Source organism: Martes martes (assembly GCF_963455335.1).
Source record: "Martes martes genome assembly, chromosome: 16".
Lineage (NCBI taxonomy): Eukaryota > Metazoa > Chordata > Mammalia > Carnivora > Mustelidae > Martes > Martes martes.
This window is the reverse complement of record NC_137904.1, coordinates 54,888,707-55,032,885: the sequence shown is the minus strand read 5'-3', so window position 1 is coordinate 55,032,885 and position 144,179 is coordinate 54,888,707.

The following is a 144,179-nucleotide window of genomic DNA, read 5'->3' as shown; positions in this document are numbered from 1 at the left end:
CATTCCTTCCATTGCATATCATATCCAGCTCTAGGGAGAAAGCCCAAACTATAAGACAAGATTTCTCTGAGATCGAGGATGGAAGACAAGAATGTAAAGAGTACTTGAAACTACTTGTTGCTTCCAATCCATTACAACTACACAAATAGGACTAATTTTTTTTTTTTAAGAGACAGGTGTTAAGAATGCTGAGTTTGGCCCATGAGTGGGGGGTTAAGAAAAAGTGGAAGAAATCATTTCCTTACCTACTTATTTCTGTAGTGAACTTAAACTCCACTTGAAACAACAAGTTGGAGGTTACCATGTGATTGCATACCTTTCTGGACATAATTAAGAGTCACAAAATTTAAGTAGTTAAAGTACTTCTTGTCTTTCCAGTAAGAGTATAGTATCTTATAGTGGTATAGTAAGAAGAATACAGGGTTAGACTAGAGAGACCTGCATTCCTGTCCTTGCTCTGCCCCCATACTGGCCAGGTGTGTTGGGACCCTCTTCTCTTCTCTTTACATTAGTGTCTACATTTATAAAATGAAGTGTTTATTTTTCTCCAAACGACTCCTAAAGCTCTGTTTTCCTTTGTTTTACTTATTGAAGTCATCAAAGATTCTTCCTATATGTTTATTTTTATTGGCATACTGCCACCAGACTCCGACCCCCTTGAAGTCAGAAATTATGCCTATTTTCTTCCTCCCAGATATCCAGGACTCTTGCCAAGTATGCAAGAGGTACTCAGATTTTGTTAAGTAAATGAATGGATTAAAGAATGAAAAAAAATATATATTTTAACTAGAAATCCCAGAGATGTGTTATCTTTAAAAGATACTTATTTGATCATTTTCTCTTATTTGGGTTCTTCCAGAAGCTGACTCCGAGACATGGGTTAGACTTCAAGTCATTTATTTGGAATGTGATCCCAGGAATACAGAAAGTACCAAAGTGAGAAGGAAAGGGGAACTAATAGAGTGTTACCAAGACAGTTATTACTTGGCCTATGGAGCTCGATCCAACTGGGAAAGTATAGAAAACAGTAGGAAGCATGCACCTAGAGTTAGCCATCTGAGGAGCTAGGGACCTGGAATATGTGTATACTAATGCCTACCAGGCATAGGTCAAGGGATGAATAGCCTGAGAGACCAAAAGAAAGCCCCCTTAGCTAAAGAGACCAAGGTTCTGGCAGGTAGAAGACAGACCAGCATACACTGATACAGTAAAGGCCCAGTGGTTTATATCAACAGGGTCTCTACCATAGTCTCAAAACATTATCTCTCTTCCATGTAGTTATTTCCCCATAATACAATGTCCATTTACTTATCTTTGTCCTTCACTGGCTCATCATCTTCTTTAAGGGAAAGAACCCAGCTCCTTTAAAACTGTCTGCTCAATACCTAGCATAGCATATAGCTCAACTCTATTTGGAGAACGAATAATGAATCTATACTAAGGGCATAATACCACCAACTGTATAAGGTTGTCCCAGAGACAACTTAGATAATGTAGATGGAAGTGTAGTGAGAAGCATAAGGTGTTATGCATGTCTGATAAGATAGGAGTTATATGGAGAACACCAAATACCATCCCCAAGCTAACCACGCAAGATAAGAGGCTTTCATCTTTCTACACCGACACAAAGTCTTTATCTGGCAGTAAGCCAACATGTCACCAAGACCTCAGCATGCTGGAGAAACATGGAGCACGGCCGTGAAGAATCAAGGGAGAGCTTCTTCCTGGTGGGGTCTTCCTGGTGGAGGAACCCACGAAAAACCTGGGACCTGTGCAACTATTTCTCCTGGAGGGCACGAGAGGGTGGACGGGGCCAGAGGGGAACTGGGAGTATCCAGCTATCCTTCTCCTAAACACCTACTCCTTCCATCTTAAAATGGTGAGAATAAATTAAGGTAAAACATGATGCCAAGGGAATAGAGGCTCTGAGGCTGTCTGGATCCTTAACAAGCCTGTTCATGAAACCAAAGGCCAAAGAACCAGGCCAGTGTTTTTCTCAATGATACAAAGAGTCATGCCCCAGTTTTTGGTGTTTTTCCTTCTTTCCTCCCCCCCCTTTTTTTTGACCACCAAGAATTGAATTCTTTCCATTTCCCACACCAGAATTGAGAAACCCCTCAATTTCTCAGCCCACTCCAAACAAGCTAGAAGCTGCCTGCAAATGATCGGGAGCTGAGAACACTCTGGAAGACAGTTAGATGTATCAGTAATAGTCTGCTTTACAAAGAGGGAATGGGTTTTAGGAAATTCGAAATGGAATTTTACATAGTTTGTGGAGAATCCATGATGACTGGTGCTTAGACCATGAACCGGGAACACTGGAGAAATATTCAGTCATGGACACCCCTTCTCTTGAAAATGCCGTGACATTCAGTGGCACAGAGCCAGAGTCACTTCACCCTTCCTTGACCTGAAGCACTAATCAAGGCCATCCATCTTGGTCCAATCAGCTCGTTTCACTATTTGGGAATCTCAGAGAGGAACTAAATCTTCAGTCCTTCCTTTTGTTACCAGGATACCTCTATGTTTTTCTCACACAAATTTTCCACATAGCCCTACCCAACCCACAGGATTTCATGACACCTGTGGTTAGGAAAAGGTCATGTCCCCAGACAGCTCACATCTCTGTTTCATCAAAATCCAATGGTTTCTCCTCATAAGAACCATAGATTGATACCCGTATGAGTCTTGGGCAGCTTTCTAGGGAATCTCTCAGATCAACAGGTATCATCCCTAAAGGCAGAAACCTGGATAGATTCCACACATGATGGTTACTTGAGATCAAAGTTCCAATCTTCACCATCATGCATCACCATACGTGCTATCTTTTTTTAATCTTCACAAAAATGTAGGAATTATTGCCGACTTCAGCTAATGAGGAATTCTGGGATGACTGTATTGGGGGCAGATATTTTAGCTTTAAAAAGTCATATAATTGTCCCAGGTTATACAGCTTATAAGTGGAGAAATTAGAATTAAAAATAGGTAAGGTCACAGTCTCTCTCCTAAAACATAGCACTCAATGTTTTTTCTTCCATAGAATCTTTAATATAAAGGTTTTAATCTCTTTTTTAACCAGGGGGATGGATCCAAGAACCCTTAACCATTCTCTTCCTACCATGATTTTACCACTCAGTTGGGTGAGCAGTAATCTGCTGATTAAAAAATAGGAAATTCTATAACCTTATCTTCTGGGTGTCTGCATGCAAGTCCTGTGATCTCATTTACAAATGTACAGGTTTTAGCAGTATTTGCAATTATTTACCTCAGGAAAATGGCACATAATGAAGTCCTGACTTGATAAAGGAGAATCCACAGAAAGTAAGAACCATTTAAAGCGATGCGACATTAATAGAATTATAAACAGAGCTATTGTTATAAAAACTTGCCTTAAAGAATCACAGGATATAAATGATGAAAACTCTATTTTTGTATCAATGGTGGTACACAGTGTGAGAATAATTCTCATTCTGTTTCCAATCACGTGTGTCTGTCTTGCAAAAGGAGAGGGTTTTTGGTTTAACTTGGTTGAGTTTTAGAATTTGTGAAGTTTTTGTTTTTGTTTTTCAAGATGAGGAACTATATCCCTATTTCTCCTTCCTGTGCGATTTTTCTTGTTTTCTCTAGTTCCAGGAAGACAATGCATACATTATAAAAAAGACGACTGAAACCAACAACACGCCCAAGGTAAATAATGATCTCTCCTCTAGATCAGGGCAACTGCACAAGACTAAACATGGGAATTAGCTAGCACATTAGGCAAAACCAACCCCAAATTCATGTTTATCTTATTCCACAACCCTTTAAAAAAAAAAGATTTTGTTTATTTATTTGAGAGAGAGAGAGACATAGATAGCAAGAGAGAATGAGCAAGGAGGAGAGGGAGGAGGAGACTTCCACTGGGCAGGGAGCCCGATGCGGGACTCAACCCCAGGACCCTGGGATCATGACCTGAGCGGAAGGCAGAGGCTTCACCGACTGAGCCACCCAGGGGCCCCTTATTCCACAAGTCTTATTTGAGGTTCATTTTTGTAGTGGGTAGAAATAAAAAAACTGGCTATGTTGAACACATAGCTTCTCCCTGACAGATTTCTTATCTCAGCAGGTAAAGATATCATGAGAGAGAAGTTACATGGTGAGAAACCACCATGACTGTTCATCGAGGCTTAGCAGCCTAGGAAAAATCAAGAGACTTAGCTCTGAAAACAAAGTGGTCTGCACTATACTGAGACTTGCTAGCCCTTCTCCATCACACAAGGAATGCGACAGGGCACAGGAGGCCTGGGCTGCTGCACCAGATAGATGAGCCGCTGTGTAATTCCAACTCCTTTGTAATTCTATGCATAACATTTGGGCATCCCTCAACCCCTTCCCCCAATCTTCTAAGATTTTAGACTTGGAGCTTCATTGTGAAATCAGATTTGCTGTAGTGCAGGGTATACCCTCTTGGGGTATGGCTAAAGTGGTAGATAACGCAGAAGACCCCCAGTTTTAAATTACTATCTTTTAAAAAAATATTTTATTTTTATTTATTCTAGAGAGAGAGAGCAAGAGAGTGTGAGCAGGGGTGGGGAGGGGCCGAGGGAGAGGAAGAAGCAGACTCCCCACTGAGCATGGAGCCCCAACTGGGTTCCATCCTAGGACCCTGAGATCATGACCATGACCACGATGGGCAGCTCAACCCACGGAGTCACCCAGGCACCCCTAAATTGCTATGTTATGTGACATCTCAAGGTTTCTTTATAAATGTATAAGCTGTACTTTACGAGATGTAAAGTTAAAAACAAGAGATTTTTCCCTCACATAATAGAATCTCATTCTAACAAGAAAGAGTGCCTCGAACATTTTCTGTAGCTATATGCCTATCTGCTTACAAACTGAAAATATGATTGAAAGACCCCACACTAAGAAAGGGCGTGTTGAGGGCTAAGGATTGGCTCAAGGCAATGAAATGGCAGACAAAGCTGGAGATCCCTGAGTGCTTTTAAATGTGTTCAATTTGGGGTCAAGTGGATGCTGAGGACCTGGCTTTCAGAGAAGTGGTTATTTCTGCCAAGAATTCCATTTCTTGTCTGGCTTGCTACTATCTTTCTCAGGAACATTTATGGCAGACTGATTATATTCTGATTCCAAAGTGTTTAGGTTTTTAAGTGCAGCTTGGACAGTTCTGCTACTCTCAGGTGAGGAAAGCATGACGCCATTTCTATTGGGTAAATTCACCACCCTGGTGATCATACCTTTTATATAGTATGACCCCAAAGAGATATGCCAAAGGCTTGTCCTTCAAAATCAGGATTAAAAAAAAGGAGGAAACTTGAAAATGACCCATAATGATCTATTGTTTCAAGACATGATCCAACTTGGACCTTAATAAAATGGATGGATCCAGATTGCTCCCTGAACCTTTCTACTAAACAAGCTTAAAAAGCCAGCCAGTCCTAGTTCTTTATTCTATCCATGAGGAAATCAGTACCAGGTAGGTAAACCTCCTTGCTCAAGGTCAAAGAGGAAACCTAAACTACGGACTAATCTACCTTTTATTACACAGTTCCCATCCAGAGTCAAACATGACAGGAGATAAGACTCAACGGGAAGAATGAACACTCATGCATTCCTATGGCTCAGGCATACAATTTTTGCTCCCTTTGGCCAGTTGGTAGAATTTGTCAACATAAAATCAGCTCTTGTTAGTTTCCTCCACATCCCTCACTTCCCTAATTCAGAGGGAGGAAATGGATTGATGGTTTCTCAACTCTAAATTGGAAGTAGACATCCAGTAAATAAAAACATACTTTGCAAAACAGAATCAAGATTATCTCGAGCCCTCTAGCATGAATACTTTTAGGTAACTTCCTAAACTCCTTTTGAAGAATCCTAGAGTGGAATTTGAGATTAGAGAAAAGTGTTTGATGAGAAAACATTATTATAGAAGGTGTTATTAAGAAGACAAATCATGGGGCACCTGGGTGGCTCAGTGGGTTAAAGCCTCTGTCTTTGGCTCAGGTCATGATCTCAGGGTCCTGAGATTGAGCCCAGCATTGGGCTCTCTGCTCAGCAGGGAGCCTGCTTCCCTTCCTCTCTCTGCCTGCCTCTCTGCCTACTTGTGATCTCTGTCTGTCCAATAAATAAATAAAATCTTAAAAAAAAAAAAAAAGACAAATCAGAAAGCTGTGCCAGAAAGAATCAGATGGAAGAAATGGCGGGTCACAGACATTTGCAGAAAAAGGGTATTTGTTATCTACAATAACCACGGGATCAGCATGCAGTGATTTCAAACCAGCCCGTGGCTAATTTTTCTAGGCCAATCATCATTAAACTGTAAACCACTTAATAATAAAACTTGATGGACAAAACTGATGTGAGGAAATTAATCCAAAGCTTTATGAAAGTCAAAATAGATCACATTTATCTCACATCCTTCGGCAACTGGGTCTGTCAGTCAGTCACAGAAGATTAGCATCATGCAGTTCCCGAAATTTAGAACTGGCAGAAACTCAGAGATTAGCCTGGATGCTTTGAACTTAACGCGGTGCAAAGAGACAAGGAAAATGCCGTATCTGTCAATGGAGCTGCTGTTGAGCAGGACTTGGGGATGACTGCAACTAAGTTAGGGAACAAGGCAACTTTATAAAAGAGAATTAATTATGCCGTGATTCATAGTCACTGGCTGTGCTATAAATACTTTTATGGAAGTGTTTTTCTTTTCCTTTTTCCTTCCCCTTTTTCCAAAAAGCCTGCGTGGATGAGCATGGCTTCCAGGACTCACATAATTGCACCTAAGAATCATAGAATGTTACAGCTGGAGGAATCGTTAGAATTTGCTGAAGCTCCTTCAGGAGCATTTTACAGGTGAGGCAACGAGTCCCAGAGAGATGAAGACACTTTCTGGAGGTCACAGGGCTAATGCCTGGCTGGCTCGGCACTGGACTCCTGGTCTCTGGACCCCGATGATCCTAGAACATTCCACCACACCTTGTCATTTTCCAGTGTGGGCAAGGGAAGCGCCCTGGACAGGGCACTGCTTCCTACAGTTAGACCTCCGCCCCAGGCTGTATATAGCCAGCAGACCTGAAGAATTTCTCTTCCCAGAGCTCACTGGTATTTCTGATCATTACTTTAATGAGAAGGTATTTTTAGCTCTTATCCTCCCAGGAGCATTCTTCCAGCTCATTTTCAGAGCTGTTGGGATCAAGCTTAGAGGCCAGAATAACTTACGTTATTTTTTTTAATTAAAAAAAATTCAATTCAATAATCCTTTAGCAAATGCCTTTAATGCATAAGGCATTGAACTAAGTGCTTTGTGGATAGAGATATGAATAAAACGGATCTCTATTTCAAAGTAACTGACAAGCTATGGTGGAATGGAGAGCCATGGGCTTCATCAAGGAACGTGATGTTAGGGACATGCTAGAAACAAGAAGAGGGGTGCCCAGGCAGTCTCCATTGGTTAAGCATCCAACTCTTGGTTTTGGCTCAGGCCGTGATCTCAGGGTTATGAGATCAAGCTGGGCTCAGCGCTCAACATGGAGTTTGTTTGTCCCTCTCCCTCTTCTCTTCCTCCTCTCTCTCTCTTTCATAAATGAATAAAATCTTTAAAAAAAAAAAAGAAAGAAAGAAAGAAAAGAAAAGAAACAATGAGAAGAAAAAGGCACTAGCATCAGACCTCATAAGAGACTTGATAGGTTCCAGATATGTTTACTAGTAAGTCCCACTTGCTAGTTATGGGACAATGAAAAAGTTACTTAAATGCATTGTGTCTCAATGTTTCCTTCTGTAAAATGGAGTAACCAGTCCCTACTCTCCAGGGTTGTCATGAAGATTAAGTGAGATAATGCATGGAAAGCACTTGCCCAGGATACATGATAACATGAAACAATTAGTTATTTTACATTATTGGCATACAATGAGAATGAAAAGTTTCTCATCCATAGTCACCTTGATGCCCTGCCCTGAAGGTCTACCCAGTGCTTGTGGATTTAGGAGCCCAGGATGAGAAAAAATGCTCTCAACTGTCCCCATCAAGAGTTGCCAAGGAGACTGATAAATGTGGTGTCCCAATGAGATCCTGGCACAGAAAAAGGACATTAGGAGAAAGTAAAGACATCTGAATAAAGTATAGACTTTAGTTAATAAAAAAGGATCAGTATTGTTTCATTAATTGTGACAGATATACCATGTTAATAGAAGATGTTAATGATAGGAGTGACTGGGTATGTGGTACAGAGGAACCATGTGTACTATATTCATAATTTTCCTGTAGATCTAAAATTATTCTAAAATTAGAAGTTTATTTAAAAAAAAAGATGTAACATTTGAAAGAAAAAAAAAAAGTTCCTGGACAGACTTACATTATCTTCATTAATTTGCTGGTCTGGTATACGCTTACCAAAGGAAACACTCCAGAGTACTGTTTAACCATTTTTTTTTTTTTTTTAATGAGGAGCATTTTAACATGAAGAAAAACACATAAAAAATATTATGAAACATACCTCATTGTAGCAAACTATCTGAGTACTCCCTTTATCCTTTTTTCAGAAGATTCTTTTATTTAACTGTTCTTAATTACATCCAGTTGTGTTGGCCCTATCAAGTTGCTTTTAATAGCACTTCTAGTAAACAGAGCTGCGGAGAAAAATCTTGTTGGTACAGGTCTCTAGGATAGGGAGGGTGTTGGTCACAGGTATGGGCTGCCTGTGGCATGGGACGTAGACACTCATGGGGTCAGTGATGGGGGGACATGGGGGTAAAAGGGGAGCGAGAAAGACATCACAACTCTATTAGATCAGAGGTTTTCAGTGGGGGGCTTGGAGGGGTGGGCAACGGCCTATCCCCTGGAGATATCTGGTAACATCTGAAGACATTTTCTGTTGTCACAACTTGGGGAGGAGAGAGGTGATGGTGGTTGGGGGAGGGCTACTGGAATCTGGTGGATAGAGGCTAGGGATATTCCCTTCGTGCACAGAGCAGCCCCTCTTCCAACAAAGAGTTCCTATCTCGCCCCAAATGGAAATAGTGCCAAGCTTTTAAGAGTCCACATGAGAGAGAAGAGGGAGAACAAGACATTTCCCTCCATTCCCTATCCCCCAAGAAAACAAACCATTATTTGAATTTGTAACCACTTTTACATTGTTTTGAGTTCTACTAAGGGCTAGCTATGAACCCGCTGCTGTTACTGACCCACGGTTAGGGAACAAGCTTGAAGATTCCCCTTGGCCTGGAACTCAGATTCTCTTGGCCCATCTACCGCTGGGACTCTGCTTCAGCAACCAGCTGCTATCTGCCAGCAGTGTAGCCCCCAGAGCCTCCGGCTTCAGCTGCAATGAGTATCTCTCACTGTGTGCCCTGGGGCCTCTCCGACACCCACGCAGCGGAGTGATTACAAGAACCTTCCGGACACGCGGACATGTGCATCCCGGGAGCTCCAAGGCATGACTGTCCCATGGATCAACACTTGAACCTCAGAGGAGGGAAGCTAGTAAACAAAAGTGCTCTTCTTCCTCCTTTCAGATGGGTCATTCAAAAACACCGTTCTTCAGAGGAACCCCATGGGGACAGGCAACCAGGCTCCCAGCTCAGGGGAGAGCAGCTTGACAGCTCCTGCTACCTGGCTTTCCCGTCATCCTTATTGTACTCTCTCCAGTCCTCCAACCCTCCTGTTTGAGAGTTCTTCCCCCAAATAATCCACCAGCACACAGCCCTGGCCTCAGGCTTTTCTTTCTGGGGAAACTACATGAACAACTAGCACTTTAAAATTTTTGTCATATTTTCCTCTTGAGTAGATGTGAATTATTCTGGGTTCCCCAGAGTCCCTCAGCTCTAATTTCAAGTAGTTATTATAATAATAAATATTAACAATTACAAAAGTAACGGTCAATGGTAGTCTTCTTATGGCAAAGAGATTGAACCTTGTAGAAATACCTTCTAGGAAGCCAGGATTTGATCCCAGTCTGCCTGAGCTCCAAGTTCCCACCACACACAAGGGCCAGAACTTTTCTTAGAAGTGGTACAGGGTCTAGGTACAATGTTTGAGAATGAAATATTTTATTCAGCAAACCCACCTGATCATGATTTCCTAACCCACGGAACTTGCTATGGACGGAATATGTTTAATAGAGCAAGCGATTTAAGATCCTGTTGAAACTGTAGGTCTGACTCACTCCCGTATCATTAACTACTGATTCTGAGTAGATTGTCTACACCCGCTGGAGGGCCCCGAAGTAGATCCAAGCAAGAAAAGGACAACATGGGGAAAACTATGTGTGCATGTCTAATGTGTGTGTGTGTCTCTCTATAAGAGAGGGAGAGAGAAAAGAAGGAATGAGAAAGGGAGAGAGAGACAGAGACGGATTTTGAACCTCTGACCCTAAAGCCAAAAGTCAAATGACACTTGGGTTTTGTAGCTCATTGTTTTATATTTTCAAAGCTGCCACACTCCCTTTGTGTGGACACTGCAGAGCCCCTTCCAGCTGCTGACTCCAGGCCAGCTCCCCAGTGAGTGTGACTGTACCGGAAAGGAAATAGCTTTGCCTTTACAAAATTATGAGATGTCAGTGCCCTCACTTTACCTCCTTTCATATTCTGATGGTGGATGTTGGTGGTTGTCTGCAAATAATGCTGCTGCTGGAGATTTGTTTGCCTTTTTTTTTTTTTCCCCCTGAAAGGACCATAGTTTAAGGCTACCAGGGCACTCATCTTTGAATCAGGTAGGCTAACGTAATAGTCATGGTGGACATAGTTGTCATTGTTGTGGTGATAGTCGCCATTGTTGTGGTGATAGTCGCCATTGTTGTGGTGATAGTCACGGCAGTGCTAATTACCACAAACGATTATGGATTATGGACCATATATTCTGTGTTAGGCATCCTGTGAAAAGCATTCAATGTTACATGTCACCTCACTGAAATTTCTTCAATAACATTATGTGGTAAATAGTATTTTTATCACTATTTATAAGAGGATTTGTCAGATGAAATCAAGGGTAGAGCTGTTAACTCATCCAAAGTCTCACAGCCAATGGGTGGGAGATGCAAGACCCCCAATCAATCTCCATGTTCCCAACCATTTCTTACTCGCTGCCCTACAGAAAAGGGAGCTCCAGTTTTCTTGTTCATGAAATGGAGCTACTTTTACTTTCTCCATCTAGGGGTGGTTTGGTAGGAGTATTTGTGGTGTTCGTTTATTTGTTTTTATGGAGAGGAGGGAGGGGAAGAATAATAGGGGACATTGGACTGGAAACTGTTCCTTGAAATCCACAAACTAGGGGCACCTGGATGGCTCAGTGGGTTAAAGCCTCTACCTTCAGCTCAGGTCATGATCTCAGGGTCCTGGGATCGAGCCCCGCATCAGGCTCTCTGCTCAGCGAGGAGCCTGCTCCCCACTTTCTCTCTGCCTGCCTCTCTGCCTACTTGTGATCTCTCTCTGTCAAATAAATAAATAAAATCTTAAAAAAAAAAAATCCACAAACTAGTCAGGGATTTTGGAACATTTTCTGTAACAGGTTAAAAATGCCAGTGTAAGATATATGTGAAGCGTCGTAAATGATGCTCAAATTAATGACTTTCCATTACCTCGGAGAAAAATTAACTACCCGGCTCGGCCGAAAGTCCCCGTGCGTTCTGGCTCCCGTGTTCCCATCTCATCTACCATGACGGTCCTTCTCGTTTATTACTCTGTTCTAGGCTTACTGGCCTTTTCGATTTTAGTGAAATATCCCAATCTCAGTCACAGCTTGGGATCTTCACATTCAGAATCGTTGGGCTCTTTCCCAGGAAAAGGACTGGGAGACTTTTCGTAAAGTCAGACTGGTTGAATATCTTCAGGGGCGCTGTCTAGAGAGCCTAAGAGAGTGCCAAAGTGGACTGGGGGACCCATATGTAAGCAGGGGGGAGGCTCTTCCCATCATGGGAGGCAGCCAGGGGTGTGAAGAGAAGGGGACACGGGCCCATGGATGGGGTTGCCAGGGAAGAACGCCAAAGGGTCTGAGAATTCTAAACTCAAAGCAGGGCCCCTTGAGGTGGTTAGGAAGGATTATTTGTCAAGGTGGGAGGATAGAACATATTACAGGAACTATTATATGAACAGTTTTCTAGCTCAGTCTATCATCATTAAGTAGTTCCATAAGGGGCGCATGGCCTGCCATTGGTACTACTGTCCCAGAACACAGAACGTGACAGCGGAGAGCCCTGTCCTATTTACTTGTTCTTAATGCCTCTTCTGAACCTTCACAAAGGCAGGTTCCTTTTTAGTCTTCAGATATCTGATCACTGTTGTATTTGGAAAGGCCATCTCTGACTCCCTTGCCCTAAACAGTTCTTCCAGTACAAGCCAGCCACTCCGGGTTTCTCCCCTCTCTCTTAGCCAGAGCGCTCACATGATGAGCTTTCTGCTCTACCGTGCCTCCCTGCCAGAGGTATGCTCCTTGAAGCAAAGGTTCTGCTTTCCCTTCTCCACTGTCGCATTCTCAGTGCCTGGGAGCACAAAATAAATATCCCCTAAAAACCTGTTTGATGAGAGAATAACAGAACACCTACTGTGATGGATAAACTGACAAATGAAACATATTGATTTCTATGCACGTCTATTTAATTAATGAATTAATTTTAGAGAGCGAGTAAGAGAGCAAGTGAGTGTGAGTGGGGGTAGAGGAGGGGCAGAGGGAGAGAGAGAATCTCAAGCAGACTCTGCGTTAAGGGCAATATCCCACGCACGGGGCTCGAACTCACGACCCTGAGATCATGACCTCAGCCAAAACCGAAAGTCCGACATTTAACTGACTGAGCCACCCAGGCTTGGGATGCACTTTTATCTTACATAGGAATACTAAACAGCTGTGTTGTGTCTGGGCTTTTCCAATGTCAGTGCACGATGCTCTCCCATTTCCTTCAGAGCCAGCTAATGATAAAGCTGACACGACTACACACTTACTGGAACAGGAGGGAGAGGCAGCAGATCCAGGAATAATTAGTTTGCTGTACGTTAAACAAAACTGTTGTCCTAACTGTCTTACCCACCCCTCTTTTAGCCCCTTCTGAATCTAAGGCAAAGAAACTGTGGCCAAGAAGTCAAACTTGATTTCGTCTTGGCCCCACTAGAAGGTGTGATGGTTAAGGGACCGAGTTTCCTACATTAATAATCTAAAGTTCATTTCTGAGAAAATATTGTTGAAGGTCTTAAAATAGTTTGGGTATTGTGAGGACTCCATAATTATTGAATGTCAAGTTTAAATGCCTAAAACGATACTTGTAATACTTAGTATCAATAGTCCCATGAATTATATTTAAGTAGATAAATGTATTTTGACGGGAGAGGGATTTGGGATTTGGGATATGTTTGATGATCCGTTTTTGTCTTCATTTATATAAAAATCTTCCATTTCAAAAAAAAAAAATCTTCCATTTCAAATCTCTGTAAAAGGGCACACATGGAGCAAATGACCTATTAATTTCTTCTTTAGTCAACATTTAAAGAGTATGTAATTGTCAAAGCTTCAATTCTTATAAAACAGAGCTCTGAATATATACTAATTGTCATCTGTGGAAAGGAAATTCACTGAGATTCAGTAAAGACTGCTTCGTGTTCAGTAAGTTCCATGTATTATCTTAAATACACCCGCTTACACATGCTCCCTCCTTCCCCGCTACCTACTCCACTCCACTCCCCTTTCTTCTCCCTTTGAACTGTTGACCTGAGTTAGTAGCCAAACATAATAATACAGTGTTTGATCCTCTGTAAACCCATAAAATTATAAACCGGCAACCACCAGGATGTTGGCAGAATTTCTGTGGACAGCAACCAGCATGGTACTTTTTTTTTCTTTTTGAAATGAAGCAGTACATTGTGCTTGTTGATCCATTAGTGAGGAAGGTAATGCCTTCCATCATCTCTTGGCCCCTGACTGACTCCTCTAACCCACTTGAGATGGGGAGAGAGAATTCATCTATTTACAATATTAAAGTCTTCTCCCTTTCAACTTTTATTATTTAAAGTCACTTCCTTTCATTCATTTTTAAATTCATTCTATTTGTATTAAGCACAAATGGATTTTTATAGCACTGTGCTAAGTCCTACAAAGGATAAACACATAAATCAAACACACCCTCTCAATGCCTTCAAGAATAAAAAAATAATAAAAGCCAATGGGAACTTAAATTATAATGTGGATTAGGAACTCTCTTCTCACTACAATAGAAATATTTAATTCATCGTATAGGTGATCCCCAAGGAAAGAAAGGAAACCCCCCACCCCCAAGTTCCAGAAGTAAAGAGATGACTCAAGCTGGAGGCATAAGCTGATACATGGATGACCTGGGAACCTCAGGAAACACACCAGAATGGACTACGGACTGATATTCTCATTCATACACAGGAATAGGAGAGGCTGCATTGGACTTGAGTCAGAGTGAGATTTAGAACTGAGAGCCTTACATCAGGTGGGGACTGGTCTAGCTTTGACCCTGCTATAAAGGTGGGCTACGTAAGTCCATACCCTGGCCAGGGTGTATGGCAATAAGCTTGTACATCTCTACCTCTGTTCCTCTTAATGGTAGGAGACAATAAAGTCTTCTGCTGGAAATCAAGTAACTCAGACTAACACCACACATTGTCATGGAGCAAAATGTAGGTTACCTACGTGGTGCTTCTATGCCCGAGATGATAAATCAGTGTAAAAACAGGTCACCAGTGTAAAAACCTTGAAAACCTGAAAACAAATGGCAGAGCAAACTAAAAGCACATAATTTCACTGAGGAAAAAAAAAAATCAACTTTGTTGAAGATGCTCTTACAATCACAAATGGTATACTGCACAGATAACTCATCAGGCACGGCCAACAGACAGGAGGATTACCGAAGACCTGAAATGACAGAATAACATGAAAAACCAATAACACACTGATGTGTCCAATAATCAAGGATATAAAATGAAGAATGGAAATATGAGAAAAAAAATAGGTAGATTTAGTGAGGGAAGGGAAAGACCATAATTAAAATATATAATCCAAGAAAGAGAAAATATCACTGGACAAAATTAAACTGTTGTTGAAAGGAGAATTAGCAATCTGGAGGGTAGACAAAGAAATTATCCTGATTGCAGCACAAAGAGAAAGGGAAATCAGAATGTAAGACAGGAGAGAAAATAGAGATAGAATAAAAAAGTTTATGCTAGGAATTACAAAAGGAGAAAATAGGATAGAAAATAAAAGATATATTTAAAAGGAGTAGCTTGAAAAAATTTCCAGAATTGTTCAGAGAGAGAGATTGAATCCTTTCATTTTTAAAAGCATAGTCTGACATGTGGTTCTCAAAAGAGATTCAGGGAGTCCTGAGCCCAGAAATGGAATGGACTATTTTTGCAGATGACAATTACAAATCGAGCAAAATATAAAAGCAGTTTGAAGACACCACAGAGTAACAGGAAAGAGCAGAAACTCGGAGGCACTGGATCTTTGAAAGAAGGACTTTACATGGGGTGAGACCCCCATGGACAGAACACCTTTCCCCAAGAAAACTAGGATTCATCACATTATATACAAGAATTCATGGGGCGCCTGGGTGGTTCAGTGGGTTAAAGCCTCTGCCTTCGGCTCAGGTCATGATCCCAGGGTCCTGGGATCGAGCCCCGCATCGGGTTCTCTGCTCAGCGGGGAGCCTGCTTCCTCCTCTCTCTCTGCCTGCCTCTCTGCCTACTTGTGATCTACCTGTCAAATAAATAAATAAAATCTTAAAAAAAAAAAGAATTAATTCAAGGTAAAATAGAGACACGAATATAAAAACTAAATCCAAAACACCTCTAGAGGAAGGCATAGGAGATCATCTTCTCCACCTTAGAGTGGAGAAAAAATAAAAAGAAAAATAAAAGAAAATAAAAGAAATAAAAATAATTGAAAAATTGGACTTAAGCAGAAGTAGAAATGTTCTCTTCAGACAACATGAGGAAAAAAATGAAAAGGAAAGCCACGATTTAGGGGAAAACATGTATAATTCATTTATCTGAAAGAAAGCACTGTGTAAATGCAGACTATATAAAGAACTACATCCATACAGATTTTTTCCTATTCTGTCTTATCTTGGTGTTGGTGGTCTGCACCTTTCAAGGAATTTATCCAATTCACCTAAGTTGTCGAATTTTATTGGCATCAAGCTGTTCATGATATTCCATGATCATCCCTTATGATTTCCCCTTGCACCTGACAACTGCACAATATTTCCAAGTAACCATGAACTATATTTAGCAGATAAACTATATACTGGACCCACATGAGCCAAATATTACATACATGGTCATAAAATTAGTTTTAATAACTTCCAAAGGTTTGAAATCATACATTGCATGTTCCTGACCACAATTAAACCAAATTGAAAGCAATAACAATAAAATATGTAGAGATCTAGAGAAATCAAAATATTTATAATTAATCAACAGTCTTTTAAGTAGCCCACGGATCCAATAAAAAAATATAAGAAGGAAAACTAGAAAATATCTTGAACAGATCATAAAGAAAACATATAATCAAAATATGTTACTATATCATCAAATATGATAATATATCAAAAATCAACAGATGCAGCTGAAGAAGTTCTTAGAGAGTCATGCATACCTTTAAATGCTTAAAATCGAGGTTTAAGCACTTAATACTTAAAACCAATGTGTAAGCATTGAAACATTTAAAATCAGTCATCTAGCTTCCAGGTTAAGAATCTAGAAAAACAAGAGCAACTATAAGACAAGATCAGTAGAAAAAGGAAATAATATAAGGATAAAGATCAATGAAATAGGAAAAAAGAAAGAAAATAGACATATACCAAAGTTGGTTCTTTGAAAAATGTAATAAAATTAATAAACCTCTACTAACCATGTATCTATTAAAAATTGAATTCCTAACCAAAAATATTCCCATAAAGAAATCTCTAGCCCCAAGTCATTTATCAATTGTGAATAGAGAATTATTCTATTTTCATGAAAATATTCTATTTTCATTTAAGATTGTAAAAATGTCAATTTTCTACTCAGTTGATTCATAGATTCTAATGCTATCTCAATATAAACACCAATAGCTTTTTCTGAGAAATTGAAAAACTGATTCTAAAATTTATACAGGCATGAAAAGAACCTAGAATAATAAGCAAAAAAAAAAAGTGGGGGGGGAAAAAGAAAGTAAGTTCAAATATTTAAATTACCAGATATTATGTCTCACTATAAAGCTACAATAATTTAGATAATGTGTTATTGCCATAAAGACAAAGAGAGTAACAGAACAGAGTGTCCAGAAATAGATCCAGTTGATTGATTTTTCTGCAAATAAACCCAGGTAATTCACCGGAGGAAAAAAATGCTCTTTCTCATGAATTATGCTGGAACAAGCAGTTATCTATATAAAAACAGAGAGGAAGAGCGAAAGAGAGAGAGAAGCCCAAGCCTTCCTCCACATCAGATGCAAAAATAACTCAAGATACATCACATACAGTTATATCTTCCACTATCTTTTTATTTTTTTAATATTTTATTTATTTATTTGAGAGAGAACATGAGCGAGGAAAAGGTCAGAGGGAGAAGCAGACTCCCCATGGAGCTGGGAGCCCCATGCGGGGCTCAATCCTGGGACTCCAGAATCATGACCTGAGCTAAAGGCAGTCGCTTAACCAACTGAGCTACCCAGGTACTCCTATCCTCCACTATCTTTTGTCACATTCTGATGCTAACCTGCTATTCAGCTCTATCTCGTGACACCTAGTGCCTTGTAAAACTATTCCATTCCCCACTAAATACACTATGCACTTCTTGTCCTGACATGCTGCTCTCTATTGAAAAACTTGTCCTTTCCTTCACAATCTTCCAACCTCCTTAGACAGATCAAGTGACTCTCTCTATTCACACATTTGTGTGAATATTTCAAACGGTAGGACTCATCACACTATATCTTAATCACTGCTTCTCTGCCTCTTTTCTGATAGAATCTGAGCTCACCATAGACAACATCTAAATCGCACTTAACATTGATTGACAATCCTGAGCACAGTGCAGGGGCATAATCAATACTCAAGGCATGCTGCATAAATTAATTACGAAAGAATGATTCGGGCAACAAATCCTTTTATTACCTTTCTAGAGGAATCTCATCTTCAGAGTCAAAAATGTTTTTCCTGCCACTACCTTTGAAGATCAAACCCACTGAGATGTGCTTTCATGGATGAAGGGCTTTAGAAGTTTCATTGTCATGGAAAAGAGAAGGTAATTAACATTTATTTTACCTTCTGTGGACAAGCCATTGTCCTAGATGATTGTCATACCTTAACTTCATGGGTCCCACAGCCACCGGTTCAGATTATCAGTATTTTCAAAATAGTTCCTGAATTAGATTAAATTTGGCCTTGAGGTTCAGAAGATGAAACAGTGGCTTGGTTCATCATCACCTCAAGATCTTTCAGTCTTGCTACACCACCCATTTTCGATACCTTCCTTGGTCCAAGATGTTGTTCCAGCTCCAGGAGGAGGGAAATGAGAAGAGAGAAAGAATAGGGCCCGTCCTTCTAGTGGCCACCTGAAATGTGTCCATTGGGACACATGAACTACAGGGAAATCTTGGAAAGGGAGCGTTTTTCTAGATGTATATGAGCCTGGAAAAAACAACTGGCATATGTACAGAGGTTTTATTTCTATAGAATTAGGGGAAAAAAACATATTTTTTGGTGGTTAAATTATAGCATCTGCCCTGGTAAAGCCAACATTCAGACACATATCTGTCAGAGTTTGGAATCCATGCTTCAAAGTTGGGGGTCCATGGTGATCTTCACTTTCCTCATCAATGCCTAGACATCCCATTTTGCCAAGCCTTTTCTTTTTTTGTTGAATAGTGGATATTTACTTTAATCTGTATGTTTCAGATCCACGTACACTTAGCACATGAGAATATTTATGAGGTCAGGGATACGGAAAGCCCAAAAACCTTGAGTTAATTTTATAAACATTTTTCATCTTTAACGCATGAGATCTCTCTTTGCTAATTTTTTTTTAAGTCACAAAATTAAAGAATCCGACAGTTTAAAGGTCCTCAAGTGTCTCCCTTAGGATGAGAGAAACTGGCAGTTGGCTAGGAAGTCCACATGAAACCTACGTAATTGGGATTTCACTGTGAAGCTTTCATCTTTTTGTGGATTCTTTACAGAAAAGTAAAATAGCAAGATACTTCACGGTTCTCATCTGTGTTGTTCCAAATCACTACTTAGAAAAATTAAGATCAAAAAAAGCAAAATCTGGTCAAAATACCCCCAAACCAGGGAATCCATTCATGGGTGAAACACATGCAGCCTGCAAAGTCTAGGTTTTCTCCTAGACTTAGAGGGCCTTGAAATTCTTGCAGGAAAGGTGTTAGATCAGTGTATCAGTGTTGACACAAAGAAATAGTGGTTCCATATGTGAACAGACCCATTGACATGGCTTAGATTGAGAACAGAATGGAGTTTGTGGCCAACCATCTTGTTTTGGTGGTGACGTTACTTAGGATGAGCTGCCTGGGAAGGATGAGACTAGATAACCAGCTTTAGGCTGTCTGTATCCCTCTGTCTGATGGCTTGTTTACTTCTTTGTAGGGTGACCTACGTGGGAGGTATCTTATGATGTCTTGTATAAGTGCGCCTGGGTGGCTCAGCTGTTTAAGTGACTACCTCCCATTCAGGTCCTGATCCCGGAGTCCTGAGATTGAGTCCCATGTCGGGCTCCCTGCTCAACAGGGAGCCTGCTTCTCCCTCTAACCCTCCCCCTTCTCGTGGTCTCCCTCTCCCTCTCTCTCTCTCTCTCAAATAAATAAATAAAAATCTTTTTAAAAAATAGATATCTTGTACAGTATAAAATAATGGGTACTCATGAAGTCAGTCAACATGCAGACACTATTTTTAACTTTATTTGTATGGTTAGAATTAGGATTTTGACCAATTCTACAGGTTATCACAGGGTGTGGCCATTTTTAGGAGTGGCCATTTTTATTTATTTATTTTTTAAAGATTTTGTTTATTTATTTGAGAGAGAGGGGGACAGGGAGAGAGAGAGCACGCACACAAGCCAGGGTGGGGGTGGGGGGGAGAGGCAGAGAGAGAGAGGGCGAAGCAGACTCCCTGCTGAGCAGGAAGCCCAATGTTGGGCTCCATCACAGGACCTGAGATCACAACCTGAACTGAAGGTAGATGCTTAACCAACTGAGCTACCCAGGTGGCCTGGGGAGTGATAACCTTTGCCTCTATTGTCATTAGAATAAATGTCTTCCAACATGGCTATGTCCTAATCCCCAGAATTGGTAAGTATGTGACATTCATGGCAAAGAAAAATTAAGAGAACAAAGGAATTAAGGTTGTTCATCAGTTCATTATCCCAGAGCATCCAGGTGTGCTTACGATCATCAGAATGTCCTTAAAATACGGAAGAGAAAGGCAGAAGAGTCAGCATCAGAGCAATATGATGCGAAAAGGACTTGATCTGCCATTGTTGGCTTTGGAAATAGGGGGCCCCAAGCCTAGGAATGCAGGTGGCCTCTGGAAATTAAAAAGGCAAGAAGACATGATCCCCTACAGCCTCCAGAGAAGAATGCAGCCCTACAAACAACTTGATTTTAGCCCAGAGGACTCCATTGCAGACTTCTGATCTCCCAAATTGTAAGATAATAGATCTATGTTGTTTTAAGCCACTGGGTGTGTAGTAATTTGTTACAGAAATGAATAAATCCTGTTGGTGTTTTATCAATCCCTGGACACACTCTCATCTAGGATGGAAAGATTCCTTCCTGTACATCCTTTCTCAATGTTCTAGAAAACTCCTAATTCTAGTACACTCTCTATCTGTCACATATTTATGGTCTATTCTGAAAAGATAGAATGTTCTTCCCTAGTGTCCTTAGATGACACATCTCACTCCTCCGAGTTATTTTCAAATGAACAAATTATTGTTTATCACCTAAAATTCACTTTTACTAAGTGAAAATACCAATTAGTTTCCAGAATCTCAATGTGTAGAGGACACAATCAGCTCTTTCAAATTATGAGTGAGAACAATACTGGAAATGACTGAGACCACTGAATTGATACTGTTTTCATACTGTTTTTTGATGCTTTCAACATTGACTTTAATTCCTAGTTGAAATTCAGCTGAATTTGGAAGTTTGCAGTAACTGGTAAGTAAACAAGTTGAAGACAAATATTTTTGACTGTACTGATAAGAAATCAAAATTGCTGAGTGGAGGATAAATTCTACACATTTAAGCTAATGAGTCCCCAGGGCCTCCAAGAATGTTAGGGACATGGTAGACACTGAAAAAGTATTTGCTGAATTAAGTAAGGGAAGTATGAGCCTTTGTCTCTGGAGACCTGGGGATTTATTGATCATCACCAAGTTGAAGAAATAAAACAATCAGAGGTACATAAGGCAGGAGCTACAGAAAATAGGCATAAGAAATAGAGTCCAATATAAGCACACAGAAAAATCTCCCCAAATGGGCACTTTGGCTCAGAATGATACATTGAATGAAGAAGCAAGCCCAGTGTTCTTCTGCAGTTCCTAGTATTAACATCTCTTTGGGGAACATGTTAGCAGACCCTATGTGACTAGATTTCTATTCCAGTTTGGAAAAGAGATACTGTGGAATTAGCCTATAATGGAATTATTTATATATAATTTTTTAAAAATTTATTTAAGAGAGAGAGAGAGCAAGCATGAACAGGCAGGGGCAGGAGGGGCAGAGAGAGAGGGAGATGCAGACTCCCCACTGGGCGGGGAGCCCAATGCGGGGCTCGATCCCAGGACTCTGAAATCAAACCCGAGCTGAAGGTAGTAGACGCTTAACAGACCGAGTCATCCAGGTGCCCCTATATAATATTATTTTTAAGTTTACACAAGCTCTTTGTAAATTCACTCTCTATGGCACAGTTCTATGGGATTTGATGCAGAGTGGTTTCAGCCCTCCCCCAAATTCCCTCACCCTGTCCCTTTGCAGTCACTTCCTCTCCACTCACAACCCCAGGCTACCACCAATCTGTTCTTCTTATAATTTCACCTTTTCCAAAATGGCTTATCCACCCAATGACATGGTATGTATGTAGCCTTCTGGGTCTCGTTTCCTTCACTTGGGAAACTGGATTTGGGGTTCACCGCTGTTGTTGAGTAAATTGACTCCATTGCCTGAGTGTACCACAGTCTGTTTATCCCATCACTAAATGAGAAGCCTCTAGGTTCCATCCAGGTTTTGGCAATTATGAATCCCTATTCATGTATATCCCCATTCATGTATAGGTTTTTGTGGAAACCTAAGTTTTCATTCTTCTTTGGTTAATAAGGAGCAAAACGGCTGGGTCATACAGTAAGTGTGTGTTTAACTACCAGAAACTGCCAAACTATTTCCCAAAGTGACTATCGTTTTGCATTCCCACTGGCAATGCAGTACGTTTCTACCGTCCCACAGACTTACCATGCCTCCATAGTACCAGTTTTTGTTTGTGTGTTTTGTTATGTGGGCTGTTCTAATAATCAGAGTGGTGAGGGTTTTTTTTTTTTTTTTCCAGATAATTCCAAATAAAAATAAGTTAGCTGATTCTCAGATGCCTTGCAAGATCATCCAGGCTTGGATTTGGAGAGAAATCATAACTCAAAGACATGTCTCAAATGACTAGATCTAACTCCCTAATTATGGCTACAGTTTTACCCTGAACTATACTCCAGTCAGGACACAGGCCTTTAGAAATACTTCCTGATTTTAGTAACAAGTCCAAATTGCGCTTGACTAGTGATCAAAATCAAGGATTTGGTTCTTGGATGGTCAAGTCCCATCTCTTTGTCCTTTGGCATAGCCCTGAACCTAGTCTCCTACTTGCAAATACATCCTTTTGTTATCAGGGACATTAGGAAGGTCCTTCGATCGTTCTTGGGAAAACCCATCCATTATTTGAGAAAAATAAGCTCAAAGTCACCTTCCTATTCATTGTGGTATTCTCTTAATGTACGAAGAACAGCAACACTGAAAACGAGAATGGTCGAAGGTTTTAAGAAAATGGAACATTTTTAAGTGCCAAGCATGATCACAAGGCATTTAGGACATTTAAATTTCCATCCAACACAATTCACTTAATACTACATAGTCGATCCCACATGAATTACCCTTCAGTTCTTTCTCTTGTAAGGCCTATCTCAATTAGGTCGTTTTCCCCTACTTTGAACTTTTAAGGCAAAAGAGAAAGATAAAATCTGTGGGTTACTTTTGTAACAAGTTATGTTCTTTCTCAATGAATTTTCCATGACATCTGTTTAGGAAAATCTCTGAATATACCAAAATGAGATAATGATGGGGTTTTATATTTATCAAAGGCTGCCTTACCCCCACGCACAAATAAGCTAACTCCCCATTGCACGGAAGGACACTTTTGCCTGCCCAGAGGCACAGTCAGTGAAAGGGGGAAACTAAGAAAGGGAAGCTGGTTCTGGTGAAAAAGATCTCTCCGTATCCTCCCCCAAGCTGGATCCATCTGAACTTGGCATTTCTGACATTGTCATCAATGTCAAAAGCCGCTGCTCTTCTCTGGATAGACAAGCTCCCGTTTGCCCTTGACACTTACTTGCTTTTCTTGTTCTAGTTCCAGGCTGGGCTTGAAAATAAATTTTAGATAGTTCTTGAAGAGGAGGTATTTTCAGAGGACGTCTCATGATTAGAATGGTGAGACTTTTCTTTGGACTCTTTCATGGTTGGTTCCGAGTAGGAGCTGATTCAGGTAGAGCTCATCTCCATCAGGGAGAAAGTGCTGAGGACCTTTTACGTCAAGAGTGTCTGCTGGGGGAAAAAGTAGTCATGATCGGATGTGTGCTTTGCTCTCTAGATGTTTTCAAATATTACTGGATTTATTATTGTGATAATTAAGAGGAAGAAACTCCATTTCCACGTTTATCATCACCATAGCAAGAAATTACTTGATCTTAAATTTAACTGTAAGTGCTCTGGAAAAGAGGGGTTATAGTTGTGGCCATTGGTCATATTTTGAGATATTTATGTGTGTCTTTCTCTCACCTCTTCTTTTTTTTTTTTTTTTTTTTTTTTTTTTTAAAGATTTTATTTATTTGTTTGACAGACAGAGATCACAAGTAGGCAGAGAGACAGGCAGAGAGAGAGGAGAAAGCAGGCTCTCCATGGAGAAGAGAGCCCGATGTGGGGCTTGATCCCAGACTCCGGGATCATGACTTGAGCTGAAGGCAGAGGCCCCAACCCACTGAGCCACCCAGGCGCCCCTCTCTCACCTCTTCTTAAGAAGACATTATATCTAGGATGAACTTGAGGCTATCCAATGCTTCTTGAGAATAGAGCGCATCTTTTTTCCCTCCAACCTCTTCTCCACAGTATTAGTGAAGCTATTCCTTGGTGCTGTCCTATGTTTATTTCTGTAATTCTCCAAATGTTCTCATTTACACCCTCACCATTAATGTTCTCCTTCTGGTAATGCCCAACACTTACCTAAACCTATGCCTCCACTCTGTCATTTTACTTTTAATTCCATCCTGAATTTCTATTTATCTTGAATATCTACTGACCCTAAAGATGTTTGTCTTGCTGGCACGACAGACACGTGTAAACCCAGACTCGCCACCATCCGCCATTAAACCACTGCTTCCTTCTGATTCACTTCTTCTTGTATGGGATGTTACATCAATTTCAGCCGCTTAGAGAGCCCAACTTCTGTCCTTTGAACCTCTCTCGACATCTAGCCCAGGAAATGTCTTTATGCTACATGGCTTTGCCCCACTCTCACCCCAACACACACACAATGTATTTTACTTTACTCCTTTCCTTTCTGAGCGCCCAGTATCACTGAGTGGTATTTTACATGGCTGGGCTACAAGAGCCTCCCTTAAGTAAGCTCTTCTCCATCTATCCACATCCCAGCCATCCAAATGGCTACCAGACTAACTTGCATAAAATTCTACTTTAACAGGCTATTTTCCTATCCAAAACAAACAAACAAACAAACGAACAGGTCCGTGGAAATGTCCCGTAAATTCCAGTGTCCTAAGACCTTTTCTCAAGGCTCAATGCAGGTGAGCCTATACTTTTTTTTAATTGAAGTATAGTTGAAACACAATATTATATTTGTTTCAAGTGTACAACATAGTTATTCAGCAACTCTATACCTTATGCTGCCTTCACCATAAGCACGGCTACCATCTGTGACTATACAATGCTATTAGACTACCATTGGGTATATTCCCTAAACTGTACCTTTTATCCCTGACCTGTATTTTATCAAGACCTGAGTTTGTACCTTGCCATTTCCCTATATACACCCTACACGCCTACTAGATATTTTCTTTCAAACCCCCAGAATGGCTTATCTTTGGATACCACGCCTTTGTCCATATTCCCTCCATCTTGAATTCTTGTTCAACATATTTACCTATTGTAATCTAACCGTTCTTTTTTGAATTTGTTCTCAACTTTAGTGAACATCAGGAAAAACTAAAATGATGAATTTAAAAAATTGTAGTTCCTTGTCCAATCTCAGAATTTTGATTGAATAGATCCATGACTGAACTCAGGAATCTGTATTTTAACAAGTTCTCATGGGAAAAAACAGAATACATAAAGACTTCTGTGATGGCACTTGTTGAAAATACTTTACTTTCCTGGAATCCGTTAAGCATCTTGATTCTGTCTGTAGAGGAGTGGGTCTTCCGTCACACAGCAGCCTGTATTAGCATCCTGATTCCATCACTATCTAGTTATGCAGCCTGGGGCAGATCACTCAATGTCTCACATACCTCTTTCTAATATGCAAATGAATCAAATAATAGCATCTACTTAATAACATTGCTTTGACTTATGAGAAGCAGTGTTTCCAGGTTCTGGCACAGAGTAAATAATTACATATTAGCTAGTATTGTATTTCTTACATGGTTTCTAGATCACAATGACTTTATATGGCTTTGGACTCTGGTCCCCACCTCCTTTTTCACCTACTGTTAAACATCAAGTGTTTTGTGAATTTGGCCTCTCTCTTTAATAGATTATAAGTCCCTTAAAAAAAAAAAAGCTCAATAACTATGTTACTTTATTCTGTTTATACTACACACTTAACTCTCTGCATAGAGCAAATGTTCAATAAATATTCTGGATGGAATGGGTTAATTCAGAAGTGTTGTGAAATTGCGCTAGTAGAGCTATTTTGAGCAATTTAAAATGCAAGTACACATTAGAAACTCTGAAAACTGTGGAGCTACTATGATGATGACACAGTTTTCCACTGTCAGTTGGTGGCAGAGCTGGGACTGAAAGCAAGTCTCCAGACCCTGGTCCTAGTACCTCAGTCCCAAGTGCCAGCAGCTCTTTCCAACCATGAGTTCGAAAGTCAGATTGAAACATTTGTAAAAGTCCTCTGAAGATGTTCATACACAGAATAGGATGTGCACATTTACTCTCCTGGGTAACTCACTGAGTGCCAGTAGAAGAAAGAAGACGCAGAGGTTCCCTATAAACTTCATGAGAAGGTACATAAAATCAAATATACAGAGCACAGCTTAGAACAAAGGATGCCTATGAAGAGCACCCGAGCCAGGATCCTTCCTCCTTTAAAACTCAGAATTGCTTTGTCAATAGAGTAGCAGATTTTTAGACTTGACATGCTGTGCCCTACTTTCCTTGTAGCACAGGAAGTAGACTAAGAAACTCTATGGGGCCCATGGGCTGGCAAACAAACAAACAACATGACTCTATGTCTAGAAATGGGTTTCAAACTCTAAAGTCCTTGGTCCATCCAGGATATCTTGTGTCTGTAATGTCAAAACTAATATGAGAAAAGAATGTAGACAAAGCCCAGAAGTCTGGCAACTGCTCATTTCCTATTTGAAGCTATGATAATTCCTATCTGCATGATTAAAACAAATGTTTGAGAGCTCGCAGTGATATCTCATTGATCAGACACCACTAAGCAAATATTGACACCAGAAATGATGAAATAGTCCCATGATCTAGCCATAACAAGCCTTCAGAATTATTGACTCAATCCCACAGCATTTTCATCCACAAGGCACTATTGGATATCCAGCCAAAGTTCCTTTTAATTATCTCTAAAAATCAAACACTTCATACTTCCTTGAGTGTTTATTCCACAATCTCACATACTTGCCCTTAGATTTCCTTGTAGAGAGCCTGCTCTTTAAAAATGTTAGCTTTATCCGATATTCATACTTATTTTGCTTTCTTCTACCATGCTATAACATTCTCATTTAATATTACAACCTTTGCTGCTACATTGTTGCTTTTTCCACCAAAAACAGATGTGGATTATGACATCATGAAACACAGCCATCAGCCCTGAGATTTTGTTACAAAGATACATGGCTTGCATTTTCTCAACTATATATACCTGTCTTCTTGAAAACAGTAAGAGAGAAAGCAGGGAGTCAACGCCCTAGCTCTTCTGCAACAGCCAATATTTGTCATGTCAGGACTCTGGGAAGATTTTTTCAGCAAATATGGATCATCATCTTGACTCTTCTTACTGGGGGAACTCTAGAAAGCAGAAGACGACCCTCAGGAAACACTGAATTATCAAATGGGAGAACTGCTGCATTCACTGGCAAAGAGTCTTTTTTTTCCTCGTTCTTTCCACAATAATTTTTTTGGTTACCCCTTATGCGCAAACCCCTGTATCCATAAAACTTAAATTCTTTGGGTGATATATCTGCCAGAGTCCCAGTGAGAAAAAAATGTCACAGTCACTTTACAGTAATTCGAGAAGGACTTATTAGCAAAGTTGTAGAGAAGGTTCAGAGAAAACACACAGACACACACACACACAAGCAGGATAGTGCCTCAGGGCTAGTAACATCCAAATTGTTATTATCTATGCCTAAATGGATAAGGGATGAGAAAAGTTACTGAATACTGGTAGAAGCTCCATGTAGATAGAGGGACTGCCAGCAGAAGAGGATGATGTTGGGGGGTGGAGGGAGGGAGGGACACAGGCAGCCTAGACCAATCCCATAGAGAGGTCACTCAGGGATAGATGAAGTGAGCACACTCTGCTCTCTTCACTCTTGCTGTGGCCTCCCACTGGCTGAACACAACTGGAGTTCGGAAGGCTTGATAGAACTGATACAGGCCAGCTTCCCAGGGCACAGGGCAACACGGATCATGATTGAAGAAGGGGTGCACAAGATAACTGGGCTGAGTGGCAACACTCATGGTGTCTACTCACTGTCACTCCTTGTTTGAAGGAGAATAGTAAGGTCAAACACCCAGTTTGGGCTTATGACGAGAATATTCTGCATATTTGGTACTTTTCTGGGATGTGACATATTCTATTTTTGTATTATGTGCCAGTTTCTAAGGTAGGAACTGCTAGACAAAGGGGGAGGGGAGGACAATGGCTAAAGTATGTATCCCATGAACTGAAGAAATGCTCAGACCTGTATATTTAATCTTTAGAGACCTAAAAATGAAGAGCTCGGTGGACATGGTCTACCCTTGCTTTTAGGTATGAAATCTCCTTCCCTTGGGTAAGGGCAAGATCTGTGACTTGGTTCTAACCACAGAAAATGCAGAAAATGGCTGTCATTTTTATGTCAATTATGACGAAGGCGATGAGGTTACTGCCATGATTACACGATATAAAACTGCCCCCAGGGCAGACTCTTGCTAAAGACCTTCTCACTTGCTGGTTTGGGAGGAGGAGTTCTGTCAAAAAGCCACATGGCAAGAACTGTGGCCATCTCTTGGAGCTAAGAGCAGTCTCTGGCAAATGGCCAGTGAGCCCCAAAGGACCTTGGTCCTCCAAGCATGAAGAGATGAATTTTGCCAACAACCTGAGTGGGTTTGATAGCAAACCCATCCCTAATCAAGCCCCCAGATGAGAACTCAGCTCTGGCTGACACCTTGATTTTAGCATTCCAGAGAACCCAGCTAAGTACGCCATGCCTAGACTTCTGAAACAGAACCTGTGAGATAAAAAATGTGTAAGAATTGTGACCATTTGTTATGCAGTGATAGAAAACTAACATAAATAGGTATTTCATTTTTCTGTATCGTATTATTTATTAACTCCTTATAATACTCTCCCAAATTTCCTACAACTTGGGTCTTGTGGCTCAGTCATTATTTTAATCAACATCAATGTAGGCTTTACCATTTGTAAGATTTATAAGCTATTCCTATAAGTATCAAATCAACTGTTCACTGAGATAAGCCAATGTTATTGGTCTCAGATAAGAGACAAGGAAACAGTCTGTGAGGTATGGCTGACTTACCCAAGGTTAACCAACTACTAAATGGCAAATTTTGGTTTAGGTCCCAGGACCTTGGCTATAAATCCCAGATTATCCAACTCTACCACTTCCCCTTCCTTACTTCAGGCTTAGATAATTAAAGTAGAATGCAAATAAGCCATCCTTAATATTTTAACAAGGGCCAGTTATATTAATTCTGTTCCCCATGATGGCAAAATGCCTTCCCTTTACCTCAAAAATGCATGTGTTCGTGGCCCAAGAGTAAAAATGTATGCCAACAGGAATAAGCCCATGGAAAATTCAAAGGCCTCCTTCTGCTAATCATGGCTCAGTAGCAGCATCCTTATCTAAAATCAGGTTTTAAATTGCAGATAGGAGTGTTATTATCATCAGTAGCAAAGGCATAAGGCCAACATTTGAAAACACATTCTACAATGTCTACCCAGGCTTAACTTTTTTTTTTTTTTTAATACCTGAAAATAAAAGGGTTTTGGCAAAACACATTATGATAAGGCTTAAACTCTAAACCTTAGTAGTAACCAAAGCAGATGGCAATATTAACAAATACATTAAAAAAAAAAAAAACTGTTTTCTGTTGAGAGAAATATTTGGAAGGGAGGCAAAGGACTTAAAATTTACCTCTTTATGAATGGCCAATGGTGGAATTCTATCTGTGAGGTCTGTTGCCCGTTTGATCCAAAGGCCAACAAATGGGGCATAAGGTAATCTCTTTTGAAATGGAGCAGAGCATTTTCTACAGTGGAGATCAAAGGCAGGAGTACAAGTCATCAACGTGGGCACCTGTAATAATATAAATGAGTGATTAAAGTGGTCCCACCCTTGTGTTTCACATTAGTCCGTTTGAATAGTGGTCATTAACATTTTCCCCCACATTTGTCTCTTTACTTAAACCTATTAGTATCACTGAAGCTGTGGGAGCTTAAGAATAATTTTATAACAAATAAAGGATCGTTTAATGTTTGCCAAACATTTAATAAGCTTCTAGAAAATATCCTGTGTTAGTTCAGCTCAGAATTTGGCCCAAGATGAGAGGGTTTTTGTATGATTGTTGGTTGCTTATTTTTCCGAACCTACATTTTAAATGACAGCAGGTTTGGAAATAAATGTGATTCAACCTTGGAATGTTCTTGCTATGTGTCTGCGTGTCTTTTATCAGGCTCTTGATTAGAAGGAGAAGAGAAAGGAGTCTTTTTTGTTCCATTTCTCCCTGTTATTATATTCATTATGAATCTTTCCCTTTCTTTCCGCCAATTAGGACCCGTCCCAATATGGCGGGACCTCCAGAGTACTAGTGCTGCTTCACATGCATGACTCTTTCCAGAAATCACTTGGCTTGAAATTCAATCCCCCCCCCCACACTTTTTTTTTTTTTTTTTTTTTTAAAATAAGGAAACGCAGTTCCACTGAATTCCAAAGCATTTATATTTGGAGATTGTATGACTTAAGGATTTAGTACCAGGAGAAAATGAAAAAGGTCCCATTTTCACCCTTCGTTAAACAAACAGCCTCCCTGGCTGCCAAAATACTTGAAATAATTAGCCCTTGGTTATTGTCCAACAGAGACACTTCTTTCAACAGCCTCGGTTCAGGAGGATAAAGCAGACGGTATGGACTTGGATTCTAATCCTGACTCCACCGGCAACTGGCTCTGTGGGTTTTGATATATCAAATAACCTCTTCAAGTCTATTTCCTAATCTGTAATAGAGACATGCTAATCATGGCTTCTTGAGGTCAATGAAAAGGTTGGAAGAATAGTATCCAAGGCTTTATCTACACCACCCCCTCCCAATCAGGAACATGGGGGAGTTATTTAAAAGTGCTATTATTTCAGGACTGAAAACTGCATGCTTTCCTCTGATTTCCTTTTCCAATGGTTCCATCAACTCTCTTTGGCTTGCTCTTATTGTTGTTTGATCGGCTCCATGCTAAATGTATGGGGGAGAGGGTTCTGTCTACATAGCATCAGAGGAGATGTAAAGAGCTGAAGAGGGACCAGCTTATTCTGGTCCTCTATTTGCTTTGAAACATAGGGGTATCTTTATTGGTCTTCCCGCATTTACCTTCCAAATAATATTGAGGTTTGCTGTCAGAGCAGAGGGCAAGTTGGTAAACAACTTTGTGCATTCTCTTATTTTTTTAAAGATTTAAAAAAAAAATTTTAAGTAATCTCTACACCCAATTTGGGGCTCATACGCATGACCATGAGATCAAAAGTCACACACTCTTCTGACTGAGTCCGCCAAATGCCCCTAACTTTGTTCATTCTTGAAGAGCGTTTCTACAAAGCATTTGGTACGTAAAGCATTTGGTGCGTTTTTGTTCATGAAATGAATAAGAAACTGAAATGGTGACATTTTATTAATAATTATGATGACTGGTACCTTAAATCATTACATCTTTTATTTATAATATTTTACAATTAATCATGCCCATTTAAATTAAACGTCCTAGCTTTATTATTCAAAGGTCAGCAAGTTGGCAATCTGAGGACATTTCTGCTGTTGCCGTTGCAACTTAGGAGGAAGTGACATCGCTATAATATAGTTTCTTCTAATGAATGAAACTGTTACACTTTTCCATTCATTTAGATCTTCTTTATTATCTCTCAATGAAATTTTAAATTTTGCTCTTAGACATTATTTTGTTTATTCTTGAGAACTTTATACTTTTTTTTTTTTTTTTCAATCATAAGATAATCTTTGTTAAATAGACTTTTGATTTTGGAATACTTTCAGATTTCCAGAAAAGTTGCAAAGATAGTACAGAGAGTTCTCATAAACCTCACAGTTTCAGTGCCCATAAAGCTATCATCTTACATTACTTGGGTATATTTTGTCAAAATGAAGAAATCAACATTGGAACATTACTATTAACTAAACTCCAGACTGTATTCAGGTTTCAGCAGCTGTTTGTTTTTTCTATTAATGTCCTTGTTCTGTTCTGGGATCTCATCCAGGATAACACATTGTATTTAGTTGTCATATCCCCTTACTCTCCTCTGGTCTATGACAGTTTCTCAGCTTTTCTTCATTTTTTATGACCTTGACAGTTTTGAGGAGTATTGGTCAAGTACTTTGTAGAATGTTCTAGAGTTTAGCTTTACCCAATGTTTCTTATCGTAACTGGACTTGGGCTATGAGGTTTAGAACGAATACCACAGAGATTTAAAAAAAAAAAAAAAGTACCCTTATCATCAAGTAATATTATTGGGTCCTTGAATTCCACATGACATCACCATCATGTTAACCTTGATCATCTGGCCAAGGAAGTGTAAAGTTAACATTTTTCCCCTCTCATACTCTATTCTTTAGAAATCAGTCTGTAAGATTTATCTCCTGGAGGGGAGAGTATCTACATGTGATATTTGGAATTATTTTATAAGGAAAATTTTGTCTTTTCTCCATTTATTATTTTTTTATATCTTTGATTTATAGCAGTATGGATTCATGTACATTTATTTTATACTCTGGGCTATAATTCAACACTATGTTACATATTTTGTGGCTCAACTCATTCCAGCTTTGGCCTCTAACCATATAATCATTAGCTTTTTTTAAAGTTGTTTTAACAGGTGTGTAGTCATATCTCATTGAGATTTAATGTGCACTTTTCTAATAGCAATGATGACAAATATCCCTTCATGTGTTTATTTACTAGCTATATTTCCTTTTTGATAAAATTTCTCTTCGTTGCATTTGCGTATCTTCTAAGTGAATTTTTTTCAAATGATGGGGTTTGAGAGTTTTTTTTTAAAATATATCTAAATACAAGATCTATGTTGGATATTGGTTTCTCCCTTAATTAATTTTTTTTTTTATTATTTTAGAGAGAGAGACAGAGAGAGAGAGGGAGAGAGCACAGGGAAGGGGCAGAGGGAGAAGGAGAGAGGGAATCCCAAGTGGGCTCCACTCTCAGTGGTACAGAGCCAGACACCGGGCTCAATCTCACCACCCTGAGATCATGACCTGAGCTAAACCGAAGTCAGATGCTTCACTGACTAAGCCACCCAGGCACCCCCCATATTGGATATTGCTACTTGAGAATATTTGCTCATAGTCTTTAGATTAAATGTTCATCCTCTTCACATGCTCTTTCACAGAGCAAAAAATTTTAATTTTGATGAAATCCAATATAATTATTTTCTTTTATGGATCATGCTTTTGGTGTCGTATCTCAGAACTCTTCATTTAGCCCTAGTTCTAAAATTTTTAATCTATGACCTTTGAATTAATTTTTCTATAAAGCATTAGGTTGAGATTAACATTCATTTACTTGCCTTTTGATGTTTGTTTTAGCACCACCTGTTGAAAAGACTGACCTTTGATTGAACTGCTTTTGGAACTTTTTAAAAAATCAGTTGACATATTTGTTGAGTTCTGTGTTCTCTCTTCTGTTGCACTGATCCCTCAATACCACAGTCCCTTATTGTTGTAAACATACAGTAAATCTTAACTTTGGGCAGAATGGTCCCCCCCCAGTTTATTCTTTTTCAAAATTATTTTTAGCTGTTCTTGGGCCTGTCCTTTGCCATATAAATTTTAGAATGAGCTTTTCCATATCTGCAGAAAATATTATTAGAGTTTTGATATGAATTACATTAACCCTATAAGTCAGATTTAGGAGAAGTAGCATTTTTACTATGTTGAGTCCTTTCCTTCATATGATTGTCTCACCATATATTTCAATGATCTTTGATTTTTATCAGTGTTTTATTATTTTTAGCATGCATTTAACATTTTCAGTGATTTACAGTTTTCAGGTCCAGTACATATATTGCTAGATTTTTCAAAATTCTTTTCTTTCTTTTTTTTTTTTTGAGTAGTTGTAAACAGCCTTGTATTTTAATTTTGGTTTTCATATATTCTTTGCAAATATATAGGAATACAGTTGCTTTTTGTGTGATTTTGTATCCTGTGATCTTGCTAAACTCATTATTAGTTTGAGGGTTGTTATTTGTTTGTTTGTTTTACAGGTCCTTTGGCATTTTCTATGTATACAGTATCAAAATTTGAAAATAGGAACAGTTTTTTTTTTTTTAATTTTTTAAAGATTTTATTTATTTATTTGACAGAGAGAGATCATAACTAGGCAGAGAGGCAGGCTCACTGCAGAGCAGAGAGCCCGATGCAGGGCTCAATCTCGGGACCCCGAGATCATGACCCGAGCCGAAGGCAGAGTTTTAACCCACTGAGCCACCCAGTCGCCCCAGTAACAGTTTAAATATTTCCTCTCCAGTCTAGAATGTGTGTCTCTCTCTCTCCTTTTTCCTTGACTTATTGTGGATAAAACTTCCAGCATCCTGTTGAATAAGAATGGTTGGAGCAAACATTCTTGCCTTGTTCCTGATCTTAGGAAAACTCATTCCACTTTTCACCATTAAGTATGACGCTAGCTCTTTGATTTTTATACATGCTCTGTGGGAAATTGAGGTTATTCCCCCTCTATCTCTTATTTATGGAGAATATATGTATATTCTCTTATAACCTACCAATTGCTATGGTCATGTAATTTTTCATTTTAGTTTATTGATAGAGATCAAATATATGACAAAATTTAAGACTCATTTATTATGTACTTATATTATATGTAAAAAAAGAATATATATACTCTCCCAAAAGAAGAAATAGAGGGGAACATCCTCATAAAAGAAGTTACTATGTATAAATCTAAATCTAAATCTATCTATCTATTTATATATATATATACACATATATAGGCCCTATGATTTAAAAACTACTGAAAATGTTAAATGTATGCTAAAAATTATAAAATATTTGTAAAAGCAAAGGACATCTAAATAAATGGAGAGAAAACTACATCAACAGGAAGATTTAACATAGTAAAAAGCCAGTTCTTTGAAATTTGATCTATAGAATTAACGTACTGATTTTTAAAATATTTAACTAGCACAGTATAAGTGGAATAAACCCCACTTGGCTATGGTATATAATTCTTTTTATATATTGCTGGATTCAAGTTGCAAACTTTTTTTTTCTCTCGGAATTTTAGGTCTAAGTTCACATGAGATACTGTCTATAGGTTTGGTTTTGTTTTTGCTTGTACTGTCTAGCTGTGATATCAAGGTAATTTTGGCCTCATTAAATGAGTCAGAAAGTCCTTCTCCATCTTATGTTTTCTGGACAAGATTTTGAAGAATCACCTTAATTCTTAATTGTTTGAGAGAACCCTAAATATTTGAGGGACCTATACCTCAGTCGTAAAACTTTGATTCATAAAAACAGGGGATCAGCAACACTGAGGAAAAGTACAGTGACTTTATTCGATGGTTATTTTCAGGTTATCAAACCCTTCAATCATGTAGTCTAAAAGGAATTTCAATATGTGGAGATTTCACTAAAAAGATAAAATTCAGGGACAACTGCTTCAGCAAGTAAATTCTCCTGAATTCAGAAAACCCAAATAATTAATCTGTGGGCCAAATTCCATGTTCACATATTTTTCTCTTTCAAATGTAGGTTAAATATAACACTTGTGAGATGACGAAGAAGGGAACTTGGCCCAGAGAAAGCCGCTGCATTAAGTCAACATTCCTTCTTAGATTGAAACTTGGTTTGCATTCTGACTAACGCACCCAGGACAACACAGGTCATTGGGAAATTTCCTAAAATCAGATCTTTCACATGATACATTCCCCCAGAGTGAATAATGGTTGGCCTCCAGAGCCAGATTTTTCCAGGATGACTTTTTCTAACACATCATAAAAATGCAACCCCATCTTCTTACTTACCTTGAATACCTTCCTTGCCATATACATAGCTTTGTTTCCAATATATCGCTTTCTTGACTATTCTCTGAGTGAACTTTCTCATCAAGATCAATATGCCTGTAGAATGAGAGGGAGAAAAAAAAGTGTTGGGAGAAGATGACAGGAAACCTGTCCCAGTGAGGTACTTGTTGTCTGGCTCTTGGAAACAGCTATATGTAAGGCTGAACTATGAGCAACTATATTGAAAAGTGGTGACAGGAGCATACACAAAGTTAGCCCAGCAACATACTGTTCCCCAGCTGAGATATGAGATCCCCTGCATGATGTGGAGAAGGCAAAAACAATTTCAATCAACCATGACCAGGCAGCCCATACATTAAAATCAATTTCCAAAATAGATGCATCTCTTGCCTATTGCAAGAATTATAAGACAGGAAGAAAAGTAATTTTAAGCTAATCCTCAGTTTCTTTGAGGAGACCAAAGAGCTTAGAGAATTGTATATGAAAGACACAATATATATTCATCTATACTAAATATGTAGATATAAGACTGAAATAATACAGTCTCTAATATAGTCGATAGATAGATAGATAGATAGATAGATAGATAGAATATCCTAGGTAATATCTTAAGCCTTGGAATTATTAATGTCTTTATGTTTGGTTTGGTTTTAATTTTTGTTTTTGTTTTTGTTTTTTTTCCAAAGACTTACAGCAATTCTTCTCAACCAAGGGCAATTTGTCCCCAGGGACCCCTTGGCAATGTCTAGAAACATTTGTTGTTATATTAGTGGGGGAGGGAGCTCCTGGCATCTACAAGGTAAAAGCCAAGGATGCTATTGAACATATTACCATACACAGGACACCTGTCCCTTCAGTAAAGTATTATCAACCCAAAATGTCAACAGAGCCAAGGTTGAGAAAACTTGATTTAGAATAAATCAGCATACTGATGAACATTTAACAAGTCTTAGGTCTATAACTGAGTATATCTGGGAGCACATATCAGACACTGGCAGCCCCCTCATGTCTTTAACACCTCAGTCAGTACATTCCAGTGTCACCATTGCTACCTCATAAGAGAAATGCTTGTTTATTCCCTTTCTGGATGAGTGAGAATGAGAAAATTGCAAGCCGTTCCAGTAATTTCCAGAGGATCCCAGGAACCAGGACATTATACCCCAAGTCTGAGAAAAATCCGCAAACATTTCAGGAAAGTTCCCTTCTTTGGCAAAACTGAAAGGCTACAAACAAACTCACTTTCAAGTTGATATTTAAGGGCATGTTATGAATCTCTTAGATGTCTCTCCAAGCCTTGCTGTAGTTACTATGATGAAAAGTTGTAGACTTAGTTGCAATAAAATAGACATTATTTTTAATTGCTTCCTCTCAGGCATTGTCACATATATGGAGAAGGGGGGGAAAGCCTGCGAGGAAAATCAGTATTTACAGTTCCAAACAGGTTTCACACTGTCATCAGTCTATATCCTAAGGTGTTTCTGCACTGAAAGGAAATATATTAGCAGAGAAATATGAGGGAAGAAAAACTAAAAAGTACCAGATGGTCTTCAGATGTTAGAACAGATCATTTATATCCTTTGTAACTTCATTGCTTCCAGGTATTATCATTATTATCCATGTGTAAGATCAGACAAGAAGAGCTCGTCTCCAACTATGAAGGTCACTGTCAACCTTACCACATCCAGGATATCTGAACATTGAGGCTCCACCAAGAATAGTTCCAGGAACTCATCCAATTTGATTTGCCTTTCCAAAATTAAAATTTGGATAATAATTAAAAAAAAAAAACAACAGAACATGCCAATCTCTATAAATCAGCATGAAAAAGTTGAGAATGGGCTATTTGACACTAAGTATGTGGGGATGCTGAGCATACCCAACATGGGCCAAATCTCCCTGTGTACGATACTTTGTAAATAGTCCTCTGGCTGGACTGCTTCTTTTTAACAATTAGTTCTCTGGACTCTACCTAGACTTTTGGTACTCCAAACCTATATGTCACATTTGAATTTACTTAATCAGAATGAGGACATTGCACTTTATCTGATTGACTCTATACTAATAGAAATTGTATGAAGTCTCCATTATCAACTACTACAGTCACAATAGCAGTACTCGAGTATGAATTCAATTGTAAAGACAAGGGGTGCCTGGGTGGTTCAGTTGGCTAAGTGTCTGCCTTTGGCTCAGGTCATGATCCTGGGGTCCTGGGATCGAGTCCTATGTCAGGCTCCCTGCTTAGTGGGAAGCCTGTTTCTCCCTCTCCCTCTGCCTGCTGCTCCCTCTGCTTGTGCTCCCTGTCAAATAAATAAATAAAATATTTTTTAAAAATTTTAACTGTAAAGACAAGTTAAGAAATTTTACTGCTCTAAAGGATTGGAAATGGGAGCAATTCAGGGTTCCAAAGCTATGAGACCTGCTATCATGTCTCCTCTGCTTTCATCTAAAAAACAAACAAACAAACAAAAAAACTGCTAGAAGAAAATGACATAACCAAATAAAGTAGACAAATAATTGCCTATTTTCTGGCATTGTCATTTATTTTTTTAATCTGTGTGTTACTGTTAAAAATGATACTCTGAGCCAGGTGACGGGTATTAAGGAGGGCACATGTTGGGATGAACACTGGGTGTTATATACAAATAATAAATCATTGAACCCTATATCAAAAACCAGTGATGTACTATATGGTGGCTAAGTGAACATAATTTTTAAAAAATGAGACTCTGTTCCTTGTCTTCTAAGTGAAGTACAGATAATACCACATCTTAAAATATGTGAAAAGCATTTTACAATGATTATGTCCTTTTCATTCAGGTTTCAAAACAGAGCACCAAACCAGATCCTTCCAAGGTTGGGACAAAATCAGGTTTATCATTAAGGGATAATAATAAAAAAAAAATTCATGACTGAAACATGATGGAATATGAAAGTGAATCTTTGTGTTGGAATTTTTCAAAAGAGAAAGATCCTATTCACAGTTATTATTATTAATTATTTCTATGGGTCCTTCCCTGTATAATTTGCATACTGCTTACCAATTTTAAGCCAACTGAAAAGTAACTGGAATGAATTTTTCAAGACCCGTTCATATCAGAGGCAAAAAATCTAGTAATTCCTTTTTAGCACGACCTCCATTCAAAAACATGTTGACTTGACCCTTACCCCACATGTGACCTGTAACATCTCCCTCAAAAATGTGTCTTTGGCCTCAAGGTACAGCCACAAGGAGCATCAGGTTGAGTATATATGAATCCTTCACCCAAGACACGTTTGACTCCTGGAAAAATGATCAAAATCACACATCACAGGACGTGCCATCATCTCTATGTAAGGACAATAGCACGTCAATCTGATATTGAAACAGGTGACACTAGCGAATCCCTTTCCTGCAGGTGCATGCTAACTAGAGGAGAACAGGTCAGACTTGCACTTAGCAACCTAAAAAGAAAAAAATAAAACATCTTGGGACACATGTGATTGTATCAAAGACATTGGACAGAATTCATCCCCTTTTAGAGCTGTAATGAGCTAATCAGTAAATATGCTTGTACCAAGCTGTATTGTGAAAACAAACAATTAATGCAAGGCCAATATATACTATCCTAGGAAAAGCAAAAACAGGGAATTCATATCATCAAGGAAAAAGAATGTAGGCACACCAAAGGGCTCAGGTGTCTTTGCTCTGCTAAAAAATATGTCAGGAGGACAGGTGTCCTTCCTTCTCATTCAATAATAATTGATTTTTATTGTATTTTCCATAATGGACTTTAAGGCAGCATCTACTATGTTCGAGGCACTTGTGAATAGTTTATCTCACTAAATTGTCAGACCCTCCCTGCCAGGTAGGCATCTGCATCATCACACAAATGAGGAAGTTAAGGATCTGCCAGGTAAAAGATAACGGGCTAAGTCTAGGGTTAGAATTGCATCACTATTGCTCTTCCCTCTATTCTCCAGTGGCTTTCTGATAGGTTAAATCCACCTTACTAAGTTCTTTGTATTCTTGGAGGAGAACAGTTGCTGTATAGTTATGGACCTCGTATGCTCTTCCTTTGTGCAGTCCATGGTATTGACATTGGCACCATGAAAATCTTATAAAATGTTCTCCCATTCACGGAAATTTTGATGATTTAAACACCTAAACATCATCTAATTATAGATGAGATCCTGGCACGTGATTATAAAATATTGAGAAGAAAAGGAATCTCTTTGGGTTTACTCATTATTCTCCTGTAGGACTTTTTTTTTTTTCTCTCCCTCCAGGAATCCAATAATAGAATGTAGTCTTTCATCATGAGGTCCCCATTACACCGCTGGTACTTATTCTTTACCAAGGAACGACCATTAAGAATAATAAGAATAGGACCAAATGTTCTTCCTAACAAGGTCCTGGAGACAATATCCGTGCTCCCTCAGATTCATGCCACTTGAAGCAAAGAATAGGGGAAATTTTTCAATTTGTTGTCTTCTGAAGGTTAAAGAGATATCAAGACAATCATTAAAACAGAATAAGGAGGGCGCCTGGGAGGCTCAGTGGGTTAAGCCTCTGCCTTCGGCTCAGGTCATGACCTCAGGGTCCTGGGATCGAGTCCCGCATCGGGCTCTCTGCTCAGCAGGGAGCCTGCTTCCCTTCTTCTCTCTGCCTGCCTCTCTGCCTACTTGTGATCTCTGTCTGTCAAATAAATAAATAAAATATTTAAAAAATAAAAAAAAAAACAGAATAAGGATCATCAATGCATATAGCTACAGCTTAAAATTCTAATAAAAACAATCTTTATCATGTTGGATAAGCTAATGTTAATCTCATAAATGTTCTTGATCTATGTCTAAATAAAAATAGAAGGATTCTAGAAAAAAAAAAATCCACCCAGAATTAATAGCTCTCCTAAAACATTTTTAATTTTTTCCATCTGGTCATTTCCAAGAAAAACTCTTCAGGATTTCCAAGTAATGAAGAAGCAAACTAGGTAAGCTCTGCTCCCAGAATTTCAGAAAGACTACCAAAGAGAATAAAAAATGTTCTTCAATTTCAAAGACATGAGTATTTCTCCACCAACTCTAGCACATTTCATGACCTTATAACTGAGGTCATGCTAGGAGATGGTCCACCAGAATGCATGATCACAATGGCTTTTCAGTGTCTCTATTTTTTGTTTTGTTTTGTTTTGTTTTAAATGTGGTGTCTCTAGTTAGGCTATAAGTCAATAAGAAAGAACAGAATTTTCGTATGACTATTTTTCAACCATATCCAGACTCTGTTACTTTGTCAAGAACAAATGTTCGAGCAGTAAATGATTTCCCTTCTCATTTATATTCTTCTGAGAATTAAAGACAGTTGTTTTACAAGAAAAAAGAATGCTCCTCTTTGATTCTCTCTTTTAAGCTTAAACGCTGGGAATAAGCAAGCAATAAGAAATGTTCATGCAAATACATAATGGAATTCCCTACCTCAAAAAGTGTCCTTTACCCTCCTCCACTCACACCTACAACTGATGGCACTGCCATAGCTAACAGGGTATCAGGTGGAGATGAAGCCAGAGGCTTTCCTTCACAATGAGACAATCAGCACAATTTCCAGTCCAGTGTCCAGCTTTGCTCCAATGGCCTGGGGTGAAGGCAGAGAGGTAGACAACTATAGGGTTCAGTGGAGTCACCTCAGATGTTCCCAAGCCTCCTCTTCGCTATCTAATGATCCATTTTCGATTCACTCCCATTAAGTCAAATTTCTAGGCTGTACTTTGACCTTCTAGGGAATTTAGACCATCTCAAATGTAGCTAAAGGATTAAATCCCCTTACTTGCATAAATTCCTAGAGTAGAATAAAATATTAGACTTCTCTTCATTGATACCCACCACATAATAGGGTCTCACTTCCACAAGTCACCACTTTGTCCTTTTGTTCATGCAGACTTACTGCTCTCCTGAATCTCAGTTGGGACAAGTTAGAAATCTGGCAATCACTAGCAGAAATTCCCAGAGCAGGAAGGAATAAAAGGTGGTCACCTTTCCTGAATGGTTGATTCCTCTTTCTCTTCAAGGGTATGGATGGACCAACTTGTCACAGGAACATCTCTGACTCATATAATCTTTTTCAAAGCATGAGAGAGCCAAATAAATCCAACCCATAGAAGATACTAAGCAGTACTATGCTATTACAGATTAATTTTTAAAAAGGGGGTTCCAGAAACTGATACATGCATACACAAAGTCTAACTCTCAACATTCAATCCGGGGTCATAGGATCTGGAATAAAAATGTTTTTCATGGCCTTCAGAGGATGATATCCTCGTATTTCTGTCCTTCTGATTATTAAACTTAACCCTGGTAGACTGTTTAAAGAGTCACCTAAATATTGTCAGGAACAAAGGCCACAATGATAATAGTCAAAACCAAATGCTCAGTACTTCAATGCCCATGTAATGACCAAAAAAAAAAAAAAAAAAAAAAAAAAAAAATCCAAAAAAAAATGTTTCCAAAAAAAAAATGTTCCCTCAAATCATAAGCTTTATTTTTACGGTAGTTTTAGACTCTCAGCAAAACTGAGAGGAAAGCATGATGACTGCCCCATACCCCCTGTCCCCACTAAAGCACAGTCTCCCCCACTGAATCATCTCCAGCAGAATGTTGCATTTGTTATAAGCAATGAACCTGCACTGACACAGCCATTACCTGAAGCCCATACTTTACATTAGCGTCTACTTTTGATGTGTCCGTTTTACTGGTTTTGACAAATGTACCCACCATTACAGTATCATGCAGAATAGTTTCAGGGGCCCTAACTACTCCGCTTAATTCTTCATTGATTTACTTTGTTAGTTATTTTTATGAAAGGCTCTGCTAGACCCTTAGAATCTTCAAAATGAAATTTTAAAAAAGAAAATCTAACAGCCTTTCCTTTATTTTTTCTCTCTCTTTTTGCATCTTCCTGAGTAAAAGCAGAAAGAAGAAACCAGGTGGCAATTTCAACATCCTGGTTGGAAATATTCTTAGCTAGATCATCCAGAAAATGAGATAATACATGTTTGTTGTTTGAGGTTGCTAAGTTCTATAGTAATTTGTTACACAGCCATGCCTAACTAACACATATATTAATATTAAGAGTGGGACATTGCCAAAATACAAACCCGGAGTTTGGCAGTGGCTTTGGAACGAGGCAGTGGGCTCTGAGGAAAGTGTTAGTGACAGCCTGAGCACCTTGGAGAAACTGCCAGTAGAAGACTTGTGACCCTTCAGAAAACTTCAGGTGACGGCTGGTAGGCAAATAAGGTGAATATTACTGGAAACTAGAAGAAGGATCTTTATTATATTATGGCTGAACGTTTAGTTAACACCGTTGCCAAAAGTTAGATGAAACGTAGAAAATGCACCCAATAAGCCAGGTGATCAACAAAGATGTAGATATTGTAGACACATGTACTTCTTTAAATAAATAACGGACAGTTATTGTTGTTGTTACCTAGAAGAAGGAATCTGGAAGTCTAGGAGGAAGACAAAAGGACAGCTTCTGTGGTGTATTTTCTTATTCTTCAAAATACTTATTTGGCTCATACTGAGGTGCTCCTCTCTGAGGAAGAGCGTTACGTCTCTATCTGATTGGACTCCAACGTGGATATGTGCCTTGAACTAGCCAATGAACTAGGAGCGGTGGAGGCATGGATCCCTTCCAGACAGAAGTTTGAAGAGCTAGCACATGCTTCACCATTTTTATTTTCCCCACGGTGCAACATCTCAGCTACTCCATCAGTCTGGGCCTTCCAAAGAAGAGATCCAAAGTCAACCAGCAGTGGACGTAGTTTGTGAGGTTATAAGGCACATAAGTGAGACATAAATGTTTACAGATATGGGCCACTGAGTTCTTGTCTTGTTTTCTAGCAAAAATTGATTGATCTACCATCAGACTCAAATCTCTAAAATGCTGAAATATCAATAAGCTAGTATCCCAACTCTGTGCTCATTTAAAAACTAACTGACCACAATTTTTCAGCCAAAACTCACTATCTTTTCTTTAAATAATAAAAGATCAATGGAAGAGATTTCTTAAGTATTTTGTTTGGCCTGCTTTTATTTAGAGTTTATTTTTAATCATTTATCCTTGTGTATCTTGTCATTGTTCAAACTTCCCATCAAATAGGAAAATATGAATTTCCTTATTACTGATTGGGCAAATTGACTAGTTCTTACTAGAAGTAGCAGCACAAACCTATGCAAACAGTCAATATGTAAAAGTTAGTTTCCCTTAGTCTTAAAGAGACCAGTTTAGGTTAATCAGTTATATGTTCCTGGGTCAAGGTTCTAGTCCAAAATCCACTCAGCTAAGGCCTTTTAAATTTTCAATGTTTTCATCTTTTTAAAATGCTATTTAATGTGGGCTCTCTTCTTAGTTTGAAATAAGGCATGTCATGTTTTTATTAGGGCAAATATCAGTAAAGAAAGGCATGAAAAGTATAGGGAAAGAGTTTATTTGCAAACTTTCAGAAGTAGTTTAATACCCAAGATATACGCAGATTACAGCCCAGATAATGAGGGAATAAATAAACTATAATAAAAATCATTGAAATGTCTGCCAAGATATATTCTCTTGTTTGAATTAAACCCTACTTCAGGAAATTGTAATTCTCCCTCTTTTATCAAGTGACCGCAAACTGGATATTAGCCTTGGTTTGTTTCTGAAATATTTGGGGGGGGGGTTATCACTTTACCATAATGGACTGGGAAGACAGCAAGGTGAACCACTGTGGCATACAGCTGAAGTCTAAGTGAGTGATACCCACACCATCAAAGACTGGTAGAGAATGCCAACTGATTGGAATAAACAAACTCTTTTTCACACTGGTTATCTCAGTCTGGGGAGATACGTCCACAAAGTGTAAGGAAGCCTTTACTTGGTGCAGGCTCTTATCCAAGGGTTGTCCTTAGAGAGGTTGTGGGGTGACATACCCAATATATTGGCCCTCTACTGCTTGGCAACTTTGAGTCTATTTTTAATCCTGGAGGTAATATAACATCACTAAAGGAAAATTATTTTAAAAAGTAAAAGAGGGGTGCCCGGGTGGCTCAGTGGGTTAAAGCCTCTGCCTTCGGCTCGGGTCATGATCTCAGGGTTCTGGGATCGAGCCCCACATCAGGCTCTCTGCTCAGCAGGGAGCCTGTTTTCTCCTCTCTCTCTGCCTGCCTCTCTGCCTACTTGTGATCTCTATCTGTCAAATAAATAAATAAAATCTTTAAAAAAAAAAAAAAGTAAAAGAGATCTCATCATCTTAACCTCACTCTTGTTCTCATTTCTGTGTGTCCTTTCCAGGATTTTAATAGAGCCTTTTGAGTAATTAGTAAGCGCTCGGAACACGTGGTTTGCATTAGCTCATGTAATTCTCATGACAATAGTAAGTGCTTTCCTCTTTGCAGAGAGAAGAGTTGAAGGTTTTGAATAACCTTCTCAAGGTTATCAAAGTACAAGTCACAGAGGCATGATTAGGAAACTAGTTGTTTGATTTCCTAGCCCAACCTCTTAATAAGTAACTTACATAGTCGTAAACACAGTGTGAATTGGATTTTGTGTCCTGCATTTTTCGCTTCATGTTGAACTCGAATTCTCCTTTCCCAGGGGAACACAGTGTGTTACCATTATTTTCATAGCATGGTTTCTCTTAATATAGATATACTCCAACTTCCTTAACTTAACCATTTTCCTGTCATGGGACATTGGAATACATCCAAATTACCGTTTTGGAATTTTATAGTTTTATAATTAACACTATAATGGCTATCTCAATGCATAGAGCTTTTACATGACTTGGGGTTTATTTCTGCTATACTTTAAAATGCTTGGAAAATCTTGAAACAATATTTTATATGTGTAAAATCTAAGTGGGCCTCCTTCCATTGTTTCAATGCTGGCTGGGATAGCAACACTGAAAAGCTGTGTGACAAATATTCCTACTTTGTAGAGAACAATGACTCTCTTTAGAGACGATCATTTATACATGACCTACAAAGGGGGTTGCGAAAAGCAGGTCAGCTCTTCCTAACCTATCACCCACCTACCTTCTACTGTACAACACAAGTTAAGAATGCATTAGGCAGATTGATAACGTTTTAGAACAGTTGTAAGTCTGACATTTCTCCTTCCCTCCTCTATGCTTGCTTGCTTGCTTGCTTGCTTGCTTGCTTTCTTTCTTTCTTTCTTTCGAGAGGGAGCGTGCATGTGTGTGCATGAGCAGCAGGGGCAGGGGAGTGGGGCAGAGGGAGAGTATCCATACTGGGCACGGAGCCTAACACAGGGCTCAATCTTACACCCCGAAATTATGACCTGAGTTGAAATCAAGAGTTAGGTGCTTACCATCTGAGTTGCACAGATGCCCCCTCTCCTCTATGCTTTCTTAACCAACTGCAGCCCAAGTGAGGAAATTTGAAGAATTTGAGGTGTGAGGGATTTAAAAAATCAGGCTCCCACCTGAAAATTCTAAATGCAAGAGGTCGTCACACATGGCCAACCCGTTGGGGCCTTGCTCAAGTCAGTGAATAGTATCAATGTCAGGTTTCCTTGGGTTATTTGGAGAACCCAGAAGGTACCCCCAGGCAGAAAGACCAGCATTTAGGTTATCTGCTTCTACCAAACAGCACCTGTCCCAGATTACCATTTCACCAATTGATAAATAACTTTTTAAGCCCCAATTTCTCCCAATTCCAAGGAGGGGGCCAAGAAAACGACACAGTAAGAAGCAAAGAATGGAAGACTAAGGTGGGAAATAGGGGAGTATCCACCTTCTTTACTCAAGGTTCTCAAGCCTCAAGTCAGGAGTCCAGGGGAGATGCTTAAAACGGGATCACACAGGGACAACAGGGTGGTTCAGTCAGTTAAGGATCTGACTCTCCATTTCAGCTCGGGTCATGATCTAAGGGTCATAAGACGAGGCCCACATTGGGCTGTGCCCTCGGGGAGGGGGTGGGGAGAAAGAAGGGAGTCTGCCTGAGAATCTCTCTCCCTCTCTTTCTGCCCCTCCCCCCACCCATGCTCCTTCTCTTTCTCTCAAATAGATAGATAGATAGATAAATCTTTAAAAACATTTTAGGGGCATCTGTGTGGCTCAGTCAGTTAAGCATCTACCTTCAGCTCAGGACTCGATCTCAGGGTTCTGTGATTGAGCCCTGCCATTGGGCTCTCTGCTCAGCAGGGAGCCTACTTCTCACTCACTCCCTCTTTCAAATAAATAAAATCTTTAAAAATATTGTATAAAAAAAAGATTTTCTCTCCCTCTGCCCCTCCCCCCACCACACACATGTGCACTCGCTCGCTCTCTATTCAAAAAAGCAGTGGGGGAGTGGGTTACATAATGAAGGATTTGTGTTTTGTTTTGTTTCTTAAGCTCAACTTGGACTTTTGAACACCTGAGAATGAGTTTACAAGAAGTTCCTCTCCAGGGGCACAGAACATTAATAAGCTATTGTGGAAGAAAAACACAATTATTTCATAATTTCACACCTCTAAACTCAGTTCAGTCAATCACCAAGCACAAAAAAATTTCAAGCTGCATTCCAAAACATTTTTACAAATTTATGTCATCAGCAATGAAGGAAAATCAGTACCATAATGTTCTTGCTAGCTTTAACAATTTTCCTTTGATGTTTATTATAATTTAATATGTGCAATATGATCTTAAGAAAATGATTTTTATTAGCATAGTTGGCTATTTTTCATTTGTATATCTATGATTTCTATTTGTTCACTTAAAAATTAACTATAACATTGACCAGTATATCTAATATATGTAATTAGTTAATTATTTTCTTATAAATTTGCATGCAGCATTAAGAGACAAACTCCTTCCCCTGTTTGAGGCAACTATTGTGGTCATCTGTAATTTGTCTTTCAATGTAAAATAATTTATTTTTACATATGAAATTTTAAATATGTATTAAAACTCCAACTGTCAACTTCTTCCTTTTAATTTCTCCCCTTTGGAAATTTAGGAGGAAAAAGTTTTTTTTTGTTTTTTTTTTCCTTTATTCTTTTGTCATGGGATCTCTAATGTTTAAATATTTGACTGTTTCTCCCATCTGGAGCTCATTTGTATAAGGCTCAGAATCTGATAAGCATGAGTTGAGTCTAACAAGTTGGCTGGGAAAAGACTTGTTTGTATGGATATATCACTTCCAGCCGTATTCCTATTCTAGTTTAAAACACAGCAATTGTTCTCACTCTCTAGTAAAGACTGAAGAGACTTTCACAATAAATTTTCCTGTCAAGAAGAATACAGAATTTCCTTTTTATAAATATTAAGCTGCCTGAGCTCAACTCTTTTTTTTTTCCTGCCACTGTGTCCCCCAACTCTCTGCTCCCAGAATTGACACAACATCCATTGTCAGGGATGCAAACTGCTCTACACTTTGTTAATATCCAAGAAAGGCCATCACCTCTGAATCATTTTTTCCCCAAACATAAATCCTTGGGCCAACAGAGAAAAGTGGTATTTTTCCATCTCCATAATTCCTGTTATTTTAAGTCTATCCTTTAACCAAAGTGGCTGTGTGTTTCTTTTTCCTTGATAACTCACAGGTTCAAATGCAAAATTTATTATTACAAGGAACAATTATGAGGTTCAAAGCATCGTGTGTGCATTCCAGGTTTCTAGCTTCTGGTACTGATATATGGAATGAAATGCTTGTGGTTGTCTACTCGCATGAAGTGGACGGGCTCCAACCGCTGGTGGTGAAGGCCTTAATGAATATCTGCCTTCGTCAGACCCAACAGGGACCTAACATCATGGGAGGTTGCCCAAGTGCCATATTGCAGGCATCTCAAAAACAAACTTTGGATCATTAACTTATTCATTCCAGCTCCTCTTCAACGTCAACAATGGCAACCACCGAAAGGTTGGGCTGATTTTCTTAGTTGGAACCTTCTTCTAGATTTTTAAGATTTCAGGATCTCTACTCCAAAACACTGAACTAGAAAAACGACTGAACTTTTTGAACACCTTTGATTTTTACTTCTTCAGTGAGACACGTTTCACATTTTGATAACCCACTGCTCGGAGTCCTGCTTTCTTAATGAGGTGGGGTATTTATATGGCAAAGCAAGAAACCCAAACAGAAAATTCTTAATAATTGCTGGCTTTTTCTTCACTGACCCTGTTTATTTTTTTGTAAGACCAGGACATCACAGTTCCTTTTTCTGTGGCCCTATAGCACATTTATAACCTTATTATAGAAAAAAAAGAGTATTTTAATTACATGTGTACATGCTTGTCTCACCCAGAATGCAGAGAGCTTTTTGAGGACAATAATTTATCCTTTGATCTCCATCTGCCTGACACCTAACCCAATATCTGATATTTGGTGAGTACTCAATAATTTACTTGTAATAAATGACAAACTCATCTATGATACTTGGAACACCTCAAGATTTTTAAATCATTTGCACATCAAGGTCATGCTATCAACAGTGCTTTTGCTGCTAAATGTTCAATAACTATCAATAATAGTTCATAAAGCCCTAAGCAATGCTAGCTAACATAGTTCAGCTGACTTTTGGTGTACTCATGGACTCAAATCTGTGTTCTTTGGTGTGACGGAGACTGCATATATGCACCAAATCCATTACCTTTCCCCACCGGAAACACACAACAGGAATATATTTCCTATCACCCTTTGCAGTCAGACGTGGCCATAGGACTTAATTCTGGCCACTAGAATGTGGGTAAAAGTGATGTTCACCCTTTTCCAGTTCAGTGTATAACAAAATCCCACAAGTGATCCTTGCTCTCTTTCCCCCAACGTTCCTGAGATGAGAAGGGTCTGAGAATCTATAATAAGGTAGAATTACAATATGGAAGGAACTTGAGGCATTGAGTGACCACGTGCCAGACTGCCTCACCAGAGGTAGCCACTGACGGGCCAGGATATGAGCTAAAAATAAATCATCATAAGGCTAAAGCTCTGAGATTACAGGGTTTGTTTCTTGTAGTACCTAATGATACCTGAACTAATTCTGAAATTGCCCTTTTGGAGTGAACATGGTATACACCTGAAATTCATCATTGGCTTACAGGTCAGTCAGCAAAAAGGAGAGGAACCAATCGATGAAGGTGGAAAGTTAGACAACCAGTTCAGGGTATTCCACAGTATTCCTTTTGTTTCCATTACCAAAACATAGGGTAGAACTAAGTAATTAGAAAGGCAGTCTGGACCTCATGCAACTATTAAGCTTGTAGTTCTTACACTGAAGATTGAAAAGAATGAGAGTAACAGGGTCCACTTTCTACTATTGTCTACTCTTAGCAATGTATAACAAGAAAGTGTTTAAGGACAGATAAAGACTAGCTGGTTTTGAAGCAGAAATCAAGGTGGATATGTAGGCAGAGATCACCAACTTTTAGGGCTGGAAAATCAGCTAAAAGAGATAAACTGAAAAAGACTCTGAATGACAAAAGTACAGCAAGATTCTTAGGAAACACACACATATGTATAGCCATGAGATGAAGATCAGATCAAGGGTATGACCTTCAAACATATTCTTTCCCATAGCTTGGAGGACGCTGAGACCTGCTTGGAGGGAGGGAAGAGGAAACAAACGAATAAAGCAGACTTGAGGAAATAGCTATGAAAAAATTTCAGATGCAGTTACTAGCAGTTGGAAAGGTCTAGAAACAAAGAGTTAAAGGACATAGAAATTTTGGATTAGAGAGTATCACTAAAGGTACTATGCACTGGGACTAAAAAGACTGACTTTTTGAGCTTTAGGATTAGTGCTACGTCCCCTGACTTTCACCAGGCCAAGTATAGGCCCCAAGACCTACTTCATTCAGGCCCTGGGGAACAGTGGGTGAAGAAGGAGCTCCTGGGGCAGGAACCTGGGGCAGGAGCCATCAAGAAGACAAGGGAGGTTCCAGAGAGCACAGTTCTGGACTAAAGGAAGAACTTTCCCTACCCAAAGAGTAGGCCTTTCATAATATGTGTCTAGAAGGATGTCAGAATTGCTGTGGACTGGTGATAGCTACACATCTCTCACTGTTTTGTTTTGTTTTGTTCATGTTTTGTTTTGTTTCCAAACAAGAGTTTAAGATATGGTTTTCCTGTATATATATCACCCCTGGATACTGTGTGTGTGAGTAAGATAGTTCATAAGTTCAAGGATTCTCCTTCAGTCCTGATTTAGAGGTCTGAACATCACCCAAGGATTTGGACTTGAGCTTGATACAGTGACTGGTGGTGACCTTGCGTCTTCTTCCTTCAGGAAGGACAAATGTCTTCCAGGTATAGTAGGAGGACGAAATGAATGCTGGGTGACCAGGGCTGGACAGGGCAGAGTTTGGTTATCTTGTCATCAGATACATTTCCTTTCTTTCTCAGTCACATAGATAAGAACAACAGCCTAGGTGTAGCCATCTAATGGAGGATTGCCAAAGGAATATGGGTGGAAACAATGTTCACCATTTCTAGGACCAACCCATAAAATAGCACACACAAGAGCCTCTCTCTCCTTCCCCACCTATTAACTGAATGGAGAAGACCATGAAACCCAATGGGGGGGGGGGAGACCCAGAAAATGGAAGAAGCCTGGCTCCCTGACTGGTCACTTGGACGAATGACCCACCAGGGCAGTGATGCCCTACAAAGACATCTGGAAACTGATGGATATATTAGAACACATGGCAGAGGGAAATTAAGGATCCGGATGGAATCTAGGTTACTTGTTAACTGACCTTAAAGAGGGAGATGATTCTGGATTCCATGGGTGGGCCTAATATAATCACAGAAGTCCTTAAATGTGGAAGGGACAGGAAAAGAAGGCAGAGTGATCCAATGTTAGAGGCTGACTCCCCCCTGCTGGCTTTGAAGTTGGAAGAAGGGATACAAACCAAGGGATGGGAGTGTCTTCTAGAATCTGGAAAGAAGCAAGGAAATGGATTCTAGAGCCTTCTAGAGCCTCTAGAAGGGATCACAGCCCTGACAATATCTTGATGTTAGCCCCGTGAAACCCATTTTGGACTGTTAACCTACAGACCTGTAAGATAATACATTTGTATTATCTAAGTTTGTGGTAATTTGCTACAGCACCGGTAGTAAACTCATGCACAGTCACTAACATTATGTTATTAACTTTGAATTAGAGGACATTGAAAAAATGCCTCATGTGTCTTCTCCCATCATTCTACCCAAAGCTACTCTCAGATTGTCCGTGCATACTATATGTAAGAGTCTAAATAGCTCTTATTTGTGGATACCTCCCAGAAAGATTTGAACCTTAGAAGTGAACAAAGTCTTGCAGTTAATGCATAACTCTCTCCCAGTTGAATTTCAGTGGAATCTGGAGAGTGGGAGAATTCTTATTTTGACCCATAGAATGACTACATGGAGCTTCCCTAGGTCATCTCCCAAAGTTCCTTTTCCTGATTTCAGATGACCATTAAAGAGTACGAAAGTGACAAAAATGGGGAACTGAGCTCTAAGCTATACCAGAGACTAGTATCAGACTCAAAAAAAAAAAAAAAAATTACTTCACCACTCCAGCTTGGGATTCTTTCTCCAAAATGAAAGGAATCAGCTAGGCTAATTAACTTTCTAATCCCTCTTTGTTCTAAGCTGCTATGTATCAAATGAGTATTTCTCTAAGGGCTCTCATGCGAATTAGTTCATTAGTAAATACGAATTGTTGCATGTTTGAATCTTTCCCATTGTAGTGGTTCCTATGACTAATGTGCAATGGACAAGGAAAGTGAAAACAGTGGTTATGTCAGAATAACCACTTGGGAATTACACTTTCTCCACTTAATTGTGAAGTGGTTTGGAGACGTGGGATAACTTTCTTTTTTGACTCAGGGAGAAACTGACCAGAGGATCTTAAATATTTGAAGTTTCATCAGCAGACATCAGATGGAGTTGGAATCCCACAGATGTGGAGCAGAAGTCCGGAAAGATGGAGAAAGGATAAGGGTTCTGAAAAGAAACCAGAGCACAAAATCTCCACCACCAAAGGGGCGAGACAGTCTTCTCTGCTTCCTTGACGGTCATCAAATTCTGAATGGGAATCCTGTTTCCCAGCTATTAAAAGAGCATAGACATACAACTGGGGCCAATGATTGGGAAGCATCTGTTTCTTCTCCACGTCGATTATATGGGAGGAATTGGTTTGGCCGTGAAGCAAAAGGTTTAATTCAAAGAAAAATTGCTAAAGCGGCGGGAGGACAATTTGACAACAGACTAGGAAACTGTAAGAAATAACAGAAAAATCTACTTTCCTGAAAGTTGAAAAGCAATCAAAATTTTCTCTGGCTGGTATGTTCTCTGAAGGCAGAAAGATGTCCCAGTTACTCCCTTGCACTGTCTTGTGGGGACCATTCTGATGTCAATCTCATGTCTTGTATGTTTCTCCTCCCAATATATACATATATGTGCGGTTCACACTTCCCTTTACAGTAAGTATCTGCTACAGGCCGACATGAACAGAAAGCTAGAAGGAAGCCAGCGTAGGTCCCAAATGCTCTACCTCCGATGCAGGAGGTCTCCACGGAAGACAAAGATGAAATATGCAATTTTCAAATCACATTCACAAAGGCTTCCCTTTTATCCCAATTCCTGGTTAGAACTCACGGACCAGGAATAGGATTAGATAGTTCTATGCACTCTGCAGGATCCCTGAGCCCCCAGGCAACTAGCCGTGAGAGATTTTTCACCGAGGGCGGTGAGCATGAGGAGACGGGTAGGTCCGGTGGCTCTGAATGGCCATGTTTTTATAGCAGGCTGTAGCGACTGCCAAGGCTCAGGCAACAGCCCCCTTCTGCTCTTTTTGACCTGCTTGCTTACTTCCTACCAAAGGAAAGTGCTTTGCTTTTGTCCAGATTAACAACCAAACCCCAAATTCACGGGTTAAAGGAAACAGCTTTGTAAACGGATGGGAGAGACACGTTAATACATTGATTGGAAACATGCTATTTAAATTCAGACTAGTTAAACAGGATGCCCTTTGTCATTGACCAAATTGTTAAATTGGGGCCTTGGCAGGAGCCTTCTGTACGTCTCCGAAGATTCCCTGGATCCAGACCTCTGTGGTATTAAAACAAACAGAGTAAATATTTTCCTCGCAGTTTACATCCCAGATCTAAATATTTCCAAGCACGTCAAACTCACTTTTCTCCACCGCTCCCTGCAGGGTCCGTGTAGACTTCAGCTGCCAAGGAACCCAGTTGAACTTGCCTTGCTTGGGAGGGGCGCCGTCCCTAAAGGCAGGCAAAGCTCAGAGCAGCCTGCTGGAAGGAGTGTCTCACAGCTGTGCCGCGGTGCCTGGCAGAGGGGGCTCGCCGAGCGGGAGGTGTGCTTGCTATCTGCTGATTTCCACAGGCACGGAGGGAGGATCGCTCCCCTCGCTGAACATCTGCACCTATTGCCCGAGACGTGCCAAGCACCTGCCCTGGGAAACCTAGGCTTCCTTTCATTGGCTTTTATTGGGTAAGTCCGTCTCCCAGTTTCATCACTTTGGGCTTCACTTAAGCCACTTACATCTGTGCAAGAAGGTGACAACCTCCGGGAACCTAGCAAAGGGGACTAGCAGACTTTCTTTCTCCCTCCCTGGTTTTGGATGGCTGTGTTTTGGGTCCCGAACGTCGTCAAAGCTCTCTTAGAAAAAGAAAGCAAACATCACAATTGAGTATGATGCCATTTTACTGGGTGTTTCTTCCGATTATGTAGCATCTTGGGGACTTACCCTGGAAGTGTCCTAATACGATGGCAAAAGCAGTGCTCTACTTTTTAAAAACTGTTTCTTTTGTAGTTGCTGACAGCATATTCTCAAACGGCCGTAACAAATTCAATTTAATTGAACTCCACCAAGAAGTAATGCATATAGCTCTGGGCATCGACATCCTTGTCTCTGGACTCAGAAAGGTAATCCAAAGTAAGGGACAGGGATAACACTCACCTTTACTATTATTTTTTAACTGGTGAAATTTTTATTAAATCCACATAAGTAAAAACCGTATCATGAGGGGTTGTGGGGGTAGGGTCACCAAGAAGTAGGAGCCAGGCCACCAGATGGGGCCTTGGGGGTGGCGAGTGAGTAACTCCTACCTTTAAAACACAAATTCCCATCTACTTGGAGTTACTTAGTGTGAGTGAGCCCTGGGCTGCTGAGGGTTCTGTCAGCTGATAGCCATAAACCATGAGCCCTTCAAGGATTGCCTCAGGACAAATAGCTTCCTCATCTAAAATCACATCCATTCCTCGGTGGCCCACATCCAGTAACTGATCGATGAGGAAGTATGGGCCTGTCCACAACAACCCAACTTGAGAGAACTCCAAAGAGTCACTCTAGATCCAGGGCTCCCTATGAGATCGAAAAGGCTATTTTGGGGAGTCCACTGTAGCTCAACATTTCCCTCTCCCCAGTCTGCCTTCTTCTCCTCCCTGCATAGGTATCAATCCCAAGCGCACACCTTCATAAACATCCTGACCCCTAATCTCCACTGAAATCAGCTTCCCAGAGAACTGAACTTGGACACATAGGCTCCAACCCGACCCATGTTGGGAAGTCATTTCTGTGTTTGATGCGAGCATTCAGTCATACGTTTGATAAACAAGTGCAGTATTTTAAGCAGTATCCATAAGAAACTCCGAAAACAATATGGCGAATATCTACCTTGGCAAGAGTTTATAGTCTAAAGTCTATCGTTGGGCAGATAATATAGATATATAAAAAAGATACCCCAAAATATTATATAATAAATGATAATTATCAAAGGAGTAGGTGACACTGGAATTTATCACAAGGGAGGACTAGTTTTAAGGACAAAATAGCGGCTGGTTGTTTGGGGAGCGACGGGGTTATGGTCATCCTGCATTATCCACAGGCTATTCTTCTGTGAAAGTCAACAGCTCCATATATAAAGAGTCCTCACCCTGCCAATGAGCTTGATTCCTAATAACCTTTCTGCCTCTTCACGCCTCATGATGAAGCTACCAGACAATGTCCAACGGCAACAGGTAAAAAAAAAAAAAAAAAAAAAACAGATTTTCATAAATACTCTTCCTGTGAGATTTGCCCTACTTGACCCCATTGTTCCTTGTTGCTTAGGTTCCCAGAGTTTCTCAGCTCCGCTCATCCACGCTCCAAGGCATTGGCATCTGGAGATGGTGCCCTGCCCTTCTTGCTGGGCTGGTTTGTGGGCTCTGTCTTGCCAATTCAAATCCCTAAAGCTAGGTTTTCCTCATGTTCCTATCCATCTTGTTTTTGCAGAGATTTCCTCACTTAACCTTGCTTTTCCTGGCACTCTCATTGCCTCCACGTCTACCTGGAAATTCTTATCTCCATTTTGCTTGCCTAGATTCTATCCCTGACCGTGATCTCCAGCTTCTATCTCCAGCTAACAAGATTTGCTCCTTGTACAAAACCCCAGTCCAAGACTCAGTAACTTATGCTTAACTGTGACCTAGGGCAAGTCATTGAACACAGCTCATCTTTGAGTAGCTTTAGTTGTAAAATGAGGATACTAATTCCTATCTCTCAGAGATGATAACGATAATGACTAATGAACTGGCTTGGAATCAAGAGTCTCCTGGGAAGAAGTAAAAACAAAACACAAACACAAAATCCTAGCAAAAATCATTATCATTTATCAAACATTTACTATATGCCAGGTACCATGCAAAGCGCGTTATTGTAATACATAATTTTTCAGGAGAAATTCCAGGGAACTGGATGGTAAGTCCTGCCAGTTGGTACTCAAAATGCGACTGCAGTTTTGCTGCTCTGACTTCATGCCAGAAACAGAGTCTGGAATCACTCTCTGTCCACTTTTGCACATGATCTTTGCTTTTCCTCCTGTCTTCCATTTCTACCCCTACTGCCTCCTAGGTTAAGCCCAAGATCTTTGGAGCCAGGCAGGGAGAGTTTCGGGGGGCAGGGTTTCCTGCCAGAACAGAGATCTTGCCCTCCACAGTGGAGTCAACAAGATCTGCAGTGGTATGCTGAAGGAAGTCCACTGTTCAAGCCATGATAAAACACAGGATGGTTAATCAGAAGAGGATATACAATGTAGAACAGGGTCTGAGATCCTGAAGCAAAATGTGTGCAAAAACAGGGAGGACTAATGAACAAATAATATCTAAATACATATGAAAAAGGTTAAGTTAGAGCTATTTCAAAACAATGGTAGATATATGGCTTCATTGAAATTATTTTTTTTTAATTGAGATGTAATCCATATACCATAAAATACATCATTTCCAAACATACAATTCAGGGATGTTTAGTGCATTCAGAAAGTTGTGCCACCATCGGCACTATCTAAATCCAGAACTTTCTCATTACCACAGAAGGCAACCCATACTCATTAGCAGTCACTTCCATACCCCCTCCTCCCATTCCTGGAAACCACTAATCTACTTTCTGCCTCTGTGTTTTGCCTATTATGGACCATGTATTTCAACCCCTGGTTGGCATTGTTCTGCTGAATGTATTTAAAGATATTGATGGAGCATGGAACTTCCTGGATACCACCATTATTTAATTCTCACATTGTTACACTGATTCTGTTATTGTTCTCCATCAAGATTTTCATTCCTTTCCCCCTTCCCTCTAACAAATGGTTCCTTCAGCCTAAATTCCATCCTCCCAATAATTTTGCATTTTCTTCCTCCACATTTTTGTTCACATGTACCCTTTAATAAGAACCCCAATCTTTTGTCGTCTTTAAGACCAGATCCAATGACACCTCATTCATTGCATTTCCCTGGATCAATCCAAGAAGTTAAACCTTCTCCTCTTACGCCATCTGGCTCTTGGCGTACCCCACACCACTCCATAGCCCTTATAACTACGCATTCGCCAGTGTGCCATGGTGGTTTCCTCTCTTCGACTGCAAGCTCCCTGATTGATGATACCATGTCTCTTTGTCACCCACAGTGCCTGCCTGGCACACTGTGAGCACACAGTAAGTGCTTGCTGAATGCATATATGAATCAAAAGGAGTTTGGGCTCAAGGTATTTCCAACTCTGATAACCATTACATAGAGTTCCAGAAATAAGGACCAAAATTATACTGCCTGCATTATTATAAATACAGTAATTTTATTAGGTAGTTCTAAAGTTTGGATATAATAATAAATGCTAGGGAAGTCTATAAATTGTTGGAAATATACTTAAAGACCCTTAAGTTAATAGGGAACTGGTAACTTAAATATAATCATTTGTTTTATTTATTTATTTATTTTTAAATCATTGGTTTTAAAACAAATGAAGACCATTTGCTCAGCAAAGTCAGATTATTGAGTCTACTGAGATTTCAATGTTGATTGATCTTTGGAATGAGGAATTTGGATTCAATAAATTCTCCTTTCTTGGCAAGCTATTATCTTCAACACTGCTATTCTTATCCCTTCCTGTGAAGGATTTATGATAATAAATCACCAAAGTCTTTATTTCTAGACACACAGGGAGATCCACTTACAACTTACCAGGCTTCCTGCTGTCCCAGCCAGTTTGCTTTGAAAGCGAGGATTTCATTCAAATGAACTTCTTTCTTTTGATATACATCTTGAAGTTTATTAACTCGCTGTGCAAACATTTTATGAACATTCCACCATATGTAAGCGACAGTGTTCTACAAAAATTGATACTCTAAGGCCTCTGTCTTCACAGATCTCATGGTTTGGTAATGGATAAAGATAGGTAAACCTAAGTTAAAAGGACTGCATGCAGAAAGGGAGTTTGGAGAAGAGTGAAGACAGTTAAAAGACTGATTAAAAGTGGTTTTCTGAGGGGCACTTAGGTGGCTCAGTCATTTGAGTGTCTGACTCTTGGTTTCAGCTCAGAGCGTGATCTCATGGTCACGGGATCCCGCCCCAGGTGGGGCTCCCAGCTCAGCAGAGATTCTGCTTGAAGATTCTCTCCCTCCACCCCTCCCCCAACTCTCATGTGCACGCTTGCTCTGTCTCTCTCTAAAATAAAAAATAAATAAATCTTTTTTAAAAAGTGGTTTTTTGACCTGCAAGTTTTTATCTGATAAGTCCTATGAATGTCATACCTGATCATTTTTCCCTTTTTGGTCTATTTACTGGAATGATCAGAACCCATTTTTGTGGCCCACCTCTAGCCATTTTATTTTTTTTTATTTTTTTATTTTTTTCCTCTAGCCATTTTATACTTTGAGTTACTTACTTACAAATTTATAGTATAAATTTGATGATCTAAAAAGGTGCTAGAGTACTAGGTACTATAAAGGGACCTATAAAGGTACTATAAAGTACCTATAGTACTTTATAGTAAAAGGTACTACACTATATGGGTACTTTATAGTAAGAGGTACTATAAAGTAGGTACTATAAAGGTACTACTATAACGGTACTATAAAAGGTACTATAAAGGTACTACAAAGTACCTCCGGCTTTTTCTCACTTTGCCACTTTTATTTTCTCTTCATCTACTCTTTCTTTTTTATTCTATCTTATTTTTTAAAAAAGATTTTATTTATTTATTTATTTATTTGACAGACAGAGAGACACAGTGAGAGAGAGAAAACAAGCAGGGAGAGAAACAGAGGGAAAGGGAGAGAGCGTGATGCAGGGCTCGATCCCAGGACCTTGGGATCATGACCTGAGCCAAAGGCAGATGCCTAATGACTGAGCCACCCAGTCTCCCCTTTTTTTATTTTATCTTTAATTCTGTTTTGTTTTATGCATCTTGTTAAATCATCTAAAAATATATTTTAGGTGAAGTGGGACAAAAGTAATAATGTTAAAAATAATTCTGAGGAAGTCAGAGTAAAGAGAACTGTAGAATTTTTTGCATCGGTTCACTTGGAACAATTACATTTATTAAGGGTCAGCATATCATTTAGCTAAAAACTGCAAAGGATGCTAATTAGAGAGGAAATATTTATATGTATTTTAATCATAGTTTGGTGATTCACACACTCTAATTTGAATTGTTTGATGTGATCCTAGTCATGAAAAGGAAAAACAAAATAGCTAATTATAAAATTTGAAAACACTAAATATGTGTTCTATGCTCACTTAAAAATCAACCACTCAAAAAAAAAAAAAATCAACCACTCAAATCCTAATCTGTGTAAAGTTAAATTAATTGACATAAAGGTAAAAGCAATCGACACAGAGTAGGTCCGCATTGATGTCTTTTGAATCAATGAGAGAAGAAAGGCAGGAACAATGTTCTTGGAGCCCACATCACTAGTTGAAGGGCCCTGACTGGATGTTTTACACGTAATCTTCAGATTGGACCTCACCTCAGTCCCAGAGGCTGGTACGGTCCTCCCCATCTCACCAAGAATAAGCGGAAACACAATGAGGTTCAGTAAGAATGCTTCCTGAACTGCTGTCCGAGCTTTGCATGTATGGCTCATTAATCCACTCAGAAAATCCATGTACCAGGGTTTATTTCTTTTTAATCCTCATTTCATAATTGAAGAAATAAGGGACAGAGATGTTACACCTGTTGTCCAAAGTGATACAGCTGGTGATGAAGCTGGGATTAAAAACCCAGCAATCTGACTCCAGACTCCATATCCTTACCACTAAACTAGTCCTTTCCCCAAATTTGCTAAGCAAACAGCAGATATTCCTGCCCTGTACCAAAGTCTACAATCTTTAACGTACACCACACTGCCCTAGGATTCAGTTCAAACCAAGCCTACCTGATGTATCCTTTTTTTTGTTGCATTTAGATAAAATCAGTTATTCCTTCCCCTGGTCTTCCTAATGCTCCCTATCATATATTTATAAGACTTTCCATATCTTCTTTTAATAATCTTTTAAAATGTATATTTGCCCCTAAAATATGATTTTCTTTTTTTTTTCTTTAATGTCCTTTATTTTTTTTAATTTACTTATTTTAATAAACATATAATGTATTTTTATCCCCAGGGGTACAGGTCTGTGAATCGCCAGGTTTACACCTTTCACAGCACTCATCATAGCACATACCCTCCCCAATGTCCATATCCTCACCACCCTCTCCCGTCTCCCCTCCCCCCAGCAAACCTCAGTCTGTTTTTAGAGATTGAGTCTTTTATGGTTTGTCTCCTCAAAGATACAAACGTGGTGCTCCAAAGGGGCACGTGCACCCGAATGTTTATAGCAGCAATGTCCACAATAGCCAAACCATGGAAAGAACCTAGATGTCCATCAACAGATGAATGGATAAAGAAGATGTGGTATATATACACACAATGGAATACTATGCAGCCTTCAAAAGAAATGAAATCTTGCCATTTGCGATGACGTGGATGGAACTAGAGGGTATTATGCTTAGCAAAATAAGTCAATCAGAGAAAGACAACTATCATATGATCTCACTGATATGAGGAAGTGGAGATGCAATGTGGGGGGGGGGTTTGGGGGGAGGTAGGAAAAGAAAAAATATGATTTTCTTAAATGTAAGGATTACTTAATGATGAAATAACTTTTCTTTTATTAAATATACCTTGAAAATATAAATGAGTCAATGAATGAACAAATGGAAAAACTCTATGATATATACCCCTGGCCTATCAAAATTTCATCAATGCCTGAGATTCTGCAATTAGAGATTCATTACTTTGGCCTAAATCTTCTTATCTCTTGAAATGAAAAGATCTTGTAAGGAGTTGGTATGTTAATTCGTATGTGCCTTTTATGTTTTAATATAAACACACTTATTAGATTCCTCCTTGGGAATAGTTTTGATGGAACAAAGTGCAGATAGAACAACGAGATGATAATTCCTGGATAGAGTCACAGGAGATCACCTTGGAAGGAAATTAAGGACAACTGAGGTAGATTCCAAATAACTATTTGTCACATGGTCAGACCTTTCTCTTCTGGCCTGGCCTTTACTCACATTCTCAAATCTCATCTAAAGAAATATCTTCCACAAATAAAATCCTCCCTTGAACAAGGGGAGTGGAGGAAAATGGAGGATATTAAGTAGCTTCAAGTTAACAGACCCACAAGATGTCAAGATGTAACCTGTGGTGCCCAAACCTAGGTGGGGAACAGAATCGCACTGGGGGCGTTTGAAAATGCAGCTTACCCGTGCCCCAACCCTCATAAATTTCATCTGAATCTCCACAAGCTAAAATAATAAAAACAACACGCCCCTCTCCCCACTAAGATTCTAACAGAAGCAGCTGGATAACAGAAAGTAGATCTGCTTTCACAAATCAGTGTTTTAGGGGGTACACCACTGTACTCAACTTGGGTGTGTGGTGGTGGGGAGGGGTCTAGCTCTTAAGATTTCTCTCTGTTTTGTAACATCCACTTCAACCATAAATACCCCTAGTATTTGGATAATAGGTGTGTCCTTCATGCTGTGGATGGCACCAAGGTCAGCTTCATGGGCGCTCGACCTGTGGAGTCACTTGGGTCGTAGTCAGAAGGATCTTGCTTTCTTTGGTCCAGCCACCTGCCTTAAATTCTTAGTAATTTTTAAAAATTAAAAAAAAAAATTTTTTTTTTGAGAAAGTGTACAAGTAGGGGTCAGGGGCACGGTAGTGGGAGCAGAGGGAGAAGAAGAGAGAGCATCCCAAGCAGACTGACACCCAGCATGGAGCCTGATGCAGAGCTGGATCTCATGGTCATGAGATCATGACCTGAGCAAAGTCAAGAGTTGGATGCTTAACCAACTGAGCCACCCAGGCGCCCCTTTTTACATTGTTTTAGGGACGTCTTGGTAGCTCAGTCGGTTAAGCGCCTGGCTCTTGATTTTGGCTCAGGTCCTGATCTCAGGGTCCTGGGATCAAGCCCAGGTCAGGCTCCATGCTCGGTGGGGAGTCTGCTTCAGATTCTCTCTCTCCCTCTGCCCCTGCCCCTGCTCTAGCACACCCTCTCTTAATCTCTGTCCAATAAATAAATCCTCAATAAAATTTTTTAACATTTTTATTTTGTACTGCCCCAGCAAATTACATAACTGGTCTAGGGTGGCATCAATTGTTAGTAGACGTTGCAGAACATCAGTGGCAAATAGCTATTAGCAAATTTTTGAAATCCAATTAAATAGATAACAATGAACTAGTCAGTGAAGGGAGTTACTAAACATCCAGAGAATTCTTGAACAAGTCAGTTCACTTGGTGGGCTTTATCTTGATCTTAAAAAGAGAAAAGAGAATTGGAGTAATGGTCCCTCGTACTCCATCGGGTTCTAGTACTGTGGCAGAAACTGTTCTGTGTTCAGCAAAACCTATTTCTTTTTCTTCCTTAGCACACAACAAGACTACATTTCCCAACATCCCTTGCAAACAGGTGTGGTCATGTGTATGGATTTACTGGGGCTGTCATAATTAAGGACTACAACTAGGTGGCTTAAACAACAGAATTTTCTTTTCTCACTGTTCTAGAAGCTAGAAATCCAAGATCAAGAGGTCAGCAGTGTTGGTTTCTTCTGAGGCCCGTTTTGGGCTTGTAGATGGCTATTTTCTCTCTGTGTCTTCACGTGGTCTTCACTCTGTATTTGCCCGTGTGCAAATTTCCTCTTCTTATAAGGACACCAGTCTTATGGGATTAGAGCCTACCCTAATGACCTCATTTTGACTGAAGTGCCTCTTTAAAGAAAGTATCTCCACATACACTGAGATACTGGGGGTCAAGACTTCAGCATATGAATTTGAAGTTGGGGGGATATAAGTTAGCGAATGATACCACATGATGAAATTCCAACAGATAAAATACGGGTAGGAGTCTCGGATCCCCCTTTCAGTTCAGTTCTATAGACAGCTTGCACGCATAGTCTTACACCCTTTACCCCCTTCCAGCTGCCTGGAAGAGAGACCACTCCCTGGGCAACTTTGAAAGCCATGTATTGAAGACCAATGGTCTACAAGGTAAAAGGAGCTTGGGTCCCTGATTCACAATGTAGAGAAGAGACACCAACACAGAGGTGTGAAAAGAATAAGAAATAAGCTGGTACTGTGTCAGGGAATGCCATTTGGGAGTATCTCTGTTGTAGCAGCTAGTGCCAGCATGGCTAAGATTATCATTCAGGGAGGATTCAGAGAAATTGAGATCACATTCCTGTTTGCAGCTACTAATTAATAAACACTGACTTGGCGCTGAAAACCTCAGTAGGTAACGTGGGACACAAAGAAATAAAAGGCATGATGCTTTACCCTTGATATTGCTGATAAGGGCACAGACCATCGAAACACCAGCCAAGGCTAAAATGTAGAGAAATACCTCCAAGTTAACGTTTTAAAAAGTGGTTTAGCCCTGAAGGCTGGTGGAGGCAGAAGGGACTCACTCATTTGATGAGTTGGATGTTGGTTGACCTTGGCTTGAAGCCTGGGAGGAATTTAGATCAGTGAAGGGTATCCCAGGAAGAAGGATGACCAGGCAGGAAATCGAACGTGACAAGAAGCCAGGCATAAGTGGGAAATGGTGAGACTTCAGCCCAGTAGAAGCAGAGAATCCTGCCGGGGGTGCTAGGTAATAAAGCAAATCTCTCAGCCCATGCCAGACCCAGAAAATCCTTGGGAGCTAGATAATGACTTTAAGCTGCTTTACTTCATTCCAGCCATCCAGCTCCAAACCTGATTGGGAAAATCCTTCAGAAAATCCTCTCCTCTGTCTTTTCCTTTGAATGTCTACCCCTCTCTCAGTGTCTTTTCCCCTGAGCGTTTGTTTCTAGAGCTTGTGCATAGATAAAAGGATAGAATTACAAAGCACACCCACCTCCTTGCAATGGCTCATGATTTCACTTTTTGTAATTATCCTTCCACTACCATGTATGCTTCTTATCTAACTCCCATTTGATCTTAGTTTTTTTTTCCCTTATAAAACTACCCCTAATTTTAAAATATTTCCCCTTTTTCTCACATATAATACCACAAGGACTTAATTTGAGGCTCTGAAATGACATATTACCCTTGTCATCCCTTTTTAACACCTTGCTTCTATCTGTTGCTACCTTAATTTAACTCCCTTGGTCAGCATCTCTGTCTTTCCCTTGGCCACTCATTAGAAGACTCCAGCCAGCATTTCCTGCAGCCCTCAGTAATACCACAGTAATAGTTTTTCCATTGAAAAATACCACAAGTACAATATTTCCAATGGAAACACCGCAAGAACAGTGTTTCCACTGAGCGTACCACAAGGAGAGGGCTTTTTGTGGTATCTAAATTCTGAGATGAACTCGTAATGTTCATCTTGGATTCATTATAACTAGAGCCCCTACTTTCTGGAAAGCACTGAAACGGGGATGGAATTTTTATTTGTAGTTTAAAAAAATACAATAAAAATAAAAGTTGGAGGATGCCAAGACAATTTTGCACTTGCTTTTGTGAGTAAAATATAAATAGATTTAGCAAGTAAAAGAATGAGGAAAAACTTCATAAAAAATGTACAGAGAGGCTTAACAGCTGGAAAAGCTGTGTGTGTATGTGTGTGTGTGTGCGTGCGCACGCATGTGTGCGCGTGTGATAACATTTAAGGAGCTCAGCAGCTGGGAACGCAACAACCTGTAAAAACACTTAACATTTACAGCCACTCAGTGGCTGGAAAACCAACTTCTCATAAAATCGATTTAACATTTTGGTCACTGTTGAAGACATTTAATGCATACATGTTTATATATCTGTGTTTATACTGTAGCCCCATGGATTTCAGTGGGTTTTAAGAGCCATAAGCTGGAAGAGACCATTTGAAACTGTTGACAGTATATATGTTTTTGTGCTCTTGGCAATAACGGTATTTACCAGCACATGTAAATAGGTTGTAGATATGTTGGTAAGTGTACCTAGAGCCAGATTAACTGCAGTCTCCTTATTAACTTGTGTCTGTACCATTTCAATGCTCCATAGCGTCCTACTTTTGAAAGTCATTTAAAAAAAAATTTCCAGTTGGAATTATTCTCTTATTTTCCAGGAGTTTAAGACTAAGCTTCTTAAATCCTGATCTGCCTGTAGTTTGGCAAACAAAGTTATCTGTCAGGATAGTCCAATTTTTTCCATTTCCCTTGCTATGTCTTAAATCAATTTAGTTAAAGAGGGTAACATTTTGTTATTTTTTTTTTCTTTCAGTTTTCTTCCTGGTTAGTTCCACAAAATGAACTTGATTACTAACTGGTTAAAGAGAGTTCTGTTTTTTAAATGGGGTGGGGGGAGGTTATAGCTGAAAAAAGTCATTGAAAAAAACTTTACTTGAAAACATCTAAAGTTAATAATACTGGAGCAAGGTATACAGGAAAGATGCTAAAATTCTAACACACAGCCCCTCATTGTGTAGATATGCATCCCTGGAGATGAAAAAGTCACAACATCTGAAAATCCGAAGTTTCCCATTTCTATATATAAAATATAGATAATCATGCCTGCTTTATCTACCTCTCTTGACATTTTTTGAGACTCAAATGATGTACTGTGTAGGATTGCATTTAGGTGGTGTCAAAGTACTAGACATAAAGTATTATTATAGCACTAATGTTAAAACTATAACTCTCATGAAAACTCTCATGTATTAGAAGTAAAAGCTTAATCAAAATTGTAACAATGCTTATATTTCTAGGCTCCCATTAAGTGGTCATTGTTTGTCCCTTTGGAAGATGGAAGTTAGCAAGAGACAGGTCGCCCAACTGGGAATGGAGTGGACCCTTCTCAAACTAGGTAGTTATTTTCCTCGACTCTCTTCTCTAACCAGAAACTACTCTGAGCCCATGCACTTAAACGGACTAATTATTCTTAAGCTATTTTTTTTAATTTTTTATTTCTTTTCAGTGTAACAGTATTCATTGTTTTTTTCACCACACCCAGTGCTCCATGCAATCTGTGCCCTCCCTAATACCCACCACCTGGTTCCCCCAACCTCCCACCCCCACCGCCCCGCCCCTTCAAAACCCTCAGGTTGTTTTTCAGAGTCCATAGTCTCTGTTTCTTTTTACTGAAGGTTTGAATCCTTTACTTCTGTTTAAAGAAAGGCTTTATGATTATTTCTATCCGTGTTCTCCCCAAGCCAGTCTGAGAGGGCTAAGATCTTGGATGATTATTGTAATATTTCACTAGAGCAGGGTAAGTATGATTAGGGCTTTGTTTTTATCCTTTTTCTCTTCCTCTTCCTCCTCTTCCTCCTCCCCTTCTTCTTCCCTTTCTCCTCCCTCCTCTTCCTCACCCTCCTTTTTCTTTTATGTCTCTTTCTTTTATGTTCTAAGAACAGAGTCTACACAGAAAAACGGACTACAACCATATTTTTCGTGCAGGTCGTTTTCATGACATGGAACACAAATGATCTTAGACTTAGTGTCATGATCTCAGTGAAGGTTTCTCTGCCCGAAATGAATAGGAAACCCTTAACAGACTATTAGAGACTGGTAGAGAGATTGAAGTGTCAATTCTCATCAGTTCCCTGAATTTCTAGGCCATTGACTTGCCCAGATTAAAAACAAAAACAGATAACTAACTGGTGTTTAAAATATAAAAGACTATAAATCCGGAACCTCTCATTCTAGCCAGGAGCACCAAAATCTAACCCTTCTCTTAACTTTATAACTGCATTAGGTTCAAGTGGTACTAGAAGTAAAATATGAAAGAGAAAAATTGTCAAATGTTATTCATTTGAGGTATCTTTCTCCATAGAAACCTTACCGTCTCCCAACAGAGTGGAAAGAAAAACAAGATCTGGGGAGAGATGTTACTGAACTTGTCTATGAGTTCATAAAGATGCTTATTTTGAGCTCAAGAATAGCCTTACATTTAAGACGTTGTATCAAGAAAGGACCAAACAGCAACATGCCTTAGTAGCAAGGGTTGGGTATTTCAAATTCATTAAAAAAACAAACCGAAACAACCCAAAGAAGTGTTTTTTTTTAAGTTGAAGCTAGAGAGGCGTGAGCTAATGCCACAAAAGGTCTCAACCAATGCCTGGGTTTCAGGTCACCAGGCAGGATTTCCACGGAGCTCAAACCAACCGCTGTCCTCTCCTCCCTCCCTGGAGATATCCAAATAGTGCAGGTTAACCACAGACCCCAGTGCCGTCATGCTTCCTGTGCGTAAGTGGCAAGGCCTTGATAATAAAGAGACTTCCAAAGTCTGAAAGTTGTAAACAAGATAAATCAAGAGTTACTATGGCAGAATCACAAGAAGGAAATGGGAATGGGGAGTGAGTAGTGTAACTACCCCCCACCCCCCATTCTGCTACTGAAGGAAAGAGAGCATCTTTTAGACACATGGACATTGGGTAATGGCTTATTGCATTTAGTTAGGCTCCCTAAAGAGAGGCACACAACACAGTGTAGCCTTGGAGGGACTACATTTAAAAGGCAGAGGAACTGGAAGATGGTTGCAATTTTTTATTGATACTTCTATGACTTAAGGGAAAATAAATCTCTCATTAGGTTTAGTGTATAAACAATCAATATTTGGTAAAGAATAATGGTTGGTCTGATCGTCTACAACTCAAGCTTACAAGATTCAAGAAAATCTAGATGGTGAGTGAATTTTTATTGGACAAAACAAGTCATCTATCTATTTCATGGTTTGCATGTGATTTATAAACACTTTTGTACTAGCCAAGAACTTTTAATTAGAGATAACAGGTAGAGATGAAAGAAATCAGCAGGGTAAGAGTATATGAGGATAAGAAACAGCAAGCAGCACCAGTGAAGATATAGTTGGATCTCCGAGGGAAAAAAAAAAAAAAAGCTAAAGTGAAAGAAGAGGAGGGCAGGGAGAGCAGAAGAGAAACTTCTGGAAAAAGATACTCTCTTGGCAAGATGAATGGAAAATAAAACTACAGAATGAAAGACTGCTTAAAAGAGCAGTCCCTAATCTTCTGCCAACACAGGCTAATTTGTATTTCTGGAACTAGCAGAAAGGATGTCAGCTGAAACCCATGTTAGAGCCACCTTGCTGCAAATGTTCCGCAGCACATGTGTAGTCGGGAGGGTGTGGAATGAATTTAGGTTTCACAGAGTGAAGAATGACTTCAGGAACTCCAAACATCCCATTCCTGAGCTTCAACTTCAGAGCAGATGCTCTTTCCTTCTAATTGCACATGGGAAACAAAGAGAATGGGGACTGGGCTGTCAATTAAGGTCTAAATTTGGCTCCAAGCAAAGAGAAATAGCACCCATCCAGCCGTAAATGCTTCTTTAATGAGGTATGAAGGACTAAGCTTGACAGCAAGAAAAATATTCCGGTGGAGAGTTCTAAGAACTGAAGGAGAAGTGAACAGGCTCTACTCACGTCAGATTCACATTCTCGTTCTTTAATTTGTTTTTGGTTATTGTGAGAGGTAATTAGTTTATACTATTCTTTTTCCATGTTGCTTTTCATGTCATAACTCTTCAATTGTAGATGCCCAGAAAGTAATGCTTCCTTCCATCTTTCCTTCCTCCTTTCCTCTCTTTGTCTCACTCTTCCTTACAGCCTTGTGGTAAATTCAGTTGAAAGCACAAATTCTATTCAATTTTCACAAAATGGACCTACCTAATCCATAAGCATAGTCTGTAAGCATAATCTGCACTCAGATTACAATTTAGAGAATTTCTAGTATTGCAGAAGCTCTGAATGCCCCCCTTCAAGTTACTACCGAAGATAAACATTGCTATAACTTATAACAACATAGACTAAATTTGACCTTATTTTAACTTTATATAATTAGAATGAGGCAGTCTATTCTCCTTTGTGTTTGGTTTCTTTTTGCTTATGTGATCGCAGCAGTCGTCCCTATTGATACAATGAAATGATGGATTGTTCATACTCCTTCTCTCTCCCTCGTATGGATATACCGCCATTTTTTAATAGACTCTTATTAACAGAAATTATTGTACATGTTTTTGGTTAATATGTGTATATACATCTTCTGGGTATCTACATTGAGAATTGGAATTGCTGAGATATAAGCTATGATTATCACAGCTTCAATAAGCATTCGGATATCCCCTTTGTCAAGTTCCTATTCAAAACCTTTGCCCATTTTTTTCTATTGCTTTTCTGCCTTTTCACTCTCAATGGTTTATTTTGAATGAGTACCAGTTCTTAATTTAAAGTAGGTCAATTACCTACCTTTTTACATTTTTATGGCTAATTAGCTTTTTGTATCTGATTTAAGCAATATTTGTCTACTTAAAGGTCATGAAAATATTCTCCTATGTCTTCTTCTAGAAGCTTTATTAAATTTGCCATCTAGAATTGATTTTTGTGTGTGGTGTGAGGTAGTGGGTATAACAATGACTGCATCCACATAATTAGGGAGCAGGAGAGAACTGAGACCACCTGGGACATGGCTTAACTATTTGTTCCAAGAAATTCCTGCAAACCAATTCCTCCAAACAAATATTTTATTTATCAAGAAAATATCTCTCCTGTCAGGATAATAGATTTCTTACCTGAGCAAGCAGTTCATACATCAAACATCAGTTTACTTTTCTAGACTCATTTTAAGACTTTCTCTGTCCACCAATCCTAAATTATCATGGCATGGATTGTTGTAATCTCAATCAGTTCCCAATGTTGAAAAATCTAACATTAACCACTTGGGTCCAAGTCCCAAAGTCCCAAATACCTTGCTCTGACTTTTGTCAAACATAAAGCTAATAAACCTAGTTTCCTTAATCAACAGGTTTTAGAGTGATCTTTTCAGGAGTTGACAACAGACAGAGGAAAGATATGTTTAGCATCCTGGAGACACCTAATTGACTTAGCTCCATTTATTGAAAAGACAACACTTTGTGTTCTCCACTGATCTCACCTTTGTTATAAACAGCCCTACACATGTGTTCTTTCTTTATGCTTATTACTCTGTTCTATTTGCCTACCTTATGCCAATACCACATTTCGTAATACTACAGCATTATAATGAGTCTTAATATCCGGGATTCTGCATCTCCCAACTCGGTTGTTCTTTGAGAACTTCTTGGCTAATACTGGCCCTTTGTATTTCCAACTAAGTTCTGGAATCAGCTTGCTGGTTTCCAGAAAGCATCTCCAGGGATTCTACTTGATCTGTGTGGGATGAATTGTAGTCTACAAACTACTGGATCTTCTAAATACATGTGTATTTATTTAAGTCTTCTTTATTTCTCTCACTAACGCTTTACAGTTTTCTGTGTAGATATTTTTTGTATCTATCATTAGATTTATTCCTCAGCATTCTATATGTTTGATTAGATTATAAATGCCTTTTCCATTCTGTTTTCTATTTATTATATCCACAGATCATGCTAAAATGGCTTAATGCAAATTCTTTATCTGCAGATTCTTACAGATTGTCTATTGATGTAATCATGTCATTTATAAATAAAGATCATTCCAAATTGCATATGTGTTTAAATACATTTTGCTATCAAAGCAGCACTTTCCTTTGGTACAATATGTCTTGTCAATGTGTTTTGGCTATTTTTTTGTGGATTTGATGATTGACAAGAAGAAACATCTAACTCCTTTGAATTCCCATAATTAATAGTTCTTGGAACATTGGAAGCAGAAGACCTGAACTCAAGACCATTAAAAGATAATCTCAATGGGTAAAATTATGACCATCATACAAATCTATAATAAACATATGTAAATTTTTGTCTTATTTAACTAATTAATGAGGAAACTTATGTTACAAACCAGTTCAAAAGAAAAATCAGAACACAGATACAAAGGCAATTAGGGATGCTGAAATAAATTTCCTAATAAGACGCAAAATGGGTCAATATCCACCAGGAATAAAATGCAGTCCTTGAAGGGGTGCCTGGGTGGCTCAGTTGGTTAAGCATCAAACTCTTGATTTCAGCTCAGTTGATGATTTCAGGGTCGTGGTATCAAGCCCTGTATGAGGATCAGTGCTCAGTGTGGACTCTGCTTGTCCCTCTCCCTTCACTCCTCCCCCTGCTCACCCTCACCTCTTTCTCTCTCTCTTGCTGTATCTCACAAACAATAAATAAAATCTTAAAAAAAAAAAGGTAATACCTGAATCATCTTTTCCACAGGGCAGAAATCAATTGTGAATCTACCAGATAAAATTCATTTGTGTCTCAGCAGATAAGAATCGTTGGTGTTCTCCTCAGTCTCCTACAACTTAGAGAATTATAAAATGGCTCAGTCAATAAAAAGCTGAGGTTTCTATACTAAAAACACCCAACAATTCACTGAAAGGACACCCAATAATCAAATGTCCATTTTAATATCTTTTATGTTTGTCCTTGACAAATCTCCTGTTCCATCCATGTTGATGCAAATATTGGGTATTCATCCTTTCTGATGGATGAGTAATATTCCATTGTATATATAGACCACATCTTTATCCATTCATCTGTTGAAAGGCGTCTTGGTTCTTTCCACAGTTTGGCAACTGTGGTCATCGTTGCTATGAACATTGGGATACAGGTGGCCCTTCTTTTCACATCTGTGTCTTTGGGTTAAATACCCAGTAGTGTAATTGTTGGGTCATAGGGTAGCTCTATTTTTAACTTTTGAGGAAACACCACACTGTTTTCCAAAGTGGCTGTACCAACTTACATTCCCACCAACAGTGTAAGAGGGTTCCCCTTTCTCTACAACCTCTCCAACATTTACTGTTTCTTGTCCTGTCATTTTTTTTTCCATTCTAACTGGTATAAGATGGTATCTCAATGTGGTTTTGATTTGAATTTCCCTGATGGCTAATGATGTTGAACATTTTTTTCATGTGTCTATTAACCATTTGTATATCTTCTTTGGAAAGTGTCTATTCATGTCTTCTGCCTATTTGTTGACTTGATTATTTTGGGGGGGGGGGGTGTTGAGTTTGAGAAGTTCTTTCTAGATATTTGATACCAGCCCTTTATCTGTAGTGTCATTTGCAAATATCTTCCCCTATTCCACGGGTTGTCTCTTTGTTCTGTTGACTGTTTCCTTTGCTGTGCAGAAGCTTTTGATCTTGATGAAGTCCCAGAAGTTCATTTTCACTTTTGTTTCCCTTGCCTTTGGAGATGTGTTTTGAAAGAAGCTGCTATGGCCGATATAAAAAAGGTTACTGCCTATGCTCTCCTCTAGGATTTTGGTGGATTCCTGTCTCAAATTTAGGTCTTTCATCCATTTCAAGTTTATCTTAGTGTATGGTGTAAGAGAATCGTCAAGTTTCATTCTTCTGTATATAGCTGTCCAATTTTCCAATTTATTGAAGAGACAAATCTATAGAATGTGTGATTTGGACACCTGAATTAACATCCTTAATGATCCGATTTTCCATCTGCAAAGTGAGAATACTAATTCTTATCTTAAGAGTATTAGGAGGATTCAATGAGATAAGGGTTATGAATACACTTGAAAACTATAAAGATCTATAAATATAGATTAATTTAAATTTAACATAATACCCTTATAATAAATATTTATTTTAAGAGATACCAATTTAAACTCATTCCCATTTCCATTATGCTGACATTTCTCATTAGAGCTTTCTCAATTCCACCATAATTTTCCATTCCCAGGGGATGGGCTTGACTTCTGATATTCAAACTCTCTTCAAGTTTCCAGGATAAATGCTTACAACTTGAAATTCAGATTCTCTTTGTCCACACATGAGCACCTTCGAATAATAAACTAAGGACACTGCTTAAGGACTAAGGCATACGGAATGGGATTAAGGTATATTAAGAAGATACTGCGACCAGTATTATGTTAGGTTTCATATGCACTGTATTTAATATAATTCAACACTTTTTATAGTCCTGCAAGCTATTATCCTCAAGGAGAAACTAAAGACCAGTAAGTTTAAGTAGTTGCTCTGAATTAGTAAACTGTGGATTTGGGTTATAAATCCAGGTGATACAATTTCAGAGACCATTTCATTTTTCTATATTTCTCACAAGAAAAGTAAAGGCAGGTGAACTGAAAAACAATGATTCTTCCTAAGCTAAACCAAACCAAGTTAACTTCTGATTTCCATGTCCTTAGAATAAAGACACACGGTTACTGCCATTCCTATTTCTATAAGTAGAGTATAACCTTAACTTGGCAAAAGGAAATCTAGCAGAGGGAGGACCTGCAGAACTTTCCTTTCTTTGCCTTCTTATGGCCAGGAATGTAGCTGATTCTCAATAAGTATATTTCTGAGGTAATTGCTAAGCTCAAGAAATATGTTTCTAATACTCATTTGTTATCATATGGATTACCAATGTATTCTGTTGCTTTACATTAGTCTTTCTTTCCCAGTGTAAATTAGCCAATATATTAGCAAGTATATTATTTGAACTCTGTTCATTTTACAGGATACTTCTTTTGTAATTTTTTATTATATTATTTCTGCTACTTTGGCTTTTAAGTGTTTAAATTGACACTATAGGGGCACCTGGGTGGCTCAATGGATTAAAGCCTCTGCCTTCAGCTCAGGTCATGATCTCAGGGCCCTGGGATCGAGTCTCGCATCAGGCTCTCTGCTCAGTAGAGAGCCTGCTTCCTCCTTTCTCTCTCTCTGCCTGCCTCTCTGCCTACTTGTGATCTCTGTCAAATAAATAAATAAAATCTTTTAAAAAAATAATAAAAAAATAAATTGACACTATAATGAACCCTAAAATGGTTTTATAGAGATCTAAATATACAAGTATATATAGATGTAGATACAGATAAATATATATAGCTATATAGAATATCTACCCATATATATATATATATATATATATACCCATATATATATATATATGGCACCACATACAAGATATATATAGGTATAGACAGATAGATAGATATGAGTGCATGTCCTCTCCAGAATGTTTCTAGTCCCTTCAGTCAATTTTAGTCTTTTTCATGAGGATTCTGGAAGTCAAGTCAATAATTTTCCTTTTGTAAAATTAATTTTTTGTTGACAGAGAGAGAGAGTATTCACAAGCAGAGGAGGGGCAGAAGGAGAGGGAGAGAGAGAATCTTAAGCAGGCTCCATGCACAGTTCAGAATCCAACTCAAGGTTCAGTTTCACAACCCTGAGATCATGACCTGATCTGATATCAAGCATCAGACGCTTAACCAAGTGACCCACCCAGGCAACCCAATAATTCTACTTTTATTGCCATTTTGCTGAAGAGGATAAAAGTAAATATAAAGTAACTTCCCCAAGTTGACTAAATTACTTTTGAAATGAAGACCAGAAGGCAGCTGGTTGACTAGCATTGCTTCTAGTATTTAATTTTGCTGGAACGTCCTAATGACTGTGAGAAGGTCACAGAGTGTGATCCTAAAGGAAACCTCACACATTGCGCAAATCCCCTCATGGTGTGCCTGCGGGGCACAGGAGTTTCAATTTTATGCATTTTCAAAATGACTGGATATACCTCAAAGGCTGAAAATCTTAACAAAATCTCTCTCGCACACACGCATATGTGTGTACACACACAGTCAAACAATGGGTGAGGCAGCAGTGTACCAGAAGAACAGCATGTTGGCACGTAAAAGCTAGATGTGGGACAATGGTTATTAATCCTAGCTGTATGAATAACTTGGGTTTGTTAAAGAACTAGTCCATTTCCAGAAATCCTAACTCTGTTGCTCTGTTCCTGGCATTAATTTTTTAAAGCTCCCAGGTGATTCTAATGTGCAGTGAGGACTAAGACCATTTGCTATAGGGTTTTGAATAAAGTCAGAAGGGAGGAGTAATTTTGAATTGAGACAGAATGATATCCCTCAAATGATCTCTCCACTTCCCCAGGGAACTGTACCAGGTTTCAAAAGAGAAGGCAGATGTAATGAATTAAATGAGCTGAGGAAAGAGCCAAGTTATTGAGGATGTTCTAAGAGAGTGAAAAGACAAAGTGACGTCATGATGGGTCCTAGAAACAGAGTAGTACACAAATAAGGAGTCCTTTTCCCATATTTCATTGTGGTGAATCAAAATTGATATATGAGGATTCTATGTACATGAATAGGAGTTGCATGCACGTGAATACTGGGGACCACTTGGTGATGGTCAAGACCAGGATGGGATAACTAATTTTCAGGGGCTAGTGTACATTAAAATGAGAGCCCCCTATGAAAAGAATTACTAAGCATTCAAGACATCAACAATGGAGTGTAAAATCAAGCACAGGGCTTGTCCAAGGACAGCAAGTATAACCCATGATGCTGACCCTGAACACGATGACAGAGGACTTGCTTTGAGACACCTTGGAAGATATCTGTGTTTCCAGTGCCTACTTGAAAGTCCTTGCAAGATAAGGTAGAAATTGAGGGCATTTGAAATTCCAGTGATCTTCATGTTGCAAACTTTGTTAAAGAAAATGGCTTGCATTTTTTAAAGCAGCCTAACTTTTAAAAAATATGTCTTGATTCTGTACAGGAAAATCCATTATTTGTGAGAGGCACCTGGCCTGGCTCAGTTGGTAGAATGTATGACTCTTGATCTTGATCTCAGGGTAATAAGTTTATGCCCCAGGTTTGGAATAGAGTTTACTTAAAAAAAAAAAAAAAAAAGAAAGAAAGAAAGAAAGAAAGAAATCCAAAACTTTTTTAAAAAGGAAAAAAAAAGGAACCATTATTTATGATATATAGTTCCACTTTTACCATGAAACATAGTGTTGACTGTAACTTGGGAAAGATATTTTATCTGGGTAAAGAATTCTGGGTTGACAGGTTGGTTTGTTTTTGCCTGTTAGGATCATGAAGATGTCACTTATCTTCTACCTTTCATGGTTTCTGGTTTCTGCTTTCTTATGTTTCTTTGTAATGTCTCATTTTTCTCTGAATGTCTTTAAGATTTTCCTTTAGTTCAAATATGACATGGCTAAGAATTTAATGTGTGTGTGTGTGTGTGTGTGTGTGTGTGTGTGTGTGTGTGTTTAATTCAATGTGCTTGTTCTTTGATTTTCATGGAACCATGTTTTGCTGCCTGTCATTTATTCTGGAAAATTCTCAGCCATTAATTCTTCATTTATTTCTTTTTTCTTTTTTAACTCTAAAAAAAACAAAAAAGATTTATTTATTTAATTTAGAGAGAAAGAGAGAGCATGTGTGGGAGGGTGCAGAGGGAAAGGGAGAGATAATCTCTAGCAGACTCAATGCTGAGCATGGAGCCCAATGAGGGGTTCGACCTCACAACTCTGAGATCATGACCTGAACTGAAGCCAAGAGTAGGATGCTTAACTGACAGTGTCACTCTAGCACCTCTTCCTCACCTATTTCTTATCCCCACATCTTTGCCTTCTCCTTCTAGGATTTCAGTTATATGTATATTTCATAATTTGAAATTGTTGCATGGCTCTTCCATGCTCAATTCTGCTTTCTTCTTTTTAAATCTATTTATCTAATCTTATCTAATCTATCTTTTCTTTTTGTGTTTCAACTTTGGAAACTTTGATTGACCAATCTTCACATTCACTAATTCTTTCTTTGACTTTGTAGAGTCTACTGGCAGTCCTGTCGGTACTAGGTTGAATAGTGTCCCCTTTCCCCAAATTCATATCCTATCCAAAACCTCAGGATATGACCTTATTTGGAAGTACTGTTGTCACAGATGTAATTAGTTAAGATGAGATCATACTGGTATAAGTTGGGCTCTTAGTCCAATACGATTGCTTATAAGAAGAGGCAAAGGGACAGGCATCCAAAGAGAATGTCATCTGAAGACACAGAAGAGATGGGAATTATGCTTCCACAACCCAAAAAACACTGAAGATTGCTAGCAAACACCAGAAACGAGGAGACAGGCATGGAACACAGGCTCCCTATGAATCCCCAAGAAGGAACCAACCCTTCTGACACCTTAACTTTGACATCTAGCCTCCAAAGCTGGGAAAGAGAATACATTTCTGATGTTTTAAGTCACCCAGTTTGTGATATTTTGTTATGATAGTTCTAAGAAAATAACATATTGTCAGAGCCCTTTTTTAAAAAAAATCCCTGTTACTATGATTTATCTTTCTAGTATTTCCATTTGATTGCAGTTTCCATCTCTCTACTGAAATCATCTATCCAATCCTGCATTTGTCTTTCTTTTCATCACTTTTCATAGTTGTATTAAATTGCATTGATTCATTCCAACATCTGTGTCATAGTGGAGTCTGGTTCTGCTCACTGTGTTGTGTCTTGGCAGTGTACTATGTGAATTTTGTTTGTTTGTTTTGTTTTCTTAGTATGCCTTGTAATTTTTTCTTGAAAGCCACACATTTTGTGTGGACAGCAAAGACTGAAGTAAGTAGATATTTATTCTTGGAAAAGGGCTCATGTTTCCTTCTGCTTAGTCTTTAGGGTGGGGTTTAAATCAGTCTAGGGCAAGAGCTGAGCTGGGTTTGGGGTCTGTCGTTGTGTCTACCTTCAGTGCACCGCAAGTCAGCTTCTAGTAGCACCTAGTGTTTAGGGCAATTTGCCAGAGGGTTTTTTCTCTCTTTAATTTCTGTCCCATGCCCAGCTCTCCCTTTGCACTGGGCCTCGGAAAGGGTCCTTCTCCTTCTTTTTCATCTTTCATCCTGCAATATTCCACTGTATTTGTTATTTAATGCTTATTAGCCTGCTTGGGGTAGAAGTAGGAACTCTTATTATTTTATTTTATTTTTTTAAAGATTTTATTTATTTGTTTGACAGACAGAGATTACAAGTAGGCAGAGAGGCAGGCAGAGAGAGAGAGGAGGAAGCAGGCTCCCCGCTGACCAGGGAGCCCAATGCGGGACTCAATCCCAGGACCCTGGGACCATGACCTGAGCCAAAGGCAGAGGCTTTAACCCACTGAGCCACCCAGTGTCCCAGAAGTCTTATTATTTTAGATAAGCCTTGGGCTTAGGTAGGCACTATGTCCTGAGTCTTAGGGATCTGGCCTTCTGTACACCTACTCCACAACCAGCTTTTGTTACCAATGTACATTTCCATCCTTCTCTCAGGCTTAGAGGATCTTTTTCTATTTTTGTTTGTTTGTTTGTTTGTTTAAGATTTTATTTATTTATTTGACAGAGAAAGAGCAAGGACAAGTAGGGGGAGTGGCAGAGAGTGAGGGATAAGCAGGCTCCCCACTGAGCAGGAAGCCTGACTTGTGGCTTGATCCCAGTGGAACATGGGATAATTAGGGATCCACATAAATGAAGTCCTTAAGTTTGGGAAAAAAAAATACTTTATGCCCAAATAACTACCACTTACCCCCTGCTAATGCATAAATCTCTTTTTCCATATTTAAACTTTCTGTTGAGTTTTATACTCCTATACCCAATTGTCTGAGGCATATTTGGGCTATTTTATGAGAATCTCAGCTATTCTCTTTTCTACCCTCCTTCTCCTATATTTCTATTTTAGTCAGTTGAACCAACAATCCCTGAGCCGGAAATCAGAGAGACACTGTCGAGTCAGCCTTGTCCCTCAACACCCACATTCAGTGAATCATAGTCTTGGTTATTCCACTCCTAAATATTTGACTAATTTTCATCTCCTCTTCTATTCTTTTAGACCATGTTTGAGTTGGATGGCCACCACCTAAATGACCTCTTTGCCTCCAATCTTCTCAATCTTATAACTGTTTTCCATTTTCCTTGGAGGCTACATCTGAAGGATGAGCTTGACCATAAGCCTTCCCTATCAGCCACTATAAGATAAATCCACTCTTCTTAACATGATATACCGATGGCTTTCTAGGTATTCCTCTACCTATATTTCACTCATGTCTCTGCTAGTTTGTGTCTTGAATTTAAATTCCCAACACCAAGCAAACTTCAGTCTCCTCGTCCCTCAATACACTCACACATGCACACTGATCTACAAAGCTTTGCCTCTTTTTATCATGTTGTTTTTAACCACAGCACTTTTCCTATTTATTCACGACTATTCATCCTCTTCCCAGATTCAGTGCCATTTCCTCTAGGAAGCCTTTGTGGATTGTCTCAAGTTAAGCCAAATAGCCCCTTCTCAGAGTTGCATAGCAAGCCCGTGCGGCATGTATGCCTCTGTCTTCCACTCTAGGTTCAACATGCTTCCCACGAATGGGGATTTCCAATGTAATCTTATATTCTCATAGTCTACCATGGTACTTACAGTAGAAGCACAGCAGATTTTCTTAAGAACATACAAATTTTGAATGAAATAACCTCCACACCTCCGTGACTATTTCCGGTCCAGCTGCTGTGCTTACAGGACCCAATTCCACACAACCTGGTCTCTTAAGGCCCCTGGTGAGCCTGATAGTGATACAGCTTGGTAAAGGGGTCTTTGCCTATATTCCATTCTGGGATGTTCTTTCTTCTCCATTTTTCAGTGTCTGGAATCTGAAAGTTTCTCAATCTCTGTGCTTTGTTTTTGACAGAAACTCCATCATGTCCTTAGTTAATAGGTCACCCTAGGGCCATGCACTGTGGTTCGATGTCCCTTTATTCTCAACGGCCACCCTTGTACTAGATTTCCCAATCCCTACTAACTTAACCCTTGGCCTCTGTTGCTCCCCCAACCCCAACACCATCAAAACTCTGTAGCCATTTATCTGTTACCCCAGTGACATTGCTGCTCACCAACTCCTCATTGCACATGACTGGGTTCTCTGCTCCTCCCAGAGGGCCATGTGGCTAGCACCACACTACAACAGAGAAGCCAATCCTGGCCATAATGTCTATTCCGGTGCTCTTAGCTGCCAATGTGAATAACCATATCTTCTGTGCCTGTAATCAACCAAACCTTTCTTAATTTAAACTTCGTGATAACTTTCAGGAGCCTCCGCCTTTTCTAACTTTCCACAGAAAACCCTTAGCATTGCCAAAGAAATCTGCCTCCACCATAAATTACCATTAGCATTATCTACATAACTCTGGCAAAATCGGTAGGGGTAGGCAACTTGAACCATGTTGGTTTCACATCCGGATTTGCTGTGGGATTATGGACAGCTACTTCTTCTTTCTTCTTCTTTCCTCTTCTTCTTTCCTCCTCCTCTTCTTCTTCTCCTCCTCCTCCCCCCCTCCTCCTCCTCCTTCTTCTTCTTCTCCTCCTCCTCCTCCTCCTCCTCCTCCTTCTTCTTCTTCTTCTTTTTCTTTCTTTTTTTCTCAATCTACTTGCATCCTACCTTTCCAAGTTTCAGTGGTGTAAAACTGTGGTCACTTTTACTGACTAGTTTATGTGGGCGGTAATTAGGCTTCCTGTGGAAGTAGTCTCTCCAGCTTCCAGGCTGGGAGATGACTTTCCAATATTAATTATTCATCCGACATTCTTGTTCTGGTAGGACTCTCTAAAAATGTTAACAAATAGCTCATGGGTTAGCCAAATAACATCTTTTAGGACTGCTCTATTTCCACCACAGGACGGATCTTAGAAGATGCCCTGAAAATGTGTTTCTAACTTATTTCCAAACTACCTGCGAAGAAATAACTCTCATGTTTAAACTGCATTTGACTAGGACATTTTCTTAAATTGGTATGCGATTATTCCCTCCTGATTCCACACAGTCTGGTTAAATTGTCTCTTTGTACTAGATGTTCAATATTTCATCTTTTTTTTCTTTTGAGAAAGAAATAGCTAACATAAATAATGAAAAGATCATGTGCTCTAGCAGCTGGCCTTTAACTGCTCTGCATTCCAGCCCTACCTGTAGCGCATGTTCCTTTGGGTAACTGTGGTCCCGAACTCTCTGACTGCCTTTGGTGCAAAGGACCCTGACTAATGAGGCCAGCATGCCCTACCCATAAGCACCCATAGCTTTAGCTACCAGAAAATTTTAATAGCAGCAATTATACAATACTGCCTGTGACCTTGCCAGAAGCCATGAGACTTCACAGCTGGAAGAAACCTCTGAGGTCACTTAATACAACCACCCATTTCTCAGATCATGGTATTCAGGAACGTGAAGTGACTCACTTAACAAATTGGTGGCAGAACATGAATTTTCTCCAGATCTCCTGACCTACTTATATCCCCTGCAATTTATTTGTATGTCCACTCATTTTTTTAAACAAATATTTACATGGAGCACTGGGTGTGGTGCATAAACAATGAATTCTGGAACACTGAAAAGAAATAAAATAAAATAAAATAAAATAAAATAAAAAAGGGAAAAAAAACAAATATTTATTCAAGCCCTACTTCATGATGGAGATTCTTCTAGCCACTGGTATGACATAAGGAGCAAGACAGATATAATCCGCACCCTTCCTGGCTGGTGCATCCTGATTAATTCAGCTCATCCCACAATGTTAATTTCTCCACTCAATCACAGCGGAAATGCAGAGGTGCACAAAGAAGTGGATGAACTCTTAGGACCACTGACAGCACAGACAAGGATCCACTCCCAGAACGGTTGTCTCCTATCAAAACACATTGGCCCCACTCCCTGAATGCTTATCCCTCTGAAGCACAACACTTCCTCTCTCACTCCTGATTCCAACCTTGAATCAAATCTCCCTTTCAGTGTAGTTGCTGACAAGCACGTAAACCTAGTCAACATTCCTTGAACTCTCACATCTGAGTATGAAATCATTCAGGAGAAGAACTACCTTAATTCAAACCAAACAGTCATGGAAAGAAGACAGGGACTCCCTCCACCCCCCAGGAATGAAGATGCAGCTTCCTTTACAAACTGGCTCCCAGTGGGAGAAACTTGGCTTCCCAGGAGACATGTAGCAATGTCTGGAGACATTCTGGGTTGTCGCAACTGGGAAGGGATGCTACTGGCATCTAGTGGGGACAGGCCAGTGATGCTGCCCACTGTCTTATAATGCACAGGATAGCCCCCATCCTCACCACAGAAACTAAGGAGCCCAAAGTGTCAGTCATGTCCAGGTTGAGAAACTCCACATTAGAGCTCCAGGACTCTATATGAGAGTAACCTATAACCTGTGAAACACCGCTGTCCCTTCAGGTCCACTCTGAAGAAACTGGTGGTCTAATTGCTTTAAACAGAAAGAAATCCAAACTCTTTAGAGGATCCCAAACCACCTTGATGGTTCCAGATTCATCCCTAATGAGGAACTATAGGATGCTAGTCCTCTCACATACATGCTCATAGAAGATAAATAACCCCGGGGCACCTGGGTGGCTCAGTCCATTAAGGGTCCGGCTCTGGACCTTGGATTTCAGCTCAGGTCACAGTCTCAGTGTGGTGAGATTGAGCAGCCTGCTTAAGATTCTCTCTCTCCCGGGGCGCCTGGGTGGCTCAGTTGTTTAAGCGGCTGCCTTCGGCTCAGGTCATGATCCCAGCGTCCTGGGATCGAGTCCCGCATCAGGCTCCTTGCTTGGCAGGGAGCCTGCTTCTCCCTCTGCCTCTGCCTGCCACTCTGTCTGCCTGTGCTCGCTCTCTCTCTATGACAAATAAATGAATAAAATCTTTAAAAAATAAATAAATAAATAAATAAAGATTCTCTCTCTCCCTTTGCCCCTCCCCCCACTCGTGGGCTCATTCTCCTCTCTCTCTAAAATAAATAAATAAATAAATAAAATAAAATAAAAATAAAGAACCTCAACCATTAATAGTGGGTGTAGAGACTATCACTAATGTTCCTGTAACTAATGTTCAGTAACACGTGAAGCTACTATTAATATAAAATACATTTTCTGTTACACTTAATGATAATTAATAGGTTAAAATGCCTATCAAAATCCTACAAAAATGCTTTCCCCACAAACCTGGAAAAGAATTCCATAAGAAACTAGAAGCGACAAAAATTGTGAATTCCCTCTGAAAAAATAGAGTCATCTCATTTTTACATAGAATATTAGCCACCCAAATTCTTAAGTAAAGCAATCCAAGAAGATGTGACAGACTAAGGCATTTGCTCTACGTATCATCAGCTCAGATGTTTTACCGTGCAAAACCTTTGTTCCTTTCTTGACAGCAACCTTAAAAGAACGGGTGATGTCATGGTAATGGAATTAAATCAGTTCTTTTTAATACAACTGCTAAGACAGTAAGTACTTTTTTTAAAAAAGTTACTTGAGAGAGAGAGTGAGTGAGTGTGATTGAGAGCTCAGAGAGCATGAGCAGGGTGGGGGAGGCAGAGGGAGAAGCAGACTCCCCATTGAGCAGGGAGCCCGATAACGGGACTCAATCCCACGAGATTAGGACCTGAGCTGAAGGCAGATGTTTAACCGACTGAGCCACCTAAGCGCCCCTGACAGGAAGTACTTGACACACAGAGAGCTCACACAATTAAAAGCCTGACATGCACCAACATAAATAACCATTCCTTACTGAATTCCCATTGGGTTCTGCTTCATGGTCTTCAAAGCGAAGACTCAAAATGTTGAGAGACAGGTATGACTTTCTCCAGATTAGTGAAGTCTTAAAAGAAAAGCTTGAACAGATTGACTAACGTGCCCTGGGTCATAGCAAAGGAAAACCAAGGCCGGGGAGACCTTGATCCCCATCCCATGCCATTTCCTCTACGGCCCCTTCCATAGAGAACTCCCGCGGGCAGTCTCACCCACCACCATCCGTCCTTCGCAGCTATGTCCAGTCCACCTTTCCTCAATTCCTCAGGCCACTTTCTATATCTCATGCCCTCTAAAGTTTGCAGGCTAAGAGCAAAACAAAAGAACAGCAAAAAGTTTACCAGGGCCAGGTCTCGAATTCAGTTTGGTCATCTTAACTCCCATAACACAGCTTAATTTTATGTCCACCTTCTTCGGAATGGATGACACCATCAGATTAGACAGAGCTAGCTGGACCTGTCCTACTCAGCCGGTGACCTAGAATCGCCTTTGATCAGAAACAAACGTGGTTTGTGGAACGGACTGGGTTTGGATGCCAAAAAAACAAATACGATGATTTTTTTTGGGAGCTAGACAAACACTGGGAACGCTTACTAGCAACCACAAAGCTAGTGTATTTGATCTTCGATGCTTGACGTCAAGACAAGGTTTTAAAATATCCTCGTATTTGGCTGGTTCTCAATTTAGCATTTGAGATGTTTATAGATATTGTAGTTAATCATATTGACACATACGAGGAGAGGGGGTCACTTGTAAGAAGAAACCACCCAGTTTTAAATGACAGACCAGTCTGACAAGCAGGAGCCCTTGACCCTGACACACAATAGAAAGTCCTTTCGCTGTCAAGTGAGGAGCGGTGCTTTTTAAAAAGGCAAATGTCTGACTCCCATCGCAGACCACCTGAGTCAATATCTCTGGGGTGCCGGGGGTGGGGGCGGGAGAGGTGGTATGGGGAGCAAATTGTTACTGTTTTTAGACTTCCAGGGGGGATTACAACAGAGAGCAAGTGCTGGAAACAGCGGCACACGAGCAGGTCTGAGATAGGCAGTTTGTGTGGGAGTCTCAGCTTTGATCTCCAAACCCAGAGGTTGTGTGACCTTTGTTTCCCTTCCCAGTGCTGCAGCATCGGTGGTCCCTATCACTTCACCGCACTGCAAGGGTTAAAGCAAGGTGTGACATGCATCTGTCACATCGTATGGGGCCAATATGATTATTACTCTAAGATCCAGACCGTCTGTCCCTATTCTCTTCAAAGGAAAGGGTCTGAGTTCTGCAATGGGCCAATAGACCATTCTTCGGAGGCCTGACCCATGAGCCAGCTCATTTGTCTGTTTTCTTTCCCTAACTGGAGGAACAATCGGGAAATCTGCCTTGCTTTCACCTGAGCCGTAAGAGGCTTGCTAGTGAAGCAGAAAGGAGAGAGATGCCAGCTCTGATTGTGCCGAGGTACTTTCTGGGCCAGAGGCTGGAATGGCTGAGTGTTCCCTCCGCATCGCATCTGCCGATTCTCTCTGGGCTCTTGAACAGAACCGGCTTCCACTAACCACAGGATCAAAAGTGGGTAGTGACTGCATCAAAACACCTACTTCAAAGTAACTGCTGACGAATGGCTAGGAAGGATGCTAAGCACTTTACCCTCAGGACTTAATTTATTCCTCATGGTGGCCATCCATGAGAGGCATGATCTCAACTTGACCAGCAAAGAAATTGAAATGAATTAGCGTGTCAAAGGTCTCCCATCTAGTAAGTGGCATTTCCTGCATGTGAAGCTATGATGAGTGGATTCAAAACCCCAGTCTCTTAGCCAAACCATGCTATGAAATGAAAAGAAAACACAACACAGAAGGAAAGAAAGCACCCACCCAAGACAGCCTCCTCCCTCCCTCCCCCTTCCCACCCTACCCCATGGGTGAGCTAACCTACACAGCTGTCGTCCTAGAGGGGTACCAGTTCTCAGGCTTGCACAAAACAATCTTTTGAGATGCTGATTGATAACGCAGATTTCTGGGTCTTATCTCCAGGGATTCAGAAACTGTAGGTCTGAGATGGGGGCTCTGAATCCACATTTTTAGCGTTCATTAGAAGTTTCTCTACTCTCCATCATTTCTATTTTATTTCCTTTAAGAAATACGTCTATGACTTTTATTTTACTGGTTTAAACTTATTGTCCCACAACAGGCAGCCTCAGGCCAAAACATGCCAGCCACCTGTTTTACAAATAAAGTTTTATTAGAATACTGTCACCCCTATGTGTTCGTGCATCACCTATGTCTGCTTTCATGACAGCCGGATAGTTGCAACAGACGCGCTATGGCCAACCAAAGCAGAAAATATTTACTACCTGGCCCTGTACAGAAAAAGTTTGCCAACACCTGTCCTCAAATGACTCCACTGCTAGACTTCGGCCAAAATGTGGACCCTTGATTAATTTGGAAATACTCTTCTATGTCTGGCATCATCTGAGTTGCTCAGTTTCTGGGATCCAAAAAGTGAATGAAAAATGTATCCTATTCATAAAAAAAAAATATGATTCATTATGTCTTGGGACATGCTAAATGTGTGTAAATAAATCACATTATCTCCTTTTCCTACCTTCTGATGAACCACAAAGTCAGAGGCAAAAGAATCAGAATTTTCTCTAACAGATGACTAAGAAAAGCAGGTGTTCCCCATCAAATTTGTAAAACAAATAAAGAAAAATCTGAGGAATCCATTAAGAATCCTCTTAACTTATTTACTTGAGGGGGGAAAAAAAGTTAGTAAAGGCACAGACCTTTCTCGTTGCCATATACTTAGAAAAATATCAAGATGGAGGGAAGAGCCACTTGACATTGACGGAGGTAACTCCTTCCAATTGCTGACTATGAGGAAAGTTAACCCACCTCTTTCTTCCCAACCCATCATTATGTAAAGGAAATAGTTGCCACATTAGGTCAAGCTCCTTCGGACCAGAGAGGGAAAAAGGGACAAATCACCAAGCCAGAGAAAAGAAAATGAGATGAGTAAGAGATAGTCAAGTGACCAGAAGGATGTAGTTTGGAGGGCAGGAGGGAGGAAATGGTCAAGAAGATATAGATCATGATGAACTCACAAATTATGAAAGAGGACCTTATCGGGTACAGACGTGCCAGGAATCCTCAATGCTTGTTGAATGAATGCACTTAGAAAAACAAAGTTGGCAGGTTGGCTGGGGCGGTGGTGTTCCAAAGAGAAAAGCGATGTTAGGAGTTCAAAGAAGGAAAATAAAAACAATTATTTTTACACATAATCATCCAGTATCACATGAATGATCTCTAAGTATTTTCCCACTAGGGAAAAATAAAAGTCCAAATTCCTCCCTTGGAGCTTGGTTTCCTGGAGGAGCTAAAGGCTTGACCAGGTCTAGACTACATTTTACGCTCCTTTGTTTGCCAGGTCCTCTGGCATAAGTGGCCGGGTTCCAGGCTCTGTTGTCGCTCTCCCCGTGTTGGCTTGCCGCACGGCCGATTTCCCCGTCTGTGGGATGCTCCTTAGCTATTTTTAAGAGCTGAGCTACCTACCGGTATTTAGGACTCTAGATCCGATTAACGGAAACACAATTTTTGCCAACGCAAGGGCAGGGCACATTTTCACAGCCAACCACATGTCCTCGGGAGGGAAATGGTCAGGGTGAACAAGGGGACCAAGGCTCTTGCCTCAGCCCTGCAAAAGCCATCATTTCCTTTTTCCAGGCTGTAGTGGCAGATTCTAAGAAACCATCACTTGCCGGCAGCAGGAGGGCGTTGTGCCCTTACCTGCACGGCAGAAATAGCGAGGAGGCTTAACTACCATTTTGCACAGCAAGGGACTCATGGAGGTTTCATTTTTTTGCTTATGCAGGTGAATTTGGAATCCTCCAGAGTTCGCATTAGTCAGGATTCTTCAGAAAAACAGAATATCCTATTTATAAGATTGTATGTAGAACATTATCTCCTGTATGTGTATGGGATTGTGCTTTATATATACAAATACACATCCCATACACAAGCTCTAAGTGCCCTAAGCCCAAATAATGATAAATATTCCTATATACATAGGAAATAGGTAACCTATGTGTATGTATATATAAAGAGACTTATTATAAGGGGTTATAAGGAATTGGTTCACACAATGGTGGAAGCTGGCAAGTCCACAATCTACAGAGCCCATGTCCCAGTGCAGCCACTACAGACCCAGGAACCGCCATTGTCCCGGTTCAGCCACTACAGACCTAGGAAGAGCCAATGTCCCAGTTCAGCCACTATAGACCCAGGAAGAGGAGATGTACCAGTTCTAAGGCCCACAAGCAGGAAGAGCTTGTGTTTGAAGGTCATCAGGCACAGAATTTTCTCTTATATGGAGAAAAATCAATCCTTTGTTCTCAGGTTTTCAACTGATTGGGTGAGGCTCACCCACATACAGAGGGCAATCTGCTTTACTCATAGTCTACCAATTTAAATGCTAATCCCATCCAAAAAAAAAAAAAAAAAAAAATTCTCCACAGAAACACCCAGATTAATGTTTGACTAAATACCTGGCCACCTTGTGGCCCTGTCAAGCGGACACATCACAGAGTTAATTCCAATGGAGCTGCCAAATAAATATTCTGGGCTCAATGCAGTGTTATTTAATGCAAGTTGGTTGACCCTGGCTAAAACTTCGATTTGCACCCAATCCATATTTATGAAGCCACTCAAACCATTAAAAAAAAATTTTTTTTAATCTCGATATTTAGGAAATACTTGAAAACAAGTTAGCCCATTTATCTTCCATTAGGCAGCACAGAATATATAAATAGAATATATAATTTTTTTTCATCTTCTTTGTCTTTTTTTTCCTTAATCTTGGGCAAAAATAAAATAACTCAATGTTCCCCATATATTCTTCAGGCTCTCTCACCTATATATTCTTATTCTCTTTCTTCTTGTGGCTTAGAACATCTCTGGATAGATTATTCATACATTTGCTCATTCAAATTCCTGCCTCAAATTCTCACCTCTGCATTAAGCTATATTCAAATGCCTTCTCTCAAAAAAAAAAAAAAAAAAAAAACTCAGACTCCTTTAAAAGCCACATATTGTATTTCTGCCCTTTGAGTGCCACTTGCCTTTTCCTTTCTTCTTCTTCTTCTTCTTCTTCTTCTTCTTCTTCTTCTTCTTCTTCTTCTTCTTCTTCTTCTTCTTTTTTTCTTGATATAGTGTCAATCTTCAAACTCATCTGTTAGCTCCTTGAAGATGGGGAGAGCCTATGATTATCTCCTCTAAGGTAAAGCCTAGTACCATGCACCTAAGTACTCAATGAATATTGAATGAATCAATGTGTGAGCGAAAGCATGAATTGAAGTAATGTGTTTCTTACTAAGCACTTATTTTAGTAACATATCCCACTGCTCCTTGCCTTTCTCCATCATCTGAGTTGCATATGCCTGTTGAGTCCTGGCAAGTCTGGGAAGGCATGCAGTCTGTTAATGGCTGCAAGTGTGTAAGCTTACTCATCCTTGCTGCTTCCAGCCTCTTTGTCACCATCACAGAGGTCTCATTTAGCATTTCCATATTTCTACATAAGAGATAGCAGATTTCACATTTACTAAAATAAAGTCATAAAATTCAGCTCAGTCTCTTTGACTAGATGACTTTGACTTTCAAGATGTTCAGGCACATCTTCTGGAACTAGCTGTGTTCAGCCTAAAGCCATGTAAATTATGAAGTTGTAAGGGCATACCTATTTTTTCTTTTAAGGGTTTTGGATGCATGTTGAACTTGAATTATCTGACAATGTGCAATTTTTAGTTTTCTCTTACTATCTTTGAAAGCAATGAGACAGTGTGAGGTCCCTGAATTCTTTTTTTTTTTTTTAAGATTTTATTTATTTATTTGACAGAGATCACAAGTAGACAAAAAGACAGGAAGAGAGAGAGAGAGAGAGAGAGAGAGAGAGAGAGGAAAGCAGGCTCCCCATCGAGCAGAGAGCCCGAAGCGGGGCTTGATCCCTGGACCCTGAGATCATGACCTGAGCCAAAGGGAGAGGCTTAACCCACTGAGTCACCCAGTCACCCCACGAGGTCCCTGAATTCTTACAGAAAATCAAACCACCCACAAAGTTATGAGGATCCTCCCCATTGAGTTTTATTGAATATGCAGATTCTAACCTCACCAGGCAACTGAGATTATTCCTGCAATGGAATGAGGGAGATCATGTTATTATCCAGCTCATTTAGATGTCTATAACCACTGAGCTACATGAGACAATGTGAAATGACACATTCATCTAGGCAGACACACATATTGACTATAATAGCAACTTCTATAGAAGAAATTTCCCAAGAACATCGTTAGTCCTAGGTAGAAGATGATATTACTTGCAGAGGTTTCATATCATGCACTGAGACTGATCAAGGAAGTGAGAAAAACATCAGCTTCACTCAGCAATCCTACACCTTGAGATTTAAAACACTGAGGAAATTAATGCAGATTAATCACTGGACCTATGTAGCACGTAAAACTATATAACTTCCGGAAGAAAACACGAAAGAAAATTTTTGAGATTTTGGGTTATTGCCATATTGTGATTTTTAATAAGAAATGCATGTATTTAGTCCGTGTCTCCATTTCTGGCACAGAGCACTAAAACCTTTGGAATTTCCCAAGTGATAAGAGCATTCGGAGCACCTTTTGTTCTAATATCTGGTCTTTGACTCTTCTGAAACGCTTGTCATTTCCTGGATGATAAAGGCATCTTCTGTTCTAATGAGGTGACTCTGGATGGCTCCTGGATGGGGGCCATCCAGAGATGATCTAGAAAGATCAAGCCACGATCAGAAGCTTAGAATTTCCAGCCCTGTCTCCCAGGGTCTCAAGTAGGGAGAAGAACTGAAGAGTGAGTTAATGGGAGATCCTGCCTACACAGCGAAGCCTCCATAAAAAAATCCCGACAGTTTGGGTTTCAGGGAGCTTCCAGGTTTGTGAGCACATACGGGGAAAGCGATACACCCCAATGCCAGGGCACAAAAGCTCCTGGGCTCAGGACCCTCCCAGACTTTGCCCTATATGTCTCTTCCTCTGACTCTTTACCTGCATCCTTTCTCATACCACTTCATAAACTGGGAAACATTTCAGTAAATGTTTCACTGAGTTCGTGAGTCACTCTAGCAAATCAACAGAATCCAAAGGGGGAGGAGGTCATGGGAACCTCTGATTTGGAGCCAAGTCAGACACAAGTTGTGAGTAATCCGGGAATCTGCTACTTCAGATATAGACATCTGACATTCAGCTGGTCTAGTGGGACTGGGCCCTTATCCTGTGGGCTCTGACACAACCTCTAGGTAGACAGTCACAGAATTGAGTTAAATTGTAAGACCCCCAGCCGGTATCCCAGAGAATTGTTTGGTGGAGGGAACACTCCCCCACATCTGGTATTAGAAGTGAAATGTTCTGTAGGCGTCCTAGAAGAGACACACCAGAGGAAATACTGGGTTTTTTGAACACAGTTAGGCAAAGATTTCTTAGATACAACACCAAAAGCATGATACATAAAGGAAAAGGAAAGGGTAACTTGGACTTCATTAAAATATTTTAAAGTTTGCTTTTTGAAAAACATTATTAAGGAAACACACACATACACAAAACAAGGCACAGCCTGATAGAAAATCTATACAAAACATGAGGCTAATGGTGACAGAATGGTGACATTTCCTGACTAGAAACAAAGCAAGGCTGAGCAGAAGACATAGCAAAACAGTGGTTTTTCAAATCCTGAAGGAAGGAAGGAAGGAAGGAAAGAAAGAAAGAAAGAAAGAAAGAAAGAAAACAAAGCAAAACTCAGTCTTCCTGGAATTCTATACCCAGCAAAGAAACCTTCCAAAAGGCAGGATGAAGATCTCTCACATAAAAGAAACCCGAACAAACTCACCACGGGTCGACTTGTACTACCAGTGACACTATAAAGAAGTTTCTTCAGGCTCAAGGGAGCAGATGTTTGTGGAAAATCAAGCAGTGGGAATAGTAAATATGTAGATAATTATTTGAAAAATTATTTTATCCTTTCTCAATTTCTTTAAAAGGTCATTGTTATAAAGCAAAAGGAGCCCCCACGCAACTGGGGGGAGGTTTCTAGCCCAGACAAGTCAGTTAAGTAAGATCATTAGGGAAATAAGTAAGTAAATTACCTGAAATGGTGACAACGGTAGTGCAGGCGACAAGAGAGAGGCTTATGGCAATATACAGTGAAGTGGTAATAACTCACAAGAGGTCAAGATTAATTAATTATGCATATGGTAATTTTGACACCAAGCGTAGAAGAAGGGGGAGGGGAAGGGTGGAGGGAAAGAGGAAGGAAGGAAAAGAAAGACGCTGGCAGGGGAGGGGAGGGGAGAGAAGGTAAACGTACCACCAAATTCTAAAGCAAAGAAAGTGCAAAAAACAACCCAATAAGGGAGATAAAATGGAAGATGAGAAATGCTCGACTAATCCAAACATAGGACACTAGCTCACTCATTTTGAACTATCCTTAGAGTGAGAAACATTCCGTGTAACTGAAATTTACATGCAAGTCATCAAAGCTATTGGGGATTTGGTAATCTGTTACCCACGAAGGTCTCTAAGATCCTCTGAGTTTTCTGAGCTACAAAAGAAAACGTGTTCGTATCTCTTTATGAAACCCAAGTTCTGAAAGATGCAAACAGAACTTGGACTCTATGCTCTGTCTTAGGAAGTAGAAGGGATGATGGAGATGAGCAAAAAACACCTGTTAGTGATATAGGTCCATGAAACAGCTTGTCGGGGTTTTATCCTCCTCCGATTTAATATCAGGGAGGAAAAGTAAGGTTTTGATTACTTCTCCCTAAGCTGCTCTTTGGGAGGGCACCAGCATCTTATTCCCAGAAAATGGATTAAAATATACCCAGCTCCCGGTGTCTTTTTTTTTTTTTTCTGAATAAATTAAATTGTGGCTTATTTGATTTACAAAAATTTTAAGGGAGGGGGAGAAGACAAATACACGGTAGCTACAAAACTAGTTTTTAAAGGATCGGAGGCAAATAGCCTCAGAATAACCCTGAACGTTCCTTTGATGATGCATTCCCAAAGGAAAAAGATTTTAAAAAATAAATAATTGTATATGTATTTGGTTAGCGCAAAAGCTGATTGTCTTTTCAGACACCCTTCTTGATGTGGTTGGAAATTGGAACAAGTTTGGAAAGCAATTTGACATTTTATAGCTCAGATATTTCCTCCTTTGCTTTCTACTTTCAGAAATGGAACACTTTGTGATAGACAGGGGAGCCAGAGGCATGAAATTCAACCGGGACGAAGTATTATAAACTACAGGTAGCCTGTCCCATTCTGCATGCTATCGCTTCATACGTGTTGTGCATTTCCGTTCCTCGCCATTCTGCCCAATTTCCTTTGAAAGCTGTAGCAGGGTACAACTAACTAGCAAAATGTTTCACATTATTTCCGAATGTACCAGAGAGAAATATGTTTTGTATATTCCCTACTGTACTTTGATTTCTGGTTGAACCTGGAAAATTACATTGGGTTGGGTGGTTTTTCTGTTTTGTTTTGGTACAAAATTACTCTTTCCAAACAGAAAAGGATATTCTATTAACGTGATATTACTATGTTAAATGATCATCGGAAGAAATGTCTACAGTGCTTGTGGGGAAGTGGAAATTGTACCCCACATTGCTGGGGATTTCACATGCCAGAAAGCTTAACTTACTTACTGTCCCATTCAAGCACACCAAACAAGAACCCATGGAAAATGTTCAACTTCCACAAGGGGAAAGTGAATTTCAGTGATTAAATGGGCCAGGGACTTGTCCAGTTTTTGTTACTGCAACCAAAATGTACTGCAGATGTGCCTCTTTTTGCTGTTGTAAGGCCCTCCTTTCTAGTATTTGAGCGGATTTAACTGAGCCATGAAGCTCTTTCAAGGATTTCTCTTTGTCAAGTCTCATAGTTGCTCCGGTGAGAGTAAGAGTGGAGAGACAGCACTTCCTAATACCCACGGCACGTGTCTGCCCCCCAGGAAATCACCCAAACCACCTGCTCCCATCTTCTCACATCTCCCCCTATCCCACTGTTTTTTTGTTTTGTTTTGTTTTGTTTTGTTTTGTTTTGTTTTCAGAAGAAAATAATGGAATTCGGTTCTCCTTCATCAAAAAAATGAAAGACAACATACTGGTTATTAAAAATGGCACCACTGAGCTGACTCTTCATCACAGTGCATTTTTAAATTATTTGGATAACATTGGGGTGGAAGACAGAGAAGAAAATGGGGAGGTAATCATCAAGGGGCACGGAATTTCAGTTATGTGAGATGCTTAAGTTCTAGCGATGTTCTGTACAATATTGTGCCTCGAGTTAATGATACTGTATTCTGCACTTGCAATTTTGGCAAGTGGGTAGCTCTCACGCTAACTGTTTTGACCACAATAAAACAAAATAAAATAACAACGACTTGGGTAACATTAAAACAATAATATAATCCCATTAAAATAATAATATAATCCTACTTTATTCCAGAAACTGGACCAACTCTGCATATATTTGCTCTATTTCTCTAGCGCTCCCCCAAGTTAAAGACATTAAACAGTGTTCGAGAGATTAAGCAACTGATACAACTGAGTCAAAAAGCAGCAAAACCTGGCCTTGCCCCTCAGTCTGTCTGATTCCAAAGCCTAGACTGACACTGAAATTTAATGCAGGAACCCAAATCACCTTGATACATCCTTCCTCCTTTTTAGAAACTAACAGCCTGTTTAGATTAGAACAAAATATCAAATATCAGAAGATAGTATGTCCATTTCATCCATGAAAAATCAGAGGATTTTTTAACTTACAGTATTTCCCACTTTAATTGCATTGGATTCTGATTGCTCCCTTGTTCTGTCTCCACTTTGTGTAAATATACCCATTCTGCAAGGAAATAAATGTTATTAATCCAAACCCAGCTTATTTGGCATTTGTGATAATTGGATGAGACTGGATGGGCTCACGTCAACTCTTCTATTATCTGCAAAGAAAGGAAAGTGAATACTATTAAAATAATTTCCTGGAGTTTGATCTACCTAAGAAAATATGGCAATTCTCAAGAACCTAGCAGCTCTGATTTGCATATAAATGATTCCTTTTCAAATCTCTCTTATGAAGTGATCACAGACAGTCCAAAAAACTTGGTAGCACTCAAATATTATTTCAGGTTACCTTAGATAGTTGCGGGAACTTACAAAAATAAAAATTAAAGAGCCCACTTCCAATAATACAAGCTGTCCTTTTCTTTAATTATTTTTAATCAGAGAGTTTTACAAATTCACTTGTTTTATATGCTGTTTTTTAAGTGATGTTTTGTGAAGATCTTTGGGATCAATGTGTTTGAAGCTCTTAAAGGAGATAGACCTTTTATGACTGATTGGTTTTAACCTGAGCTATGGGCCGAGAGACAAAGATTCCAATCTGGGCTGTGCCTTTGATATAGCTGGAATTCAGGCCAATTACTTTGCCTCTGAACCAATTTCCAGTAAAAAGAGAAAATATCCAACTTGCATGTAAAAGTGGGAAAGGAAAGGACAGAATGCAGTGGGAAGATAGCGACTGCAGAAGAAATGCATTTACTTCTCTCCATTCCTTCCTTGCACACCTCTGCTCACTCTAGGTACCAGAGTGAAGGTACCTTCACTCTGGTGGTTTAAAGTGATCAGTGGGTGCACATGACCATTTCCATCTGCTTCTTCAGTCAGTGGTGTCCCATTCCTCTCAAAACCCATGCCTACCCCCAAACCCACTCTCCAGGAAAAACTGAAAATTCAGAGTGTCTCAGAGCTTCAGACAAAGGGTAAATCAGAGGCTCTAGGAGGGCAATACGGTCACTAAAAATAATAACAGCGAAGGGAGCCTGGGTGGCTCTGTCAGTTGAGCATCCAACTCTTGGTTTTGGCTCATGTTGTGAGCTCAGAGTCATGAGATCGAAGGCCCATGTCGGGCTCTGTGCACAGTCTGCTGGGAAGTCTGCCTTTCCCTCTCCCTCTGCCTCTGCCCCTCCCACTGTTGTGGGCGCTCTCTCTCTCTCAAATAAAGACATAAGGAAATAAAATCTTTTTTAAAAAAATACCAGCAAAATCTTTGAGGAGTGCCTGCTACAGCTGTTCCACGGTTAGAAAGTTGAGGTCCCATCTACCACAGCAGATGAGGAAGAGGAAGATGGAAACTAAGCCACTTCAGGAAAGAAATTAGTTCATTTGCTCCCTGGGCCCCTGGGGCTGCGACAAAAACTGTATCTTTCCCTGAGATGCTGGCCTAAGAGTCCGGTTACAATGTGAACACTTTGGTCAATCAACAGACCCAGAGATCCCTCAGCAACCATTTCAAACAGAAACCTGTAGAGGCTGGCAAGTGTTCTTCATGTCATTGTCATCAGAATGCGTCCCATCGTGGCCAGATTCATGAAAAAACTTATGAACAAAAAGATACATTTGGAGTTTTATGTGTGCTTTGCACTCTGGGAGGCACAGATCACAAGATGCACTGGGATGAGAGGAGAAGAGTGTCTTTTCGTGCCGACTGGCACATTTGAGAAATAAACCTCTGGATGAAACACTCCTCCTTCCTCAGGCAGCTGTGACCAGTAGGCGGGAGAAAAAGGAGAACACACTAGAAATCCATCCAACTTGTAATGAGGCTTCCCCACATGAAACCCCACAATCAATGCATGACACTGGGCAGGGGCCATCACCACCATCCCTCCCTCTCGGCTCCCGAACATCATTGTCATCCTTGACCTAAGCTCAGAGGGGAACAGTTCTAGCTGAACGATCCACCCGGATCCCACAAGCCGCTGGCTCCTTGCACCACGTGGCATCTTTCAAACACCCCCGGGGATTCGAGAAGGCAGCTTTGCCATTGGTGTCCATGTCTGCCACTGATCTGTACCTCGGTGACTCTGTTCAATGCTCTCTCACAACATCCTTTTCTCTCCCAGCAAACTAAGAGCACTGAGCGAGATAATAAAGGTACAAGATGTAGACCTTTGTCTGACGCTAAGTAGATGCCCCCCAGAACTCTCCTTTCCACTTAGGCTCCCTCTCGCTGGCTGCCTTTCCCCTTCTAGCTGACAGAAAAGTCGGGAAAGGAATAAGTACTGACAGCACAAGAGTACTGCTGCCAATTCTAGAAGTCTGGAGGACCATTCTTCCCCTTTAAAACACTCAAGGAAAGAAAGAAAAGAGACTGTATAAACAGCTCTGATTTTCCTGTCTCCTGCTGCCTTTCTGAACTTCACCACTAAAATCAAGTCCCAAAGCCAGTATAGTCTGAAACTGCTTTCTGATCTCTGATTCAGTACAAACACAGGAACGAAATTATATTTCCAACCAATCAATCCAGGACCTCTGAAAAGGAAAAGCATTTTCCTCGACTGACAAAGGAACTTGAATTAGAAGAGAATGCTTTACATTCACAGGTGGGCCAAGGAATTCACAAACCACAGACAGGGACAAAAAATATACCTACCCCGGGATAACCCTGACCTTGATCTTGAGATAGGAAAGAAATGATATAGTATGCGGCTTTTCAAGAGGAATCTTAAGACATCTTTCATGAAGGGCTGAGTACCTACAGACATCTTTAAATAGAAACATCAAGATCTCAAGAAACATAATTCATCATATCCATTTTTATCTGCAAAAAGCCTTTTCTGGAGGTCTGCCATATAATCAACCTATTCACTTCACTCGGGATCTATTAATCTGACAAAGTATCAGCAATACAGAATGACTTGGGGAAGGTACTTGGCAGAAATAGAAGTAACTCCAGACTAACGTGGGGGGAGGCTGTTGGGAGGGGGGGGAGAAGATTCTCTTGTAATCTTTATTAGCTCAAATATCTGGCACACATAGGATTTTCCAACTTGGCCATCTACAGAGGAACAAAATTAGTAGAACCAAGAGTACCAAAAGGACAGGCTGCTTAGCTTTTTTTTTTTTTTTTTTTACTTTGTAAAAACTAAAATGTTACATAATGATTGCAGTAAAATCGGGAAATATAAACATTCAAAGAGAAAACAAAATAAAATAAACTGTAATTCCATTAACCTAGAGATAACTAGTAATGTTTCGGTGTATATCCTTCCACACACTTTCGTGTGCATAAATATCCAGATTCTGTTGTTTATTGCTATGGGTCACTATATTTACTTTACAAAGATGGAATCATAATACATGTACTTTTTTTTCACACAAGCTTCCCAAGACCATCGTAGAAAACAGAAAATTCAAATAAACAATAAGGAAAAGCTTGACTTATCAGCTAGTTACCCAGTAACTCAGTAACTGGTATCTATCTCCCCTGATATTTTCATTGCACTTTTATTCATTGAATACACATTTTTATAAATGTCATTATTGCATAGGAGATATTCTGTTACCTGATTTCCTCATTAGCCCTGAACACTTTTCCTGTCAAAAATATTTGCATCAACACTGGGGCGCCTGGGTGACTCAGTTGGTTAAGCATCTGCCTTCAGCACAGGTCACGGTCCCAGGGCCACAGGGTCTTGGCGTTGAGCCCCACATCAGGCTCCCTGCTCACAGGGAGCCTGCATCTCCCACTCCTCCCCACTTATGCTCTCTCTTGCTATCTCTCTCTCTCTCTCAAATAGTTAAATATATATGTGTATGTGTGTGTGTATATATTATATATATATATATATATATATATATATATATGATATGCATCGATGCTGTTGATGGTGCCTTAATCCATCCTTGACTATTCTTTGTATTTCTTAAAAAAAAAAAATTCTGGGTCTGAAGGTATGCAATTTACCCTCTCCAAAGCACTGTGTGTTAGTGGTCAGTTTCTCAGAACCTAGCCAGTGTTGGACCCTACGCTTCCTTTTTTTCATTGTCTGTTTTAGAGAAGAAAAAATGCTATGTTTAATGTTTGTGAAATCAAATTCACCCTGAGAGATGTCTGCGGTCATACGTTTAACAAATAATTTCATAGCCTTTACCCCGTGCCACACACTGTTATAAGTACCTAATAGCTATTAATTAATTTCATTCTCTTAATGACTCTAAGAGATAGGTGCTATTATAATCGTTCCCATTTCCCAGCTGGGCAAACTGAGGCATGAAGTAATGAAATTACCTTAGCTAGGAGCATGGGGACCGGAATTCAGACCAGGCCTTCGGGCTTTGGCATTCATTTCCACACTTTGGCACTTGGGTCCCCCTCCCATGTTGGTTCCAGCAGGCAAGATCCCCACAGATCTTTTAGTGCCAGCAAAGCACATTTCAAATACTCCACAGCAGAGTTTCGCTTATAGGATAGAAATGTCCCACGGCTACAAGGCTGTAGGGAGGATATAGAAAGTTAACATGGGGCAAAAGGGTTAGGACTGCTATGATTACCTTACAAAATGGTGACTCCTCCCCTGGGACGTAGCCTACTGCCACTCCCAATAAAAGGTAGGATTCCGTTTGCAAACGAGGAGCAGCGGTGGTAATGATGGTCGCTGGGTCGCCAACTGAAGGCATCTACCATGCCAGTATCACGTGCTCATCACGTGCAGGAAGGGGTCCTTTGCAACCTGGACCACAGTGATGGCCACAGTGGACAGTGGTGCCAACCATGAATAAGAGCATTCCAAGGAATGGAGTTTCCCCAGTTCCAGGAGAAGCATGTCCGAGTTCCAGTTCTGGTCTTGGGCTTCGTGAAGGTGGGACTTGCCTGTCAGCATAAGCCAGTTCTGTTCTGTCCCCGACTGGAGGAGTGGGGCTCTCACAGCATGGGGAGAGCCTGGGGAAGGGCAGGCCACAGGGTGAATAACACCAGTATGCAGAAGGGCCCCCAAAAGCACACAGTACAAGTATCATAAGTAGGGCACCCAACCCACTAGAAGGGCCACGCATCCCAAGTGGTCTGGGAGGCTAACTAAAGACACATCCAAGAATCAGAATCAAGGTAGACCACTCAAGGATAGTCAAAACCTAAACGTGTCTGACAGCAGAAGGAAGAATGCGTGCCTTAAGTTCAGAATCTACGCCAGCCAGTGAGGACGGGAATACGAGACACAGGGCAAGGTCTGGGATAGAAGGAAGGAGGGAGGAGAGAATTCAGGCCAGGAACCACATCTCAGGTTCACACATGGGTCCATCAACTGCTAATGTGGAGCCGGCGATGTGTGCCCACTGCCCAAGCCTGCCGGGTCTCATGCAGGTGAGCCGGCCGGGGCTCCCTTCCAGGCCACCGCAGGACTCCGAGAAGACACTTCTCCTTTTCAAAGCTTCACCGTCCATAGTCAATGGTCATGACACATGTTGACTTGCTGAGGCTTCCCTCGGTCAAAAAGCTGGCTGGTTTATCCAGATGACTCAACTTGTTTCAAAGCTGTGACTTGGAAATGACTCCATGGCTCTTTCCACCAGCACCCTGGGCCAGCTCAGTCATATGTAAAACCTAAGCACACTAACTTACTTTGTTGTGCACGCTGCAATTCTATGTTCAAAGCCCCGGGAGGTTTCTTCATCCTTAACTAGTAGGGAATCCGTGCTAAGCAGATGAACCGAGTGCGATGCCTCTTTTCTGCAGTCCTAGGTAACGAGACTTGCACAGTAACTAAAGCAGTAAGGAATATGGCAGGCTCTCTGTCCCTGAGTCACGGTGCCAAAGACCTCAGACAGACGCTCACACGCGCTCAAACACACGCACATGCACGCACGGGCACGCGCGCGTGCACACACACACACACACACACACACACACACACATGTGCGCATACACTTTGGCTAATTTAAGCCAGCAGGGAAGCTTTTCTTCTGAGAATCACTAACCCTTCCGTACTTTGCTTCTAACCTTTAAAGGATCAGAATATGTTTCTTATTGGAAAATGTAAAAAATAAATAAATAAATAAATCCATAGAAATGTCCCCTATGATTGAAAACAGAAGCTGGCCATTAAGACATTCTCTTTGGGGGGGGGGGGGCTAATGGAAAGTCAAATGAAATGGAACACCACCAATGCATTTTATCAACTGCGTGTTGAGAAACCACACCCAACACATTTTATCAAAGGAATGACAGACACGCTGGGCTGTTAATTACCTACAGGTTTCTCTTCTAAATTTATATCCCTCGTGGGACAGAGGCTGAACGAGGAATACGTTGGCTGTAGAGAGCGTGTTGGGGAGAAAGGTGGACTAGCAGGGACTGTCTCCATTTCCACAACTTTAAATGGGGGGAGGGGGGCTGCATGGGAAGGTATCGCACAGGCGAAGTTACGCTCCTACAGTCTAAACAACCTGATATCGGCCCTCAGCGTGGGTTATTTGTGTTGCCTTGTTGCCAGTTAAAAAAAAATTAAAAATATAAAAATAAAAATAAATCAGCGCACAAAGAAGTCATGAAAATCCAGGTCAGGTTCGCAGCAGCCACACGCGGCTGTCTTGATTCTGCCTTAGCTGCTTGAAGACCTGACCTGGGTTTCAGAGCATGCTGCAGAAATATTTATAAAGTCTTTCATTCCTTCATCCTCTCTCTCTCTCTCTCTCTCTCTCTCCTGAATGCCCAAAGCTATGCAGAATTTAAAGATCGAAATAAAACAGCAATGGGATTTTGAGGAAATCTATTTTTCGTTGATAATGACATGGGGATATTTCTCATGGCCTGAACAACGTCGCAACCTTTGCCAAGAGGAGCTGGCTGTGAACCGGGGAGGGTGACAAGAGAAGGCTGACAAAAGAAGGCTGTTCACGCGCGTGGGGGAGTGTGTGCACGGAAGGGCCAGGGGCCACATGACATGGAAGCTATTCTTGTCCATTGGGGATCCGTCCTCGGTCTTCATCGACATGATACACTCCAACAGAAGACTCAGCCTCGGCAGCTCTGTTCTGCACACATCCCTTCCTCCAACGTGCTTCCTCCTGACCGATTCACCCTCTAACCAGAGCCGGGTTTGGAGAACACAGTGCGAGGACTTCTTTGGGAAGACCTGCGACCAGCCATCATAAGGAAGGGTGACCTACACCACAGCTCGCTTCCTTTCTCCTTTCTGCATGGGGAGAGGGAGAGAGGCCCAACCACCTCTCTGACTTAAGGTTGCGAAGAAGTTTTCTCTTTTCCTCCTTTCAAACAACCTATGAGAGCATCCCCCCGTGTCTCCTCGGTCTGCACATCTCCTGGCAAGAAGAAGGGCTCTTGGGTTCTCAGCTCCGTCCAGGACAGTCGGTTCATCCGCTCGGTTGGCCTTCTCCTTGGAGCACACAGAGCTCCCATCTCAAAAGTCGGAGCAGGACTTTGTGGGATGGAAGCAGGAAGGGAGCCGCCAACAATAACAACGGGAACTCTGTGTCAACTCTGTCCTGTGCTGATGTGAATAAAATCTAAAGATTGCACAATGAGCCATTTAAAAAAAAAAAAAAAATCTCCAGAATATGACGCTCTTGTATTACGGGGAGCTAAGCGGAGGGAGAGACCTGTTTCATCCCTGCAAATGTTAATAGCAGCCCAGGAGCTGGAAAACCAACTTCAGAAACACTTAATGTTAGATCCACTTAGTGGTTGGAAAAAAACAACCTTTTTTTTAAATTTTTTTTTTATTTGAATGTTTAAGAGCCGCTCTAGCAAGTGGAAACAGCAATTCCTTGTAAACAAAGCTTTAACATGAGGCTATTTCTCAGTGGCGGAAAACCTAACTTCATAAAGTCAGATTTCTGAGATTTTTTTTTTTTTTAGCTCCTCGGAGACTACAAAAATGACCACATTCTGTCAGTGGATGTATCAGACAAACAAACGGGAAGGAGAGATTTTCCATATCCGATGTCAGGCGAATGTGTGTTGGACCAAAAGTCTGTGCAAACATGGGCGCGGGGTAGCTATGGAGAGAATCAGGAGGATGATCTGTTGGGATAAAAAAGCCAGCCTGCTTTCAGCTTGCCGTGAGGGACGCTAATGACAATTCTAAAAGTGACATAAGCCATTTGTGGCCGTTCCCAGATGTATCTCTTCCCAGCTCCCACGGTGGTTCGCATTAACTGTGTCGACGATGAAGCATTGGGTCTGACTTTTCATTGAAAATCCTCTGTTCTTTCCACACCGTGACAATCCAGCTAACCAGGGCGGCATCCCGGGGGCAGGCCAGAGCCCCCTCGGAAAATCACAACCTGAACTTCAGCGTCAGCCCCGTTTCTCTGTAGAATAGAAACAATTCAGGTGTATGCATTCAATGGCACCAGAGAAGAGCTCGCCACCAAACTTCTCCCTGGAAATCTACAATTAGCAATTAATGGGATTCCGTTTTGCTAAAGAGCTACTCGGTAAGAGCAAATATGGTTAGAAATGCCTTTAGCATGTGGTAGCAGGAAGGGCTTGTCCTACCAGCAGGGTTTAGTGCCACTTACTTCCCTGAAAAGCAAACCGGAGCTGGCTACTTAACCCAGCAGGACCTCAGTCTCTTCCTCATCTGTAAAATGGAATGATTATCCCCACTTCACAGTGTTCATGCAAATAAAATGAGACTTATGAAGGTGGAAAGACATACACCTTTAGCACAAAGGTTGACATGTAACAGCACATGGTGTGCTCAAAAAAAAAAAGGAGGGTCATGTTCCCTATGTATTTAAGTTGTTGTTTTTAGAAAGCCACTAAGTTCAATTCTCAAAGGAAATGAGTATTTTGCTGGAAAAGAGTCGCTATTTAGACAGGAGTTGGGGAGAAGTAAGCCTTGAGTTCTCCAGACAACTGGTTTCCCTGTGGTGAATCCACCTGTGTGTTAGGCAAATTGATCTTTTAGGGGTATGGGAAAACCTGCTAGAACCTGCTAGAAAACCAGCTAGAAGTTTTAGTATTGATCTCAGCTTGCATTCCATTTTGTGTATGATATATATGGTATTAAATATGTTTGCATACCATCACAGGTATATAACAAATAAGTAAAACAAATATTAGATACATTTTTTTTTATGATGGTGGCAAAATTTGGAGACAACAGTGATCCAAGCAGTAGCCACAGGTCTCTGGGATAGAAAAGTATAAAGCAAAGACAGTGGGATTATACATACGTGTTGGGGGATGGTCACAGAATTCCAAAATGCAAGGTCAAAATAGGCTCACTGATGTCCATTAGAGTCCATCCTATCCTGTACTCCTGGGGCCAAGGGACCCAAGTTCCAGGTCAGAGAAGCAAGGTCACAAAGGTCACCCACAGGCAGAGGCGAGTACTGAGCAGAGGGGTCCCAGATCCTACCCTACTCTTGCTTCCCATACCTTCATTCTGCCATTCGGCCGTAACTGTCCCATAAACCAACCCAGCAAGGCTGGGATTCACAGATTTGCACTTGCTTCGCCACCACGGGATCGACCCATCTAAACATCGGAGACCCTGCCCCCCGTTGTTCTGATTCATCTGATGCAGGGTGGGGACCAAACATTTGCAGTTCTAGGAAGTCCCAGGTGGTTCTCAATGCTGATCTAAAGAGCTCCCTGCCATACTCCCTGAAGTCAAGTCGGGGAGTCCAGAGCTAACTTCCCATCATGTCCACAGATCTTTGACATTTAAATAATTCTGACTCTATCCTATCAGATTAAATAAAATTGTGAAAGTGGAGAAAGCGTATTTCTTTTTTTTTTTTTTTAAAGATTTTATTTATTTGGGGCGCCTGGGTGGCTCAGTGGGTTAAAGCCTCTGCCTTTGGCTCAGGTCATGATCCCAGGGTCCTGGGATCGAGCCCCATGTCCAGCTCTCTGCTCAGCGGGGAGCCTGCTTCCTCCTCTCTCTCTGCCTGCCTCTCTGCCTTCTTGTGATCTCTGTCTGTCAAATAAATACATAAAATCTTAAAAAAAAAAAAGATTTTATTTATTTGAGAGAGAGCATGAGTGGGGGTGGGAAGAGGGAGAGGGTGAGGGACAAGCAGACTCCCCTCTGAGCACAGAGCCAGACCTCAGGATCCTGAGATCAAGACCTGAGCCCAAGTCAGATGCTTCACCGACTGAGCCACTCAGGTGCTGGGGGAAAGTTTATTTCTGATGAGAAAGAGAGAGGAGAGAAGAAGAGGAACCAACAAGGATTACAAATGTACTGTGGGTTGGGACTTCAGGAGGTGCTGTGGATACAGACGAACAAAGTAGTTCTTTGGCTTTTACAGTGAAAAAGAGACGACAAACAATACAAATAAGTAAATCACATATGTGGTAACGCTAAGTGCTAGGCAAGAAGGACAGAGGAAATCGGGAGAAAGGTGTGCAACTTGAATGATATGGTTAAAGAGGGCCACCCTGACAAGACGCGGAAGACCTGAAGGAATGAGGAAGTAAGTCATGGGTGAAGATGATCCTGGGCAGAAAAGACCAGTGCAAAGGTCCTGAGGCAGGAGCTTCCCTAGTACGTTTGAGGAAGAGGCAGGAGGCTGTCCTAGCCGAAGGAGAGTGAGCAGGTCAGAGCCCAGAAGAAGAGACACACAGGTATGGAGACAAGTGTGGGGAGACCTCTGGCACCTTGAAAGTTACTGTAAGAACTTAGGCTTTTACTCTGAGAGAAGAAACCACAGAGACTATCATGGTCGGACTTAAGAATTAACAGGGGCTCTCTGGTTGCTGGGTGTAGCAGAGACTCTAAGGCCCCGGGAGAGGCAGGTGAGGAGGTTATCGCTGTAATCCAGGTAGCTTCAGACCAAGATGTTCCAAAAGCTGAAAAGCGATCGATTCCTGGCAACATATTGACAGATTAACCATGGAGCGTAAGAAAAGGGGAATCAAGAAAGCACACTGTGTTTGCCCTGCACAAGGGCATGGACAGAGTGGTCCTTTCCTGAGATAAACTGAGCCTAAGGCAGTGCCTGGCACACAAAATGGACCGATAAGTGCGAAATAAATACATCCCAGTTTTACAGATAAAAAAACCTGAAGCTCAAAGATGTGAATTTACTTACTCGAAGTCATACCGTGGCTGGTGGTAGAGCTGGGACCAAAAAAAAAAAAAAAAAAAAGTGCTTGTCTGGCCCAAAGGCCCACGGCTTCTCTCTGCAGCCATCTGTGATGTTCCCAAAGAAGTGAACCAGAGTGGGAGGGTGAGACAAACAGGCTCTCCGGTTTCCATTCTGAGCGTATCACCATTCCTCCTGCCCAACCTGATTGAGGCTCTGTCCAAGGGTCACAAACCAGGGACCTGTTGGCCTAATACGGCCTGCTGCCATGTTTTCTTTGGCCCTCACAGCTTTGTAAAAACAATTCGTGTTTGAATGCCTTTAGGCTGGTCTTGTCCTTCCCAGTTCACCACGAACACACCACTTCCCCCGGCCTAAGGCAGCACCCTTCGGATCTTACCTGCCTGGCCCCTTGAAGATACGGGATTTTTCAACCAGAGACTCAAACCAACACGACAGGGGGAGTTTAGCTTTGGGGACAGGACAAGGGAGCTAGAAGGAAGTCCATGAAATCAGACAGATACCAATTCCTGGCCAGCCTCGTCATCATTCAACCATCGGTGTGAGCTAAGCCAGCTCTACTCCCCTTTCTCCATCCATAATGTAGGGCAAAGAGCATCCACTCTGAACTACTTTTGGGAGACCTGGATCAGAGAAGACGTGTCGGGTACACAAGCATGGTAAGTGCTCAACGTGTGGCCGTTGTCTAGAGCGGCAAGCGATGTCCGTGTTTAGTATTTTAAACTTTGCAGGTTTAAAAGTCTTTTAGAAAAATTTTTTTCTTTTTCTTTTTTTTTAAATTAAATAAAATTTTTTTTCAGTGTTCTCAAATTCATTGACTTCAGAAAATTTTAAAAGTATTTTAGACTTTGTGGGCCATACAGTCTGTGTCCCAATGACTCAGCTCTGCGGTGAGAGCAAGAAAGCAGCCCTAGAGAAGACATGAATGAATAACCATGGCCAACCAAGTCGCCATGACATTATATTTATAAAGGGAGGTAGGAGGCCAGATCTGGCCACTGGGCTGCAGTCTGGCCACTTGCTGTTCCATTGTGGAGCATCTCCTCTCTTATCCCCAAACTACTATCCCTCCCATTCTGCTGCATCAACTTCCCTCTGTGCCTACCGAAATAAAAAGTCTTTGGTTATGGGGCAAGGACTGCACTGCACCTTCTTTTAATCCACGCTGTAAGATGGCCTTACTGCTCTTATTATCACCATCTGAAAGGAAAAGGAAGGAAGAGCTTCCTCAGTGGCCTCATCGGAACTACGGCAGGACCAGCAGGAATGATTTTCCCAGGAAGGGAGGGCATGCCCGGCAAGATCCAACTTTTCTAGCTCAGACACCTGGCAAGTGTAGACAGGACAGGGTTCCTCCCTGGACTCCTGGAATCCGAGGGGGGCAGCTACTTCTCCCCAGCAGGTCCAAGGACCGGAAGAGATGGGCCGAGGTCCCCAGAGAGAAGCCCGCCTCATGGCTCCGTCCCAACCTTGGAGGGAACGGGAAGGCTTTTCCGCCCTTGGCATTGGAGCGCCCCTGAGCAGTGCTGCAGCCACATTTCCCATCCTTTGACCTAATCAGGCTTTTGATTTGCAGGCCTTAAGGGAGAGGCTGCCGGGTTGTTCCCACTGGGTTATTTTTAGGAGCTGGCATGAGAGGGGAAGAAGGAGTTCAGCAGCGCGTACCACTGGGCAGCAGTGAGCGGGCCTCTGCGTAAACCCCGTAGCCCACTTAGGTCATTTCCTCTTACCAATCGCAGAAGCAGGCAGCACCAGAAGCTCTGGGAAGGGGCAGAGACGGAGGAATCTGCTGCCTTCATTTTTCCCAAGAAATGATTTCGGGGTTTTGGTTCCCTCACTTTCATCTCAAATGATGCGAAATGAAATTTGCAAAGATCACGCACGTGCTGGGGGGCAGGGTAAATGCAAGGCCAGATTAATAGACAAAAAGGCAAAACCCCTAACACATTCACTGGGTCTCACCATCCCTTTGATTTTCTTATAACCGGAGACCGGCAGAGTTTGCTTCTCATCATACAGAACAGATTCAACGCAAGCCACTCTACAGATGACAGGCATCCCAAGGGGGGTGGCCCTGGGTGGGGGGAGGGATACATGCGAATTCCTCAGACAGACACAGAAGCCACCATGCAAGACCCTTCCTCGGGGCTGGTTCCATGCTGTGTGAGCGGGACAGGTGCCCAGAACCCACAGTCGGAAGGGACCCCCAGGCTTCCCTTGATGCTCTGCTGTCCTTGTCTTGAAATCCTCAATACTTTTTTTTTTTTAAGATTTTATTTATTTATTTGACAGAGATCACAAGTAGGCAGAGAGGCAGGCAGAGAGAGAGGAAGAAGCAGGCTCCCCGATGAGCAGAGAGCCCGATGCGGGGCTCGATCCCAGGACCCTGGGATCATGACCCGAGCTGAAGGCAGAGGCTTTAAACCACTGAGCCACTCAGGTGCCCCGAAATTCTCAATACTTTTTGAACAAAGCCACGTCACAGTTTCATTCTGCACAGAGCCCTGCTCACGGTGTAGATGATCTGCTTTCCTTCTTCTACGACCGTCTTTTCTCAACCCTTCTTTTTGTCATTGTTGCCCTCCCGAAGAGGACATTTGTTTTCCCTAACCAATTTCCACCCCACCCGGAAGTTGTATCACAGATACCCTGTGTTTTTTGTTCGTGTACTTTATGCGTATCTGTGTTCTGCACATGAGAAGAGAGACTTTTTTTGGTCCCCCAATAACCAAGCTTTCTCCCTCTTGGGGATGATATTGTTTCCATTAAAAATGCATCTTCTAGATCTAGACAATCACACCTGAACTCCAAACATCTACCCAGAAGCAGGGACAGAAGTATAATAAAAGCAGGTGTCTGTTACTGAGCCGCAAAAGGCTCTAAGTGCTTTACACCTATTACGTCATGTAATCTCCAAAATGTTCTATTCAGATATTCATTTTACAGAGGAGGAAACTGAGGCACAGAGAGTTTCAATAACTTGTCCAAGGCCAGCCACGTGGTCAATGGCAGGGCTGGGTATGAATATGGTTCTCCTGGCTCCTAATCCTTGAGCCCAGAGGTGCACGTTTACGTGTTAGGTGCACATACCTCCTCTTTCCCACAGTTAACAGCCACACTTCCCCAGCGTGCTGTTGGTAGACACAAACCCTATTAATAAAGACAATGTGACAGCTGGTAGATACAGGCCAGCAAGACTTCAGAGGGACACAACCCTCTGCAGAGAAAGCAAAAGCTCTCCATGGGCCCGTGCCCAGTTTTCATGGGCTTCTAATATCAGAAAAGTGCTAAGTTATGGCTTTACGAACAAATATTTCCATATTCTCTTGTGGAACACGCATTAGCCAATTCCTCTTTTCTTTCACTGAAAAAAAAAAAAAATACCACGGGGATCAAGTAGAAAGAATCATGAGTTTGTGTTTCCAGCCGCTCGTGTGAACCTGATCAAGTCACTTCTCTGGGCCTCGGAGGTAAAATCAAACCACCTCCAATATTCTTTTCATCTGGAACACTATCACCCCTGTTGGAAAACCTAGGCAGAAGCAACAAAAATATTTAAAAAACAGTTATGCTGAAAAAAATGTTAGCCAATGTTAACTGTTGAGATTTGTAACCACGAATGGCCACAGGGATGAACCGGGGACCACAGCAAATAAAGGCAAAAGACAGAAGGAGAGGGTGAAATCAGGGACACTCAGGTCGCCATGTCCTGACCACAGAGTGCCGGAACCATCCACACTTGCTGGCTGTTGCCAGGTAAGAATGTGGGCCCAGTGCCACCAGATAGTCCTGTTTCGTGTTGTTGTTGTTGTTGTTGCTGTTTTCAAAAGAAACTGAAAAGCCAAATTCTGATGTATCCTCTGCTGATTTGCAGATGTGAACAAGGGTGGTGGACAGAACCTCCAGTGGCTTCTACGATTCCTGCTGCCTGCTGTTTATGGCCTTGTGTGAGCCCCTCACTCTGGCTGTGGGCAGACCTTGTGATGTGCTTCTAGCCCATAGACCATGACCAAGATGAAGATAATTTTTCAGATGTAGTGAAGGTCCCGAATCAGTTGTTTCTGTCTAGTCATCAAATAGCAGACGATGGTGGGTGGGCCCGACTTAATCGGGTGAAAGTCCTTGAAAGAGGAACATTCTTTCTCTGAGGTAGCTTTAACGAAAGAAGCATGTCAGAGAATCCCACAAAGGAACCATAACTCTGGGACCTGAGAGGTGTCTCCAGCCAGCAAAACACTGGGGTCCTCTGTCCTACGGCTGCAAAGAAATGAACCCTCCCAACAACCTGAATGAATCTGGAAGTGACTTCTTCCCCCACTGAAGCCTCTAGAAGAGAACCGAGCCCAGCCAACTTCTTGGTTGCTGTCTGATGAGACCCAGGCAGAGGACTCTGCTAGCCAGGTCTCCTCCTGATCCATAGAAATGGCGGGCTCATAAACTGGGGTTGCTTTCAGCTTTGAAGTATATGGCGATTTGTTAGACAGCAGTAGAAAATGGATACAATGTCTTATTTAAGTTTTCAAAAGCCTCTACAGGCCAAACGCACCAAAAGGGGGACAGGTGGCTTCCGGGTGTTCGTTGCGTACACATGATTGTGGAATGTCCGTAAACTGGTGGAACGCTAGGTCCTGCCTTAGGTGTTAGGCATGAAGAGATCAAAGACACAATATCCGGAGAAAGATAAATATCACAATTCAACACATGATGATGACCCCAGGACCCTGACTGCAGAAGGACGGACCTCTTACACAGGCAGAAACCAGAACTTAATCACAACCTGTGCCAAATCGAAAGCTGCCATTTTGCTGCCTGCTCTGCGTGTGTTTTGGAAGAATAATTGTTCCGTCTCCATTCTCTGTTTCTTCAGGGATAGCTACAAACATGCCTTGCTTTAAAATCTTACCAGTGACGGCCAGTTTTCGTTACCTTTGAGCCTAAATGGTAAAAGAACTGGGCTTATTCTCTTAAGCGCCGTGATACTTACGTGTCCTTTCAGTGTTTTTGTCAATCATCCAACAATGTTAGCAATTTCCCAGTTCGAAGAGACAGGTACGATGGGACAGCAGCTGTGAGGTCTGGGCATGTGACAGGTCCTCTGTGGGGCTGTGCCCTATTTCTTATACTCATATGCAGCCAGCGTTGACCAAGGCACTGAGATCCCTGGGAACTGGGACCAGACTTACAGAGTGTAAGCTGGAACTAGCCATGCAAACTTCCTAGGCCCTAGTAACCTCCCCTAGTCATCTGTTGCCTGATTTAAACAAAAACAAAAACAAACACAAAAACAAAACAAAAGACCCAACTGGGTTTCTGCTCATACCTCCCAGAGTACCTTCTCAACACATCAGCCAGAGTCATACTCTTAAACCATAATTCAGACCATACATGTCCAATGGCTTCCTATCAGGCTCGGATTAACATCCCATCTCTTACCCTGGCCTATGTGAGCTAGCCTCCCCCCACTCTTTCTCTCCCAAGGACTTAGTCATCAGAGCTTCTCCACAGTTTAAAATGTCACCTTTCTGTCATGGTGTCCCCAACATAAGTATCAGTCCTGATAATCAGCACAGTAGGCACAGGTCTGAGTGTATCAATAATTAAGATATGTGAATGTTTCCATTCCAGCTGGCATATGAGCTACGGCCATGAATCCCCCTTTCTGTCCTCTATCCTCTGTGTCCCCTAGTTTTCTGCTCAAGGGCTATGGCCAGCGTCCATTCCGCTTGGTGGGGCTTGGAGCCACACTAGTTGTTAAATATTTGGATCGGGATATGACCCCTGATAGCAAGCACACTATTGAAATAAGACGGCATACAAGGCGACACCCAGTCGCCAACCAGAGGAAGGAAGGATTTGCAAAGAATAACAAGAAAGGAATCAAAAAGCTTCCCGAAGCCAGGAGCAGCTATCTCTCAGTGTGGTGGGATAAAAGTTGCCTCGTCATTCAGCTTGGGGAACAATAAATGGGAACTCTGGAAAATAAATACAAAACACACACTTGCTCTTTGCACTACCAATACCACATGAAGAGCAGAATAATTATGTATTCGAATATCATTGCTGGGAAAAACTCAGTGTGACCCAAAGTTCAATAGTCAAACACATTGGTTCCAGGCGAGATTGCCTTTCATGGTGGTATACCCTTTTCCCTCTCCTGCCTTGCTTCCAAAGGAAATTAGATACTGCTCCTATTTACCGGAATGGGATCTAATAAGGGGTGTCTTCTTGATTATAGAGCTACAAGGATCAGCACTTTCTCTCTAGCTCATGAGAAACCACATAAAATGAAACAACAGAAACCTGTAAGTATGTCCCTAACTCATCGCCCTGGCCCAGGGGCACACACAGGACTGGAAGCCAGCTTCTAGAGAAACGTTAATGACCAGCGTGAAACCAGATGATGTCAATGTTGTCTTTCTTCTCCTTCATATTGTTTCTCCCAAGTGTGGATGGTTCCTCACAGGCTCAGGTCAGACCGGCCCCTGCAAATACCTTACCAATTCAGCAGGAAGAACCCCCTCTTTGCTAGGGGATGCCTAGAGGGAATTAAAAAAACAAATGGACATTCTTGTACCCAGAATCTGGTGGCCCAGCTCCCAAACCTAGGGTCCTATGTTGTGTTCCAATCCCTCAGTCCGTATCCCAGTCTCCTTTGTCAATCAAACCAGCGTCCACTGGGCCAGAGGGATGAGCTGGCCCTCTCGACTCGCAAAATTCCTTAGTCCTTTCCTATTTCAGGTCACGCTGCTGAGTTTTGCCTGCAGTCCATAGTGAGCATGTGATTGAATGTCCCATTCTAGACCTTTAATCTTATCACTGGGGTTCCGTTGAGGATTTGTCAATCACCTAAAATGGGATACAAGTCTTTGCATAAGGTCACATGTCCCAGAGCAACACCTGCTGCATACCTAGACTGTCTGCCTCCCAGGCCTTATCATCCAGAGCAGACTTTCTAATGCAAATTGCTGGACCCTAATTCAGTTTCTTCGTCCTTCAAAGCCTGGACCTTGGGTTTCCCAGCAGCCATTGCCGGGATCAATCTATCCAGCAATGAACAAGGGCTCATTCTGTCCTTTTTTTGTTGAGAGGCCCTAACATGATCCTAACTTCCCCTCCTAACCTGCCACCCACCTCCAGATCCCAATAGATGTTGTCCCCCAACCCATTTTTTTTTTCTCTACCCTTAGATACTCCGTCTACTTGGGCTGACCAAAAGCACTTTGAGGATTTTTACCAAAATTTCTTTGTAATTGTATTACTCAGAAGCTCATACCTGAAAACCAGAAAGGGAGAGAGTCCATCCTGACCGGGTGTAATTGTGCAGCCAAAGCGAAACTCGTTACCTTCTGGAGGCTCAGATCTGAGTTTTTATTTGCTTCATCTTGTTATAATAGAATGTTACTTTTGAACATTTTGCTTTCAAATATATTTATTTAAGAGGACTTTGCTCCATTATGTAAAATAAAACAAAAAGGATCCGTTAGGGGGGAAAATGTAACTTAAGTCCATCATTTAGTAAGCTTTTCCAATTACATCTATTTGAATCTGACTTTCTGCCCAGATGCGAATGGAAAGTTTTTTCCATTTAAAAAGCAAATATCTTTCATTGAAAATAGCGCAAACCAAAAGCACGCTCTTTTTTTTTTCTTTTTGTCTAGCCATATTTGCTGTCTTTATCTCATAATGACCTTTCCCCAAAATATTTTTCTGTTTCTCTTTAGTGCCCAGTTTCTAAAAATAAGTGGCTAGTGGATCTTTGGATGTAAGGATAATATTTTGATTTCACTGGTACATACAATCAGGAAACATATTTCTGTTTATACTCTTAAAATCAGTCGAGAGTTCGAGATGAAGCCACGTTCTGTCAGCACATTTTTTTTTCAAAACCTGGAAAATGTAACAAAATCCAAAGCAGCTGGAGGAAGTAGAGTATACCCTCCATTTGTACTCAGCAGGGGAAGAGCTAACAAGAGGTAACAGGATAGTTCCCACATGAAAAAGTTACAAAGAATTTAACCTGTAATGAAACGCTGATAATCTCCAGGAATGAAAGATGCTTGGGTGATGGGTTTTGGGGTTTCTCATGAGTTCAAAGGATCTGGTTTTCCCTATAAATGCTACGCAGGAATAAAAGACGTCCATGTGGTCATTGTTATGTCTGATAGCCAACAAAAGTTCAGACTTCATCTTTAAGCCATTAAACGGTGACTCTGTGTGCATTTTAAGACCGTGGATTAGCCTGCCCATGCCCTTCTCTGAAGAACGTAGGAAGCGGAATCTCATTAACTCATCACCACCTGCTCCAAGATAGGGATGTTGATGGGTAATGATCAAGATTCGATGTGTGAAGATCCTGTAGGCCGCAGAGCTTCCAACTTTGATACACACCCAGAAGACCTCTGGACCTTATTAAATGCAGATTCTGAGTCAGTAGTTCTGGGTGGGGTGGGCGTGGACCTGAGATTCTGCGTTTCTGTCAAACTCTCAGAGGGTGAAGATGTTGCTGGTCCCTGGACCCACAACGGAAATAGCAGGAGTGCTATCCTACCCTGTCTGCTGAAGACCGTCTCTGAAAAGGCTCCCAATCATCTCCCTTCCTGGCGCTCAGACCCTTGTGCAACAGCCCCCGCCACACCCATGTGGGAACAGGACCTACTGACTCGCCTGTAACAACCCAACATGGCAAGAGCGACGGCGTGTCTCTACTGAGGTCAGTTAAGAAAACTAATGTAGCTTTAGTCTAGCTGGGTCCATCCTCTTTCTGTCAGAACCCTCACCGTGGGAGAAGCTAGCTTCTCCGTGGCTGTGTGGGTGGACAGCTGCGCTTGGAGAGGCCACATGGCGAGGAACTGATGTTTCTGGCCAAAAGCCACAGCAGCGAGTCTGGAGGGAGATCACTTCCGGGTCAAGCCTTGAGATACGGCAGCCCCTGGCGACACTGTTTGCGTGAGAAGCCTTGAGCCAGAGGCACCCAACCGGGCCCTGCCCTGATCTCCGATACACAGAACCTGGGAGAGAGCAGGCATGTGCTGTTTTAAGCAGCTAGATATCAGAGTAATGTGTCCTGCAGCAACGGAAAACTAACACAGCAACATTCATGAGACTGCAGTTGGCAAAAATTATCTTTAAAAATGTAACTGTAGGGGCGCCTGGGTGGCTCAGTGGTTTAGGCCTCTGCCTTCAGTTCGGGTCATGGTCCCAGCGTCCTGGGATCGAGCCCCGCATCGGGCTCTCTGCTCAGCGGGGAACCTGCTTCCTCCTCTCTCTCTGCCTGCCTCTCTGCCTACTTGTGATCTGTCTGTCAAATGAGTAAATAAAAAATCTTAAAAAAAAAAAAAATGTAACTGTAGCGAACATCTCACTAGCCATTTACAAAGGCCCAAACATGTTGGATGCTCACTGCCCGGCTCCTGTTCGTGAAGGCAGTCATGTGCCCCCGTGGCAGGGCTCATCCTTCCTGGTCCCTTGGCAGTTGGGACGGACATTGGTAGGAGCCCTTCGCTTTGGCATTCAAACCAGTCTGAGTAGAATGGACACAGGGCGATTTAATCCAGAACCCTTTCATAATGTGCAATTCAAAGGTGGAGTCCACTGCGTCTGGCTTCTTGAGATATGGCCCTCTAATCTGGCAGCTTTTTTTTTTTTTTTTTTTTTTTTGCTTATCTTCCAGAGTTTTCTCAAGCAGGAGCAAAGCAGTAAGACTAACACAGATGATGCGTGTTTACCAAACAGACCAGGCAGAAGAGTGAAAAGGGAACCAGAAATGGCTGTTCCGTGCCTCTCGAGTTTGTTTCCAATTTCTGCTCTTGGACACACAGGTTCCACCTGTTTGCCTTAATGTGCCCTTGAACTGACCTCCCTTCTGGGGAGGACACAGAATCAGTGAACCAAAATCCTCCTTATCCTGAGCTCGGTGTGCCATTTGCACTTCCTGGTTTCTGTACTTGCCTTACTCTGCAGCACTTAGAATTTTTTTCAGGGAAGGAGAGATCAAAGAAGAAACAAAGAACAGGTATTTGGAAACGGAAGGCCCAAGTGTGAGGTTGTCACGACCTGATAAGGCACAACATGTGAACTTCACAATGTGGTCACAGACCTCTTTTCCATGCCTGTCTGATGGATGACAATGGTTCCCTTAAGGATTACCTCATCCCGAATAAGTCACAATCACTGGCCTCCAGTCTCTTGATTTCCTGAAGTACAGTGTCATTCTTCCGCACCCCAAAATATAGACAGAGCCACGGTGCCAGCAGGATTGAGCCCACCATTCACAGCTTGGGAGTCCGGCCCCAACATGCCTTTCCAACAGTGTCATCGGTTACTCACTTCCTTGAAACATTTAATGGTGCAAAAGCTCTTCTGTGTCATTGTTCATGCGGTTCACCCTTCAGGATTCCAACTCTCCTTTCTTCTCGTGTAAAAAATGTACCTGCCCTCTAGCTCTCCAGATTTAGATCAGCTGTTGCCCACTCCCAGGTTGTCCCACTCGACAGCATCTCCCCTCTCTGGAGATGGCGTGTCAGTTTGCATGGCACCTGCTCATACTCTTCCTTTGTCCCTTTCTTCTGCTGCTGCAGGCACTGTCATTTCCCTCTTGCATCATTATGGACTTCAAAAGTTCACGCATTCTTCTTCTTCTTCTTCTTCTTCAAAGATTCATGGGTTTTTTTCCGTAAAGGAATTGTTAGCTGCTCGATGAAGGAGGCCCTCCGTGTGCATTATTCACTTATTTATTAAGCATTTAATTTCTCCATTCTAGATATTTAATGGATGCTAAGTAAATATTTGTGAGTCTAGCTAATAGAGCTTACTTTTCCAAGTGTCCTGAGACTAAGGACAAAACTTCTAGAAGCACAAGAAACACAATGACTAAATTAATGCTTTGGCAAGGCCAAGAAGTGGCTGAATTATGTCTATTTACAAAATCCTAGCCACACTCAACTTGCTTGTTTCCAGCTGCATGGTTGATTAATTTATCTCATAGTATTATTTCTATTTGCTAGCGTGTGGGCACACCTCCCCCTTGTAGATTTCAGCCTGCCTCATACAGAGCGACACAGCAACGTTGATGGAGAACAAAACACCTTGCATTCTGAATATATTGCTTCGGAGTTTAGACTCCCAGATTACTACAACTAGCAACAGTCATCAAAGCATGTTTTCCCACCCCGAGATTCTCCTGAGGGTGTTAAAAGTTGTAAGACTTGCAAATACTAACACAGATATGCAAAGTAGGGCATGACCCTTCTTTCCTGGCCCAGAGCTCACACTCTTGTCGGGTTACTCCAGGGTCCTCCAAACTCCAAGAAACACCATTTGAATCTTTAGCAAGGGTATACCGACGGAAGGTGAGAAACTGACATTAAAGGAAGCTCTGGGGGGACTCCCTCACTGGCATCCAAGTCAGAGGATGGCCATGTGTATTAACTAAGTCTCTGAAAAGCCAAGGAAAAAGCCTTGGCAGAGTCAGAACAAAAGTCCGCCCACCGTGGAAGTGAATTATTAATGGACACCCTCCCCTGATCTCCTGCTCACATGACGTCTACTTACACATTCACACACATAAACACACACACACACACACACACACACACACACACACACACTGCGTTGGGCAATGCACAACCTTGATTAGAGACCAAGTTTATCTGGTAAAGGAAAATCTGGAGTCCTAAATTTTGATTTGGCAGTACCAAGGTAGGAGGATATGTGATCACTTGACAGCGATGACTGTGTCCTACTCAGTTACAACAGCACACAACCCATGCATGCATGCTATGTCAAGACAGCCAGCCATGGAGAAGCCCGAGACAAGTGGGGAGGCCCTGGGAAGGAAGGGCAGTCAGAAGACACAGTGAAGGCCATGGACATCGGAGGGACTGTGGCCCGAATGGCGAAGGGCTTATGTCCCTGCTTGTTAATTTCAGAGGGAGAGAGTAGAGGCCAATAACTCTCCATGTGCTTTGAAACCCACATCACAGAGGGATTTCTGAGATCAGTCTGTGGTTTTCACTTGCATGCTTACTGAGCTAATTTAATGTTGTTGGTAAATCATGTGACTTAACCTATCTGTACGACAGAGTACTTGTCTATCACCAAGTACATCTCATCCCTGGAGAGATTCAATGAAGGTTGGAACATACATACACACACACGCACACACATAAATACCTCTACACTGTAGTTCCATCATCTACATCATTCCCTGGTAAAATCTGTGTAAAAGTTTATCAGTGCAAGTGTGACAAACTGTATTATTCAGTATCCTTCTTTTTTCTCTTTTGCTAAGAGAGGAGACAAAGATCCCCACCAAAGGGATCCACACAAAGATCTCAGAAGATAAAACTACGGAATTTTTCAGGGCATGTGGGTGGCTTAGTCAGTTAAGCATCTGCTTTCGGCTCAGATCATGATCTCAGGGTCCTAGGATTGAGCCCCATGTTGGGCTCCCTGCTCAGCAGGGAGTCTGCTTCTCCCTCTGCCCTTCCCCAGTGCTCATTGTAAATAAATACAATCTTTAAAAACAAACAAACAAACAATTTTCCTTAACCATCTGAAAGACATGGGCTTGCCCTCAGAGACCAAATTCCACCACCTTCTGCTACCAATGAGCAGTCAGGCACATGGCGATCCCATCACGGAAACACGTGGGTGTATGTGTCTGTGATTGAGTGTGTGTGTGTGCCTGTGAATGCACACGTGTGTGCATGTGGGTGTGTGCATGTTTGTAAGTGTGAGCCTGTGTTTGTGTTAAAGGAAATCTTCCTAAGAAGGAAATGGAAAATCACTGGCATAGATGGGACCTAAAAATAAAAATGTAACATGGAAAGATTTTTTTTTTTTTACAAACAGAAACATTTTACTATACGTTACTTTGTTCCAAGAGTTTATGCCATAAGTTTCTTCAGTTGTTTTGAAGAATATTGTTTGTCCCCTGTGCTATGTGAGTTTGAACTGTGGTGAAAAGGGGAATCTCAATTGTTTCTCTCCTGACCGCTGATTCCTGGGGCATCTGATGATAATGTTAGTGCCTTTCAGGAATATAAACTATCTCATGTATATTCATATTGGAAAGTCTACCCATAAACATTCCCACCTGAACGTTTCCACTAACCCTGTGCTAATCTTCTGCAATAGATACCATTATGCTCATCTTAGAATTGTCTAACAAGACACAACTATCTTGGTTGCAATTATTTAAGAGAAGGGGCTCTGGGTTCCAATCTTGGCTTCACCAATTATCAGCTACATGATTTAGGGTAAGATAATTAACTTGTCCATGCCTCAGTGTCCCCTTCTCAAAACTGGAGTTGGCATTATGAGCACCTACTCTACATTATTATGGGTACCAAATGAGTTAATACATGTAAAATGATTAGAACAGAAACTGACACAGAGTAAATCCTCAGTAAACATTTACTGTTGTTATTGTCATTGTTGTTGTTACAAGTATCACCGATTTGGGATTAGCACTAGGACTCTGTATATCTACTCCTGTATCTTTCTCATTGGCAATATGATGTACGCTGTCTCAATTAACACAACAGCCTGCAAATGTAGTTGTTTGTAGAATAAGAAAAGTTAGGTAACAGGCATTCAAAAACACATGCATTGACCGTTTCTCCAGGCCTTGCTTGAGCATGGTAAAGTGAGCAAGATAGGCACGGACTCACCCTCTCTGAGCTAGAGCTCTTTAGCCAATTAAGAAATTTCAAGGGGTGCCTGGGTGGCTCAGTGGTTAAGCATCTGCCTTCGGCTCAGGTCATGATCCCAGGGTCCTGGGATCGAGCTTCTTACTGTCTCTCTGTCAAATGAATAAAACGTCTTGAAAGAAAAAAAAAGAAATGTATTTCTGGGACAGTTGGGTGGCTCAGTCAGTTAAGCAACCAACTCTTGGTTTCAGCTCAGGTCATGATCTGGGGGTCCTGAAATCGAGCCTTGCATCGGGCTCCACACTCAGTGTAGAGTCTAAGATTCTTTCCCCCCCTGCTGGTGCTCTCTCTCTCTCTCTCTCAAATAAATAAATAAATTAATTAATTAATTAATAATAAAATCTTTTAAAAAAAAGTTTATTTCTCGGTTCTATGCAAAGAGAACGATGGTGGGTACTTTGCGACTTTATAACATTATTCTTCCATGCTAACCTCCAGTGTGTGGCTTAAGGACATTCAGGTACACTCCACATCGTCTTTGCAAATCTCTCAAGTACTTAAAGAAAATGCAAGGTGAGAACAAGACCTTTCAGGCAGCAAATATTTCTTGGACTTTTCAATCCTTCCAAAGTCCTTATCTCTACCTTCAAAGGAACTTACCCATCCAACCAACGCGTCTCAATGGGAAAACGTGGTGCCCCACAAGAGAGGGAAGATGGTTTTTCTGGAGACCTCCTGCCGATTGCTCTCAAGATAGGGAAAGAAGGAGGGGAGGAAAATAACCCCAAACTCCCTTTGGATCGAGATGAAATAATCGAGCAATATGAACCAGAGGGAAGCATCTAAGGGAAGGGGTAATATACAGCTCTTCATTGTTTTGGAACAAGTGCGCCTTCTTTGTTTGCTAACAACCTATTGTTGAGTGCCACGGTGCTGTTTCATATCAAGATTTCAAAAACCATTACGAGCTGCATAGGTATTGGAGGCTCAACCAGATGTGATGAATTTTCCATTGTTTTACTTAAGTGCATGGAAAATATTACTAATGGTCGGTGTCAGGGGAGGCTTAACTGACCCCAATTGGCCAAACTCATCTGGGCACATTTCTTTAAGTCAGACCCTTTAAATACTCTCCGTTGTTATTTCACGATCCCCCTCCCCCATTTTATGAGATATTTGACTATACATAGCTCCTTTCAGTCAAAGGAGAAATTCCATGACTGCATGAACAGGTGGGCTGGGGCCTTGGCGGGGGGGGGGGGGGGGAGGGGTAGGGGGCTATCTATGCTTGGGACTGAATTTTATTTATAGTCCGATCTTGATTACTTTTGATGCAAGACAAAACTGAGCACAGTGAGAAAACTGAAGGAGTCCCCCAAATCCCACTCAGTCTCTTCAAGAGACTGAGAATTCTGCCAAGAATTACCCCAAGGTCACTCCAAGCCATTTACACATCCAAATGACCAAAATCTAAATGACCAAAAATCTCATCTTCCAATTCTTCCTGTTCTCCTCCTCAAGGTACAAACTGAGACACAACAAACCGTCTGATAGAAGAAAGAATCTTAGAAACACTCCTGCCCGTATTAACCCAGAGTTCACATTTGATTTCTGTGTTTAATATATGATTTGTGCTTTAAGTTTTCCGAGACATACGAGCAATCACAAATAACAGAAGCATTTGACTTACCGAAACACTACAGCTCTGGCTAAGGTCACAGACCTGCGCTTTTCTTTTCAGTGTAGAAAGCTTCAGAATGGAACATGGTTTTCTTCATGTTCTGCCTGTAAAAGTTGCATTCATTAGGGGTGTCCTTCATTCTCTTGGGTAAACTTGACATTTTCTCCAGAAATGAACTCATCATGATCCAGAGTTCACTCTTATTTCGGAGGAATATGTAAAACAAGATTAAATGCTTTGCTAAACCTCATGTGACTTCATCTGAACCTCTATTCTCAGCAACCCTGGGTGGTGATCCCCTGAGAACAACCTTCCTTGCAAGAAGGTTTCTGGCACTTAAAATCCAGCTTTGAAATTGTAAGTTTAAAAAAGGTCAAGGCAATAAAATGTGACTCTGATTGCAGAAATGAATAATGTTTTAGTGAGCTCTGTACATTCATTTTTTTTCCTTCAGTATGTTGCTCATTAGCCGGGATTTTAATAAAGTGCCATTGAATTTTGAAGTCTTTGAAAACTCCTTACAGCTATCAGGTAAAGGGATGATGGCCATTACTTTTTTTGAAAAAACAGCCAAACTCAGACATCGCTGGCTTAAAACTCCAAGAAAAGGGTCTCATTCATGAAAAACAAAGTCTTCGTAGGTTGAACGGCTCTGTGACAGATTAAAACTCAAAAGAGGCTTTCACTCATACCAGAAAAGCACCCATGTTAGCTGCAGAGTTGATATATTTTCCTTGGCATCTGAGTTGTTTCTGTTAGTGGTGTGGGTCGCTCCAACGGATCTCTTGCTGGCAAACTGGGAAGTCAATTGAAGGTTTGCCTTAATATTATGAAAACGGATAGAACTGATGGAGGGGAAGAAAACAGAGGGTCTGCCCAAAGAGCCACCAGCATCAAGGCAGAGAACATTTCATGTCATCACAAGCGGTTGGTCTGAATTCCATTGCGTCCTTCAGTCTTGTTTTTAAATGATCCTGAAAAACGGAGGTCTCAGAGCCGGCTTCAACACTTAGCGCCTGGAATGAATTTAAAACTTCAGGGAACAAATGAATGTTGAGTGAAGGCAAGCCTTTGTCTAGAAGTACCATGAGCAATTCCCAGGGCAGGCTGCTGTCAGAACTCCCTGCAGAAATATAATGGAATTTCTAATTTGGTTTAATTAGAAAAAAGTAAACACCGCCCTCAATATGTCATCATGTTTATATAGGAGCCCAACCAGCTGATTTTCTGCAAGCGTAGCCCTGGAACCACTCAATTAAATCTCGGGGCACAATTTCTTTTTATGAATGAAATACCATTAGTATGAAGCCAGAGAGCTTTTTTTTTTTTTTTTTTTTTCATCTGCTTCTTTGGCTGTGACTCTTCAGGGACAAGTGACCAAACACAGCACCTTCCAATTTTAAATTTACCAACGATAATTTCCAAGACAAGATATTTAGAATCCCTATTTTTTGAGGCATCAGCATCGTTATTTTTAAAAAGTTGCACCGTAGAAGACTAAGGGAACAAAAATACTGTATTCCCAACATACAATGCTAGTAATAAAATAATTAACTTTAAAAATGAAAAAGCAGTCTACTTCTTAACAGGCATTGGATAATCTTATAAGGTGAAAATCCAGTTAAGTTTTATCCTAAGAAATTAGAATATTGATAGAATTTTTCCAGAGCTGGAAGGAACCTTGGAAATTATCTTCATGTTAGAGATTATACAGCAGATGCTCAACTGTTATAAATTGTTGGAGATACGGACATTTTAAAACAGTGCTGAGTCAGTTACCCTACAATTTTTAAATCTATGAAACATGAATCACATTTAAACAAATTAGGAAATTTTTGTTTGAGAAGCTGAGAAGCAAATGATCCTACACATTTTTTTTTCCCCCACAAAAAGGGATGGCAAAGATTCCTAGTACTCTAGAACAGGGTGACATTGCAGTTAAATATAGTAAAAAGTTAGTTTTTCTGCTATTCGTATGAGAGGAAGCAATAGTAACTCTCAGTTGCAGTGTCTCCCAAACAGCTACGAAATTAATCAAAAGTAACAGGAGACAGATCTAATTCTGGAATGCTGGGGAATTTTTCTCCAACTGATCAGCTCTATATCTGTTTCGAGTGCAAGGTCAGCAAGGATGTATATGTACATTTCAATGCTGGGGGGAACAAGCCCTTGTAATTCCCAAGTTCGGCCATTCAGGTTTCTTAAATACATATTAACATGATCCACACTCAGGCTTTGGAAACATTCTCAGCCAACATCAATGGCATCAAAGCCACGTCTCAGAAAACCTAGGGAGAGTTGTCCCTTCTGAGTGCCTTTTGCCCATATAGTTTAAGGATTTCAGGTTGTAATCTTCTACCTCACTCTTTTTCATTTTGTTAGACAAGAGGAATAATATTTCCTCTACATAGAAAGTTGTGCCTCAAAGGTCCCTAAATGGGCATGTCCTTTCGTAATATTTGTAGAGTTTCTTTCAAGCCTCCAGTCAGTGGAAGATCCATCGGTGTAGAGATCAGGGCTAACAGAAATTGGGGTCAACAAGCATACATAGAGAGGAATGAAAAAAACAAAACAAAACAAAACAAAACTGAGTATCTCTCATAGGAAAGCATGTATAACATTCTTAATGGATTTCACATAATCCTCAAGTATATGTGTGTAACTGAGTTGTGTCCATCTTTCATCTTCAAATGCAAGATGGACTTTAATTAAAAGATTCAGGAACCAAGTTTACCTAGAATAAGTGAGAAAAATAAGGTAGTGATGTAGCTTCAATGAAGGCGTACCTGTATGATGACAGGTGAACTCCCGCCCCCCACACACATACACACACACACAGAGGTATCTCTTTTTTAGCTCATATTATTTAAATTTTATTTTGCCCCTAAATTAATCCTGCAATCACTTCTCTAAAAAAGCAGAAATCTCTTTTTGCAGAGTTGAGTTTAATCAAGGCAAAACACACCTTCCATTTTGGAGCATCAAACACACCAACCTTTAATTTATCAGGACTATCAGATCCCAAAAAGTCAGGTTGCAAACTTTTTTTAAGGGACCCATCGCGCCAAACTTCTTCCAAAATCTTGCATGGGGAGGCAAGACCTTAAGGCATTTCTCCAGATGAGCCAGCATGAATATGCAGAATTAGGTTCTATTTCTAACCTTTGAGCCAAACCATCATGATAAATTGCTGATGAAGTGAGAATATATTGAGTTCTAGATATTTCTAGAACTGTTAGTGTGCCAGAGAGACTTGGACCATGGCCAGTGCTCTGTACTCCACTTCACTGCAGCCCAGCCAAGCCCCTCAGATGATGGCTTCATATGTGAGCAACTAGCCTACATAAATCTTGATGCCAGCTCTTTGTGGGTTCCCAATGGCTACCTTCAACTTAACACGGATGTATCTGAAACGGTCACCTATCCTCTAAAACTTCACCAACAATCCTCATCTCGGTGTCTCTAACAACCATTCAGGTCTCCAAGCCAGATGCCTAGTAGACTCAACTTTTCTCTCCCTTCCACATTTAGTCACCAACTTTCCACATTCCTTTTTCAAAATAACTCTTAAATTTATCCAATTCTCTCTTGACGGTTTCATTGTAGTCCATACTACCTTCTTCTCTCCTAACTTATCTTCACATACCAATCTTATTCCATTGCAGGTCCCTAGAAATGGGGTAACCATGCATCCTAGTTTGTCCAGGATAGCCCAAATGGGCCAAATGGACCTGTAGTCCCAGCATAATTAGAAATTGTACCCCTTTTGATTCTCCAGAGTTTTCTGGTTTGAATAATAAATTATATGATTACTACACATATAAGCAGAATTTCCTTGCAAAACTGCAAGTCTTATTAGAACCCTATAATGGTTTCTGCTAGTCCTCAGAATAAAGTCTCAAAAACTTGACCTGGTTTTAAAAACCCTGCATAATCTTGGTTCTGACTTACTTGTTAGCCTTGTCTTGGGTAAATCTTCCAGATGCCTTGCTTTCTAGGATTGTGTATTCCCCCTGTGTTCAATCTCATAGCAATTGATTGTCATTTTCTTGGTTAATTTTTTGTTGACCCCCATAGAGTTTAAACTCTGAATGTAAGGATGATATCCCACCATTCGTCAATACATCAATACGCCCCAGTACACTGTGGATATTAATTACTCAAATTTTGTAGTCATAGTAGAAAAGAATGCTTATTTGCAAACACACATTCACCATTACATGAGACACAATAGTGTCCACAATCTGACCCAATTTTATCAAATTGTATCTACTAATTGTATCAAATCTACTTCCTAAATTGTTATATATCCTAAAGTATTTTAAGGGAAGATATGTATTTTCCTTTTTCTCCATTAAAAATTAAACAGCATTGAAAAAAAGCATAGGAGCATTTAAATGCTATTCCAAATTATACGTGCCATGGGCAATGCCCCTCCCACCCCTATTACTATGGACTATGGACAATTTTTATCTATGTAGACTTTGAAAACAAATCAAAAAAGGCAACCGTCTCTCTTCTGGCCCTAATGCGGTCATATTTACTCTATTCTTTTCTCAGAACTCTTAATTCCACATTTGCTAGTCGAGGGTTTCCCTGGTCTGCCAACAAGTGGGTATCAAAATGTTTCTGGGAGCTAATCATCCATCATGGCCTTAAACTAAAAGAGTGCAACCCATCAACCTATAGACTGCCAGTTCCAAAAACTAATATTGCTAATAAGTCAACAAATGCAAAACAAAACAAACAAAACAAAAAACTATCTACACATTTTCTGCCCAAAACATCTGCTAGCGCTTTCATGATAGCACAAGGATCAATCTTGAAAGAACAGAACACATTCGATCTTTATAACACATTTCCCTAACACCCCTCCATTGCAAGGAAGCATTGCTCCTAGGTGATTCTTTCATGTCCAAGCACTGAGACAGCCAAAAAAAAAAAAAAAAAAAAAGACAATGAACAATGAGTAGGATTAGCTCTCAAATCAAACATATCATTTTTCTCTTCCCTTTAAAATTTCTCCCATGGGAACTGAGACATTAACAAAAGAATTGAGTAATTGTGAAACCAACTATATTTTTAGATGAATTCTCATACCATAAAATTCATCCTTTAAACTACACAACTCAGTGGTTTTTAGTAGATTCACAAAATTGTGCAGTCATCACCAATATCTAATTCCAGAGCATTCTCATCACTCCCAAGAGAAACACCATAGAGCTGATCACTAACTCCTCATTGTCCCATCCCAAGCACTTTGCAAACACTAATCTATATTCTATCTCAATGAACTGTCTTAGTCTGCACATTTCATATTAGTAAAATCATAATGTATCTGGCTTCTTTCACTTAGTATGTATTTCCAAGGTCCAACTATGTTGTGCCATGTTTCAGTTCTCCATGCCTTTTATGACTGAATAATATTCCCTTGAATGGGGCACACCAGATCTTGTTTATTCATTCATCCATTGATGGACATTTAGACTGTTTCCACTTTTTAGCTATTATGAATAATGCTACTATAAACAATCACATATAAGTTTTTGTGTCGACATATGTCTACAGTTCTCTTGGGTATCTACCTGGAGTGACATTGCCGTGTCCTATGGTAACTCCATGTTCAACTTTTTGAGGAAACACCAAAGTGTTTTCCATATCAGCTGTATCACTTTACATTCCAAACAACTATATACAAGTATTCTCACTTCTCTGCATCCTTACCAACAGTTGTTATTTTCTCTTTTTAAAAATTATTATTACAGTCATCCTAGTGGGCTAAAAGTGGTATATCATTGTGATTTTGATTTGCATTTCCCTGATGACTAACGATGGTGACCATTTTTAAATGTACTTACTAGCTATTCATGTATCTTCTTTGTAGAAATGTCTATTCAAATACTTTGTCCATTTGTTCATTTTTTAAAGATTTTATTTATTTATTTATTTATTTGACCACAAAGAGAGAGAGAGAGAGAGAGCACAAGCAGGCTGAGCGGCAGGCAGAAGGAGAGGGAGAAGCAGACTCCCCACTGAGCAGAGAGCCCAACGCCAGCCTCTATCCCAGGACTCTGCGATCATGACCAGAACCAAAGGCAGATGCTTAACAGACTGAGCCACCCAGGCACCCCAGCATTTGTTCATGTTTTAATCCTTTGTCCATTTATTTGTTGAGTTGTTAGAATGCTTTAGGTATTCTGGATACCAATCCCTTCTCAGATACATGATTTGCAAACATTTCCTCTTTTCTGTGGGTGGACTTTTCACTTTTTTGATGGTGTTCTTTGAAATACAACAATCTTAATTTAATGAAGTCCAATTTATCTACATTTTTCCTTCATGGCCCATGCTTGTGGTATCATATTTAAGGAATGATTGCTTAATCCAATGTCAAAGTAATTTATGCTTTTTGTTTTAGTTTTTGTTTTTGTTTTTTAGTTCTCATGACTAGGTCTTTGATTCGTTTCACTTAATTTTTGTACATAGCATGAGTCGGAATCTGATCTCATTCTTTCTCATGGATACACCACTTTTAAAAGATTATTCTTCCACCACTGAACTGTCTTGGCACTCTTGTCAATTATCCATAAATGCAAGGATTATTTCCGAACTCTAAGCTGATCTGTATGTCTATCCTTATGCTAGTATTATACAATCCTGAATGTAGTAAGTTTAAGAATTGGGAAATTTGAGTCCTAAAACATGCACCTCTTTTTCAAGATTCTTTGGCTATCCTGGGTCCTTTCCATTTCACGTGGGACTTACAAAACACTCCTGAAAGAAATTAAGTCATATCTAACTAAATAGAAAGACATCCTGGGTTCCCAGATTAAAAGACCAATGTTCCTATAAGGGCAATGCCCCCCAAGTTGATTCACAGACAAAACACACTGCCTAGGGGCACCTGGGTGGCTCAGCGGGTTAAGCCTCTGCCTTCGGCTCAGGTCATGATCCCGGGGTCCTGGGATTGAGCCCCGCATCGGGCTCTCTGCTCAGCGGGGAGCCTGCTTCCTCCTCTCTCTCTGCCTGCCTCTCTGCTTACTCGTGATCTCTGTCTCTCAAATATATAAATAAATAAATTCTCAAAAAAACAAAAAACAAAAAAACCCACACTGCCTATGAACATCTCAACTGCCATTTTTGTGGAAATTTACAAGCGAATCCTAAACTTCATATGAAGTGTGTGTGGCAAGATTAAGACAGCTTGAGAACATATTTATCAAAGCCATTAGATACAAATCGACCTCTTCTGCGGTAAAATACATGTCAGTCAGTGGGTGTTTATCAAAAGGTGTTGCCTGAAAAAAATGTAAACATGGCCATTTCGCAGTCAACACTCTAGGTATTGTGGTACCTGTTGGATGGGCTTAGATTTCCAGAGGTGAGAGCAAACACTAAGTGCAAACATGACCTTAATAAGTGGTTTTCAGATAGTGCTAATTCCTGTGAAAAATATTAAGACAGAAGGATAGAGTTGAAAGTTACTGAAGGAGGAAGGGAGAGCTGCATTAGACAGCACAGTCAGAGCCAGCCTCTGTGAGGAGAAGAGAGAGGAGCCAGACTCATGATGGTCTGGGGCAAGATTATTCCAGGCAGAAGGAGAAAAATTGCAAAGGCTCCAAACTGAACCTGTTTTATTTCATCCCACTGAGTCTGGAACTTCTTCCCAGAAAGAGCAGAAAGCAGATGACCCTTCGATTATACCTTTCTTTAATAGTTTTAATTTAAATTTTCTGCTGCTGGAGTAGAAGCTCTCCAAGGACAGGATGTTTCTTCAACACATGAACAAAGCTTTGTTTCTGGAGAATTCTTTTCATTGTTCGTACGGGAAGTACTGGGGGAAAAAAATATTTACTTGAGATTTACTTTAGGGCCATAAAATAAAAACAGAAATTTGCTAATAGGACGATATTCAATGACTGTCAGAGATTCATTTGGATGAGATTGATTTTGTTTTAAGGTTAATTTAGATGAGGTAATTCCTATTTATTCAAAAATATTTATCCATTTTAATTAGTGATATATAGTCTTGCAATGAAATGCTTCTTGCCTATTTTGTGTTTTTTTTTGTCCTCACAATATATTCTAATTAAGGTTTGGCCAATTTTATGAAAAATATGGAACTACTCCCTGAGCTCGAATTCCTCTGAAAGAGTGGAAGACAACATGCCTCTAACTAATTCCAATCACTCAGAATTCTGACCCAAATCAGACCTTTGGGGGTTCAAACTCATTTACATTTCATAAAACGCAACTTCCTACTTCTAGGGAATGAAAGGCTTTGAAAGTCACAAGGAAATGGCTCAAAAGCATCTAGGACATCAAACGGCTTTCGCAAATCCTGGTTGATGAGTTAAGTGTAAAGGAATCAGAAACATATGGATTACATTTCCCTTAAAATACACATAGGTTTAGCAGTGAAGAAGAAAAAAAAAAAAAGTGTCTGGCCCAGTGTGGTTTGGGTTTTTTCGAACCTAAAATATTTGGAAAATAGTTCAAGATGGTTAAAGAGCCAAAGTGAGCCTGAGAAGTGTGCTGGGTTTCAGGAACAGTGCCTCCTAGGGAAGGAGGGGAGGAGGGAAGGGAAGAAGGAAGAAAGAAAGAAGATTAAAGAACGAGCACACTTGGACTTATCTGAAAAACGCAGAACCCTTTGGATCCCACTGTAGAAAGTTCATGTTTCTTAATCCCAATTCCTGATTTAGTCATCCCTGGAAAGACTCCTTCTCCCTTTGCTTCCCAAGGCCACCACCATCATCCTCGCCCCCGCCCCCAATAAAAAAATAAATAAAAGAATCAACATTTCTAAAACTCTGTCCTTTAAGGGACTGTTATAATTTGAACTCATTTAGGAAATGAGGAGGTTGAATAAATTGCATTCCCAGGCTTAAATTACTGTGTCATTCTTGTTGATACAATGAACCCTTTCACCTAGCATTGTGTCCTAGGAAATTACAATTCCTGCCTTGAATGACCTGCTAGGGAACAAGCAAGAGCCCGGGCTCTGAGCAGAGGGTCAGGAGGTGAACATTAGTCAGAGGAGATCCGGTGTCCATGAGTCAGCCCTCCAGACGGAGGCAGGAAGCCATCTTGACCACCTACCTCCTGCTCTCCTCAGGCACTCACAGGGGGCCACTACCACTTCTCACAATAAAATGTCCACACAGTGACTGCAGCATGGAGACCCAGATGCCCACTAGGTCGTGATGCTCCATAAGTTCTAGGTCAGTGCTTCTCTGATTCATGAGGCAAGACTAACACTCTTTGGGGGATGTTAATTTGGAAGGAATGTGCCACTTTCTTCCACTGGAGCCGTCCTTCCCCATTGGAAAGTGAAGGTCCCCGTTCACTTTCCATTTCTGCCACCACAACTGCGATCCGGAGCGCTTCGTTCCCACCTGCCATGTATGTTGGGAAAGGCTTACAATCTCTCCACCCCGACTCAGCCACAGGAGAATGGACTCTGGGCCTGGAACATTTCCTTATCAAGAGATAAGGACCCCTTGCAGCCTGTGCTGGACCCATCACCTTGTGTAAGAATATCTGTCCCTGTGGTAGACTTATTGTGTGCTCCTTTCTATGCTTCAGGATAGACACCAGATAACAGCTGGTTTACCTCGCTGCCGTGTTGTACCCCCTGTAGGCCGGGGTCCTTCTGCAGCGGTACAACGAGGGTGCCTGTGAGCCAACTGCCCCGTGTCCTCGAGGGCCTGGGTGATCCATGCAGGTTCCCCTGTAGTTTTTCCACATCCATTTGTTAGCCTCAGGTAAGGCCTGTGTGCTCTGAAGTTTCTGCTCTTTGGCTCTGCTCTCCCTGAGGTACTACTGCTCCAGGAACCTCCAGGTTCCCCTCTTCATGCCTTTGATACAGAGCTTGTCAGTCTTGCTCTCCCCCCAGTTCCTACCATCGATCTGGGAGAGCTCCACAGGCGCATAGGTGACCCTGGTATATCCTGTCCTCCTCATGCCTCACCACCCACGCTGATACACCCGCACCTTTCATTAGCTGCCCATCCCCCTGGTCCAGTGTAACTCTCATCATTTGAAATGTGAACATCTTTTCGCACCAAAGCCTCTTCAGCCCTCAGTGCTCTGACTCAAACGCTCCCTGGTTCCTTACCCTGAAGTCTTCTCCACAAACTCCAACCTGATGAGTGCTTCCTCATCACTAGGCCCCTCCGCCTTCACTGCCTGCCCTGTGCAGCTTGGGGGAAATGGTGCTGTCTGGTAGGCCCAGGCTTCAGCACACAGCCCCTACCCTCAAGATGTGACTGATGCTGTTCAGCTCTCTTTTGAAGTTCTTTATTCAGCCCTCATTCTTCCCCAAGGAGCTATTTAAAACCTTCTTAAACTCCTCAACATTTGAATCCAATACTCCGCAGGTGACCCTACTTACCTCTGACGTCGTACAGGCTATGGCCAGCGAGTGAGAGCAATCCCCTTCCTTCCTTCCTTCCTTCCTTCTTCCCTCCTTCGCATCCTCCCTCCCTCCCCTCCTCCCTTCCAATCTGCTTCCTTCCTTCCTTCCTGCAAACCAGCCAGAACAGAATTCTTCCTCCCTGTTCCAAGGAAAAGGCATCCTTCCTTCCCTTGCACATTCTCACTGGTCTTGTGCTCTTGGTCGACTCATTTCTGTCCCAGCCTTCAACCTCTCCACTTATGGTGTCTCCTTTTCAACATTTAAACATAGTCAAGATGTTCCCATCCAAGACTTCTTCCTCTTGGAACCGTTTCCTTGGAATCTCCTGGTTTGTCCCCCCAGAATCCAAGCAGGTGCCTTCATTAACCCATCCTCTTCATGGTGGGACCTCAGCACACCAGTGTATTAGGGATGCAACCTACCAACAATCTCAGGGTCACCTTGATGGTTCCAAAATACCCCTCTTTTTAAATACATAGCTTTTTGCAATTGACATTCTCTAAGTTGCAGGTACTATATTAAGCAGTCAGGATATGATGACAATGAAACTATGACATCGTGCTCAAAACACAGTCTAATAGAAGAGGCAAAAATGTACTCTTTTAGACTACACTGAGTACAGTAAGAGGGAGATTTTCTAGCCAACTAAATTAACGGGTAATTATGCAGATTAAATGATCTTGTTGCCACATCTTAATCACTCAATCTACAAAATAGGTTTTTACATAATTCCTCAAGAAAATTCACATAAGAAGTCATTCTGTGTCTAAAGTTTATTTCTACTTAGAGTGTACCACAATAGCGAGAAGGCCAACTTATTTTACATATATCATATAGACTTCTAAATTAAATAGCACACTTTTCAAAACTTATACATTTTATCAAATATTTTAAATTTCTATTTTTCAGTCAGAACCAGATACTGAGACAAATTTAGAAGCCAGTTAGCTGTCAAAATAATTAATTGATTTTCTAGATCTGCAAGCTTATAATTATAACATATTTCAATCATACCTAAGTCACCCCCTCAAACAAACAGCAGTATATGCAAAGAGCAGCACTGAGTGTTTTTATAAATTATATTCCTTAGGAAAAACATAATTTTGTTTTCAGAAGAAGCCAAGTGAAAGAAATACAAGAAAAAATCTAAAAACAGGCCCTCATATTTCATGTTTATCATGCACGTCTTCTCTGGTGTTATCATACTTTAGCTCTAAACAAACCACTGCAGCTGAACTTCCAATTGTTGTCATTTTTGTGTCTTTGAAATATGAATTCATTAGTGGATTCATAATTTCACTCATTCTTAGCCAAGTGAAAGGCGAAATGATGGCTTTAGTGGCAGACATTGTCCATTTGAAAAACGGAGGCATCCAAGAGGGGAACCCTTCTCACAGATGGCTTTCTCCAAGATGTATTTCAGGGCCGCAGTACAGAGAAGGTTAATGACTTGTGTCTTTTATCTAAACCAAGTTTTAAGCCTGTGAATTCCCTATTAAACATGGTAAACAATCATAATATAGTAGAAAGAGAATAATCTTCTTATTTCACTGAAGAAGAGATCCAAACAATAATAATTATAAATATTAGAAAACACTTATGATATGCTAAGTGCTCTCTCAGTGTATAGAGATGGATAGATAGATAATATAGAGAGATTATAATTACATATCAATATACAAATGGATGCAAACAATATCCCAGTTTTATACATGAAGATATGAAAGCATTTGATGTCTAACTTGTCCAGAGTCATAGGGCTTGTGCACTGTGGTGCTGGGATTCAAATATAAGCCTCAGAGCCACTATGACATGAGGCCTTTCTTCTCCTACAACTGTCTGTTTCCTTGAATATTTAAACAAATATATCCCTTAAATTTTATGGGTTTTGGTGGTTTTATCACATATAGGGGCAAAGTCATATCAGCAGAAATCCACTTGTGGGTATCAGGTAACCCTGTTTCTGTTACTGGATTTGGTTCGGTTGTGCTAATTTATTTATTTATTGTGGTGGGGATAACTGTGTGTGCATATGCTATTGATGAAGGTGAACTTCCTATGAAGCTATAAGAATTTACACATGATTACTTACTTGTCTGGACCTTTCTGTGGTCTTGGGGAAAATCCCTAGTAATGGGTCACACATTAATGTATTTTCATAAAATCTATTAAATTGAGATGTTTTAACTGTGAATAGCTAAGACCACCCAGTCTGTCTTTGCATTCTGACTTCTCATACTAGTTGCTCATTGGAGGGGCTATAGGCATGTTAGTAATCCAAGTGAGGAGAAGTTAAAACCAAAATACAGTTAATGTGGGCTACTCAGGTATATGTAGGTGATTCACAGGCTTGTTTGCATATAGTTAAATCATTGTTAACTATATGTTCTATATAGTTAAATCATTGTTAGGTATCTCAGTGTAGAAATGGCTTCCAGAAAAATTCCTTTGGCCCACTCTGTTGATGGCACAACATTATCACACCAGTATTGGGGGCAGATATTTAAGGGAGTAGAGCCAGAAGATAGTCTGTTGAGACACCTTCCAAATTGTATAGCTCAAATATGAAATAAACTTGATATCAAGTTTTTTCTCAATATTATACATCTAAAAATGTGTGTACTTTGCCAGTGATTAGTTAGAAAGCTGGACGAAACTTTCTAAAATAATTAATGGTAACAAATTAATAGCGAAAGTTTGTCTTCCAAGGAAGATATTGTGTATAGTAGCAGGTCATTGTTCCTGCTAGAAAAACTAGAAAAAACAAGAAGATAAATTACAAAATTATATTTTTGGAGTCATCAGGAAATGATGGAAGGAGTGAGGACCAGATGAACTAAAATTCCAAAGAGAGATGAGTCCTAAGAGAGGTGGCAACCAGTGGTGGTTTCTTCTATGAGGGCCACCTCTGGAAAATTCTGAGGATCAGGCTTGCATAGGTAGAGAGACTCCACAGCAGAAAACTGAGTCTAATGGTGCTTCAGAAAGCCATACAGCATGGCTGATGAATGGAGAACTGAAGGAGCCAAGCACATGATCCCACAGGATATTTGCATAGTGCTGGGGCAGGGCAGGTAAGAGTATTTACCAGCTCGTTGTATCTGTGAGAACAAATCCTTTGATAAATATAAAATATTTGCCAAATTTTGGACTGGTTGAAGTAGAAGTTGAAAGAGTTTAATTTTAAGGGGAAGGATAGAGCTAAAGGTAGAGTAAAATTTTCCTCAATTTCTTGGTACTTGGGATAAAAGGTTCTACATCAAACCATGGCTCATCTCCTCCTCAAGATGGTTACAAGATGTTGAACTTACATAGGGAGATCAAGGCTAACGAGCTGAGCTCAAAATTCAGAAGGATTGAATTGTAGTGGCAAAAGATTATGAAGACAGACATCTATCAATATTTCAGGGAGAAAATTAGTTATGCATCAGAGATGGGCTGAATCTAACTAAAAGTGTGACCCAGCCCTGATCAGGCTCAATTACCCAATTTGATTGAGGTGATTTTTCTTTCACATTATCTGCCTAGCAAAGGAAAGAGCAACTGTACTTTGGGGGAATTCTAGATATTCTAGATATTTAATATCTAGAATCTATTTTTTAAAGACTGGCTTAACATTAAAATTTAAAAGACAAAGAAGCAGATACTGTATCTGATCATCAAAATAAGAATTAAGCAAAAGAAGCAGACCCTCAGATTATCTAGATACTGAAGTTCATAGAAATATTAAGGTGACAGGGGTGCACCTGGGTGGCTCAGTTGGTTGAACATCAGACTCTTGGTTTTGGTTCAGGTCATGATCTCATGGTTTGTAAAATCGAGCCCCACATCAGGCTCTGTGCTCAACCTGGGGTCTGTGTGGGATTCTTCCTCTTCTCCTCTCCTTCCCCCTGCTCTTCCCCAGGCTCGAGAATGTTCTATCTCTCTAAAATAAAGAAATCCTAAAAAACACAAAACATTAGGATGTCAATTATAAATATATTCAATGAACTGGAGGAAAAGATGGACAAAATAAATAAATGGATACAAAGGTGGAACATTTAGTAAATAGCTTTAATATGAAATGGAACCAAATATGTCTTCTGGAGATGAAAAAATACAATATCTGGAATAGCCCATTGGAGCGGTCTAGACAATGCAAAAATAAACAACAACAAAAAATACTCAAAGACATACAGATAGAAAAAATATCTCAGCTAAGGAACAGAAAGGAAAAGGAGAAAAACAATCAAAAAGAGAAGAAAATATATATAGAAAACATTCAAACTGCAGCATTGTATTCAAATGTCCAGGATGGATAGGGATGGAATGGGAAAAATTTGAAGAAATAATGCTGGGAAAAAAATCTAAAACTGATTAAAAGGAATAAAGATGGATTCAAAAGATCAGCCAACCCTACAGAGGATAAGCATTCTCTATATATGTATGTATCTATCAGTCTATCTGTATCTTCATCTCTATCTCTGTTTAACACACACACACACACACACACACACACACACAGGTAAACTTCTATTAAAACTCAAAGACAAAAAGAAGTTTTTTTAAAAATCCAGAGAAGTGAGAAACATTACTTAAAAGGCAACAAGAATTATTTTCAACAAAATATACGAGGCAAAGGATAATGGCAAGATATTTATAAGTAGTTGAAAGAAAAAAATACAAGCCTAGAATTTTATATGCAGTAAAAATGTAAAGTTTTCAGAAAAAATATCTGAGATATGGCACTAAAAGAAACCCAGAGTATAAGACATACTAAAAGAAATTCTTCAAGCCAAAGGAAAATAATCAATGACAAACACACAGAAGAGCAAAAAGAATGAAGAGCACAAGGAAGCATGATTGTGTAAGTAAGTATAAGAATTATTGACTACTTGAAACAACAATAATATCTTGTGAGGTAAATATGTAGAAGTAAAATGACAAATAGCACCACTGGCATAGAAGGATAGGATAATGCAGCTCTTGCATTGTCTGTGAAGTGATGAAAGTATTAAATTAAGGAAAATGTCATGAAGGCAAGGATGCATATTTTAATCTCTAAGGTAATTACTAAAAATTAACTAATTTAACTTAATTGACATATAGAACACTACATCCAAAAATTTCAGTTATCTTTTATGTGCATATTAGAATATTTAACAACGCAGATCAAACTCTGAGCAATGAAGCAAGCCTCAACAAATTTCAAAGAATCAATAATCAAATGAAACATTTCTAAATAGTGAAATTAAGACAGTCATTAATAACAGAGAAATGTTTTGAAAATCCCCAAATATTTGGAAAATAAGCAGCAAAATTCTAAATAACTCATAAATCAAAGAAGAAATAACTAAGGAAATTAGAAAATATTTGACCAAATGATAAGGAAAATATGACATAACAAAACTTATGAGGTGCAACAAAAGCAATTTTAAGAGAGAAATTTGCAACTTTAAATAAATACACTATAAAAGAAAAGAAATACGAAATCAATGATTTAAGATCCCATGAAGCTGGAACAGACGTAGCCTCACAAAATACAGAGAACGTGGAAGGAAAGGAAATAACAAAAATAAAACCAGAAATTGATTAAATAGAAAACAATCATGCGGGCACCTGGGTGGCTCAGCGGGGTAAGCCTCTGCCTTAGGCTCAGGTCATGATCTCAGGGTCCTGCGATCAAGCCCCGCATTTGGCTCTCTGCTCAGCAGGGAGCCTGCTTCCCCCCTCTCTCTGCCTGCCTTTCTGCCTATTTTTGATCTCTCTCTGTGTCAAATAAGTAAATAAAATCTCTTTAAAAAATCACGCAATAGAGAAAAAATTCTACAAAACCAAAAAGCTTTCTCTTTGAGAAGAGTAAAAAATTAATGAAACAGTTATAATACTAACAAAGGGGATAAAATAGAAAACACAAACTGCTAACATCAGAAATGAAAAAGGGGGCATTACTACAGATCTTACAGATATTTTTTTAAAAATAGCAATAAAAGGATAACTCTGAACAACTTTATGCCAACTTTATGCAACCAAGTGAAATTTTACAAATTCTTAAAATCACAACCTACCAAACCTGTAAAAGGAAGAAACAGAAAATCTAGTTTAAATGTGCAATTATAATAACTTTGCCACAAAAAGAATCCAAGCTCTGGGTACTTCACTAGTGAATTCATCCAGATATTTACAGATAAAATAATACTAATCTTACACAAACTCTTTCAGAGACTAGGAAGAAAAGGAAACACTTCCTAACACTGTTTTTGGGGGTAGGGGAGGGAGCAAAACAGATTTACAACATGACAATAAAATTATAAAAAAAAAAAAAAGAAAAAGAAAAAGGAAGGAAGGAAGGCAGGCAAAGAAAGAAGGAAAGAAAAACACAAAATCACAGACTAGTCTTTCACAAATTTAAATGTAAAAATCCTTACAGAAATATTAGGAAATTTAATCCAGTAATATAGAAAATGAGTAATATGCCACCTCCAAGTAAAGTTTATTCCAGACAGGCAAGAGTATGTTAATATTCAAAACTCAGTGTAATTCCCTACATTAGGCAAAGGAAATCATGTCATCATGCTAATAGATACAGAAAATTTTTTGACAAAATTTACACAAATGTTCAGGATTTTATTTTAAGGTTTTATTTATTTATTTATGTGAGAGAGATTGAGAGGTGGGGAGGGGCAGAGGGAGAGGGAAAGAATTTCAAGCAGACTCCCCACTGAGCACAGTGCCCAACACAGGACTCAATCCTACCACCCTGAGATCGTGCCTTCATCCAAAACCAAGTGTCAGGACACTAAACTGAGCCACCCATGTGCCCTAAGTGTTCAGGATTTTTAAAACCCTTAGAAAACTAGGAATAGCAGAAAGCTTGCTTAAACTGATAAAATATCTACAAAAATGCAAACCTCATATTTAACGGCAGATAGAGAAAACCTTCCCCAAGAGTAAAAATGAAACAATAACTAACCTATTTATAGTCAACATTGAGATGGTGGCCTTGGCCATTTCAAGAAAGCTATGAAAGAAAAGAAAGGCATGAAGGACCTACTATAAAGCCATGATTAATACAGTGTAGTACTGGCACAGAAATGGTCCAAATGACTAAATAGTATGGAAGAGTACAGATACAGACCCACACATAGACACCCTGATTTACAACAAAGACAACACTACAGTGCAGAGAGAGAAAGGTGGTCATATCACCAAATGGTGCTGGCTCAGTTGCATAGTCATGTGGACAAAATGAGTCACTCCACAAGTAGGAAAGCTTGGGGCTGCTATGACCTGTCTTGTTACTACTACACCAGCCAAATCTATTGCACAGCGTCAGTCCTCCAGTATCTCTAGCATAGATGATCCAAGGTTATTAAAACTGTCTTTTCTTTTTTTTCTTTTTTGGTATCACAGTGATCATATGGTGGTCTTTTCCCTACTCTTAATCTGGAATTCCAAATATGACCACAGAGAAGCAAGTCAGCCACAGAATTACTCAGAATTATCAAAGAAATTGCCCAAGTACCTGCAGTATTCTATTATGAATTTGGCACAGAAGAATAAAGGGGAGGGGATGGCATCACACAGATACACACAAAGTGAGTAACATTTGTCTAGCCAACATAGACTTCACAGGGAAATCAAAAAGAGGGGCAGAATTTGTTGAAATTCCACAAACTTGGATTCAATGTGAACCATATGTAGCTCCAGATTAGGTCATATTCTCATGATAAAATTACTAATTTTGTCTTCAATTTTGTCTGCTACTCAGTATTTCCATGATCTCTTATTAGCTGATCTCACACATTATTTATTTGGTCTGTATTACTTAAAAGATAAGGGACTACAGCTAATGCTCTGAAGTTTCACTAAGAGGCTTGGTACTCAGTTACTAAGATGTCAGGGGGAAAGGTGAGCATAGGGTACAATGAAACACAGAGTCTGGAACAAGGCTACAGTTCCCTAACTTCCTAGCAGTGTGATCTTGGGCAAGTTACTTCCCCTCCCTGTACCTCAGTTTTCTTGTCTGTAAAATGGGCTGAACAATGGTACTTACTTCATTAGGTTGTTGCAAGCATTACTAGAATGAAAGGATAAAGTACTTAACATACAGTGTCCAATATATATTGGTGCCATAAGCTATTAGTTACTATTTTTCATCTATGGGAACTATACAGAAAATTCTTGCCTTCTAAACTACATCGGCTTTTTGTTAATTGCACATTAACCTGAGCTTTCCATAAACTGTGATGATTTGGAACAAATCACTCGTTTTCCCATTGCTAGAAGGCAAACATGACTTGAGTTCCCATCAAAAACCTCATGGGAAGAAGACGTGATTGAGCAGAGTGCTAAAGAGCTGGGATTTTAAAGTTCATAGCCTTTGTTTAAAACTCCTCCTCTGCCAGTTTCCAGCTAGGCAATGTCGAAATGAGTGATTTAATTCCTCTTCTTCTTCTTCTTTTTTTTTAAGAGTTTATTTATTTACCTATCAGAGAGAGAGAGAGTACAAAAGCAGGGAGAGAGGCAGGCAGAGGGAGAAACAGGGTCCCCATAAGGGGCTCGATGATCTCATTATTTTTTATGGCTGAGTAATATTCCATCATACATATATACCACATCTTTATCCACTCATCTAGCAACGGACACTTGGGTTGCTCCCATATCTTGGCTATTGTATATTTTACTGCAATAAACATGGGGTGCATATGTCTTTTCAAGTTAGTGTTTCCACTTTCTTTTTTTTAAAGATTTTTAAAATTTATTTGACAGAGAGAGAGAAAGAGGCAGCAAGAGAGGGAATACAAGCAGGGGGAGTGGGAGAGGGAGAATCAGGCTTCCTGCTGAGCAGGGAGCCCAATGTAGGGCTTGATCCCAGAACGCTGGGATCATGACCTTAGCTGAAGGCAGACACTTAACAACTGAGCCACCCAGGTGCCCCAGTGTTTCCATTTTCTTTACATAAATACCTAGCAGTGGAACTACTGGATCAGATGGCAATTCTATTTCTAATTTTCTGAGGAACCTCCATGCCGCTTTCCACAGTGGTTGCACCAATTTGCACGCCCACCAACCGTGCACAAGGGTTGTGCACGGTTTTCCTCTGTATCCTCGCCAACACTCACTTACTGAGTATTTTAAGTACTAAGTAATGGGCACTCTACCCATTGTTATATTATTATTTTTATATAGATTCCCAACATAGAAATGTTTTGAATCACTTGGTAAAAATGCATTTTAAAGATTTATTATTTTTTTTAAAGATTTTATTTATTTATTTGACAGAGAGAGATCACAAGTAGACAGAGAGGCAGGCAGAGAGAGAGGGGGAAGCAGGCTCCCTGCTGAGCAGATATTTTTATTTTGAGAGAGAGAGAGAGTGAGCATGTGCAGGAGTGGAAGAGGGAGGGGCAAAGGGAGAGGAAGAGAGACTCTCAAGCAGACTTCCTGATGAGCATGCGGCCCCATGTGGGGCTCTGTCTCACGACCCCGAGATCAAGACCTAGGCTGAAACCAAGAGTCGGACACTTAACCGACTGTGCCACCCAGGTACCCCCAAAATGCATTTTAACACAGTTACCATTCAATCTTCACAGCAGAGACTTTGTTTCTCTTAGCATGCTGTTGAGCTTACCTTAGACACCCAAGTCTTCAAACACTTAAAATACTCACTGGAAAATCTTTGAGGTTCATTGTTGACAATAGCAGTAATGTTGGAACTTTGGGCACACTCATGTGTTTAAAATATCAGATATGACCCATAAAATGTGTGTATAAACTAAACTCCTTAAAATTCGGGTGTTGGGGCGCCTGGGTGGCTCAGTGGGTTGAGCCTCTGCCTTCGGCTCAGGTCATGATCCCAGAGTCTTGGGATCAAGCCCCGCATCTGGCTCTCTGCTCAGCAGGGAGCCTGCTTCCCCCACCCCCTTCTGCCTGCCTCTCTGCCTACTTGTGATTTCTGTCAGATAAATAAATAAAATCTTTAAAAAAAAAAAATTCAGGTGTTGTTCATTTGCCCTATAATTCATGGACCATTCTTAGGATCCAACCTGATGTTTTGTATAAACCATGGAAATCAAGATTATTCGTTTGTGACTTTAGACTTTCTCAAAAAGGTATCTCGCGATCGCTATCACTTTTCTGTGACTCTTCTGACACTAACAGTCGGATGATTCTACCACTTGTCTATGAAAAGAATAATGAAAAATTTGAAAAATAAAACCCACACCTCACAGAGCTCAGTTTTATTGGCTGATTGTGTTGTGAATGACTGAGAATGAAAGAGGAGGGAAAAAAAAAAACAAACAAACAAACCAGGTTTCATAATTCCAAATGGAGTTAATTAGTAGTGAGGGTTGCAGTGGGGTAGGATAGAAAAGTCATCTGGACTTACCAAGGGCAACCCTAGGACAGGTGTCCAAACATCACTGAACTTCTCTGGCTGGTTGTAGCACCCGATTCCCTGGTAAGGGGAGATCAACGGGTCGTCAGTAAGACCAGAAGTTCTACAGTTATAAATTATGAAAGGGGAGATTTACTTGAAAGAGTAAGCCAGAATGGCCTCCAGGAATTTGTGAAACATCATACTGGAGCGAGTAGTGAAATCCAGTTGTTGTTAGCAACACACAAAGGGCCTGAAACAAAGTAATCAGGGGAAAAAATTATAAGGTAGTGGGTATTCTGGGTCAGACCCAGTAACATAAGACATTCATTACACGGAGACACTGTAATTCTTTGAACACCCCTTAAATCTCTCGGCTGCTTAATATAAGATGACAGTCAATGTGCATGTCAATAAAATTATCGGCTATTTCCATATCCAAAAGCAGGAAAGGTTCACCAGTGGAAAAACGTAGAGGTTAACCGTGAACTTTTTTAAATAAACAATTTGGCCTCGTGTCGTTCTATGCACAAGCCTTCCATTACCAGCAAATACTGACCCCCTCAAAGAGCCGCTGGAGCTTTGAGTTTCCAGCAGAGCCCGCCGGCAGACAGAACAGACCATGCCGGATTTCTCACAGGTTCAAGTGTCAGCCACCACTTGCGGAAAGGGTAGTTGAAGGATGAGTGTCGTATAACCACAGGCTGAGGCTCAAAAGCCAATTCCAGTCCAGCCTGATAATCGTTTCTGACATTTAGAGACATTTTATCCTTCAAAACTCTTGGAGAGCAAAACTGCTGGCCTGAATTTGCCGTTTCTATGGAGACCAGAGGAGATTTGAAAGTGTTAATCTTCGTTGACCTCTCTCGTTCTCTCTTATTCTGACTCTTTCCTTAAATTTCTGTTGCCATGCTAAATGATTCGTCCTTCTCTAGTCTCAGTTAATTGGTCATCTGGCAATCTTGCTGTGATCTCCCAAGTAGGCGACTTCTATTCCGGAAGCTGTCGGAGACCATTCATGGTGGGTACAGAAAGAAAATAATGGGACAGGGCTTCTATTGATATTTCTTTTTAGTCTAAACATTAGAAGGGAAGTCAATTTCAGTAAAACTCAGAATACAGAGTGGACACTGGTATTCTCGGTGATGCCTTGTATCAGAAAGGTCTGTGCTCAGCTAGCACCTGGGAGGTTTCCCAGAGAGAGGGGAGGCATCATCTAACAGCACCAGAGGGAGGGGAACAGTGGTCCCCTCTCTCATCTCCTGGTTCCCTTTCATCTCATTGAGACATACCCAGTCCACCTGCCTCCAGTTCACTGGAATTATGGATCCTATTCTCCAGTTTTAACTAAACTCACTTTTGACAAAATGGACAAGTGATTTATAGGATCCATACAATGAAACCATAGTTTGAAATGGTATGGCTAAGGCCAATACAAGAAAAGCACGAAAAACAAAACAAAACTAAAGAAAAAAAGGGAGCTGAAACAGGATAGCATGGGATAAGAATGTAGTTCTCAAGTCAGACTCCCTGGGCTCAAATTCCTGACACTATGATGTACTAAATCAGTGACTTTGGGAAGTTATTTGATCCCACTGTGTACCATCTCTGCCTGTCACTTAGAATGTAACATGAAACCCATCCCTACGGCAGCGGTTGGTTGGGCAAATTAAACAAATAAAGCCCGCAGTGTGTAATGTTTTAAAAAAAAATAGCTTTTATTATTAGTATCCTGCTAATAAGGGCAAAAGCAGTGATGATTAACCAGATTTAGTCATCTGCAATTATCAAGGCTGGTTGTAATGTGAGTTCCCAGCCACTATCATTAGCAATAAATATCTTACTGAAGTTATTCAAGCCATGTAGACATCGCTAAGATACACGCATATGTATGAGAGAGAGGCAGAGAGGTTAAGCATTGGGAACAGGAAGGCAAACCTGCAACTTTCTCAGCACTTCTGAAGCCATGCCGTGCATAATACAAACCCTTCAAAAATCTTACTAAATTTGATTTATGCTCAGAGGCCCCATTTGGGCCTTTCTACCTAACAAATAAAACAACACCCATGTTCTGCGGGCATGCAAATGTTGTTCC